The sequence below is a fragment of the Dermacentor albipictus genome, chromosome 4, assembly GCF_038994185.2.
Source record: "Dermacentor albipictus isolate Rhodes 1998 colony chromosome 4, USDA_Dalb.pri_finalv2, whole genome shotgun sequence".
In the NCBI taxonomy this organism is placed as follows: Eukaryota; Metazoa; Arthropoda; class Arachnida; order Ixodida; family Ixodidae; genus Dermacentor; species Dermacentor albipictus.
In genome coordinates this window covers 44,666,791-44,810,969 of record NC_091824.1, presented here as the reverse complement: position 1 = coordinate 44,810,969, position 144,179 = coordinate 44,666,791, and the positions used below count along the sequence as shown (strand labels likewise).

General features: G+C 47.6%; 1 protein-coding gene and 1 long non-coding RNA gene across 2 annotated transcripts; one reads left to right on the top strand and one right to left on the bottom strand.

Moving 5' to 3' along the window:
* The first annotated feature begins 65,401 nt into the window (after positions 1–65,401).
* LOC135907156 (U-scoloptoxin(01)-Er1a-like) lies at positions 65,402–103,139 on the top strand. Its single transcript, XM_065438819.2, has 4 exons — positions 65,402–65,712; positions 86,703–86,753; positions 98,876–98,910; positions 100,755–103,139. The coding sequence occupies exons 2-4, from the start codon at positions 86,714–86,716 to the stop codon at positions 101,034–101,036; spliced, it is 357 nt and encodes a 118-aa protein (XP_065294891.2). The 5' UTR covers positions 65,402–65,712; positions 86,703–86,713; the 3' UTR covers positions 101,037–103,139.
* On the bottom strand, positions 81,502–135,757 carry LOC135907157 (uncharacterized). The gene is made up of 3 exons (XR_011513857.1): positions 135,407–135,757; positions 86,591–86,618; positions 81,502–81,639 (listed from the first exon to the last, which is right to left on the bottom strand). It is a non-coding gene; the product is annotated as an uncharacterized lncRNA (long non-coding RNA).
* Between the last annotated feature and the right edge of the window lie 8,422 nt (positions 135,758–144,179).

Genomic DNA, 144,179 nt, shown 5'->3' with positions numbered 1-144,179 from the left:
ATCAAGTCAGCACGTGCGTATTTCAGGAAGGGCAATAGGTCACTCCGAATGACCACTTCAGTGGCAGGGTCCAGGGAACTGAATTTATTGGTTTTCCGCTCGCCCCCTTGAGGCGCATGCGGAGGGGTGAGCAAGCAGTGAATAGCCAGCGTCTCAATTTTAGAATACATAGAATGTATTCGCGTTTCCCACGCGCTTTCACGGCATATCCCGGAGGCACGTCATCCGCCCCGGACTCTCATTAATTCCTTTAGTGTACGTTCCAAATTTATGGATGAAAAAAGATTCTCTCTGCTCGCGTGCACGGGTGTGTTGGAAACCAGATTGCAAGAGCACAACGCTCACGCGTTCAAAGGAGTGATCCGGCAGCCGAACGTGCCTGGAGAAGGATAAATTGGGGAGACTTTTCACATGCGCGCGGTGATTGTTAAACCGCAGGCGAAAAGGGGTCTCTGTTTGGCGATATATTCCTGCTTACACACCTCGCATCGAATTTTGTACACGACGTTACTGGAATCACAGTCAAGATTTTCGGTAATTTTATATACGAAGGGCGAGTTCGATGCTTCAGCCGTGTCTGCTGTTGTCATGTGACGGCATACCTTGCAACGAGGTTTCCCACACGGTCGACAGCCCTTGGGCGTGTTTGACTTCTGTGTCCTCGCCCTGACTAACAAATCCCTTAAATTTTTGTTTCTTCTATACACAACCCGAGGCGGCTGCTTGAAGATAGTAGCGAGTCGGATGCTCTGTTTCATGATATTAAAATGGCGGGTGAGAATGGCATTGACCCGCGGAGCACCGGTGGTGTATATGAGGACCAAGTTTGGATCTGATTGTGTATTAGTATTGCTAACCTTTTCTCCCATTATCTGTGCTCGATCTAAGCTCCGGGCGCGTTCAATGGCATCGTCTACTATTTTCGGAGGATATTTTTGGCGTATGAGAGCAGATTTCAGTTCCTCCGCATGTCGCTCAAATTGCGCAGATTCGGAACAGACTCTTCTGTATCTGTGGGCCTGGGAGTAGGGAATGCCTGTTTTGCAGTGATGGGGGTGGCTACTATAAAAATGCAGATATTGCTGACGATCTGTCGGCTTTTTGTATAGGGACGTGGAAATGCGACCGCCACTCAGTGACAGAGTGACGTCGAGGAAGTGAATACTATTTTGGGAGCCATTTTTTTTGTAAACCCTGACGAAGATCGGTCCACCGATCGAAACTGTCGAAATTAAATACTTGTTCTGTTTACCTTGTAGCACCACTCAAGTTTTTTACGTTTGAAAGGTAGCCTGAAGAAACCCTCTTTGCCTACTACATATATATATATATATATATATATATATATATATATATATAGGACGGATTAATATATATATATCTGCAAAGTGAAACCACTTTACAGATATATTGCGTATATACCCACAAATTACCTCATCTAATCAATCTATGCAGTCGCTGCTTCCCTCTTCTTGGTAGTCGTTCCCTTTGCGCCAAGTGACCACCAGTTATTTCTTTCGCGGATAACGTGACTTGTCCAAATTCAGTCTTTTTTTCTCCTGCTTATTACTCGAAAACCATTTAGTTTAGTTTTTCCCTCAATCTCTAATGATGCACTTCCAAGTCGCTACGCCTGTCACTTTTCCTTCTTAGTGCGCTCTGCGCAGACATCAGCATCCCTTCATTTCATTTCGCTGGTATCCGTTATCGGAAACCCCTTGTAAGCACAGACCGTACACAATGATTGCAAGTGTAGTTTTTTCCTCGTATTTGGGCAGGCTACCCCTTCAGGGCTCGGGAACAGTTCTTAGTGCTCCCGTGGGTCCACAGCAAAATGTCACTACACACGCGCAAAGCTATTAGCTTCCTTTATTTGCCCCTAATCTCTTCCTTTTATTTCAGAGGTTTGCCAAAGGGAATAACTGATTAGATTCGTGAATAGATGATTAGAAAATACAGGATCGCTGTACTGTAAAGCTAGTCCCATCTGTTTCTATGCAATTTCGGCCACTGGCCCTCAACAATTGCTCAAAAAGAAGTTTTCGCGCCAAAACAACTTGGCCTGTCTCCGAGAGGACGTCACGGAAACCACAAAAGCGATCATCTGATAAGACATATACGCACCGATTATACATGATTACGCCGAACGAAAAACAAGAATTATTTCCGATTCTACGCCTTTTTCGCCATTAGCCTGGATGCTTTCGGGCTGCATCCACTTGGCCATTTTGTCATGCGACATCACAAAACGGCGAAAACTCACCGCGTCAAAGTGACGTTCAGGTATTAAAGATGTATTAATATACGTACCAAATGAATGATTTGCTGGGTAGCCGGATACTGCCCCGTTCCGAAGGAAGTCAAATATGGCTGCCTGCCGATCACTCTGGCACTTGCTACTCGAAGACGTCGAGGAAAATACATTGTCGTTGTGTTTGTGTGTATATATATATATATATATATATATATATATATATATATATATATATATATATATATATATATATATATCATAAGAAGCCAACAAACACTGACACCAAGGACAACATATGGGGAAATTACTTGTGCTTATTAAATGAAATAAGGAAACGATAACTTAATGGAAATTAAACATTCCCAGGGTTCTACTAGGACACATAAGTAACCAAGAAAGTGGATGGGGAACTGCGCCGCGGTAGCTCAATTGGTTGAGCATCGCACGCGAAATGCGAAGGTTGTGGGTTCGGTTCCCACCTGCGGCGAGTTGTTTTTTCATTCACTTTAATTTCCATTAATTTATCGTTTCTTTATTTCATTTATTAAGCACAAGTAATTTCCCCTATGTTGTCCTTGGTGTCAGTGTTTGTTGGCTTCTTATGATATTAGTAATAAAAATCGCGTCCCTCTGCTAATCCCCTTCCTTCTCGTTTATATATATATATATATATATATATATATATATATATATATATATATATATATATATATATATATATATATATATATATATATATATACATATATATATATGTATAGGTATGTATGTATGTAGTTTAGACCAGCCACAGCAAGCTAAACAAGGGGGAAGCGGACCAATCCCAGACACCGGCACCACCCTCCTTATACGATTATATGCTTTCACTCCTCGAGGTCGGATCCCCCGAGACCCTAGCCACATCTACGCACTCCTCGCCGATCCTCAGCCAATAAGATAACAAAAGTCTGTCAAAGTAGGCCATATTATTTGATTTCAAATCAAACAAAAGTGACCTCTTATAAACAAGCAGCCCGTTTCATTGGACTGTTCAAGCAACGCCGTGGTACACCAATCGATGCTTGAATCGGCGCTTGTGTAAATGTGACGTCCGGATACCAGAATAAAGTCAGAACGGAATAGCTTTACGTTATGCATGGCCCGAGGCCCAGTTTAGGGAAATGTATACCAAGCACAAACAGATTTTATGATGCTCTAGCTCATATACCAGCATTTCTATATTACCCCCAGTGATGACATACTTTAATAATGCTATCACAAGGCAGTGCCTGCGATGCCACTGAATGGCAAGTTGCTGCGAATTGCGAACTGTGCGCTGAATTACCTCGTGCTAATTCGAAAAAAAAATTGTTAGGCCATAATGAGTTCTAAGCAACTGAGCAACAAGTGAATAGTATTCACGCTAGCAATCATGGTTACTGATACAGTAGTTTGTCCTGCTTGTAAGTGACTTTTTGTTGTTCTCCTGTTGCATCTACAGAGCATTCCTTCAGAAAAGAAGATCATTTCTGACCATTGAATATCTCCAGGATTCCTACTCAAAGCTCAAGCATTACTTCGCGCTCTGGCCTACACTTGATTTCATACATTGCAGACAATAGATAATTTAGAAGGATAAACTTATTAGAAGGAGAGACTTTCCTTCCTACTCGCATTCGCGACAAAAAATAGTGCGGTACATGGGAAATATTGGACATGTATCGCGTACTTCAATGTAACATTAAGTGTCATGCTTTTATTTCGCAAGGTATGCGGCATTCATTACACGTAAGACGTCGCAGATCATAACCTATTTATTGCCTTCATAGGGAAAGGTGTTACACGTTTCTGCGACAATCGGTCACACCATAACGCTCGCGCTTTCAAGCAAAACATAGGACGCCGCACAGTGGAAGCGCGAAGGTGCACAAATAGTACATGTTTGGACGTAACTTTACGTCAAGTAGATCTAGTTGTATTATGAAACGTAGTTGCTCCGCAGGAACAGCCGATCATGAACGGCTGCCTTGCGAAACGCGCGTACTGAGACTATGGCCACACTGGTTGAGCAGCCACGTAGCGTTGCCTGTTAAGAAATGCAGTTCAGTCGCTGACCACAGGTCATGTTTGCGATGCCCGGCCGTTGTAGCCGCACTTCAATGTGAGCTTGTTGTAAAAACATGTCGCAGTTGTTTTCCTCGAGCGCGTTTGAGAACACAAACACACACACAAGCAAACGCGCGCGCACGCACACACAATCACAAAATTCTGTCAAAACTGGTTCAGGGCTTGAAAGACCTTTGGCCGTGAAAAAGAAATACACCGTTGAATATTCATCCCACTTCGACAACACCCGCCCGCGGCTCCTACGGCTTTCGCCTACATTGGCTCTGCTTGTAAAACAATACAACTGAGATTCCAGCGATGGGATCCGCCAGCACCGCCACAGCGGCGAACAATAGGCGTCCACTCTCCTGTCACCTTTGCACTCAGGCGCTGCTCCTATATTTTGTTTCCCATCTCCCTCTCCGCATGCATGCAGAACCCGCCTCGGTAGGAGATAGGTAACGAGTCCTCTCTGGAATGCTAGGCAGCCTCGCCGCATCGCCGAGACTGAGCCCAGCACCGGGTGTGCGATCGGCGAGGTATGCGCGTGCACGTTCAGTGCTGGTGAACGCTCCTCCGAGAGCCCTGTGCGCGCGCGCCGAGATGATAGTACTTGCTGCGCTGTGGCGTCCGCCGGAGCAGCCAGATGCTACGGCATCGTCAATAGTTCGGGGGGGGGGGGGGGGGAGCGACTCGTCGACCGCGTCTCACATTCCGACCGACGCTGCCGCTGCCGTTCTCCTCGAGAGCCCCAACCTTGACCCAGTATCTCCGCCGCCGTCCCTAACAGCGCGTCGGCGGCCGGCGAGTGCGTGCGTGCGCGCGCGCTCGCGTTTGTATCACCATCGCGGCGAGGACTGCTGCAGCTAACAATGAGAAGCGTGTGCCCCATCCCCTAGCCTCCCACACAGTCCACCCCGCCATCGTCCTCTCGAGCGTGGCAGAATCAAGAGTGCTTTGTCTGCTTGTGATTACGGCGCGCGCGGGCTGGCCAACGTGCGGTCCCGCCGCTCACTCTAATTGCGACCGGCGCTGCTCTTCCGTCTCGACCACGACTTTCTCAGCGCGTCAAGCCGACACGCGATGTGAGCTCGCCAAGGCAGCAGCAGTAGGAGAAGAAGCGGCGAGCAGGTGTACGCTCCGCGTGCCGGACGCCGCACTCACGGACGTGCTCGGCCGGTGTCGGCAGCCAGTCAGTCGTCATAGCATATGCAGGGCGCGCTTCCCGGACTGCGCGCACACGTATGCGCGACAGGAAGGGTGGAATCCTTTCGAGCCCTCAAGGTGACGCCGACACCTACAGCTCGAGGTTGTTTGTCGGAGGCAGTGACTAGACCGAGATCATCTACAGCGCATTCTGGACGTCGCCCTAGACCATGAGCGGACCGACGGGGTGGGTGCGGCGGGGGAACATTCCTGGCGCTAACAGGAACGTCCGACGAACGTCGCGCATCTGAAAACCTCGGCCGCCCTGGCAGTTTCTATATTGTTCGCACTCGGGCAAAGAAAAAACGCGGCGTAGGAAGTCGCAAAAGGCGCGGGTCGGAATACATCTAGAGTTAGGTCGCGATTCTGTTGCTGCCGTTGCTGTAAGCGAATGCGGAAGGCCCCGCAAAGCAGTGAAGCGAAATAACAAGGCAGCGAAAACAGATGCATGGGGAATACGCTCAGCCAAAATCTGTCTCGTATAACCTCGCGAGCGCTCAAGGCCGTCTCACGCGACAAGGCGCGATGTTACTGGGCGCTCATTACGGCGGAGAAGGTGCAAAGTAAAAATGAACAGGGACGCACCACTCTGAGGACGACGTGCCGAACTGGCACGCTTTCTCATCTGTGTGTACAGTCATCAGAAAGAGAGAAGAACGACAGGAGAGAGTTGAGCCGCAGCAGCACTCCTGGTTTCTTGCGTGATCAAGCCCTGGTAGTGCGAATGTTGCTTACCTAACCTTGACACCAGTCATAATTTCAAAGGTCTCAGAAGCGGAACGTCTTCGCAAAGACAAACGCCTTGTGTTCCCTGATAGATGGGGGTCAAAAGAGAATTCGCGCTGGTCTCACTTGCTCTCCTCAAACAGCGCAGCCCCCGTACGTGGCACTCGTCTTGCGCTATAGGAAATTCGCTCGCGAAAGAAGGCAGTTGCTCGAGCACTTCAGAGAAGCCGTGCGCTTTCGAGAAAATGGCTCACGTCTCAGTCATAAAATAGAATGGCAACACCACGCGTGAGATCAATCGTTTCAGTCATAGACGTGGTGCCCCTATAGACAGTAATTGGTATTTCGAAACTAGGGCGCCTTGGTCCAATAAGCCAGGGGCTCATGCTCGTGATATGCGGCTCATAATATGGTGGGTGAGCAGGAAGGTCAAATCGCCTAATGACAACTGCACTTTTCTCCTTTCTTTATTTGTTCAAAGGTATAATGAGGCAGCTGTTCCAAAGAAGTGACGCTGACACAGTGAAACAAACAAAACATGACAAATACTCAACAATAGATTGACAATAGATGACAATAGATTGCAAAATAAGGTAATACCTTTAAAGCCGCGAATAAAAACTGCCCGTTAGAGGAAATCCTTAACATGAATAATTCACAGTTGTGCCGAACTCAAACTCATGAATGCGGGAAGAAAACGAGTAACAGCGCTGAAAACGGCACGTGACTCAGACATACAACAGCGCTTCGTCTCTCTCAGTCACGTCTTGTTTAGCGCTGTTACTCGAGTGTTTTCTTCAGACATGTACCAACGAGCCCAAGTGAACACGCTATTGCAGTTCGTGAATGTGCTCTATGATTATGTATGCTATTTCAATTGATTTATGAAATGCAATAATCATATCGATGCCTGCTGTCACTCGCAGGACGATCGTCCCTTCCCTAATGTGCACTCGCAAGCAATGCGAGACAGACCACTGTATTTGTGCTTAAACAAGTACTCCAATTTGATATTTACCAGGTACTCGTGACATACGGATACCAATCTTTCATATTCCGAGATGAACATCACATCTCACCTACTCTAGGTTTCAGCCTTATGGAATTCTTTTACGCACAGCATGTGTGTAATTTACTTCCGGGCCTCTTGAAAGTATGAATGTTTGGTGTTTAATGGCGCAAGGGCCATGTATGACCAAAGAGCGCCGTGCCATTGCTAATGAGTTTGCAGTGTAGTTATGAGTTCTATGAAGTTGGTGTGACGTGGCTGTAAAGGGGCCTTCAAAATAGTCGCTCTAAATTGCGTAAAATCTGTATATATAATGCGATTATGGCCTTGACATGTGACGTGTACTATGAACATTAGGATGCATATGAAAAAAATGATACAGTGTATAAGATATATCTGATTCTAAAATTTACTAGAGCCCTACTGCCTCCTTAGAGCCTTGAAACACAAGGGCCTGGAGGCATGCGCTATGCAAAACAGTTATCGCAGCGGCATCCTCTGGAACGAGGATGCTCTACGAATTTAATGAACTTCTAATATGTAAGATAACATCATTTAAGAAATCGAGGACTGCTTTGGTGTTAAATAGCGGTTCTCGGCCAAGAAACATTGCCGGGTGAAGAGGGATGTAATAATGGTATGCCAGCGGAAAGTATTTATATCTCTCAGCTTCGGCCTCCCGACACTCGACAAGGACATGAAGCATGGTCAGCCTCTCACCACATCTACCACAAGTTAGAGGTTCATTTCCAGTAAGTAGAAAATTATGGGCGCCAAATGTGTGTCCTATTCTATGACGACAGAATAGGACATCTGTTCGCCGTGATTTTGTTGTGGAGGGCCAAATACCTAGCTGTGGCTTTATACAGCGCAGCTTATTATTATTTGTGTCCCACATGCGTTGCCAGTAGTATCGTAGTTTCCTACGCAAGAAAGGCTTCACATCTATGACAGGAAGAGTAGCCGTAGGAATAATAGCTAGTGATGTGAGTGATGTGGCCATTTTGCCAGCTAGCACATTACCATCGATGCCACTATGGCCAGGTATCCAGCATATTACAACATGTCTATATGATAAATAAATACCGCATAAGAGTGAATAAAGTTCAGTTAAAACAGGATTCGTAAACTTTTGTAAAGAAATCAGAGCTTTTGCAAGACTTAAGGAGTCTGCGAATATTATTGCTTTGTCAAGTTTTAATTTCTTTATATGTTTTACTGCAGACAATACAGCATGAGCTTCTGGAGGGAAGATACTTGTTAACGGGTTCAATGCGTCAGATTTAGCAAGAGAGGGACCAACAGCAGCATAAGATATGCCAGCATGTGATTTTGACGCGTCTGTGTAGAATTCGGAGCAGCTGTACTTTGATTGAAGTTCACGGAAATGCATAGCGGTATCGAGGTCATGAGCGTGATTTGTGACGTCTACAAAGAATAGTAGTTTAGTAGAATAGTAGCTTAGAAGAATAGTAGCTTAGCTGGAGGCATTAAGCGATGTTCGAGAATTGGGACATCCATTTCTTCGCTTAGCTCTCTTACACGCAGTGACAAAGGTGCTCTCATATAGGTACTATTACGAAAAATTGTTTCACACGTCAAGTCATTAGCGGTTGTGAAACATGGATGTTCCTCATTTGAGCGAACTTCAAGAAAATAGGTGAAGCTGATGTGCGTTCTCTGAAAATGGAGTGGCCACTCATCTGACTCGACGTACAGACTTTCAACAGGGCTTGTTCTAAATGCGCCAGTGGGCAGGCGGATACCGAGATGGTGAACGGGATCTAACATCTTTAGCGCACTCGGGGCGGCAGAGTGATAAACCACTGCACCATAGCCAAGCCGTGATCAAACTAGGCCCCTATAAAGATTCAACAGGCACCTCCTGTCGCTACCTCTTGTAGTGTGTGAGAGGACTTTAAGTAAGTTCATGGTTTTCAGACATTTTTCCTTAAGATATTTAATGTGTGGAATAAAAGTGAGTCTATAGTCAAGTATAACACCTAGAAATTTGTGCTCTTTGTTGACAGGAATTTGTTGTCCACCCAGTTCTACACAAGGATCTGGGACTAGGCCTCTCTTTCTTGTGAAGAGAACACAAGTACTTTTGTGGGGGTTGATTTTAAGTCCATTTTGGTCTGCCCACATGGACACCTTGTTTAAGCTCTGCTGTACCTGTCTTGCGCACACTTTGAGGTTGCAGGATTTGAAACCTATTTGTATATCGTCTACGTAGACTGAATAAAAAATGGCTTGTGGCAGTGAAGCACGAAGTGTCGTCATTTTAACAATAAAGAGTGTGCAGCTGAGCACGCCTCCCTGGGGTACACCAGTTTCCTGTATAAAAGGACGTGACAGTACATTACCGACTTTTACCCGGAAGGTACGATTCGACAAATAGCTTTCTATTAGGTTTATCATATTGCCATGAATGCCCATTTCTGATATGTCTCTCAAGATGCCGTAGCATTACGTTATGTAATTGTGTGCCTCAGCGCCTTGTTGTGTGTTGAAAGTAATTAGGCCGTTCCTTTACATGTTTCTGGAGGGGGTACAAATGGCGCGTTTACTTGCTTTCTCTTATTCCAGCTGTACAGAAAAAAAGCTTTGCGTGGTGGTATAAAAGTGGCCCGCTTGTGCTTGTCGATAGTCTTTGATTCAACGCGTTCCCTACAGGCTTCATTACCTACGCCCGGTCGTTGCCTCCGCACCACGGTTCCTGTGATTCCTATCTAGCATTGGGAAAAGGGAGACTTCGGGGTGTGGTTTTTATAGCAGACACTATAGGTGCTTCCGTAGAACATGTGCTGACCGGTGCCCGCAGAATGGCAATGAAGAAAAGACAGCAGATTTCAGCGATTCCACCGGCTCTCAACTCAATTACTGGGACAGCAGCATTCTCCCACAACTTTGTTCATGCTTGCCTGATTTTTATTCAAGTAATTCGTCTCACCCGTTGACGGAGACGTATATTGTACAAGCAGGCAAGGCAAAGCAAAGGAGAGCAGAGTGGAGCAGAGCACGGCAGAGCCGGACAGGGCAGGGCAGGCAAGCAAGTAAGCAGGCAGGCAGTTAGTGCAGTAGGCGCAGTTACCCTGACGTGCTTAATTGGCCGGCAATTGTTCCGCCTGAGCATCTCATCAGTTTTTAGGAAGGGAATTTCAATAAACGCTGATTAACTCCCTGTCTAGAAGAAAGGCAATAAGCAGTCGTAGAACTCCCTGATTACTGCGGGCTCTTCGGCAAACATGCATGTTCAAGCCCACGTGTGGAATACCTTTTTGCTGTAGGTTGGAAAGCAACGTCGTTTTTTCCGTGTCAAACTGCGGATACAACCATATGAAGTTCTTCACATCACCGATCTCGCCACCTGAGTCACAAAACGGAGAAAGGGACCGTGCAGTCTTAAATTACCAACATTGAGTCAAAGAGCCAGTTCTAACGCGATACAGTAGGGCAGCTTCTTCGCGAGTGAGTTGTTTGAGCACACAGAGTGCATGGGAAGTTTTGTGACAATGGCAGAGGATTGCATCCTTAGTTTACTGCATGTGCTTAGCGACTCTATATATTAGGGCACATAACAAAAGCTTTCTTTAAAAGGAAAGTCAGCCACCACTGCAAATTAGCGTTTTAATTTTTTTCGGTGGAGTGTGATGGCCACCTAATGCACATGTCACTCAGTACCCACCTGCCCGAACCAAGTGTCATTCATGCGGCTCGTCGGAGAGCGTATTGGTGGGGTTGAAACCTCATTATGGCCATCAGCATAGTTTAATAATGCATAGAAGGTGCTACAATTGTAGGTATGTGATCGGGGCGGTGGCGTGGAGCAGAGGTAGAACACCTGGCCTCTAATCTGAAGGTCGTAAGCTCGAATCCAGTACACTACACTTTCAGGCTTATAGTGCCGCCTGGCACCGGCAAAAGAATGCCTTAAGCCAGTAGGTCTTTATTAGTCATAGTTCAGCCAAACCTAAGCTTCAACAAAGACACCTCCTAACCAGAACAGGAATTGACCTCCCTACTGCAGTATTCAGCCACTACTTCCCTCATGACCCCTGCAATCAACCCGTGGCCCTGAGTCCCCAGCAGCAGCCGAACACCGACCAAAGCGGTGGTCAGATCTGCGACGCTGCAGAGGGCACTAAGAATCTCTGCATCCGGAGAAGTCGCCGCTAGAAACTGAACCTGGCAATGTTTAACACACGAACCCTCTCGAGTGAAGCTAGCTTAGCAATACCTCTTCAGGAATTAGTGGGCATTGCATGGGATATCATTGGCCTTAGTGAGGTTAGAAGAACTGTTAAGGCTTGCACAGTGCTGACTAACGGCCACGTCCTCTGCTACGGAGGACATCCAGATAATAGACAATACGGGGTAGGACCCCGAATTCATAAGGACATTGCGGGCAACATCGACGAATTCGACAGCATTAATGAGAGGGTAGCAGTAGGCGTAATAAATCTGCATAGGAGGTATAGAATAAAGATACCACAAGCCTTTGCTACAATCTCCAGTCACGATGATGAAGAAAGAGAAAAGCTTTAAGAAGATGTTGAATTAGCGATGCGACAAGTGCAAACTCGGTATACTGTAGTTATGGGCGATTTCAAATTCAAAAGTGGGGGAAAAGCAGGCGCAGTGAACAAGCATTTTACAATTACGGCATCTATTCTAGGAACGCTAGAGGAGAGACGTTGGTAGAATTCGCGGAAAGAAATAAGTTCCGAATAAGGAATACCTTATTCTTATTCCTTATATTCCTTATAACTTATTCCTTAGCAACAGGATCGACGTGGACTTGCAAAAGCCCTAATGGAGAAACAAAAAATGAAATAGATTTCTTACTCTCTGCCGATCCCAGCATAGTGCAGGATGCAGAAGTGTTAGGCAGGGTGAAGTGGGGTGATCATAGGTTAATGGAGTCAACGATTACACTCAATATGAAGGCAGAAAGAGTAATGTTACTCAGGAAAAAACAGGCCAACCTATACGCGGTAAGGGCAAAAGCTGACCAAGTTAGGCTGGTACTTGCAGACAAATATGCAGCTTTAGAGCAGAGAGATGGAGATGACATAGAGATAATGAATAAAAACGTAGCTAAGGTGGTTTCTGCAGCAGCAATTGAAGTGGGAGGTAAGGCACCAAGGCAACCAGTAGGCAAGTTCTCCCAAGCAACAAAGGCCCTATAAAGATACGAGAAAGCATGAAAGTGTCCAACTCAAGAGATGAGATAGAATTCGCAGAACTGTCAGAACTAATCTACAAGCAGAAAGTAAGGATTATTCGAAATTATAACGTGAGAAAGAGTGAGCAAGCAGTAAAAAATGGACGCAGACTGAAATCAGTGAGAAGAAAACTTGGTCCAGGACAAGTCAAAATGTATGCAGTAAAAGATAAGCAGGTTAATATCACCAGAAATTTGGAATACATAATAAATGTAGCAAACGAATTCTATACTGACCTGTACAGTACCCAGAGCAGCCACGCTACCTACATTCGAACTAGAATAAACAGGATACAGAGGCTCCCTCTATAACTAACGATGAAGTTAGAAGGCCCTTGCAAGACATGACCAGGGGAAAAGCGGCCTGTGAAGATTGAATAACAGTTTATTTAATCATAGATGGAGGAGATATCATGTTTGGAAATCTTGCAGCCATTTATAGTCAATGCCACACGCACAACTTCAAGTGTACCCTGGAACAAGAATAATGCAAAAATTATACTAATTCAAAAGAAGAGAGACGTACAAGAATTGAGAAACTATAGGCGCATCAGCTTGCTTTAAGTATTACATAAAATATTCACCAAGATAATTTTTGTTGGAATAAGTGCAACACTTGACTTCAGTCAACCAAGAGAACAGGCTGGCTTGAGGAAGGGATATTCTACAATGGATCACATCCGTGTCATGAATCAGGTAACTGAGAAACCTGCAGCGTGCAACCAGCCCCTCTATATGGCTGTCAGATTATGAAAAGACATTTGATTAAGTAGAGATAAAATCAGTCATAGAGGCATTATATAAGTAAGGAGTACAGGAGGCATACGTGAATATCTTGGGAAATATCTACAATCATTCCACAGCTACCTTGGTTCTCCGCAAGAAAAGCAGAAAATTGCCTATCAAGAAAGGGGTTAGGCAAAAAAACACAGTCTATCTCATGCTATTCGCTTCATGCTTGGAAGACGTATTCAAACTATTAAACTGGGAAGGCTCATGAGTAAGAATCAAAGGCGAATATCTCAGCAACGTTTGGTTTGCAGATCGTATTGTCCTGTTCAGCAACACTGGGGACGAATTACACCAAATGATGCAGGATCTCAACAAAGAAAGTGTAAGAATGTGCTTATAGATTAATATGCAGACGGCAAATATAATGTTTAACAGCCTGGCACGGGTACAAAAGTTCAAGAACAGCAATTAGCCTCTCGAGCGTGTGAAGGCGTACGCTTATCTAGGTCAATTATTCACAGAGGACCCTGACCATGAGAAGGAAATTTACAGAAGAATAAAAATGGGTTGGAGTGCATAAGGCAGGCATTATCAGGTCCTCAGTGGGAGCTTACTACTATCATTGAAAAGGAAAGTGCACAATCACTGCATCTTACCGGTGCTAACATATGGGGCAAGAACTTGGAGGATGACAAAGAAGTTTAAGAAGTTAAGGACCACGCAAAGAACGATGGAACGAAAAATATTAGGCGTAACATTAAGAGATAGGAAAAGAGCGGTGTGGATTACAGAGAAAACAGCGATAGCCGCTATTATAATTTATATAACATTGGCAGTGACAGGCCACGTAAGGCGCAGAATGGATAACCGTTGGATCATTAGAATTAGAGAATGGGTGCCAAGAGAAGGGAAGCGCAGTCGACGATGGCAGAAAACTAGGTGGGGTGATGAAATTAGGAAATTTGGAGGCGCAAGTTTCACTCAGTTGGCGCAGGACAGGGGTAATTGGAGATCGCAGGGAGATGCCTTCGTCCTGCAGTAGACATAAAGTAGGATGATGATGATGATGATGATGATGATGATGATGATGATGATCTCCCTTTGTGGGCAACAGTCAGCTTTATCCATGCTTTCAATTCAGTCGTATGGCGAGATCCATTGAAATTTCACCTGAATCTTGCTCCTAAGGTCCTTAAGCAGCGCCAAAGATTATATTGTAAACTGCTTGCCAGTCAATTGGCGATAAAATTGTTGTAGCATTGACTTTAAGCCCGTGAGTATGACAACGTCGTGTGCAGAATAGACCCTTTGTTTTCACAAAGAGGAGGTGATTACAGTAATTTCAACTGTTGCAGACAAGACTAAAAGTTTGGCAGGCATTCCCAAATCATGAACAGCAGGTTGCCATTATCCCTCAAGAGAAAAGTATATAATAGCTGTGTCTTACCAGTACTCACCTACGGGGCAGAAACCTGGAGGCTTACGAAAAGGGTTCTACTCAAATTGAGGACGACACAACGAGCCATGGAAAGAAGAATGATAGGTGTAACGTTAAGGGATAAGAAAAGAGCAGATTGGGTGAGGGAACAAACGGGAGGTAATGACATCTTAGCTGAAATCAAGAAAAAGAAATGGGCATGGGCAGGACATGTAATGAGGAGGGAAGATAACCGATGGTCATTAAGGGTTACGGACTGGATCCCAAGGGGAAGGGAAGCGTAGCAGGGGTCGGCGGAAAGTTAGGTGGGCAGATGAGATTAAGAAGTTTGCAGGCACGGCATGGCCACAATTAGTACATGACCGGGGTTGTTGGAGAAGCATGGGAGAGGCCTTTGCCCTGCAGTGGGCGCAACCAGGCTGATGATGATGATGATGATGATGATGATGATGATGATGACCAGGACATTACACATCAAGAAAAGTATGCCGAATCCTTCGGCGCAGCTATATTGTCCGCCGAGGCCGACACCCCTGTGAATACTTGCATGTGCCTTTGAAATGCTGTGCTCAACAATCTTTACTTCGGGAGTTGGAATGGCACGTTTCACTGGTAGTTGTAGTACACTGGCTTGCAGCTAACATTTTCAAAAGACAATATAGGTCCAGACTACTCCGCTTAGACCACTGAAAGTCTAACAATGGGAAAGTGTTCAGTGCCACGTGAAAAAAGAAACAAGTTCATGCGCGCGAATGGCAGAATTGAATCGAATTGAATTCGGGGGTTTTACGTGCCAAAACCACAATTTCATTATCAGGCGCGCACCGTAGTAGTGGGAGTCCGAATTGATTTTTACCACTAGGGATCTTTGACGTGCCTTAAATGCAAGATACACATGCGTTCTTTTCCTTTCGCCCCCATCGAAATGCGGTCGCCGCGGCCGGGATTTGATCGTGCGACCACATATGCTTAGCAGCACACTACCCTAGCCGCTAAACCACCGCAGCCGTCTCGAATGGCACAAAAAGGCCTTGCCGGTAGAGGGACCAAGCCGTAACTGTTGAGTAACAAGGCCTGTGAGAAAGAGAGGAATATAGGAAGGCAGGGATGTTAACCAGTCAACGGTCTGGTTGGCTACCCTAAGCTGGGGGAAGGGAGAAGGGGAAGAGAGAGAAGGGAGAGAGAAGGTATAGATACGTGCACAGACAGTACTTGAGTTAAAGCCACACTCGCAAACCAGACGTTCTGAGAAAGCACAAAAGTGCCTTCACTGCCTTCTCAGCCGATGATCGGTGGGGACGGTGCTCTAGTACTGTCTGTTCACTTAGAGGACGATCATCGAAGTTCCTCAATGCGTTGGAAAAAGATTGTCTTTGTGCTTGGAATTGAGGAGAATGGTACAATAAGTGGTCAATGTTCTCCTCGCATCCGCAAACATCACATGTAGGACTATCAGCCATTCCAATTAGTGCTGAGTATATAGGCATTCGTGAAGGCAACTCCAAGCCACAACCGACACAGAAGAGACGCTCTTCACGTCGGTGCAGACCGGCCGGAGGTCTGAGTTGAAGTGACGGGTTTAGGCTTGGAGTGCCAATAGATGGAAAGTAAGAAACTAAGCTTTGTTCGTAAGCATCTTGTTTGAAGCCGTTTGAAGGAAGAACACTCATTGCCAAGCGAAGTGCCCTTCTGTGTATACTGCCTCCAAAGGCTCGAATTTACGTTGGGATGGTGATATCAGCGGCAGCTAATATTTAGATTCATCATGAACATGGGATCGTTGTCCCAGTCTACCCATACCATGCAACGAAGTGCGTTGAACCTTTGCACAGATGAAGCCATGACACCTTAAGCCACACATCGCAAAGTAGCTTTTCTCAATGACAACACCCAGGAATCTAACACCAGTTGCTTGCTGAATCTGACAACCTCATCTACTCTACTTGCGTTTACTCTACGGGAAAAACATGAGAACTGATAACAAAGATAAGGGCTACCACGACGGAGCACTCAATCAATATCTTCCTAATGCGACGCCGATACCCAAACGCGGGATACATTTCGATGTGCTTAACACACCTTCACCTATGGTAAACAATGGTGGTGGCTGCATCATGGTTACAGGCAGTGTTTGCCTGGAAGTGAATGCCGGTAATTGCCTCGCTTCAGCTTTGATTCCCTGAACATAAAGCGCGTTGCCATTCACCGTCACGTAAAAAAAGCTGAGAAGGCGCGATACCTGTTTCCGCATTACGGCAGCACCTCCGGGAACACAAAATCTAGCGAATACGCAAGATTTTTTTATTTTCTACAACTGCTCGCATAGCCCCTTCCTTTCTGCATTGAACGATCGCCAGTACCAGCTGCAATGCTCTAGGTCACCCACGTCATTTTGGAGGGCGAGTGTTTAGCGCACTTAGTACTGAACGCCCACGCTGGAGTAAAACGTGACTCTTCCTGGACTCTCTATACAGTATCGTGGCTTCATCCCAGCTGCCTTTACATGTCATATGGTTCTTAAAAACGAATCAAGAGAAAGTGAGAATAGCCGCGAATTGTCTCCTTAGAGAGCCGGTCAATATTTTCCACCTTGCTTGTGGAGCCTTTGGCAGCACGTCGCTCTTCAATTCCCCTGCGCTTTCGTTGCCGAAAATGCCTAAGTGGCAAAATACACAATAAAATTTGTTGATAAAAACCAAAAAATTGGGCTCCTCAAAGGGAACAGAGCACTTCAGATGGATCGAAGGAATGCCGCGATCACAAATGGCATCATGACATCCGCGAAGAACCTCGGTATTATTCTAAATATTATGCAATAGCAGCATGGGAATTAGATCTACGATTGTTGTACAGAGTTAGGAGAAACACGTTTCCGGAGACGAAGGACTTAAGTCAAAAATGATTTAGAAGCCACAAGGCTTAGTAACAAAAAATTAATTTCATGTACACTTTTTGAAGCTAGTTAGGGTATGCCCAGAGAAAACATGAAGCCCTTTATGTGTACAAATTGCCAGCTTTAATATAGATCTTCCATAGACGTATCAACGACAGTACGTGGGCAAAGGATCCGAGTATCCGATGGTCATGAGCACAGTGTAAACGTCAAGCATTAACTTTGCATGGTTCCCCCAGCTCACACTTGCCACGCGTTTGATGGCGTGAAAGACTTACGATGATACTGCTGTAGCGTTGTCCACAAATCTACGCCAAAAATGTCGACTTTCAAGGATGACGACTGCAATATGAACACGGTTGGCACGTCAAGGTGGTTGGCCTTTTGCGTTCAGCTGCAATCTCGTTGCCTTTTGTTGAACTTTAGAAAACAGTATAAAACTTGATTTTACTACCGAAATTGCACATACGAGAACTGACAACTTGACCTGAATCATAGAAACTGCTGCTTCAGCTATGGGTGCCAACCGTTTGTGTAGATAGAATGATATCCAAATACAAATTTAATCAGCATGAATCGACAATTTGAATGATATATGGCCAAAGTCGACTGATTTCAGTGAACCAGCCCAGCCGATATTAAACAAGGGAGGTAATACATACACACTCCGGTATCACAAGGCGCCCTGAGTTGTGGACAAAATGCAAAGCATGGCCAGTAACTCCCGTAAGTTACTGAGCTTACTGATCGTACTGCACTGCTGCAGGCAGTCACACGATTTAGAAATGCCTGCGAAAATGGCAACGTTAGAAAAACCATGTTAGTTATTGCCCATGAAGATGGACGCACGGATGGACGGACGGACGGACGGACGGACGGACGGACGGACGGACGGACGGACGGACGGACGGACGGACGGACGGACGGACGGACGGACGGATGGATGGATGGATGGATGGCTGCTATGAGCGTCCCCTTAGGAACGCAGTGGTGGGTTGCTGCACCAAGCTCTTATCATATTGAAGGTATTATTATATTGAAGAAAAAAAACGAAAAAAAACCACGATGAATTCCCATTACCAAAATGTTTAAACCCCGAGTGCGAACTTTGTTTTCGTACGCCTCCATTGTTTGCCGTTTCCCCACTTCCCCCAATCTTCCAATCACCTCTTACTAATCTATATTGCGGACATGTTTACTTTCCCCCTGCTCTCGCTGCACCCGAGGGCTTCAAAGAGGCCAGAGTTGCCTAAACCAACCGCTGGGAAAATATCTTCACATTCTAATAGAACATGCTGCATCGTTTCCCTAGCTTTGCCGCAGCAAGCACATGCTTCTTCCTTGTTGTACCGCGCTTTATAAGTGCCTGTTCTAAAACATCCTGATCTCGCTCGGAAAGTAATGAGCTTTCCCTTGAGTTATCATTTATTGTTTCTTTCCTGATTTCGTTTTTTCCTGCTAAATAGTTACGAGGTTCACCGATACAACGCCGCCTTCCGCAATGTAACAGCCTCCGTCTAGAGCCAAAGCATGCATAACGGAGTTTTGCTTTGTGTTCAACGAACCACTTCCGCCTGGTACAGGCTAACTTCACAAGAACGTTCACCTCAGAGGATGTCACGGATACTAGCCGATACAAAACGAAGTTAAAAACACCTTTGACAGGCTTACGAAATGGTAACGCCCAAGCCAGGGCTGCGGGGCGCAGCTCTGCTCCAGATATATCATTATTAAAACTTATGAGCTGGTATATTCGCTCTGTGGACCGAGTCATTAGCATTAGCCATTGAGATTACAGCCCCCAAAAGAACACCGTCATAGACTGCGTAGTATTATCTCTAACTACCGCAGAATGTAATGTGCATCTACTGACTATGTAATTGCAGAGTAGCCAACTAGCGGAATCTACCTCAGGCCGGCGTCGCTGTATTTCGTATCATTAAACCTTTCTCTCTTCTGAGGGAGGCGGCGAGAAGCTTATACCTCGAGTAGATCGACCAATCTTGCCTAGCCTATGGAAAGGGCTGGTAAGCTTCGAATGTGTCCTGACGCTTCTTTTGCCCTCGTCCGCAACGTGCTACGTGTACTGCTCATAATGGATCATAATATCATTGCAAAAAATTTGCCACCTTGATGAAACTTCGAATAGTCTGTATTGCCAGAACCTCTCAGAAAGTGGACTGATTACGCCACCTATACTATCGATATCAGAGTGAAAAAAGAAAGTGGCACCAAATGCCGCGCATCGGTCTCGTTAGAACTCTTCTTAGAGCCGCGCTGTTCTACCAATGTTATTGAGCTTTGGTCTTGCGTGCTTTGCCACACACGAGCATTGCCGAAGCCCACTGGTGCTCGAGAGAGCTCTAGCCGCTAACCTAAATGGGTCACGTTGAGCACTGGTTACAATAGTATTTGTACCCAATGTGGCGGTGCCTTAGAGATGTTCAGCCTGTATTATCACTAACACATATTGGGGCTGTTTTAACTCTTAGAGATTGTGTTACCGGTTGCTTTCTGTGTTAACACAAGCAATCTATTCAGATTCGGTCTTCTGCATAACGTTGCGAATCACCGTGGTCCATATATATACTGCTCAAACTTATGCAAAACAGTTTTTGCTTGCTGCGTAAATAAGTTGTGCGTATTACGTTGCTAGCTCCTACACGGGTTTTCAGGTGTGAAAGTTGTCTGTTTTGAAATGTTCGATTTATAATTGTTGCGTCACTAAAGTGGATCAGCAAGGTTCATCCCTTCGTCCTATGCAAGCATTAATATTTTCTGCCGATGTTTAGGACATGCCACATCTTGATGAATGCTCAGTCCTTGTGTTACTGTTGCATTTTTCCTAGGTTATGAAACAGTCAGCAACTCCTCTGACGGTTAATCCACATCCCGGCATGAAAAAGTAAGGAACAAGAAAAGAACGGAAAGTCTTGTCTTAATATTACTATCAATCCTTTTATATATCGACTGCACGACCTTTCCTTGTAATGAGGGGAACAGAAAAATAGAGAACATCCATTTCAAACTTTACTAATCTTTAGTTGACTGCACCACCTTTAGCGAACTAGAATCAATACAAAAAGAAATGATACGCCACGCACGAAACGAAGATTCGTGTTCCTTTCACCACTATTACGTCATGCACTACCTTCTCGATCACGTTTCCCTTTTTTCGCTTTCCTTTTTTTCGTCCCCGCAAGCGGAGCCTCTCCTGAGAAAAGGCTCGGCAATCCGCGGCACGAGCGAAAGGCACGCGATCACGTTTTCTTGCGCAACGAGAGAGGTGCCGTGCGAGTTCGATACCGCGCACAGCCAATCACTCGAAACAGCGAGTCGTCACTCTTGTTTCACAAACCCCGCACCGTGCCAAGGTTCTGGTTATCGAGTCACGGCGTAATCCGGATGGGTTGGGAAGGCTCCGGGCGGGAAGACGCGGGCACGGCAAGGAGGCGGACAGGCCGGACAGGCGGCACGCGCCTCGGAACCACGAGGAAAGCAAGCAAGCAAACAGAGAAGAACACCCCAGAGCTAAGAGCGAGAGAGCAAGCGAGAAATAAAGAAAGAAAATCGCGAATCAAAACCAAAACGGGCCCCCGTTTCTTTCGTGCGCACGCCGCGGAGTTTTTCCGGAAAAGGTCACACGGCCCGGCGGCGAGTGAGGAAGGACGGGCCCCCACGGGGCACACGCTTTCGCGCGCGCGCGAGAGCAGGGCCTCGTCTCGCGCGCGGGTGGCATGCGAGACGCGGCGGGATATCGTGGCGGCCGATTCGGCACTTCACGCCAAGCGCCGCGGGGCCGCCTGCGCGTCCGGCCCGCTCCCGAGCTGGGCCGCAGGCGGTGACAAAGCGTGCGCTCACGCTGCAGGTGGACGGTAGAATAGCGCACGCGGGCGCTAGATAGGCTCTCAAAGGCTTGTCTGGCTCCAGCGGCCACCCAGCGATGCATCAAGATGCAGCCGTGATCGCTTCGTAACTGTCAGCGAGTAAGCCCCCGGCGCCACTTGTGTGTGAGAAACCTGGGGATAGCTCTGAACTGCAGTGGCGCGCTTGCTGCTGCTTGCAGCTGCGCATGCGAGCGCAGGCGGACAAGGTGAGCTGCTACTCGAGCGTGCCGCCGAGCAGCCTGTTGCGCAAGTACCGCCTGTCGACGACGAGCCCACCTTACGCACGAAGAATCTGGACAGTCTCGCGACGGGAAAACTGTCAGCGGCCATTCCCTTTCGCACAGGTCCTTAGAGGCGCTGAATCAAATCAATGGGCCCTACGTCATGTCGGACGCGAACGCCAGAGGAGCCGGCCTTGCAAACCGCAGAAACGCGTTTCGAAGCGCGGAACTCGTAGGAGCTGTCAAAAAAAAAAGCACTGAAGTTGCCGAAGCCTGCAAGAACGCTATGCGTTTTGATACAGGGGAACGTTAAAGAGACACTGTAGCACTGTAACCGAAAAAAAAAGTCAATGTTTTGAATGTTATCAGTATAACATTTGCTGACTAGTCGCTGGAACACTAGGGCGGTTCACACACCACCGATTCGTAGTGACGCTTAACCCATTAAGGCGCAAGAAAAATCTACCGGTTACATTTTGTTGATTTGTTGTGTCAGACGATCTTTTCACACTGTAAATACATTGTGAAAGTTTTGTGAGTGGCGCTTTATTCTTTGAGACGCTACGATAGCGTACTTCATGATGTACGCTGAGCTTTTATGGGAGCAAAACATGATGTAGGTCATGAAATGTAAAGGCTATACCTCGGAGCTTCCAAAAACAAAAAGGCTTCTAGCAAAGAATAAAAATAAATTTCACAATCCTGCATAACCTTCCGGTTCCAAAACGAGCATTTTAGTGAGAAATATCGTTTGTTATGGAGGCGTTTTTACTTGTCAAGTGTGTAACATGACTTCTTCAAATAACAAGAAAGCGTTTTGCTGTTGCTTTCAGAGGCGCGTGCAACGCAAATATATTATTGACGCAGATCTAGACACGATACTTGGCGATGAATACAGGCATTCAGCATTTGGTTCAGTGGTAATTGAAACATTCAAGAGACTGGTGACATCTCCTCCAATGACAGTCGGTTCTTGCATTGAAATCCTGTTGTATGATTGCTAGGTGTCATTTCAAGAGGTGGAGTCTACGTATGGTTCACCAATCTCGGTTGCCCTACTTTATTTGCATAACTCATCTCGACTAGCATAGGAATATACATTGTCCTTGTTGGTTTTCTGTTCCCTCCCACTCATTTTCCCATTTGTAATAAACGAAGGATGAATCATCTTTATTTTTAAACATTCTTCATATGATATCTAAGTGGTTGCTATTTGTCTAAATTTTTTCTAACAGTGCTCGCTATGTTATTGACTGAGAAGACAAGAGCATCGTCATCTTCCGCAGGCGTTTGGTGTGTTGCGACACCACGTACCCGAGCACACGAGTGTCTAACCGTGTGTGGCTTAGCCGTGTCCGGGAAAAAGGAGATCCTGGGGGTTGAGCCATTGCCGGGTGCTTGGACCTTTACGGCCCCTCGGCGGCGGCAACACACTTCTTTGGCTTCGGCTTCACGTAGACGGCACCGCCGGACTGATCCACCCGGGGGAAATCGGTAGTTGCCTCTTCCTGTCTCTCTCTCCCTCCAACCTTCGTCTTTCTCTCACTTTCAATATTTCCTGTCCTCTCTTTATTTTCCTTTTACTTCCGACTTCGCGGGCAGCAAGGGTTAACCTTGTGCATTATGTCCAGCCTAGGGTATATGTATTCGGTTATAGCGGGGTTGTACCGCTGACGGGCGCAGAACTGAACACTTTCCGTCCTGTGTCATCCCTGGTTGGGCTCCATGGTGGGCGGCGGCCATCCCTGTCGAAAACTCCATATTACTATTGGCCACCATCGATTCCCTGATCGCCCTCAGAAACGAGGGCGCACCGAAGATGTTTTTCAATTTCTTGGAAAGAAATAGCAAAAATTCCCCCAATTTTATGCCATTCATTCTGACAAACCTTAAAAGACCATGAGAATGATTTCTCCTTTCCTCTTGTCGAGATGTCTCACTGAAGCTCTTGGCACTGGCTATAAGGCATCGAAAATGGCTAGCGGCAACCTCCTTTTGGAACTCCGCGGTCCGAAACAGCTTGAAAATGTTCCTGAAATAGTGTCATTCGGGAAATTCGCAGTCTAAATAACCCCACGCCGAACTATGAACACCAGCCATAGTGTTGTTTCTGACGATGGCCTGATGGAGCTAACAGAAGCTGTACTGTTGGAAGGCTGGAGTGACCAAAACGTGATCAACGTTAAACGAATTGTGCTAAGGCGCGACGGCAAGGAGATAAAAACCAAGCATCTAGTACTCACTTTTTGCCCAAGCATCCTGCCTAAGACACTCGACGCCGGCTATGTAAAGCTACGGGTCTGGCCGTATGTTCCAAATCCTCTCCGCTGCTTCAAATGCCAGCGTTTCGGCCATAGTTCCCAGAACTCCCGAGGCCGGCAGACATGCGGAATGTGTAGTTCTGGTGACCATGCCTCTGAAGCATGCGAGAACGCTCCACACTGCGTGAACTGTGATTGCGAGCATGCCGCATACTCCGGTCATGCCCGTCTTGGAAGAAAGAAAAAAAATAGACATACTCAAGGTGAAGGAAAATAACGTTTAAAGAGGCCCGTAGGCGGGTGGCATACCTACCAGCGAACAGCTTTGCCGAAGTGGTGCGTCAGGGGGTGGTGCCACAACGGTTCCCGGGGGCTGTCCGGCCCACACGCAGTGAGCCGGCGGTGACGCCATCTGCCCCCTTGGCGGCTGCAGCTAGTGCTTCTCCGCCACCCCAGCAGAAGCAGCCATCGACCTCCGGGCTTATGGTCTCAAAGGTCTCTTCCAAAGTATTGAGACCTTCAGATCAAGCGCAGCGCTCGGAAGAGCGCGTGTCCAGCGCCTCGCAAGAGGCAATGGACACAACCAGCCAGACGGTGCCACCAGTGCCCAAGGAGCGGCGAGCATTTCTCGATCGCTCCAAAAGAAACAAAACTCACGTCGCGGTGCCTGGAAAGGGCCCGTGAGCTAATATCCGTTTCTTAGAACACAGGACAAAACACATTTATCACGAAGACAGAAATAATACAATGGAATGCTAGAGCACTTCTTCATAACCTAGACGACATTACATAACTTCTACACAAGCATCGTCCAAAGTTGCTGTGTGTTCAAGAGACATCTGAAACCCACACACACAAACTTTCATCAGTGCACAATCTATCGTAAAAACCGCAACGAGGCGAACGCCTTATCTGGCGGAATAGCAACGATTGTCGACAAGTCTGTACCTTGCCGACACGTCGTTCTTCAGACGCCCCTTAAGGCAGTGTCAGTTCAGGCCATTCTCTTTATTAAATGAATCACTGTATGTTCCATTTATATACCCCCGAACCATCATCTCGAAAAAATAGACTTTCATAACCTCCTTAGCCAGCTTCCCGAGCCTTACATACACGTGGGAGATTTTAATGCTCACAACACGATGTGGGGAGACTCGCGATGCGACCAGAGAGGTCGATTCATAGAGAACTTTCTAGTAAACACCGGTGCATGTCTTGTTTAATAAACATGAACCGACTTATTATAATATTTGTCACAATTTTCCTTCTTCTATAGACCTATCTATTGGCTCGGCAGCTCGTATCTCTTACTTAGAGTGTAGCCTTATTAAAAATCATTACGAAAGTGACCATTTTCCGGTACTATTAAACTTAATTGAACAACATGAATGTCCTCCACATACGGCCTCGGTGGAAGGTAGCTTCTGCCGACTGGGACCATCTTAAAGAATCGACCTACTTATCGCGGCATTTTATCACAGGTTTTAATATTGACGATGCGGTAGTGTATTTTGCCGCTTTTATCATCTAGGTAGTGAATAACTTCATTCCACAATCAAGCGGTAGCTCACCGAAAAGACGAGTTTCGTGGTGGAATGATGAGTGCAAGGAGGTGCGGAAAAAACAAAATAAAGCGTGGGGCATACTTTAGAAAATTTGATAGAATTTAAAAACACAAAATCCCAGGGAAGGCAGACGTGATGACAAGCTAAGAAGACAAGCTGGGAGAACTTCTTGTCCGGCATTAACTAATACACACAGGAGGCAAATGTATGGACTGGGATAATGAGACTTAAAGGACAACAAATGCATCCATTGCCCCTGGTTGATAAAAGAAACAAGTTAGAAGATTAGGCCAACGCTCTAGGTGAACACTTCGAGGGCGTGTCTAGCTCCACTCACTATTCGGAGAGAGAGAGAAAGCAAGGACAGGAAAGGAAGGGAGGTCAACCAGAAGAGCATCCGGTTTGCTACCCTACACTGGGGGTGGGGGGAAGGGGAATAGAAAGAGGAAAAAATGGAGAGAGTGAGCACTGAGTGCGTGTGGGCGGAAGACTATGCACAGGAACACATAAACGGTCTTTTAAAGCGGTGCACCTCAAGTATTGCACTAATGCACGATTCGCTTTTCATGCCAGTGACGGGTGTGGCCACGGTCCGAGTATCTTTGACTCAGTGAACGGTATGGAGTCCAGTCGGTGCAAAGTTTCCCGCAGAGAGAGGCGTTGTACATCGTAGCGGGGGCAGGTACATAATAGGTGCTCGATCGTCTCCTCGCACCCACAGGAATCGCACATCGGGCTCTCGGCCATTCCCAAACGATAGGCGTATGAGTTTGTGAACGCTACTCCCAGCCACAAGCGGTACAGCAAGGTTGCTTCGCCACGGGAAAGGCTAGATGGCAGTTGTAGCCGTAGTGTGGGGTCCAGTTTATATAATCGGCAGCTGAAGGCACCTGAACTCCAGAGATCTTGCGACTTTTTGCGTGCATGTAGGTGAAGCTCCCTGGCAGCGCCCGACCTCGCCAAAGGTGTTGGACGCGTCTTGGTATCTTCGTGGGCACACCGGGCAGCCTTGTCCTCTAGGTTGTTGCCGACGATGCCACAGTGAGCAGAAATTCATTGAAATATAATGGTGTGCCCTCTTTCCAGAGCATGGTGGTGCACTTCCCTGATGTCAGATTTCATCTCCTCGTATGTTCTGCGACCTAATGCAGACTTGATGCTGTGAAAGGCTGCCTTAGAGTCACAAAATACGACTCATTTCTCTGTTGGCGCTTCGGTGACCTACATCATAGCGGCATGGAGAGCTGCAAGTTCTGCTGATGTCGATGCAGTCGTGTGCGACAATTTGAGTTTAACTGTAACCTTCTTGGCTGGAACGACGAATGCGGCAGTTCAGAAGGCACGTGAGGTGGAACCATCGGTATATATATGTATGCGGTCATGATACGTCTAATGCCGTAATAGGAGCGTAAGTTGCTTCAGAGCCGGCGATGGATGATTGGACTTTTTTGTAATTCCAGGAATAGCAAAATTCACTTGAGGCTGGCGTAGGCACGACAGGGGAGATGAAGGCTCCGTCGCCGGTGTAAAAGATGACGGTATGCACTCTTGATGAGCGCTAATCACTCGTGAAAAGGTCGCTTGAGGTCTCTCGGCTGGTAGGGAGGCCAAATGATGGTCGGAGATCCTTGACAGATGGCGAATGTGCGCTCTGAGAGAGTCGACAGCTACATGAGTCTGGATCATATGGTCCCCAGCGATGGCAATTGTTGCTGCTGTTGACGTGCACCGAGGCAGCCCTAAACACGTGTGTAGGGCTTGACCTTGTATGCTCTCCAAGGCATGAACATCCGTCTTGCATGCATTTGACAACACTGGTAGACTGTAACGTAGGAGTCCGAGAAACAGTACCCTGTAGAGCTGCATCATAGAACGGACTGGTGTAGCCCAGTTTTTCCCGCAGAGAAATTTAAAGACCTGAGGAATGGCAACTAATTTCTTCTTTAGATAGACGCAATGAGGGCTCCACGAGAGGTTGCGGTCAATGATTACACTCAGAAAGCGATGTGTCTTAGCATAGGATACAGCTTGACCATTGATTGAAAAAGGATACGATGACATTTGTTTGCGCGTAAAGCCAACCAATGCGCACTTTTCAGTAGACACGCTGAGGCCTTGTTCTCGTAGATAAGACGCCGTCATGGTTGCCGCCCACTGAAGCCTGGCTCGTACCTGAGGGCGAGTCACCGCAGAAGCTCAGATGCAAATGCCGTCGGCGTATATTGAGACGTGAACTGACCGCGGTAGATACTCCGCTAGTCCTACCAAGACGAGGTTCAACAGAATGAGGCTCAACACTCCACACTGCGGCACACCACGCCAGTTGTAATGTTCCGAAGTTGGGCCGTCTTCAGTCTGTAAGAAAAAGCACCTCTCAGTCAAATAGATACATCCGGCCACCAACTCCAACAGCCTCAAGTGAGTTCAGTATGGCCTCATCGGCGACGTTGCCCTATGCTCCTTTTATATCTAGGAAAAGTGCAACTGATAGGCGCTTGAGGCTTTTTTGATTTTGGACCCAGGTTACGATGTCAATGACGTTGTCAATGGAAGAGCGACCTCGACGAAAGCCCGTCATGGCGTCCGGATAGATGTTAAATCGTTCTAGGTATCATTCCGAGTGAGCAAGAATCCTTCTTTCCTCCATCACTTTAACGACGCAGCTCGAAAGCGCAATCGGACGGTATGGTGAGAGATCAAGTGGAGACTTTCCAGGTTTCAGAATGGGGATCAAGCGGCTCGATTTCCATTGTTTAGTAACGGCGCCGTTCTGCCAAGACTTATTGTATTATTTGAGCAGCTCATCACGTGCGTCATGTCCAAGGTGGCATAGGGCAGCATACGTGATGCCATCAGGTCCTGATGAAGACGAACGCCTGCAGGTCGCCAACGCAGCATCGAGCTCTTCGAGAGAAAAGAGCACGTTCATTTCTGGTACATGTGCCTCAGTGATGTCATTGAATGCTGCGTCAGTAATGGTGGCCACGGACTCAGCAACCCGTGCACAGAACTCTTCAGCCACTTGAAGTTCTGAGCGGAGTTGGTAGAGGGCCAGAGCAGCAAAGGGCTTCCTTTGATGCGGAGATGAGCGAAGTCCCCTAACAGTTCTCCATATGTGCGAGAGCGATTTTCGGGGATCAAGCGACTGACAGAAACTTTTCCTTCGCTTGTCTTCCAGTTTATCCATACGACGCTGGACTTTCTTCTGTATGCGTCGTGAAGCCCTCACATCCAAGGCGCACTTCGTGCGCCGATACCTCCTCTCTGCCCGTCGGCGTGCCGCACGAAGCCTCTCTAGTTCCATATCCAAGTCTGTTCACCTTGTGAGCGAGCAGATGGATGTTTTCAATGTCTCTGCGATTGCATCTTCGATAGCGTGTGAAAGGCCTTCCCGACATGCGTCATCCATATCCTTCTTAAACTTTGTCCAATCAACTGTACGCAAGACAGTAGAGGAGCGTTGCTCAACTCCTCTAATCTTTATGTATGTGGGAATATGGTCACTTCCATGTGTTTCAATGTCCGTAAACCAGGGGACGCTCGAGGCAAAGCGCTGTGACACCAAAGTTAAGTCCAAGCAGCTACTATAGGTGGTGCCTCGCAAAAACGTAGGGCTGCTGTCATTCACACAGCACAAATCATGGTCGGCAGCAAAGGAGGCGAGACTCCTGCCTTTGGAATCAATTTTAGTGTTTCTGCATAGCTGGTGATGCGCGTTGAAGTCACCTGTGATAACCCAGGGGCCATTGTTCATCAGTAATATTTTCTTTAGTCGTTCGCCATCAAAGTGACCCGCTGCGGATATGTAGGCTCCTATTAGTGTAAATGACACATCTTTCTTTTGGATATTCAGGCAGACATATTGGTTGTCGTCATGAGGATCGACCGCATTAGCGACATATGTAAAGTCCGTGCGGATGTAGATGATTACTTTCGTGCTCGCTCCGCATGTGGACGAGACGAAAGATTCGTTACCGGACAGGCTGAGTGGAGTTGATGTATTTGGTTCGCAAATGACTAGTACGGGAAAGCGATTTGTAAAAATGAATTGGCGAAAGTCTGCTATGCTGGTCCTTATACCCCTAGCATTCCACTGAAAGATCGACGCACTTTTAACTTCAGTGCGGAAGGGGACTATTGGTCGAGCCATGATGCTTAAACGATGCTAGCAAGCACTGGATTTAGTGCATCCAGTATTTGCAGAGCACTTCGAGCTGCTGGGGTTCGCAGCTTGTTCAGTATGATGCGCATTGTATTATTTAGCGATTTCAGCATATCAGCCACCTGCTTGTCTTGGTCGCACAAATCACTGACAGTAGGCGTCGGGGGTTGTCCAGCAAAATTTTGCTGTGATTCCGTCGGTCGATGCTGTCGTTTCGGTAGAGCCGGCGAAGATTCTGCAGTTGTGGTCTTCTCAGTTGCCTTGTTCTTCGCTGTCCTTTCGAACGTGTCTGGCCTGGGCTGCAGAGGAGGAGGTGGTATTGTAGGAAGTGGCATGCGCGTCGCAGAGACAACAGCCTTCCTTGAGGAGCGCCGGCGACGGGAACGTCGCTTCTTGACTTTTTCGGCGGCTTCGCGATGAAATGAATGATCTCTCGCCATCTCTTTCAATATAGCCATTTCCTTCTTAATATGCGGGCATTTCCTCGAGGAAGCTTCGTGTGACCCTCCGCAGTTTGAACACTTCATTACAATTGTGCCACATTTATCTGCAGCGTGGGGCTCGGCGTAACGGGGGCATGCTGCCTGATTTTCGCAGACGCTGCTCACGTGTCCCAGCCTCATGCATTTGCGGCACTGAAGAGGTTTCGCAATGAAAGGCCGCGCTGCATGTCTGAAGTGTCCCACCTTAACATGCGAGGGCATATATTTACCCTTGAATGCAATCTTCACGCAGCGTGAACTGCCTAGCCGCTTAACATCAACAATGACCTCATCATTGGCTGGCTTGATAAGAATCGGCAAGTCGTTATTAAGGATGGCGACGTCTACGTCGTAGATAACGCCGCTCACTATATACGTCAGATCCCAGAGGGATGTAAGAGCGCACCTGAATGCCATCAATGTACGTTACGCTGCGTAGAGTGGTCATAGCAGCTGCGTGCTGGACATCAACGGCCAGTAGTAAAGCTTATAAAGCGGACAAATTTTATATATGAATTTACTTATAACGATGTTGTTACGACGTTCATGAGAATTTTCTAAAAGTCTAACAAATTAGTAAAATATATAAAAGGTTGTATAATGCATCAATTTTTTCCGCTTTATATTTATTACTAGGTGCAGTTTACGTAATTGCGATACCACTTTTATTGCTACTATCAAGTAGTAAACTTGATAGTTTACATTCCTGAAACTTTGCAATTTGGATAAGTTTTCTAAAGAACTGACCTTTAAAAATGTCTGCTTCCTACAGTCAGTAGATTCCAGCTTCCTTTCTTTTTATTTTCCACAAACTTCATGAAACTTGCTGCAGTGGTCGCTGACAAAAACTATTTCACCATTCCTTTGTATTTTGATATGAGCTCCCGAGCTAAAGCTTCTATTTAAGGTCCTAGCTGTATCGCGCCTGACACACTCCGCTATTTAACGCCAATAAAACCGACATAGCGAACTCACTAACAAAGGTAGCTCTTAGTTTACACATTTTTAGCTCTGCGCAAGCTACGTAATTACCTGAATTATGCACTGATATAATATCGTCAGACATTTTAACCATCACATAGCACCGGTAAAAAGCTTTTGCTCGACTGACTGACAGGTATGTCAGACCAAAAAGCAAAGAATGCGCTATCATACTGAGAAAGGAACAGGATGGAAGTAGGCTTGCCACAAAAGCAGGACTGCTCAAGGCGCAGAACACTTAGGAGCGCTAGGCAATGGTGTAGCCAAAAACATTTTTAGGGGGCGGGGGGGGGGTTGAGGGGGGGGGCACACTTGACCGGGGATGGGCAGAATGAGAGGAGAGGTAAGGAGGCAGAATATTACGAGCAACAATTGTTGCACTCTTTCGTGCGGTATGGCTTGAAGTGAACATAAGCAGATGCGCGCTAACAATCTCTCTCGGAGACGAAAACTAGAGAAGGAAAATGCAGTGAGTCCGGGTAGTCTTGGTTTGTTTAGGTAACTCTCTCAAGTGGTGGCGAAATGCAGAGACAGTGACTTTCACAGCAAAGATGTTAAGGGTAGTTCTGCGACGGCATTAAAGTGAAGCTTTCTTTGCCTACCATTCCACAGTTTCACTTTGTTCGGTTGGATGGCCGGATGATCTGGTGGCCGGTCGGCCGGCTGGTGGTTGGGTTCTCACCGAGTATGCTTGCATTCACAAAAAGCAAAAAAAAAAATAACGTGAAGCGGGTCCGGGATTCGAACACCTGCACCTCAGCGCAGCAACCCGATTCTCTAAGCATTAGCCCACAATTTCTCTTTCTTTCGTTATGCTTATTTTAGGCACACATAACATATAGAAATCGCTGAACTAATAAATATCTTCAAGTTGCACTGCGACAAAAACAACATACAAAGATAAACATATAGTTCTTTTTTATTATTATTGTCATGATGTGATATAGGAAAGGTTGCCGCCTTTATGTGGCACCGGCAACCTTTCGTTGCTTGGGAAAGAAACAATATTGTCACAAATTTTAAGAAAATGTGGCACAAAAGTATCACAAGAAACAATCAGTCAGCAATATCCCAAAATTATGAATGAATGAATGAATGAATGTTTATTTCATCTTGAATACACTTTCAAGAAAGGTGCAGGGGCAAAAGGCGCACAGCGCCTGACAGGGGCCCCTGTACCCCCAATATAAGCTTTTATTATACATTATTTAGTGGTAGTTCATTGGCAGTGAGCGGACACACACAACGTTACACATTTTAACACATTATACACGAGTTTACACAAACTGAGAACAGAAATAACAAAAAAAATTTGGGTTACAGTTTGTTTACTAATATAGATAATATAGATAGTAATATATAGTTCACAGTCAATAACGTAAAGGGTATACAGGTAAATTACCATAGTACACTAAAGTAACCATGAACATGTACGTATCCACGTAACAGAAAAAACAGAAAAAAAGGGGGTATAATATAGTTATGTAGCAATAATCACTCTCTCAAACACTGTGTTAGTAAAAATTCTTTCACATGGTTTTTGAAGGCGTTTCTTGTCATACTGAAATCAATGTTATCTTCTAGCTTATTTAGGATTGTTAGTACTTGGTACCTGGTTGTTTGTTCACCATACTTGGTCCTTGTGTTTAGGGTCCGTTTTCTTTTTAGTCTCATATCGTAAGGAGCTTCATTAATGTTATCATGTATATGGAGTGCATTTTTATATATATATACTGCAGTAGTTTAAAATCGTAAACGTCGTTAGCTTTAAGCATTCGGTATTTAAAAAAATAATGGTAATGTGCTTAGTTCATGACATGGTCCCTGATAGTTTTCGTAAATGCGCAATATTTTCTTTTGTAGAATAATGAGCCTGTTGTAGTTAGCTTTTGTTGTGGTACCCCATACCAATATGCCGTACGATAATCTGGAGTAGAACAGTGAAGTATACAGATTTTGTTTCAGCCAAATAGGTATTAAGTGTGCAATTTTATACAAGCATCCAACAGATCGGGAGAGTTCGGTAGTTAAATTATTAATGTGTACATTCCATGAAAGGTGCTCTTGGAACCAAACACCAAGAAACTTTTGCTCTTTAACCCTGGTTATCTGTTGCCCTTCAAAAGTTCAAACTATTTCTCTACTTAGTGGTTTGTTAAGTGCACGAAATATTATGTACTTTGTTTTTGTTGTGTTAAGCTGCAGCCTATTTTCCCGGAACCAGGCCGCGAGGGATGTAAGATAAGTGTTGGCCCTTCTTTCTAAATCTGTTAAATCTGTGGAAGTAAAAAAGATATTAGTATCATCGGCATACATAATGAGTTCAGGAGAGTTGGGTATAGTTACAATGTCATTAATGTAAACAAGAAATAAAAACGGTCCTAATATTGACCCCTGTGGAACGCCTTGTGTTAACTTTAGCTGTGATGATGTGGCATCTTTTATTTGCACGATCTGATAGCGGTCACTTAAGTAGTTTTTAACGAGCTCTAATACAACTTCCCGCACACCATATCTAGACAGTTTGTGCAGTAGGATATCGTATTTTATTGAATCAAATGCTTTCTTTAAGTCGAGAAATAAACCAAGTGTTAACTTTTTACTGTCAATGTTAGTAAGTATGCTATCTTTAATATAGCACAACGCTTCTTCGGTTGATCTGTTTTTTTGAAATCCATATTGGCTACTAGACAAGATTTTGTGTTTGTCAAAAAAAGAAATTAGCCGTTGGTTAATCACACTTTCAAAGATTTTGGACAAAATGGGGAGCACCGATATTGGTCGGTAATTTGATAAATTATTTCTATCACCTCCTTTAAATATAGCTCATACTCGTGCTATCTTAAGTTTATGTGGGAAAACACCGGTTGTTAGCACGAGATTAATAATGTGAGCAATTGTCCCCGAAACAAAGTGAGATATTTGTTTTAATTCTTTGGAGCCAATTTCGTCAATTCCAGGGGCGACGTTACTTTTCAGCAGCCTTATGGACGCTTCCACTTCGGTAGGAGATGTTGGTTGCATGAATATTGTTTGTTCTAACATGGGTATAGCTGTAATATTAGTCTCACAATCAGTGGCATTAGGCTCTTCATAACATCCTGCATTTATGAAGTGGGCATTCATTGAGTTAGCCAGATCCTGACCACAAGTCGTTCTACCATTTATAGTCATTTCATTTATATCACCAAACTGTTTTTTTCTATTTGTTAATGCATTCACCATTTCCCACACCTTCTTAGGGTTGTCATAAATGTTCTCAAATTTTGCTGTGTAGTAATTATTTTTAGCTTTTCTTAAATCATTGTTCAGAGAATTTCGGATTTTTTTGTATCTACGAAACACTTCAGGATCCCGGCAGCCAAGGAATTCGTGGTATAATTTATTCTTATCCTTTATACGTTGATATAGATTTTTGTTTATCCAAGGTTTTCTATATTTTTTATTTCTACGCACCACGATTCTCTTGAATGGAAATGCTTTATCAAAACAGCTATAGACCATGTGAAAAAACATATCATATGCAATGTCGACATCGCTCTGCTCTAATATAACGCTCCAGTCCTGCTCTTGAACTAGGTTAACGAATGCCTCGCGTGAGCTTTCACTGAAGTTTCGCAGAAATGATACCTGCTCATCAGCCTCATTTTTATATCGAGTAGTTAGAAGAAAGAGTGGCAGATGGTCGCTAATATCGGAAGAAAAAACACCCGGTTTTATATAATCTGCACTGAGGTTTGTTATACAGACATCCAATAACGTAGCACTGTGTGTTGCGATTCTAGTGGGTATATCTATATAATTTTGACAGGCATACGTTGACAACAGGGTCGTAAATTCTCTAGAGTACGGGTCTGAGGATTTCAGGTCAATATTTATGTCGCCCATAATGACAAATGTGCCCCTATTGAAAGCATTGTCACATAACAGTGTCTCAAAGAAATGAAGAAAATGTTCTTTTTTTCCTAACGGTGGCCTATAGACAACTACTGTTAGTATCTTGCCAACGAGTAAGGCTAAACATTCCACATCGTCATTAATGACGGATAGGTGAGGCAGCTTCTCACGTGCAAGTGTGTCCTTAAAATATATAGCAAGGCCCCCTCCCTTCCTTACGCTACGGCACAAATGCTCAGAATGGTACCCAGGTAGACACGGTACTTCATTTCCATGAATCCAAGTCTCTGTGAACATTATCATGTCGAATGATACAGTACAGGAGCCTAGAAAGTGGGTAATGTCATCAACTTTATTGCTGATGCTCCTGCTATTGATATGCAGAAAGCAAAAATTATTTTTGGAGAGAGAGAATTTAGAATTAAAAGCATCAATCGTGTAATAATTTATCTCATCTTCTAGCACGGCCATGACAAGAATGAGGGCCAAAAATGTTCAGATGACGCTACGCTCGGAGGTAAGCCACTATGAATGCGCAGCCGTATCAGCAGATATCTTACTCAGATCTGCTTGTGTGGCGACACGGATCACAGGCGAGCCTTCATCCCTTCTTGCCAAAATTTTCCCGCCGTTTGTCCAGACAAATTTCCAGTTTGCAGCTTTCTTTTTTTGGATTGCGGCTGAAAGCAGCGCCTTATTAGCTTGCGTGAGATTCTCGTTTACGTAAACAGGCGTCTTCGCCGTACTTCCAAGCACTGAACTGTCTATCCTTTGTTTTCTGCATTTAGACAAGAACGCGTTGCGTTTGCTCCGTCGCACAAAACGAGCAATAATGGTCTGTGCACCCTGCTGCGAGCCACGTACCCAGTGACACGTATCAAGATCGGCTTCTTCGACAATCTCACCCACGCTTTTCCCAATTTTTTTTTATTGTGTTCACTGGATCTTCTCCCGCTAGTGCTCCTTTTATTTCCACATTATTGAGGCGCTGGTATTGCTCCAGTTCTTCACACTTCTGAACGAGCCTTTCGTTTTCCGCTTTCAGTGCGCTATTTTGGTTTACAATGTCGTGCATTTCCTTCCGGAGCTGTTTTATGTCATCTGCTATGCCCTTTACGTCACTGCAAATGTCAGTACAGAAGGATACGCTGTCCTTCAGTTCCCTCATATCTGATCTGTAGTCTCGCTTAAAAATGTCAAATGCTCTCACTAATTCCCGGAGGTCTTTTATATCCAATGCATCTTTTTCTAAATCGCCACCCGGCGTCTTTTGCAACTCTCTTTGCCATCGCGAACACTTTTACAAAATACTTTTACAGACAGTTTTACAGACACTTTTTACAGACACTTTGCGCTAAGCTCGGCAGCAGTGCGCAGAAAGCAAATAACACCAAAAGATTTTTGTGAAACAAATGTCTCACCTGTAAGGCAAAGCAAGAACCCCTAACTTGCGCGTCTTTCGAGGCACCGCTGCCGAGCTCAGACAAGCAATCAATAACAGCAGAGGAGGCAGCAGCGGCAGTGGCTTTTGGCACAATCCAGTTCAACTTTGAGTAATATGGCACTAACCTGCAACAGGAGCAGTTTCGCCGTTAGCGATGTAGACACGTTGCTGCCGCCGCTGCCAAGTAGCCGAACGGTCCAAGTGCTCGCGTTTATATCTTGTACGGGCTTCCAGTTGGCGCCTGCGCAGATTGTCTCAGGGCTTACGGCAGCGCGCTGGCGGCAGATTGCGCAGACAGTAGCACGCCTAGCTTTCGATGATCAAGCTCGGTGGTGATGGCTTCAAGGATGGCGTAGGATCCCAGCAGCAGAACTGTCCGTTTTCCAGATTCCCGGTCGCAGGAGGCCTCAGGAAGGTGAAGTACGATCTGTAAGGCAAAGCAAGAACCCCTAACTTGCGCGTCTTTCGAGGCACCGCTGCCGAGCTCAGACAAGCAATCAATAACAGCAGAGGAGGCGAGTCCAGGGACGCGATCCAGGGACGCGAGTCCAGGGACTCACAGAAGGCGAACATATATGCATTTGCACATGTCAATACATGTGCTTCATAGTGTCATATTGTCAGAGAATACATAAAAAAGTTCAGCTTCACCGACGTGAAGTGCGCAGACCGTATGTATGCCCCGCCCCTCCCTACCTCCCCCGGGGCCATACTACATAAACATTTGACAACCTTACAAACATAGACTTACATCTTACATGTATCTTTCTGCGGACACTACAATTTAATAGAGAACTGAGATACTGGTGTTTACTAAGCAAACTATTAAAGAGACAAGCACTTTTCGCGGAAACCCCGCTGTTGGCCATGGAACAATTTCGTGTGTGTGTGTGTGTGGTGAATGGTCGCCGATCAAAAAGCATTAGATTTACCATCAAGTATTGTCTGCCTAGAGTCCCTGTTCATCCTGAAAACGTGCTGATCTGGTCATGGTCAATCTCCACAAGAAGCACTAAGAGAGAGAGCAAATAATAAATGAAAGGTAGGGAGGTTAACCAGGACTGAGCGCGGTTGGCTACCCTACTCTGGGGAGGGCACTAAAATGGAAGAAATACTAAAATGGTGGTAAGGATAAGCATCTTACCGATACGGTGTATACCAATGTGGACGAAATTCAATTTGTTCGTATAGATCTTTCAATTGGACGATCACTTGAATGAAATGATTTGCTGATGACATTAAAGGTTCGGTATTTCGATCCTACATGCGTGATTTCCCCAGGCTATGCGTTCCAATGAGTAGGAACCCATCAAAGGTGCATCATCACAACTAGTAGCACCAGATATCGTTCAGAATGAGGATTTAGGTCAAAGTGTTTTTGAAGAGCTCGTTGAAGCCCATCCCAGAATAAAATGGCATTTCTGCACCCCATAAAAAATGTTCAACTGTTTCGGGTACAACACACTAGCAACAATTAGTGGATGTTACGAAAATGTCTATTGAACGCTGCCAAGTCCTGACAGGCAAGGTTTTAGAATGATATTTGGATAAAGAGTTTTTTGTGGATGACGGCAGAAGCATTTTACGCACCCGAGCTAGCACATCCTATCCTGGCGGGCCATATTATTTTGCGCGTTAAAGTGGGGGCGGGCACATCATAGATAATAAATTTCCATAAAGGTTTTGACACGATACACATTATGAGTGTTCACTTCAAAACCTTACTGTCAGAAAACGAACCGTGAAATACATTTCACGCATAAATCTCCAAAAGTCACGGTAGCAAAAAAAAAGCAAACATTTGATGAAACCACTAGATCAGGTCGCACCAAGTTGACCTGCAAGAAAGCTCGAATTATAGAATGAGAACTGTCATGAAAAAGAACTACCGAGGTACCAATTGCCACATATACAGATGTACTTCACCCGGCGCACATGCGCTCACCGGGCTGAAAAGATTATCTCGTTTCATGGGACCATAACTTGAAGACCTCATGAAAGCTGCAAACAAGCGGTGAAAAGCTGGTACAATTGGGGCGCCTGCAATACAAAGAAAAGTTTTGTCAAGAGCGTATTGCAGGCCTGAGCTTTATCAAAAATTGAAAGGTTGTGCGGTGCGAAAGATTTAGCGTAAAGCTCTAGGGCTACCTCGCCACCTGTCGATGACGATTGTGAGTTCTACACTATGGCACGTATCTATACAACGGGCAATCGGCCAAGAAGCGTGTCCGCGTGTTGATTACGATGGTGATAATTTTCACGCAATGACATATGCCCAAATAGTGGGAATGGGAGGATGGCCAAGAAGCGTGCAGTACAATGGAACATGCCCGCAGCGGAAAAAAGAATTATGGCGTTTTACGTGCTAAAACCAATTTATGATTATGAGGCAAGCCGTAGTGGAGGACTCCGGAAATTTCAGCTACCTGGGGTTCATTAACGTGCACCTAAATCTAAGCACACGGGTGTTTTTGCATTTCGCCCCCATCGAAATGCGGCCGCCGTGGCCGGGATTCGATCCCAAGACCTCGTGCTCAGCAAGCTAAACACCATAGTCACTGAGCAACTGCTGCGGGTCCCGCATCGGAAGATTGGTCAAGAAGTGGGAGGTACATGTCATGCCAACGCCAACTAGCGCTTTGAAATGATTGCCAGGTGTTCATGGTGGTTATGACTAGGACACTTATCCACAACGGTAGACTGGTCATGAAGGGAGCTGTACATTAAAAATAAATTAGAATAAATGAAGCAATGCAAGCCTATACAAGATTTGTCACATTGCTTAACACGGGTACGCTATAGAACGCATGCGCGTGGCAGTTTCCTTTACTCCAAAGATGCAGGCAGGAAATGGGCAACTTTAAGCATTCGTTAGCCGCTTCAAAAAGTCGTCGGTTTACGTAGATTCCCGCATGTTGCGTTGGATCGGCTTAATTTTGCTCGGTGGCGTTTGACGACTTGGTAGATATCAAATGTAAATACAACGCAACGTTTGTTGGTGCCCCAAATTTACTTTAAAAGGCAATGAAGAACGATGATAATATAAACATTTCCTTTCGTATATCTCCTTCAAATAAACGAATAAACAACTCACATGCGCCATTTTTTTCAAGCCAGTTATACATGTTTTTTTCTTGCGTTGTGTTTCATATATTATATAGTAATGTCATATATTATCTCCTCATGAGAGAAAACTGTACCGTGTGTATGGTTGTCTTGGAATCACAAAGAAATTCCCGTCGATTAGGCGGCTACTCCAGCACATAATTGACACCCTGAAGAGCCGCAAGTTCTGCAGCCATCGGTGTCATAACTTGAGAAAGTTTGATCTGCACAGAGGCTAAGAATCACAAAATCGTCGTTTACATGAACAAACATGAGGGATTCGTACTGACTAATATTTTGTTCTTCCACTTTTCTATCCTGTTTTTTTTTGCGACTTACCACTGGCACCACTTACCAGTTACCACTGGCACCGCCAGAGCATGATAGAGGTAACAACAGACTAGCACAACTTGAGCGCGAAAATGAGATGATGAAGAACACAATAGCTCGACTGATGACAGAAATTGCTGAGATTAAGAAGGGCGGTCAACCCGTCATGGCTGACAAGCAGCCAGCCACTCCCCAGCTAATGGAAATCCCCATGGTTGAGACGAGCGATACGGATAAGCAACCGGCCGCTCCCCAGCCAATGGAAGTCCCCATGGTTGAGAAGATCGATACAGAGAGACCCGCTAAAAAGAGGGCAATCGCTAACGAGCAAGAAAGAGCACCAGGCAGGGCCAAATCGGAGATTCGCGAGTTGCTCTCCGCTCTCAGTGACAGCATTAAGCAGATAAATGAAAAGTTCTCGCTCTTCCAAAGCAACATGGCTTCCATGGAGGAGCGCACTAATCAGCGGATCAGCAAAATTGAATCCTTCTTAGAAAACGTTGTAGCACCTGTGCTGGTACCTACAGCTCCTACACCCCCAACAACAGCATCGACTAGTAACAGCTCGGGGGCGATCGGCTCTCCGATGGTTAGCACAGCAACTCAAGAGCAACACGATGGCCACTCAAACTAGCTCATTCAAGATGTGGCAATGGAATTGCAGGGGTTACCTTCCCAAGAGGGCTCCCCTGCAACAATATATTCGCTCGCATGCAGAGAAGCCAAATGTTATCATTTTACAAGAAACATTAACATCTAACGTCACGCTGTCTGGCTACAGGCCCGTAGCAAAGCACGAAGAAGGACGGGGGATCGCCGTACTGGTTAGCAACAAGCTGACCCACATCACTCACGACCTTAAGATGACTGCAACTAAAGTTGAATACATGATGATAGAGATCATCCCTAGCCCAACGAACCGCCAAAGTATATTCATCCTGAATGTCTACAGTAGTCCCAAAGCTCAACGACAGCGCTTCAAAGCCCTAATCACCAAGGCCACGCAACTAGCGCGCGACTCCCCTTTGATCATAGCTGGTGACTTCAACGCGCCGTACCACACCTGGGGCTACCCATATAACACTAAAAAGGGGGAGGACCTCTGGCGTGAAGCTCTAAACCTAAACTTGATGCTAGTCACGGACCCAGCGTTCCCCACCAGATGCGGAACATCGTCGAGCCGTGACACGACACCGGATCTCACCTTTGTCAGGAGCATTGCAGCGGTCAAGTGGACAAACCTCGGGGTAGACTTTGGTAGCGACCATTATATCTTGGCCACGCACCTCCAAGTCGACCAGAAGAGACAGCGCATGTTCCAGTACACAGACTGGGACAAATTTCGCAAAATAAGGGAAGAGCGAATGGAGAGTGAGGACAAGCCTAGCCTCGAACAATGGGTTGCACAGGTTAGACACGACATCAAAGCTACCACCAAAGAGGTTTGTACCGACCTCCCGGTGGAAAAGATGGACAGCCGTCTCGCTCACCTATTGGAGGCCAAGCAATCCCTCCTCGCCAGGTGGAAAGGACAACGGCTCAACCGCAGGCTCAGAAAAAGGATATCGGAAATCAACAGAACTATAGAGGAACACTGCAGGGCGCTCTGTAAACAGCAATGGGATGAGGTGTGCAACTCGATCGACGGGCAGATGCGCAACGGTGGCACCTGGAACCTCCTAAAGCATCTCCTCGACGAGACGAACACTAGAACCAACCAACGCAACACACTGGCGCGCACCCTACACACAGCCAAGCGAGAATATTCGAGCAAGGAAATTTTATCGAAACTCGTACAGAAGTACCTATCAGTCGCATCGTGCCCTACACCACCTTCCCCTGACTACGGAGGCTCCGAGAACCCTGAGCTCGACGCAGAATTCGGGATTGAGGAGATCAGGCAGGCGCTCCACGCCCTCAACGGCAGATCGGCTCCGGGTCCGGACAAGATCACAAACAAAGCTCTACGGAATCTGGACGAGAAGTCCATCGAATACCTAACGGACATCATTAACCAAGCGTGGAGCAGTGGTAAAGTCCCGGAAATGTGGAAATCTGCCAACACCATTCTCATCCCCAAGCCAGGCAAGCCGCCTAGCCTCGATAACCTCCGCCCAATTTCGCTCACATCGTGCGTGGGGAAAGTTGCTGAGCACGCAATCCTAAACAGGCTTTCACGCTACCTGGAGGACCACGACATTTATCCACACAACATGATCGGCTTCAGGGTGGGACTTTCGACGCAGGACGCGATGAAGCTCATCAAGCATCACATTATTGACTGTAATACGCGGGACACGAGAGCCATACTAGGTCTAGATCTGGAAAAGGCATTTGATAACATTCTTCACTCGTGCGTTTTAAACACAATCTCGAGCCTAAACCTGGGGAAGCACTTCCATTCCTACACGAGATCTTTCCTGTCAGACAGAGAAGCCACCCTTAAGATCGGGGACCTGACTTCAGACATGATTAAGCTGGGGTCTAAAGGGACACCACAAGGGTCAGTCATATCCCCAACCCTCTTTAACCTAGTCATGATCGGTCTATCCCGGACACTCTCTGCTATTGACGGTATCAGTCATACCATATACGCAGACGACGTTACCATCTTGTGTACGGGAGGTAGTGACGGACAGGTAGAGACGGCCCTGCAAGAGGCGGTTGATGCTACCGAGAGATACCTTGAGTCCACGGGCCTTCGGTGCTCACCGCACAAGTCGGAACTGCTACTTTATCGACCCAAGCGCAGAGGCCCGAAACCAAAGGGATGGAAGCCACTCGCCGAATGCGACATAAAACTGCGCACAAAAGACGGAGGCTATATTCCGAGGGTGGATGCTATCCGGATTCTCGGCATGATGGTAGAGTCGAGTGGTTCAAACAACCAGACAGTGCTGCGGCTCACTAAGAAGACGGACAATGCCATCAGACTAATCAGAAGAGTGGCCAATCGGCAGCAAGGCCTCGGAGAAGATAACCTCGTGAGATTGGTACATGCGTTCGTAATGTGTCATTTCACTTACGTCGCGGCCATGCACAACTGGCAAAGATCGGAAAGGGATAAGCTCAATGCATTAATCAGGAAGGCAATCAAGAGAGCTCTCGGCCTCCCCATATACACTCCCACGGAACGCTTACTTCAACTTGGCATGCATAACACGCTAGAGGAAATAGCGGAAGCACAGGAGAGGGCCCAGTTCATCAGGCTATCTACCACACAAGCTGGAAGGCACATCTTACAGGAGCTGGGCATTCCTTCCAGAGTAATCAAAACAAAGTTCTGCAGCATCCCTCGAGAGCAGCGGGACCGCATCACTGTCGCGCCTATCCCACGAAACGTCCATCCAGAACACAACGTGGGAAGACGTCGGGCGCGCGCGAAGGCTCTCCTAGAAAAGGCTCGTGAACGGGCTTCGCAGAACAGTTTCGTAGACGCAGCGCGCTACGCCGACGGACAGGCCTTCGCTGTAGTTAGCGTAAATCATGAAAGCCAAATAACGAACGCAATCTCGATTCGGACGACGTCCTCTGAAATCGCAGAGCAGGCTGCAATAGCGATGGCCTTATTGGACAACAAGAGGACATCAATCTACAGTGACTCCATATCAGCTGTTAGGGCATTTGCCAAAGGAACCATCTCCGAGCTGGCCTTAGGGATATTACGAAGCAAAGAAATCAAGCCACACACACTGATCTGGTTTCCAGCTCACATGGGACAGATCGAGGGTGCCCCGCCCAACCTCAACGAGTCGGCACACGGAGCTGCGCGAGGGATCATCAACCGCGTAGCTACCGGGCAGCGTGACGCCGGGGGTACTGACAATCGGGACTCTCCTTCCTCGTACACCGAAATTATCAAGCACTTTTACTTGGCTCGGAGGATCTACCCCCTCCCACATTGCAAACTTAATAGACCTCAGGCTTTGACACTAAGGCTTCTACAGACGGGGGCATACCCAAACCCCCTACTACTTCACAAGATGTACCCCGAAATTCAGACGACAAATGCATGCGCACTATGCAATGACTTGGCGAACTTACCTCACATGCTCTGGCGATGCCCCGCGTTACGCAGTGATGAAAGTAACACTTCTTCACGCTGGGATGCTGTCCTACACAGCCCCAACCTCGAAGAACAGTTATGGGCTGTCCAACAGGCCCGCGACGCAGCGGAGAGGCTCGGCCTCTCTGTCCCGACGTGGGAGCGGCCCGCTGCGCGCTAGGGCGCGCCCTAAAGGACCATAATAAAGTTTTTCATCCATCCATCCATTACCACTGGCTTTGTTTAAATTATTCCACCTCGACACTGCCTTATGAATAAATCACAGATCGATTAACTTAGAGAATGCTCGAGAAGGCAGACGCACTACCATCCACTATTCCTTGCTGTAGCATCAGCCCACACTGACTCGGACTATTAGAATCATCGGCTGGCCACCTGCGGGCTTGTGCTTTTAATCCTTGCCGGGCACTGCGAGCATATTTCTTCAAAAAAATTTTAACAAATGACTTTTGCGATTCCTGCGACAGACGCCGGCGCACTCCAGCGGAGATCAAAACTGATTCGACAGATAAGTCACAAATGCTGCTGCTGTAAAAGAGACTCCTTTGCCAGCTCCATATTTAAGAGCCACCTTTTGCTCGATGAGCCGCGTGAATCGCTGAGTGCGTCTCAACCAAAACATTGACAATTTCCACGCAAGATTACATGCCAGAATAAAGGCGGATTCTCCAGGTACCCCTCACACCGTATACATTCGCATCTTGTCAGTTCCAGGATTTGAAATCGTTTAGAAGCCGGCCGACAAACCTAAGTATAAATAAAAATGTGATTGAGTGAACTTGAGATTTTTCATCAAGTGAATCAAGTTATACTTTCGGGAACGTGCAGCCGGGACAGCCTACACGCGCGAGCTCTGGGACCGTGTAAAATTCAAGGAGTTCCGCAGCCAAGGCTGCTCGTTTCACGGGTCGAGGGTTAGGGTCTCAAGCAATTTTACAATGAGAGCCGTTGACATTTATCCAGTTACACAAGGCAACCAGCTTTCACGAAGGCCGCGGTGCGAGCGAACGCGGACGAGAAGCTAGCAGGACGAAAGGAGGAAACATTAATAAGCCTTAAGGCCAGCTAAAGAAGCGTCCGCGTTACGTCACTTTAAATGCATACAGAAGCCGCGACTCGGGGTTTTCCTTCTGCTCGTGCGCGCGCACTCAGAAAGCTCGAGAGAGAGCCTTGGTGAGGAGCTCGTAATGGTTCGCTCAAGACGAAGTGACCCGGGCAGCCTTGGCGTATAACAACGGGGCGCCAACGAAGGTAACGCCACAGCTGACTGCCGAGTCGAAGCCGTAAAACAAAACGGCTCACCGCCGTCTCTTCTGGTCGTCTCCCGGTGGTGACGGACGCTGCAGACGAGCGCTAGAGGGCAAGGCCTCTGATGACCACATAACGCGATGTTTATTCTGGGTGATCGCGTCTCGTTGAGAGCGCGCGCCTCGTACGTTCGGTGCAAGGACCCCGTCCCGAGCAGATTCCGCGTCCTTTCCCGCCCACTTGAAGACCGCGAGACAGGAAACGCAGAGCGCTTCCCGGGTGCTTAAGCTGCGTTTACACCCACTTCTGAGTAGGGACGAATGTAAAACTTCCGATGGGTCCGGGTGATTAATGACCAGGAACAAGTTGCGAAGCACACGACGTTAGCGTAGCGCGGAGAGTGGTCGTTAATGAGAGAGTCGTAAAGGACGTGTCAATGTCGCGATTTGCGTGGCTTTCCGCATGTATGCAGTATCGGCTGGTTAATATTCATGATACAGTTTAGGTTCCAAAGCTGCAAGGAAGGACATGCGGCAGCGCATCAGGGACACCGTGGAGGACGGTCGCGGTTTAATTTTGACCATCTGTTGTTCGTTAACTGGCGCGTAAATCTAGGTATGCACGTACGTTAGCTGGATCCTCGCACGTGGGCAGTTTCGTCCACGAATCGAACGCTCGACCTCAAGCTCAAGTACATGGCATGCTTAGGTTAAGGTCATGTTAAATGCGGAAGGTGCACCAGGAGAAGACAAGGCACAAATCTTAGCCTTGTGCCTCCCCCTCCCTTCCCCGTATAAGGGCTTGAAACGTCTTTCTTCGCTATTTGAAATTCAAGAATTTACAGGCAGAGTAGAGAAATTGCGCAACTGGTTGTTGTGGAACTCGTCGACAACATATTTATTTCGTTCTTCTTGCTAGTTTCCCTAAATAAAAAAAAAATACTTAAGATAAGGCTTGCAGGCAGTGTGCAGCACTGCAGCGGGAAGTAGCTTCGCGGTTCTTTAGGCGACTAAACCGAGGTTTTGAAAATGTCCCCGTTTTCATTCTCCCGCGATATATAGGCGCCATCCACTGTCTCTGCCAAGTCGTAGACACCTTCTTGCCAGCGAAAGTGTCGGCAAATATAATTCAGTTTAATTTCAGCATTTATAATCACGTTACATTTTTTTCTAGATGCTATTTCATATGCCACCGCTTACCATTTGAAAAATAAACGATGCCGAGTGCCTAAGTTAATGTAATCTTGCCCTTATTTCTTTTCCCTTGTCAACTCTTTTCTGCGCTTGCTGTTTCTGTCTGTTTGCACTAATTCCTAAGTCTTGACAAAACAACAGTGTGCCACGGTTTAACCGAGTGACGAAGTTAAATAAACTGCAGCACAATGCCTGATTGTACCACTTGTGCTGAGCAATTGCCACGAGACGATAAGTTTCTGACGTGGTCTGTTTGCAATGAAGCTTTTCACCTGGGTAAAAACTGCTCGACGGTTGCTGAATCAACTTTTTCAAAAATGCCGGCAGCAAAGCGGGGATCTTGGGTATGCCCGGCATGCAAGGCGCAAGCCGTCAAGCAACCTGCAATGGGTAATAAATCGGATGATGGAACCCTCGAACAACTTTTGACCGTAAACGATAAACTGGACCGGCTGACGACTACAGTCGAAATGTTGGCTAGTCGAGTGGACGAACTACTGACCTTCAAAGCTATCGGAGAAAAAACTACACAGACTGTTCTGCAGATACAGGGGTCGCTCAATTCCCTTGCTGTTAAATATGAATCAGTGTCGTCCACTGTAACTGCGAACGAGATAGCAGTCGGCGAGCTTGGCACGCAAGTAGATACACTCTAAGATTGTTGCTCAGGCTGACCTGCCTGCTTGAGAAGGTTGGCTCTGAACTTAGCGAATTAGAGCAATACAGCCGACGCTGCAATTTTGAGATTCATGGCCTGCTATATAACCCCAACGAGGATTTGCCTTCCTTCTTGTCAGGACTGGCGGCGAAGCTAAACATTTCCGAATTCAAACCGACCGATGTTTCTGCCGTTCACCGGCTACCCGCACGCAGCGGGTAGCCGGATTCATGTAATCCTTGTGCAAATGCACACTGTCTCGGCCAAACAGCAATGGCTCGCTGCACGAGGAATCCTACGTGAACTTGCTCATGATAGTACCTTTCCGCGGCTTTACTACAACGGTAATCTTTCGCGTGCACAACGGGAGCTGTATCGGCTAGCAAGACAGAAAGGAAAAGACAAAAAAAATTAAATTCGTTCGGACCAAAAACGGCAGGATACTGGCTAAGAGGGATGAAGATGCACATGTTCTGTATATGAATAAGGCATCTGATCTAGAGAGTATTGCAGGAGCATGAGCAAAGATGCCTTCAAGACGTGTACTAATCTGAACGAGGTTTGTAGGTTCTTTCCAAATCCTAATGGTTGCGCTTTCTATGCTGTCCACGTCAACATTCACAGTGTTAGAAAACATTGGGACCATTTTCACGCCTTAGTTACCCCTTTGAACTCCTATTTCGATGCGATCGTGCTTACGGAGAATAACATTCCGTCCGCCTGCATCAATCAGTATCAGATAATTGGATACCAAGTTTTTTCATACACGAGGCCAATTAAGAGAGGAGGAGGCGTGGCAGTTTTCATCCGAGACACATGGGCGACAAATGAGCTGACTTTCTCGTTTTCCCAAGCTGAAATTGTGGCAGTGCGTCTTTGCGCACCTTCCTTGTCACTAATTCTGCTTGCGGTTTATCGCCCACCGTGTTGCAACGGTTGTATATTCCTGGATGAGCTTGATGTCGCCCTGGCCTCGATGTCGTCAATAGACCATGTTTGCCTAATTGGGGATGTCAACATAGATACGCTACGCCCTTCAGCGACGACAGTTAGTAATTATTTGGACGCCATTTTCAAATGGGGCTTGCGAAACACGATCTGTGAACCTACGCGCGGTAGAATTTCTTGCTGGTCAACTTGTCACATCTTGCATAGATTATATAAATATACGTGCACATAACGTGAATGTCAAATCTTCCGTTATTACGGCGAAACTTCCTGATCATTACATGGTCTGCTGCGCTCTAACAGATGACACTACTCACTTGGTCGCTCCAAAGAAGTCAAACAAATCTCAGTTGTTGACCCCTTGGCTTTCGACAAATTTGTAATGAATCACGACTGGTATAACTTTTTGATGACTGTTCCTCCAGGCGACGCCTATGACAACTTTGTAACACTATTCACCGATTTCCGGCTTGCAGCTACACGGGTCTGCAAAATTAAACAACGTAACTTGGACCAAAAATGGATGTTGACAGAAATACTCACGGCAATAAAAGAAAAAGACTTGTTATGGGTTCAAAGAAAGAGAAGTCTTAATTGTACTGCTTTGCGGCTTTGGTTCGAGAGCTTCAAAATAAGGTCAATGCTGTGATACGTCTAGCAAAACGTAATAACCTAAGAACAAAATTCACGGACGCTCGTTGTGACAGCAGGAAAACATAGTCCCTAATTAGCAATCTTAGAGGTGGTGATGTAAACCCTAATCACCATGTTGATCTGATGTCTTGTTTTTCTTCAAATGGTACTGCCACCGCTAATCATTTTAACTCATTTTGTTTTTCAAAAGTCTCTGGTGCAGCCAGACCTCATCCAGATATTTCAAACTAGTATTTCAGAATTCGCCTTTCTTCCCGTGTTTTCGGAACATGATCTGAAATCAATCCTTTTCAGTCTAAAACCAAATAAGTCTCCAGGAATTGATGGTATTTCAATATTAGAGCTGCGCAGAATTTTCGAAGCAATAAAAGGTGTGCTGCTACTCATTTTAAACAATATTATTACCACTGGTATCATTCCCAATAATGTGGAAAATGCGCTGGTCATTCCCCTTTTTAAAAGTGGCGAACGCAATAATATCGAAAACTGCCGGCCTTTTTTCAATCCTTTCATGCATCGGGCAGATATTGGAAAAACATCTGCTCAAGAGAATGAGCAGCTTTTTACACAATCATGGTGTGTTATCTATTAGCCAATATGGCTTTGTGCCGAATCGGGGTACGCAGTTGCTGCTTGAAGATTTTTCCGATACTCTAAACTCTGCGTTTGAACACAATCAGATTGCTTGTGCACTGTTTCTCGACGTCCGCAAAGCGTTTGACAACGTCTGGTATAGTATACTGCTAACCAAACTTTCTTTGCTAGGCTTTCGGGGTGCGTTTTTGCAGCTTCTGAAAAACTTCTTATCTCACGGGCACCAACTCGTGTCTATTGGAACATTTCGTAGCAACCTGACCGCAATTAAAGCTGCCGTCTCCCAAGGTTCAATTTTAAGTCCGTTATTATTTAATTTATATTTTAACGATTTATCTATTGTTGTGAACGTCAAATTATATCAGTATGCTGATGACACTGTCCTTGTTTCACACGCTCAAAGTTACACTGACGCCATCTCTTCTTTACAAATGGCAACAACAAAAGTGATGGACTGGTTTCGGGATAATGTAGTCCATATCAATGCGTCTAAAACTCAAGTAATCTGTCTCCACAACCCTGTGAAGCAAGTTACCCTATCGTCCCCATTATATTTGCACACATCACATTGCCATCCCTGTTCGTGTGACCCTCTGCAATACGCTTGTACAATTAAATACCTTGGTGTTTTTTTTTGTTGACAGTGATTTGTCCTGGAACTCTCATTTCGCATATATTTGTCAAAAACTTCGCGCAGTGTCTTGTGTTTTGTATAATATTAAGTATTACATGCCATTGTCTGTCCGAAAGCTTGTAGTACATGGCTTATGCTACAATGTTCTCCGGTATGGGATATCTACATATGGTCATGGCGCTCAACATTTGGTAAACCGGGTCAACTCCGTCCTTCGTGGCATTCTGAAGCATGTTGCTTATGATGTAGCCCCCCCCCCCCCCCCCCCAGGCTGATGTCTTCAAAACATTGTCTTTACCTGATTTCAATTCTTTGCTGCTAGAAACTGTTGTCTTAAAGCATTTTTGGATAAGCCAGTATAAAATTCCTTATGTGCCTATTCGTTGCCTGAGAACAAAGAATCCTTATGTTACACCCCGCTGTAAGACGAGATATGGTCGAAGACACCGCAACTATTATGCCCCAGCAATGTTTAATTTACTTCCCCAAAGCATACAAGATATGAAGACGAAATATGGTCTCAGAAAAGCTCTTAGACACATTAATGCGTGATCGGAAGCCTGTCATGTGTGTGTGTTTTTTTTCTCACTGTTGTCTACAAACTAATAACGTGTTACTGATGGCTCTGTCGCTGTCTGCCAGGCACTGCCGTTCAAGCCCACTGCAGCTTTGGCAGGCGCGATTCTTCCATTGTATGATTATGAAGTCATCAATAAAGTCTTATTATTATTATTATTATTATTATTATTATTATTAAACACCCAAAGGTTTTGCACATATTCTTCATCATTCTGATAATACTAGGGTTCTGCGGAAACGAAAGCGTTTTGACTATGATTCAGCATTTGGGAAAACACACACTTTCGTGATTGTTTCTAAGAGCCATTCGCTGACAGCGCACGATAGGTGACACAGAAAGTGTCAAGAAACCACAAAGAAGGCTTTCCGTTATGTCCGCGGCGTTCGATTTCCTGGTCACGGCGGCAGGGCGCTACTGGCAGTATTCCCATCTAGAACGAGTATACTTCGACTTTTATTCCTTTAGCCCACTGGCGGTGAAAACAAATCATCGATCTTCAGTGACGCAAGAGAAGTGCATTGATACCATCCAGCTTAAAGCTTGCGAAGGAGGCAGACGTGACGGGGATGCACAATTAACGCTCACTTCCTAGGGTCAGTGACGCCAGCGTCCGCTCTTGCGTCGCTTACTGGCCGGGTGCCAGTCAGTGACGAGTTCATGCCTGCTTGTCCCTATATCCGTGTTCGCGATAGACAAAACACGCTTATAGAAAGCAAACATAACGTGCAATTTAGTTCGTTTCGTATATCAGTGTGCAGCGGGTACAACGTGTATTAAAAAAAGTTTTCAGCCGCACACTTCTGGCGCCGCCGTCACCGTGGTCACGTGAAGAGCACTTTTTTGCCATTTTTGTTCTTCGCTCTGTACATGCATGCGCCTTCGTTATATATATTTGGTAGCGAGAATAGAAGGAACGCATTGGTGTTGTCCTATCGGGTGATCATATTTGAGTTTTAGACAAATTTTAAAAGTCACTTGTAGCAGATGGCGCAATTGCATTCGTTGAGATGGAATATTCGAAGAGGCGGATATTGCTTGCACGGGAAATCAAAACGCATATATATATAATTAATGAAAATTGACTAACTTCTTGATAAATTACCTTACTGAACATACAGTAACATTAGAATCAGCCCCGCGACGCGGACCACACAAATTAATGATGTTTGAGCTTAGAGAACTTACTCTTACTCATGCCTTGGCCGAGAAAAAGCATCACGCAATATTTTAGTGGCTTCCAAATCACTGTGGCATCAGCGCTAATGAGCACGACGATGACGCTGCTTGGTCAGCTGTCGAAGACGCCCCACAGGAGTCGATAGCTTTGTCAAGGTCAAATGCCCCTAAAAAAACTTCTTGACGCCATGTCTCGACATCGCGTTTTGCGTGTGGAACACGCCAAGTTTTCAAAATGACTCGTTTCGCTACTTGGACTGTTTGCTCCGTCTTCGCATCGAATCTTGACTCTGTCACCGCGACGCTACCCTGTTTTGCCGGCGATGGCTATAAGAGTTACTTTTACGAAGTTTTCTTGCCTTTCGGCATTAGAGTGGACCACTACGGTATCGTGTCATGGCTGCGGCTGCGAAGATATGAGGAGATCCCCGAACCCGTCCTCTGCCACAGTCGTCGATGCTGGCTACAGAGACGAATGCTGGAGACGGTGCTAGCTCGCATTGACTGCTGACCAAATTGCCAGAGCAAGATATCTTCGAATGCCGACCCCATAAGCCAGCGAAGCAGAGGGCGAAGCAAGGCAGTGCTACAATTATTCAACACGACATACTTGCACAGCCGGCTTTATCCATAATTTGTTTCCATTTTACTGCAAGTGCTACTACACTGCGACTGCAGCAGCGATCGTGAGCGTCCATAATGGTGTGACTGTGCTCTATATCTAAATACTTTCTTCGTATCTTTCTGCCTCTGCACTACCCCCCCCCCCTCCGGTTCCCTCGGTGTAGAGTGCAAAATTTGATTTACTCTGTTCGTTAATCTCCCTGCCCTTCTCTTTTTCCTCTGTTCTTATCTCTCTAGCGCTTATCGCCGCCCGCGCTTATCTATCATATGTATTTCGTTTAACGATCCACATATTATCATAAAAAACAAAAAGAAATAAAAATTGTGGCGTCCTTTGCAAGTTGAACATAGTACAGGACTTGTTTTCCAGCTTCAAATAGCATTACAAGCCTTGCAAGCGTCGATTCCCTATTTTCATCTTTCGTTGCTTCCCTTTTGTTTTCTCTCTTCCTGTACGTTACTCAAATGTGTTCCTCGAATTTTTGTACTTCAGCAGATCAAAAAGCTGGGTATGCACCATCGCCAAGTAGAAACCACAAGCTTATATCATTCGTAATGTTTGAAGGTTGGTGCACAAGGTATTTGAGGACACGACTTGAAATCTCTATGGACATCAGCATTCTCGCTTTATCTGTTGCGGCGCTTTATTTCGTCCACATATGTCCCTGTTTCATCTATCTAGCACATTTATACCATGGTGTAAGCTTTAAGTCTGACGCTGGGGATGAAGCCGTACGTTCCTTTAGCCTCCTTACACGCTAACCATAGGGACTCGGAGATCGCCACTTTCTCAAATGTCGCCAAATCCTTTGTTTATGGCGTGAGGCACGAGTTCTTGGTCAGTATAATTCAGGCGGTTGAGTTTCTCTTGAATATAATGGATTGATTAATAGAAAAGAAAATGATAAAGGGGAAAGTTTTATTATTTTTTTTTTGTTTCGCGTCTTAATCTCAGAAAGGGTGCATAGTTGTGAAATCGCGTATTTCTGTGCATATTTTCGTATTCGGGCCTCGGTGGTTCAGGGAAAGTTCCCAAATTGCCGTATTCAATCTGTGGCTATTCAAGAATACAATGTAGTCCATTCTTGCCAAAATAAAATGGATAGATTTTATTTACAGGAAAGGGCAGAGGGATCGACCTGTGCTGGTGCGATCTAGTCTGCTACTCTGCTCTGAGGGAGGGGGAAGGGTAGCGAAGGTAATCACGACGAGGAGAGAAGTGATGAGCGCTTATGACAGCGGCTGAACTGGAGCCGCTCTCTAGTTTAGTGCCATGATCAAAATTCAGCACTTTCGTTGTCTGCCGTGCAGTTGCAGTATCAGGCCATCGGCCGAGAACGAACGGCGCCCTCCGACAGTGGTTGCCTGCTAGTGCTGCCTAGCAAATTGTCCAACGTCCTTCGATCCAGCACATATGCTTTGGCAAATCACACATGCTATGTGTTCCAGCGTCTCACGCGTTTCAGAGTCTTCTCAATCAGGGCTGTTCAACTGGCCGGGGAGGTGCGCGCGACGGCAAGTGAAAACAACGTCCAGCCTAATTTTGCGTAGCTATGACACTTTGCTCCACGTGGCCTTCGGGGGCAAACGGAATTTACCATCTGAGTCGATCGCATGTAGGCGTCTGCGGTCGTTGTCAGCGTGTGGCTCTGTGGCTTTGTAAGGTCCTACATCGGTGCCTCGGTCAATGAGCTACTCCCGTACTCAGAAATGCATCTACACTTGAAAACCATACTTCACTTGATCTAAGTGTCGCCTGTCGTGAAGGCACTGAAGGAAACGCAATCAGGGCCCAGGGCATGTTCACGCAAGGCGTCAATTATATCAAGTCAATGATTATGGGCTTCAAGTTAAGCAGAATTTCTGAATACGGGGTTTAATGTCACGTCACGAGTAGGCGATCCGCAATAAGCAAGAAACTAGGCCCTAGCCGGGGTCTTCAAAAGCAATGATGTCACGGCAAGTTGGTGCGGGAACTTCAAGGCGGCGTCGCCACCTATCTTTTTTTTTTTCTTTCCGTTTTTTTTTTTGTGGCGTACCATGCCTGGTAAGAGTGACTTTTCCAACGCACTGTACCAACATGTTTCAACATTGTAAAAAGGTATGATTCACTAATACAGGTGAAATAATTTTTCTCTTCCCTTCAAACTCCTCAGTGCCCTCCATATATGTGGGCTGCTTCCGTCAGGCAGTACGCGTCTTTCCATAAGGCGAAAACTTGACACTATAGGTATAAAATCGAGGCCCCGGCAGCTGAAGAGCTAATCCAAAAGCCGGGCTTTCAAGTACCATCTGCAGCATTCCCATCTGTAAACGATGTGTATAAGAAACGCTTTGTCTTATTGTGCGGTACATCTATATACTACTGACTGCACAAAACTGCGTCCGAGCTTCGGCGGCGCGAAAAATGCCTTGCAGGTGAGCCACTGAAACCGGAGGTGCAAGCGAAACACTTTTCCCCTCCTCCGCGCGCGCTGAAGCGAGAGGTTGAGACATCTGGGCGAAGGAGCCGCGCTCATGCGTGAGAGTATTCGTGTTGCGCATGGACAAACTACACTTCCCTGTTTTGCGCTGACACGCGCGCGTGACGCGGCAACATTGAAAGGTCGTGTCGCGGGTTTACTTTTCATTCATCTCGTACAGACAAGCAGCTAAATTGTCGCTGCAGTACACGTGTTACTTGTATCTTTGTGAGTGTTTCCCTTTCTTTTTTCTTTTTTTTTGGTTAAGCCGACACCTAGGCGTGCGGCATACGCCACTTGCCGCTGTCGCTCAGCGCTTATGGAGATCTTCCGCCGAGAACGACGCCGCCGGTTTGTTTCCTTGTCGTGACGGCCGCATTCCGACGAGAAGGACATGCAAAACGTCTGCTACTTGCAAATAAAAAAAATCACGTGGTCAAAACTTTTTTCCGGGCCATGCGCTGTCGCCGTCTTTCGTAATTCAGGTTCCGCTTTCGGATGCTCAATATGAAAAAAAAATACCACATTTCAGATCCAACTCTCATGTTGGCATCTGTGTCAGGTGAAGTTTTCGTGAAGCGGCAAATAAATGCTTTGTTTGTTTTTATCGTCACCCTATTTCAGAATTTTGAATTTCAGGATTTGATACTTTTATTTATTCGTAGAATACAGAAATATTACATTTGCGTATTACACATAAGGAGATCCCATAGTCGAAGATTGTATCGGGACCTCCTGTTAAAGACACCTACGATGGTACGCGACGAGCCATCTCGTGCAGGGCTTATTTAGGTCCCGCACAGGTCACAGCTTTAATTGCATGCAGTGTCTTTCTTTGGCCATTGTAGCCCATGAGCCATAAAACAGCATTAGTAAAAAAAATCATGCACTGTCTGTTTTCCGGACTGCACCGTTCGCACGCTACGTCAAAACGACAACAGCAGTTGATGCGAACGCGTTAACTGCTGTTCGTCGACGCAGTGGTCTCACGACTGAAGAATGCGATGTTCGATCTTTCTCAAGGGGAAATAATGTGAGCAGAGGTGTTTCACCGCATAGGTATGACGTAAACGACAGTGCCAAGGCTGTCTATCATACACCCATTTCACCCCAATGTCTGTGGCCAAATGAAAAGAGGCGCGTGTATGTGCATGCTTTTGTGCAAAGTGCACTTGCACGCAACTTCTTCAGGACGTGATGCACGCACCAGTCGTCTCGAAAAGCTTGTTGGCGTGGCGGCGAGAGGAGTGTATATAAGTGCGATTGTGGCCTCATTTTTACAGCGAAAGCTGTATATATGACTAACCTTCCGTAGTTTATTCGGCGTCCGGCAACAGAAACGGACTTAGCGATTTCTAACAAATCCGTGCAGGTGCAGCGCGGCGGCGCTGATGTCAAAATGCGGAACAGATTAGAACGCTCGCCGTCAACAATAGCGTGACGTCAAGGTTATCGGTTATGGTCAAGGTTATGTAAGTATAGGAGAGGTATCGGCACTACAAACAGCTACAAAATGGGGCGGACACGTATACTTCGTACACCCGAAGGACAACATGCGTACGAGGAGCGCCGGAGGGAACCGCAATGGGAATGTAAACGGTGCCGGCGCGAAACGATCACCGACGAAGAACGTTCCCGCTATGCTGAACGAAAATGACAACCGCAAGCCCGGGCACCTCCGAACGAGCTACGACGCCAGACTCGCAACGCAAAAAAAGACAACCATTCCACTCTGTGCAGATGGAATGGCAGCGAAAGCATTTTGCTTTTCGTTTGAGAGCTTTGGCTGTCGTCAGCTTTCGCTGCCATTCCACGTTCACAGAGTATAATGGTTGTCTTTCTTTTTTGTACTCCCTCAGCAATAATACGGACGCTCGAGGCGCATTCGAGACATCGGCGCTGTCGGCACCGTCATGCATTCTTGCTGTATCGGTGGCGCATGCGCGGTCCATGCGCGGACGGTTCTTAGAAGACCTCCAGACATGCGCAGTGTTTTTGGCTGCAAAAGCGACGGTGCCGTGTGGGCGCGCTCCGTCCAGCTTTGCTCAATCGGCTCTGCCTTGAGCCAGGGCAGTGTTTGGCTTACACTGCTGCCATGCTTTCCTACTGAGCAGGTGCGTGCATGACGCATGAACCGTGGCGCATCGCTCACCGGTCTGAGCGGAACGGATGGTGAATGTCAAGTCTATCTACTTCTTTCATTCGACGCTCACAAACGTCGGCGGTTTATCGTTGGTCTCAGTGCGGCATTGAAGTGCGACGCCGTTGCACGTAACGTCGCTGCCGGCGTTCGTCGTCACGCCAGCGTTGCGACAAGCATCACACGTGCCAGGACGCTGTCTTTACTGCGTAGCAGAAGTTGTCGTCCATGCTGCGTCATGCCGTGTCGAACCGCGCATTGTGACAAGACCGTGAGAGGAGCTCGAGTTCATCGCTAAACCTTGCCATTGGTTTCAATGCTGCGCCTGCGGGGCGAAACTTGCAATTCTCTCTCATGAACATTCCGGCAGGTTTCTCCGGATTCCTACAATGCCTTAAAAGCGTAATATCCCTTTAGCTAAATAATACAAGCCTGCGTAACTTCTTGGGCATCCCACTCTACGTCTCCAATATTGGCGCGTGTAAATATGTCGTCGCAGGATTGTGTATGGGAGGGAAACACACGAGATCATATTAGTGCACGTCCTGCTCCATCATTTTGCGCAGTGCGCTTCACAACTTATAGCAAGCCGTCGTCCGTAATTCACAGCGAACAATGGAATTTGGGTGAAGCACGACGCCCGTGTTCCTAAATAATGAACGATATCTTCCGTAACAGCGTGCGTGCATCATACTGAGCCGAACGCGTTTTCATGCGAAGCATTTCTTGGCATACCCCAAACACTTTGCGGTAGGTAGGTCGGTAAGTAAATAAGTAGGCTCTCGTTTCACATCCCTTTGGGTGTTTTCAATAAATAAAGTTAGAAAGTGATTCAACCTCAAGCTGAAGTTGACGAAAGGCAATTTCTTACTGGGCAACTTGGAGGTGCGCAGTTATTATTATTATTATCATAATCATAATGATCACCTTCATATAATCATGGCTTGAAAAGACTGGACGACGGGACATTTACAAAAGCAAAGGTCTTGGAAGCCATGGCCTCACAGTTCATCAGCCCAGAAAGCCATTAGACCGCTTCATCAGTACCTGAAGGCAACAGACTTGAGTGCCCGACTGTAGACATGCTGCACCTAGCATAGTGCATGCGAAAGTGCGATGTAGACTCATGTCTTCTATCTCTGTTTTTTTCACTCCCCTATCCCCCTCCCCACTTGTGGGGTAGCAAACTGGACTCAGTATGGTTAACCTCCCTGCTTTTCCTTCCTCCCTTCTCTCTCTCTCTTCGTATAACCATCATGGTCGCCATCACTGTCATCACTTTTATCATCGTCACCTTAATAATCGCCATCATCATCGTCGTTGTTATCATCATCACTGTCAAATAATCATCATCGTTACCATTATCATCGTAGCCATCATCAGCGCTGCGCTCAGAACAAACTATATGGTGCATCATCAGTTTTGTAACATTTTTAGACTGCCTAGCCTTCGGGATCGGCGCACGAAAGAGGCTAGAAACCGAGGGTAAATACGGACATACCTTCACGATGCGAATGCTCTAAACCGTTAGGTGACGATCACCATGCATACCTCTCTCGTGCCAACGCGAGCTAGTTCTTTCCGATGTGCGGTGTGTGCGGCTCGTCGCATAGCACGAGCGAGATCAAGTGACCACGTGGCAGATTCCATTCGGCGACAGAACGTGAATAAAACGCGCCAGTGATAACCAATCGTAGTTCTGTCTCTGTCTTGTGTCACGTCGCATACCCACAACTTTTTTCTAAAAACGAAAGCGTGCCACTTCCCCATTCGTCCTTTGTAGACGTTAGCGCTTTGAGATGCTTTGTTAGATTGCACCGTCTTCGGGGTTGGCCCTAATTGTAACAAAATAGGCTGTAACTCATCTTTGCCGGAGTACAACAAACCAAACGTCATGTCATCACAGTTGTACTAACGTCGTCGACAACATTGTCTTGCTGCCGTTGTGACGCACACACCACGCCACACGCACACAGACATAACCGCTTGACAACCACAAAAACGTTGGTCCATCTGGGTAGCGCTTTACTGAAGTCCAAACGTGATAGATAGCTAGCTGGTTGCAGCGTGCTTCGTATATCCCAGATTCCAGCAGTGTGTGGGATCTACCAAATTTCATTTGATGTTCTTCCTAAATGTTTTTTAACTAAATACGCCTTGCGGCACCTCCCCCAAGTTAACGAGAAACCATAAATGGCCGGCCGAGCAAAGGGCGACGTATATAAATGGATTTTAAGTCTCTTAAATTTGAATTTATGCTCAATCGGCGAGGAGAGGAAAAATTTAAGTCAGTCACTGAGGCATTAGCAGGATAAGAATAAGTAAATATTAACTTTCGGAAGAACAATAAATATGAATAGAGAAAAAGAAAGGCTAAATTAGAACAGGCACCGGCATTTAGGAAACATTTTTCGGCGTGGTATTCATCGTTACCTCCATCGTCGCGCCGTCATCATCATACTGTCATCGTCATTCCATCTTCCTTATACCATCATCGCCATTCCATCATGGTCCTACAGCCGTCATTATACGTCACCGTAGTCATACCGTCGCCCTCAAGTCAAGGCTTATCATTGTATCGTCGTCAAAGTTATCGCCACGGATTCATGGTCATGCTGCGTTATCGTAATGCCATCGTTGCCATTCCATCGTAAGACAAGTTTCGTCGTCCAATTTTCCTCATGCTATCTTTATTACGGCACGTTCGTCACAAAGTCGTCATCACTACAGCGTCGTCATTCTATTGCCATGTCGTCGTCATGATGCTGTCGTCATACTTCATCTTCGTAATTATTTCGTCTTCATGTCATCATCTTCATCCCAATGTGATCATTGCTTAGTCCTCGTACAGTCGCCGACAGGCCACCATGATCACTGCATCGTCCATACTCTGTCGTACTGTGGTATAAAGTTTGTAAACAGGGATAAGATGCCTCAGAAAGGCTGGCATAGACATAGGCTGGCCAGCCTTTCTGAGGCATCTTATCCCTAGGCCAGCCTTTCTGAGGCATCTTATCCCTGTTTACAAACTTTATACCACAGTGTGCTATTCCATCTGTCAGCCCCTTTCTTGTTTTTGGACTACTCTGTCGTAGTTATTCCAGTGATAGCATCCAATTGACACACTGACGTCGTCACTTCATCATCGTCATGCTGTTGTCATTATACCGACGTCGTTGTGCAGTCGATTTCGCTCGGTCGTAGTCATCTCGCCGTCGACATTCCTGCTTTGACATGCCATTGTCGCCACTACATCGTCGTCATACGACGACGACGCTTGCGACAACGAAATAGTGCATTCTTGGTAATACCATCAGGGTGATTGACGCCATTATGGTCATTCCGTCGCCGTCATAATAATAGCACTCGCCGTCATTCCATAGTCATCGTGCCGTCATCGTCACGCCTTCATGTTCGTGCCAATGCCATGACTGCGTCTTCATTACGCCGTCGTCACGCTTTCGAGCTCATGCCGTCACCCTCATGTCATCGTGATGCTCATGTTGTCATGGTTGTCCCATAGTTTCCAGCGTCGCCAAGCCGTTGTTCCCATACCGTAGCCGTAACACCGTCTTTGTCATACAGTCGTCGTCATTCGATCGTTATGATGTCACTGTTATTTCGTCCTGCGGTCCTCATGACTTCATAGGGTCATTTCATTGTCGTCATTCTGTAGTCTCGCACTGTGCACCGACCATATTGTTAGGTGCTTGCATTTCGTCACGTTGTGAGTCCCCCGGTGGAGCGCAAAAACAAAAATCGCGTTACAATAAAGCTGTGATCTTTATTGAGCACAAACATTCCACGAGATTACAAATTGTACAGGAGAAATTGTACGTACCGCCGTTAGTTGAACAGTCTTTAATTAATTGCTTCACCAAAGCTTTGCTTCACATAGATTCGAACATGAGCGTTAGATCTGAAAAATCAAGTTATTTATTTACTGCAATGCGCAAACAATTACTACCCTATATCAGGTGCGCGACGCTCAGGGCGTTCTCCCGGCATAGATCCAGGGCTCCTCCAGAGTTTCTCTTGAAACGTCACTGGGGTATGCCCCACTTGTCGAAGAGATCAGCGCCTATACGAAAAGTAAGAAGGCGGGAAGCTTTTTTATGGGTCATAGCGGACCCTTTTGGAAACACAAGCTGTCCCAGGCAGGCACGAAAACGATCTTTCATCTGTGGCCTCAGTGTTGTCTTGGAACGTTAACTCCCATCAATGAATCCATCATTATTTGAAACTCGCACTTACCTCGTTTCGAACGTCGTCGACGCGGGCCGTTTTACTCAGGGCACTGCGCTGCGACGAAGTCGATGCGACGATGCGAAGTCGATGCGACGAAGCATGCGCGCCCCGACGGGCTCCGCGCTTAGCGCATCGTCTTGACGGCTCCATTTCGGCGCCACTTTCTTTCGCTCAACACTGGAGGTCGCTGCAGCGTGCTGTCGCTTGACGCACAAGGCGCGATCTCGTGCGCTGACAATTCCCTTGCGCTGTACTTGAGATACATTTCGCGGGACGCAAACGGGCGTCATTACTTTTGTGTGTTCCGTCCGCGATCGCAGTCGGAAGAAAAATGACTTCACTTCCAAACTGCTTCATTTGCATGCGAGCCGGAAGCGCAGCCGTTGCGCAAGATCGCGCAGACTGTCGCTTTTCATTTGAGCAACACAGCTCTCTGACCCATGGACTATATATCAAAGTAACTTTTATTTCTCCGTGAAGGAAAAACGGAGAGGTGTCAGAGAAGAAAGCTCCACGCCGCAGCATGATGAGGCTCTGGCCCGTACCGAGTTTCACGGCAAGTAAGTCGTGGTACACTGTGATGTTGTAAACAAAACCATTCGCCGTGAAAACGAGATCGCACAATAAATGCGCATATTAAAACAAAATTGAATTGGCTGAGATGCATAATCGTAAGCAATACCTTAAACGTACTCTAATACGTACTATAATACCATATACGCACTGTGCACGTACTATAATACGTATAATACAGTAAAGGACGACATGCCAGAAAGGAAATATATAAGCGGCCGCATAATAAATGCGATCAAAAAGGGCAGAAAAAAGAAGCTAAAATAGATCTGAGAAACACATCTTTTTTTATTAATACTGCGATTTCTTGCTCAGGATCATATAGAACAATTAGATAACTATAAAATCAATACATGCAACGCAATAATTACAAAACTCTCGATTGAGACAAAAAGACAAAACAACAACACAAGAACGAATACAACGTTGGTGCTTTTTAAAGGATGACAGCAAGTCCTGAGGATTAAACTTCAGTGCTGAGCTTTTAAGAATCTGTAATGCGCGACTGTGGTACACTGAAAGTGGAGCGTGGGTCAGCTGGTGCTACTTTAGTACTCGTTGTCTAGTCTATGGTATTATTTGCGCAGGATCGTCTTACACTTCAGACTTGAGCAGTGTGCTCCAAATCGCCGTCTGGTGCCGTATCTCGATAGAATTTTACTTTATTTTTTTATTTCGAAGGTCAGCCTCCGTCAGCCTGGTGCGCATAATTTTCTTGCATATGCGATTCATTGCTAACATCATCAAAACGCAGAAACATCATCGGAAAAGGGACGCGGAAAGTGACAGCACGTTGAGTTCGAGTTAACGGTTAATTATTCTTCTGACATTCTTATCCACTTCAGAATACTTGTTCTTGTTGTTCTGCTGTCGTATACAGTTCGGTATTCTTCTAAATTTATTTAACGATATGGACACAATATCTTTAAATCATTAACAAGAGACATGGTAGAAAAGGAAGGTCATACACAGGTTGTGTCTTTCGTTCGCGCTTCAAAAATATTTGTCGGGTATGCACCAACTAGGCCCACAGAAAGTTCTTCTAAGTGGACAGAATAGTATAGCAAACCTAGTCAGCCCAAAAAAGAATTCTTGTGGAGCACATTTAAAGAACGCTGTCGTGCGAGGCGCATCTGCTCGGTAATTCTTCTTTTGATGCAGAAAGTCTTCAAATGCCGAAAGGAGTCGCCCGCTGAAGCTGACATACGAAGTTCGAGCTGGTTGTCTAAGTACAATAACATACGAGCGCTAATATTCCCAACAAGATGAGGCATGTGCAGGCTGCAGCAAAAATTCAAAGACCACTCAGCACCCCCTAGTGGAATGCGGAGGGATTCCCCCAGCGAGACCCCGAGGTGACGTACGCCTTCCAGAAGCGCTTGGGTTTAAAGTGGACGGAAGCATCAACTGGTCAGCCGTCTAGATAAGCAAGAGACGCTTAGAGTAGTGGTGGAGAAAAGGCAGCGTCGGAGAGATTGATACGACCAGATCTGTTACGGGCGTGAGTAACGATGCAAAGTAGATGGAGAAGTGCTGAGCGAAAAAAAAAGATTATGGAGATTTACACAGAAATTCTGGAATGAAAGACATGTAGCAGTATGCCTGATTGAACCGGGCAGGCTGGGTGACCTTGTCGTAGCCCCGTTCCAAATTGGATGCCAATTTAGCATCGCGCGCAGCATTCAGAGAGGCATATATAGCTTAACAGTACGTTTGTCCATTCCAACTGGTGTTCTCAGAAGTTGTGAGGCCTACACACGCGCAATATTTTGCTAAAATTTCACATGTGCGTAACTAATTGAAGACTTAAGTTTGCTAAAAAAAACGATTTGTCGTGATAGTGGTGAAATAAATCGGCTGCGGGTCAGACAACAAAACGATCTGCTACAGGAGCGACACATATATGTGTGTTTATCAAAGCGTTCCAGCGTTCGGCACCTGTACTTCGAAGAATATTCGTGCTCTTAACATGGGCCACTGACCATTCAGAAGGAAGCAGTGACAACTAACAAAGTACAGTGAGGATGCCGCAGCGAATTCAGCAGGCATGTTGATAGAGAGAACAGATGCACGCACACAAAGTCACTCCTTGTCCGCATGGTTTAGCTGCGCTTGCATGCACTTCACTGATGTCTTGCCAACTACAGACCAGCAACGATCGTATTCGTTTATGATGTATTTATACAGCTCTGCCAGGCTTGAAGCCTTCATATCAACTGCAATGTTCTCCGCAATATGCACCACCAGCCGACAAGCGCGTTACTTGTCAATATCCGGCGCAACAAAATCTGATTTTCAGCCTTCATTTATAATGGAACCTATGCTCAAACATGAACAAATTCTTGACATTTATGTAAACGTTGGTATGTGCGTCAAATTTGAACCGGTGCTTTTCCTTCGGAAACATTCGACACGCAATTCTTCCACCGGGACTTGAAGGAACCACGAAGTCCGGGTACCGAAAGCCTAAAGCTAGAAACCGTTGTACGAACTGTAGTGGTAGGTCGGCTTATATGCGTCCCGGTAGGGTTTTAATTCTTGAAAGAAGCCAATATGCAAAGTCGTAAGGACTAAACCAGAACAAAAGCCGGGAAGTTTCTACGATGTGCATTTCAGTGTAGGCCGGCTCCCGCCAGGAATTGCATTTTGGCCGTGGAACTTCTAAGCACAGAGTGCTGAATGGCGACTCCATAAGCTCTCTGCTTAATGAGTGGATGGTTGGATTTAAGCATGAAACAAAATGCCCAGTTTCGTTTCTGTGCCCTTCTAATGCATAGTGCATCAGAAAGTCACGTTAAGCTTTACTACATCTCGTACTACCTTATAACAGCTCCCTCCTTATGTAATGCCTTTGGGCCTTTGATGCTAGAACTAAGGAAATGGTTATCGTCACCATCGCTCACTGTTAACACGTTAGCATATCCTTGTCCTGCAGGAGCTCAATGTGAAACGTCACTGCGAAAACCACCCCGTTACGCGTCGTGGAGTGTGCTTGTCGCAAAATATGCACCGATAGTTATCCTTACTGGCTCTTTGTTGATTTATAACTACCGCTAACAAGGAGTCTGCCCGATGAGAACGGTAAGGAGAAGGAGAGCTAACACACAGCCCCATCTCCACGTGCGCCTCGGAAGGAGCAGATAATTGTGTGCCTAAATTTGGAACCTCCCCGCATTTCCATACGCTGGGAAATCCGCCCGCGATACCGCAGTGCCATTAACGAACCGCCGTCTGAAACAGCAAGAAGAAAACCCTCCGGTGACAGTGAGAATAGTCGGCGGGGGCGAAATCGAAACGCCATCGAATCGGAGGCGTCGGGGAACGACGCGGAACACTGCTTCGATCGAAAGCAAGAGTGTGTGCGGGCAAGCCGGAGGAAGTACACAAGAGGGGGGGTGGGGCACATCGGTCGCGCCAAAATCAGCGTCCCACGGTAGGATAACGGTGGCGACGAGATGCCGCCGCCGCACGCGTGAAGGCCGCCCCGCGAAGCGCGCGCGCGGAGCGGCAGCAGCATCATCTCGTCCTTCTCTTCATCCTCCCCCTCCTCCTCCGTCACCTGCACAGCAGAAGAAGAGAAACTGCGGTGGCGGCGGAGGGTAAGAAGGAAAGCGGGGCATAGGGTCAACGCGCGTGCGGGACCCCATTGGTCCTCCGGCAACCCTTGCCTTCCTCCGCCCGCGTGGAAATATATAAGGTAGATCCGGCCTTGCCAATGGTGCTTCTTGTGTGTGTTCACTTTCCATCGCTCCGTGTGTTCTTCTCCCGTTGCCGGTCGTGCCCCCCCACCGCCGCCACCAGCACCGTTACAAGCGCTCGTCTCTTGTGGCCCACTTCGCACGCAAAAGGACTTTCTCCTCAGAGCCAGCCCGGACGCAGCTCGGAGAAGGTTGTTACGCCGCCGTTGCGCCACCGACGCACACACTCGACGAGCAATCCCCCTTCCGCGCCCAAGCCAGCACCCGTGCATCCCCGAGGATCTTCTTCGTAGCAGCCCCGCCACCACAAGGTGAGGCAACCGCGCACTGACACCGAACCTACCTCCCCTAAAGTCCGATCGCCGCCTGCAAGGCAAGCAGCCACTGTGGCTCCTCGTCAACGTACCCACCCGCCCACCCCACCTTCACATACATCTTCCACAACCCTTGCTCCCACGGCTCCGGCTCTGCGTGCACCGTCCATGCTCGGCCGACACCACTTCGCGTGTTGTTCCGTGTGTGTGCTGGACCCTGAGCGCCGAGCATCCTCTCGAAGGGAGCTGCCTACTCGTGTCGCCCATCAGAGGTCCGCGTGTTATGCAAAGTGGGCCGCGCTTGCGTCCGACAGTCCCCCGTGGCCTTTGCCACGAGTAGAAAACGAGTCTTGAGCGAGCCGACGTAGACACCATCGCGACTGTCTGCTTCGTTTGTCACTGGCACTGGCCATTGTTTCATGCACGACAACGGGTCGCAATGGAAAGGAACTTAATGTAAGAAGAACCGCGAGTGTGGTGAGCAGGCCAGGCACGCTCTCGCGGCAGGAAGTCGTAGCGCTCGGTGATCTGGACGAGCTAAAGCATACAGTTGGGAACACAGCGGGTCTAAATCTGATAAAGAGCGATACTCAGATTCGTGGCTTAGTAAACCGATTTCGTGGGTGAATCACTTCATAACGCTACGATTTCGCTATAATTTTTGCTTTTTCGCATTCTTTAGAGCGTATTGTGGGCGACGAGTCTTAGCATAGAAGACAATGCGCGCTATGTAGCATGTTCAGGCACCGAATATGCGAGCAATGCTTCTACCCCGTACCTCTTCGGAGGTTGCAAGAAGGATAGCCCTTACCGTAATTACGCCTAATTTAAACTTCCTTAGGCAGCGCTTACGAATCACCCGCACGTATAACGCGGCATAAAAGCATTTCCGAGTCGGTTGGTTGCGGTGTTACGTTGAGGTCGTTTGTTTCCTCAGTCAATACATTTGCATAATCACGAACACGTCAAGGGTAGCTTGTATTGTAAATGCATCGGTGTATCGTGCTTAACCGCGCTGGTATGCTGAACGGTACCATCTCAGGCAAACATGTTTTCCGCGTTAACCCTGGAAGGCTTGCTTACCTACCAATTTATTACAGCTGCCGTGGACACTTCGCGGGTCATGTACAGATAGTGCTTGTGGGTATTGGAAAAGCAGGCGAATGGTAGGACAAGGTATACTCTGTCAGATCACTTTCTTCGGTATAGATTTGAGCGGCCCGTCTGGGCGAGCCATACTTATTGCTGATAACTCTCTGAAACTTATCAGCGGCTAGCTTCTCGCAGTTTCCTGTTCTCAACAGGAGATTGTCACTGGTTTTCGCCATCGCCCGTTATCCTGTTGCCTGCGACGTTGGCCGGTGTCCGCTTGTAGAAGATATTGTTCCACTATAGAACATAAATATCAGTCTGGACTTCCCGAAGTGATTTCGCAATGCTACTTATGGTTTTCGCATTTCCTTCGTTATCTTATATCCCAAAAGAAGTAAGATACTTGACTCTGTTATGCTCTTCCGTGAAAAAATTCTCGATACGTTTGAACGAGACACTTACATAGACACAAAGTGAAAGAGTTTCAGCGCTTACATTAACATTATCTATTTTGTAGGTAGTGGAGGCGATATCCTTTCGCGAAACCCATTTAAGGCGTCTTCACATTTAAACGTGACCCGATCCGTATACCTTGCCTTTACCTTGATGCATATGCCTTGCCTAATACTTTGCATTCTATTTCGCACGCACTGTATACTTCAAGCAGTGCTAGCACAGCCTATATGAACATGACAGCCTTTTATACATTTAATACGGAAACTTGTTCTTAACAAGAGATCACTCGAAGGAGCTTCTTTAGGTCAGCACTCAATTAAGGATGACAAAGCTTAAGCGAAGCCGGGGAAAAAATTCAGTGTGACACGGTACCAGTGTTAGTATCTTCTAGTCACTTGCGGCACGGTCTCTCCTGCTCTCTCCCGGCCCTTATCAACGACGCTACTAAATCCCGCAGTATCGCCGCAACAAAACCAGAGGTGCGTGAGGGAGTAGTAGCACTCCGGCGTCCTTCCCGCGAGCGACTGCATGCAGCGGAGACCAGCTCGCTTTACTGGTTCCCCGCAATGCCTGGCCTGAGAGATGAGCGAAACTGGTTCTTCCTGCCTTACGTCTTCCGGCGCTGTGACAGCGACGGCGCTACATCGGGGCATCCCTTTAAGCTGCCCCAAAGCGCGAGCAGCTCAGGGTTCCCTGCGGCGTCGCGGGTTATAAGTAACCCCAAACCCGGCCTTCGCCGCACTCTGACATAACTCCTGCGCCAAGTCCCTCGTCTTCTCTTCGTCTGTTATTACCTCGCGTTTGTTTTCTTTTGTTTTGTTTTTGACGCACAGTGCGAGCCTCTTAGCGCCTGCACCTCGCCTCCTCTCACCTCGGCTTGCTTCGCTGAGTGACGAACGCGGAAAAAAAAGGGGAGGCGCTGCCACCTGACTCGGACGGCTGCTGTCCGTCATATTATCCGAGAGGCCACGAGAGCCTGTCCACGTCTTTGCGAAGCACAGCGGTTAGACGCCACCAAGGAACACGATGGATTAGAAGCGCAAACATGTGTAGGCTGCATAGCTGAGTGGGGGCTCCCTTCTCCCTGCGCACCCAGCATGTCGAGATGTTCGAAAAAGTCCCGAGGCTTCTCGTGCCGCGCAAGACGATAGGCTCGCCGCGCGGTCGGGCCTGAAAGAATTCCGAAGCGAGATTGACGTGAGAAAAAGGGCCGACCATCGCCTGCGTCGAAAGGTGCGCGATGTAAAGCGACGGCGGCGGCCGGTGCCGCAGCATAGGCGTGTCCGACCGGGACAGCCGGGAGTGGCTCCACTTACTTACGCGAAATTGCGCCAGGTCGGGCATCCGGAGGAATGCTATTGAATTTCCATTAATTGGCCCAACCCAGAGACGAGATGCTGAAGCCCCAACGTCGGCGCGCGCGATATTAAGGCGGACGACCTTAATGACCGAGAACACTGACTACGCGACTTCGTCCTCCAGTACTGGGGGGCAAACGAAACGGACGATAACAGACTCGTGGTTATTTCTCTAGGAAAGGTGGCGACATTATTTCTTCACTGCCTTTTCAATTACCTCCACATTCGAATTTCGATGCCGACGTCTCTCTTCGAAGGAAGTGAAAGTTCGTGGCGTTCTATACGTAGCGCGGTAAACTTCACTGCACAGGAACAAACTCACAGTGCGAACTCTCGATATGTCCCGTTTTCTACAAGGTAGACCGAGACATCGGGACATATCGACAGTTCACAGTGTCGGTTTGTTCCTGCGCAGTGCAGTTTACCGCGCTACGTATAGTTCGCCACGAACTTTCACTTCCTTCGATGAGAGACGTTCTAGACGACAGGACGTTCCAGACGACAGGACGTTCCAGACGACAGGACCTTATAGTGCACTAGAACGTCCTGTTCTGCCGTAGAAAAAAAAAAGAAATATCGAGCGTTGAAAGACGCAGCGGAAGCAGAAAGTGAGCACTAATCTGTCGCGAGATGCAATTACCGCGTGCAAACGAGCTCCTGCTTGAAGGCAATACAGATTAGACAAAACGTTCGTGCGAAGCCCTGGCGCTCGCCTTTCCCGAGCATGCAAGTAATAGGAATGAGCTGTCCGTATCGTCTTGCGAAAGGTAATCACAACACCTCGAGGGCCTCCCCATGTTACGCCCTGCACGCAAGGTCGACGTGACAAGCATCCCAAGCACCCATAAGATCGCGTGTGAGAGCGCTCGCCGATCGCGATGCGCCGTGCATTGCAGCTCGCTTCGTTTCGCTCCACACCGCCCGGCGATCGCCGAGTGGGTGGGATGACGCCTACTTGTTTTGCCTCGCAATGCCGCGAGGGGGGCTCGTATCCTCGACATGCGCGGTTCGGGACGGAATGAATTGCTGTGGTAGCTCGTCCTCGCTCCCGCAGCAAAAAAAAAAGAAAACGGTTCGTGTACACGAAGTACGCGTGTAGAACGAGTTAATCACGACTGCGCGGACGTTGGGAAAGCGTCGTCCGCCGCGTGAGCGCTCGCGAGAACGAATTGTCCGCGGCATACTAAGCGCCCAGTCGTGACGATTAGGGAAGGCAAGGATTTTCCGTGCGCGTTCCTCGTGGTCTTTCACCTTACGCGGAGGCCCACCAAGCCTGGCACGTGGGTGCTGTTCAAAGAATACGGAGCATAGACTCGTTTTCTTTTTGTTTGTTTGAAGCTATCTGGTTTTTCATCACAACGTGGCCGTGAGAGACGATGTAGTAGAGAGGTGTTGGGAAAATGGAGGGGAGGGGAAGCAGAGGAGGGGTCTGGAGAAGTTTTGGTCATCCGGGGCTTTCTTACGTGCACCGAAAGCTCACTACACGAGAGGGTTTCTTTTGTGTGTTCTGCCGCGAACGAAATGCAGCCCGGTGGAGCCCTTAATTCAATTGCTGTCTTTGTGCTTAGCCAGATAACGCCACAACCGAGAGACGTACGGGCCCTCCTTTAACTTGAGATATCGACTGCAGCGATGCTTACAAAACTTTTGTAAAGATGGAGACACATTGGGCGAAGAAAAAAGGAAGAGAAAGGCTTTCTTGCAAGTTGCGCGAGCGGCACTTGGAGTCGAAATACGCATTCAAACATACCGGCGACGAGATTGGTTTGTTAAATATGTCAGCTTCTTTCTGGAACCTCAGTTTAAAAGTTATGTCTCTATGTTGCTGAAGCATGACAGTGAGTGGTCCTTCGATATTACAGAAAGTCGAAAAGCGCGATGTGCGCAACCAAAGTGTCACTCATTATTACGCGAACCAAAACTGTGTAGCCCAAGGTAACGTCAAACATTTTTCACCTCCTTACATTTCTCGCGAACAGGTGAAACTGTCTCCCATGGCAACCAATTTAAAGCAACCCACACACCGGAAACTCAACAGAACTTACTTGTTGGTGCAACGCCATGCGCAATGCACGCGCGCGCATAACACTACAAACGTTTACATTCAATTGAAGACGAATCTTTGCTCGCCCAGGGTTTGTTGGGCGACGCCCCCTCCGTCCACGCACACCGGCAATAACGTTCACATTTACCGCTATCGGGCAGCCGTCAGGCGTTAACAAAAGCAAAAGGATCCACGTACAGCGTGGCCCATTTTAATCAGCTCAAAGAGCGCACTTTCTCTTGCGACACGAAACGGTGAAAGGCACACACACGCTAGGCTCGAAGAACACACACAAACAAACGAAAAAGGCAAGGAAAAAGAAGAGGGGGGGGGGGGTGCAAGTTCGAGGTCAGGCAATCGACGAACAATGCCACCCTTGAAAGACGCCCGTTCTCGCTACGCGGTCGCGCCCGCGAACTTCGATGGCTATCGGTTACGGAAGAACACACAGTGGCGGTAGTACCCCGGGGCACCGTCAGCAAAGAAAGGGACCGCCGCTTTAATGTCTCTTGCCTTTCTTATCTGTGCGCGCGGAAGAAAGAAACACGGGAACGCTCCCCTTTCGTTGCAGTAGGCGACCGCAGTTTGCCTCTCACGTTTTTGCGTGAGTTAAGGTCGCCTGCCCGGGGCGAGCCTTCATTCATGCGGAAGGAAGGTAAGCACCGGCACATCTTGCGGGACGGTGGTTGCGTCTGCAAATAGCGAGCTTCCCTTGAGACAACACGATGTCTGGATGAGCTGCAGAGAAGCCAAACGTTTCGTGCCTGAGCAAAGGACCAGAACGGCAGAGTCGGCTGCAAGCGCGTGCCAACACTGAGCTTTTTATCTGTGTTGGATGCAAGTGCGATCGTAAGGCTTGTTACTGTGGGCGCGGAGCCTCTATTAAAATGTATGAAAGTTCCAGCCAGAAATCGAGATCTAATCGGCCATAAAATGTATACGCCACACCGGCGCCGGAATCTTCAATGCGGCCAGAAAGAACCCATTCCAAATTGCGCACTCGAATTAAACCAGGCAGGATAAGGCAGATATCAAAATACCTGCACGGTAGGACGTAAATTGAAGCAGCTGAAGGCGATCAATGAAGAGAGGAGACTCCGCCCAGTGCCAATATTCCGGCAAGATCACTTGCCATAGTCAAGGCATTACGAGTGCGAAAGTAGGCACAGACTTTTCAGCTTGGCAAGTTAGTTCTGCTATGGCGTTCTCTCGTTTTTCCACTCACGTTTTAGCTTGTAGCAGGAATCTATAATTCCCATACTTAAGAATTCCTCGAGAGCGAACCTTCTCAATTGAAGCAAATTTTGTCCTTGTCCGGTGGGAGGAATCCAAGTCGAAGCCATGGCCTTTGCGAAGCGGTCGCTCCACCAGGCTAGCTAAGCCGGTAGCAAAACACCTGCTTAACTACACCTGCTGCTACGTGTGTAGCAAACACAGGTAGCAGGTAGTTGTCGATTAGTTCGTGTGAGCGAACTAATCTCTCTCTCTCTCGCTACTAATTGCCGGCTGGATAAACTCCGGCTTATCTCTGGTTGTAAAAGGACTACTTTGGGAATGCAGTGGTGTTGGGTTTGATTGCCTGACAAGGACAATTGTTTTTGTTAAGTGCGCAGCTTGCGTTCTAAGGGAACCTTGGGCGTCTAACGTAAAGCCATTCCATTCTCTCTTGATTCCAAGCTTCTAACATCAAAGCGCTGGCACAAGCACGAGCGGTGACCCACAACGTTGTGCGAACAGCCTAATCAAACACTCTCCTCATTTGTAGGAGGAGGTGGAGTTGAGAAACAGTCGGCGACTTTGGTTTCAAGCCAAGTAGCGTTCTGCTACCGTGACATGTTTTACATATCTGCTTGGCTGACGAGAGGCGAACAGCGCGCAGAAGAGCGGATAGAACCTCGGTAGAGCCGAGCTCGCACAGTGAAACTAGATGACCGCACGAGGAGAGTGGTGCCAGCGTCGCTAATTGGTCCGCTTCCCCTTGCTTAGCCTTTGCGTCATAGTGACGCATACCCACTTTGGAGGATAGGGCCAGAGCGACGCCCAGTGGTTAGGACACCGCGGCGGTGCGTGATCTGTTGACTAAGAATGAAAGAGAGAGAGAGAGAGGGAAATTAATGTTGGAATTAGTCGTAACGAATAATGGCCCAGAAGTTTTTTCTTCTAATTCAATTCATGCTAATGATGCGTCTCACCAACTAGTCAATACCGGTGACAGACGGGGGCGCGGCTTCGTGTTGGCCAATTGAGAAGGACCAGAAGAACGAAAAAGTAGAACGGTTCGCCACAGAGCATGACGGCACTATAGGTTTCTCCACACGTCTGAACAGACGAAGGGCAGGAACATGCCCCTACGCTCTCATAATGCATTCCAAAAGCCATCTCTGCAAACTCTCGCTTTTCGCGCGTAGGCGCCATGCGTCGCTGGTGTAACGACATCAGTAGAAGCGAATGAAACAACACAAAAGGAATGAACAAAGAAAAAGAAACCGTCAGGAACCACGCGTTTCTCTGTTTCTGCTCTCCCGAGGAGGCAGCGCGCGCTCACACGACGTTGCGCAACCTCCGGCGCTTCAGACTACAACCCCCCCCCCCCCCTCCGTTCCCTCCATCAGCAAAGAGCAGTGTAAGTTGTCGCCGTGAATGCGATGACACACCAGTGCGCGCGCGGGTGGGCTCACCTCGATCTCTAATGGCAGGGTCACACACAACCCGCACACACAACACACAACCCGTTCCTGCGGCGTCGGCCCGCGTCGGGTATCATTGTCAGAGAAACGCCCAGCGGGCACGTAATCGCCGCCCCCGCTGCCAACGCGCACCGCTCAATGCGTGCGGTTCACCGCGCGCGTGTCATTTCCGGGTGTCCGATTCACGAGGCGTCTTCTGCGCGCCGCTCGCGAGCTCATTCCGCTGACTGATCACGTGCGGATCGCTCCTCTGTTCCCTCGCCCTTTGTTTTCACGCCGGACACCGCTGGGCAGCGCGCTCGGACTCGTGGCGTATGCGTTCGTTCGTTCATTGCCTCGTTTTTTATTTTTTTTTTCCAGCAGCGTGGGAGACTTCTTATTTTTTTTTGCGAAACAAAGCCAACACGTTGAGGCCTCCCGCAGCCGCACTCCCCGTAAGTCTTGCGGCGACAGTGTGGGCCGGAGGGGAGGGGGAGGCGAGCTGGAAATTTGGATGCTAGTTTGCGGTTATTATGACGTCATCTTATCGCAGGCATCACAGTCCGACATTGATGAAGTTAGGGAACACCCCAGGCACTTGATAGTAAATTCAGCGATCCAAGTTTGTGCGTCAGGTCGTACAAGTGGAGGAGGAGTTTTACAATAAATGTGCTTGCGAAGGAGAGGTTCTCGTCTCGGGTGTGATGCAGGCTACACCTTCTCGCTTAGGCAAGCAGTGCACCTCAAACAAAGGCGCGCCGGTTCAAACAATCAAACAGACGAACAAAGAAACAAACACACTAACTAATTAACAACTTAATATTAAAATAAAGTCTGAAGAGTCAGAACGTACTAACGCGTAGTTCACGGAATGTTGATACTGGCAGATTGCAGGTCTCAAAACACATAGTTTGCGCAGCGCATAATGATAGGCCATAAAAATACGAAATCAAATTAAAATTGTAGCACAGCCACTTGCACCCTGCACCTTTTTCATGTAAGCACCGTGTACAATGTTTGCCTAGTGCAGGCGGACCTAGCGTCTCAAGAGCTGTGGTCAACTGCTCTTACCAAACGCTACTTATCAAGTGTTTTAGACCCTGAAGCATGTCACAACCTAAACAGGAGGCCATGAAATGCAACCATCAACTCGCATAGAAATGTTGTGAATGATTAGGAGAACCAAGGGCTCAATTTTTCTTTTTTTAGGTCACAATCATATGAAACCAATGGTAGCCTTTAATTGTGATCTTCAATTAACCATCGCTTTATTTTACGGCAGAAACAGCAAGCACATCTGTATAAGGAAAACCCCTGTTAATTTCCCTTATGCTTTCCTCGGCTTCATCGCCTGTTCGCTTCATACGATTGGGATCGAACTGTTCGACATTTTACGTAGAGCTGAATGCGCAGGCTATATCCCATATTTCCAAAGGCTCTTTGCCTCTTTTTTTTTTTTCTTCTGCACTTTCCGTTTAGCTCAGCCTTAGTGCTTGCATGCACGCGTTCGTCTTAGGAAGCTTACTGCTTATGCATCGCTTTCGGTATCTCGAGAATGAAAGCCTGTTTGCCTCGAAAACACGTTCGTGCTGTTTTCCAATCCTGTTATTTTCGTGCCAATTCGTCGCGGTGAGAACGCGAGGAATGATCACGCGTAGAAGGCAGCGCCGTAGTAACAGCCGATTTTTTGCACTGCTGCATCTGCTGCATCCGTATCTGACGTCTTGTTTCTCTTCCTTCGAAAAATTTGGATACGGAGGGACGTTTCGGAGGTCGCTTGTAAGGAACGGCCGTCGTACACAAGGTTACAGTTACGAATGCGTTTACTATTACCTTTGGTTAACGCGTAACCCCCCCGTTACGGATCTCGTGTTTTTCTCTCTTTACGTTTATGTACATATATATATATATATATATATATATATATATATATATATATATATATATATATATATATATATATATATATATATATATATATAAGACCTGTACACGTGGCCTGCCATTTCGGACAATGTAACTTAAGGATCGAGAACAGGAAAAGCGCTGAAAGCTTCCATACGACACTTCCAGTACAGAAAGCCGACAATGCTAGTAGGAAATTTGTGGCATGGAAAAAGCAGGCCTGCAAACAAAGACAGCGGGTAAACAGGAACAAAAAAGCCTTTTCTTTTTTCTTATTTTATTTGTGTGGTGGTGTTGTGATGAATCCCGTGACCTTTATTAGCGTTGAGTGCTCATGTCACGACAAATATGAACATTTATTTAGCAATGTCCCATGCCGAAAATTGTTCCGCGGGTTCAAAGCCAACAAACGTAAATACGTCTGGTCACCAATCATTGGTTCGTCGTTGCAGATTCTGAAGAACTGTGTGAAAGAAACGCTGGTCAGCTGAAGAACTATCAATGCGATGCCGAATCAGTGCAGTCTTGCACCCCTTGAAATTCACAACATTTTCAATCCTCAGTTGGAAGAGTGTAAAAAAAAAGAGCGGCCTCTTCCCCGAGAATCACAGAAAATCGCCTGATAAGTGAATCGGAGAGATATATGGGTAGCCGGCTGTTCTTTACTACACTTGGCACTTGATGACTCCAACGTTCGCCCCAAAGAGAGTTGCAGATCATTCGCAACAATTATACTTGGGCCGATTAGAAAAGCCATTAGCGCGTTTCAAAACACCGCGATGAAGATACGTTCTCTATCCGTGCCAACTTCCGGAACTCTAGGTCACATGAATTTCTCTCGAGAGGGAAAACCACTATTAGCAGTCCAATGTCGTCAGTCCCTGGCACGGCGACTGGACAGAGACCGAGTGGTCTCCGCGAACTTGAGCTGCCTCGTTCAGTCGACATTCGAGCTGATTAAAATTCAGCTCTAGACCGTGAGATCCACTCCCGTATTTCATATTCTTCCCACGTACGTAGTGTGTAGCCTTAAAGCGGCGCTGTACGAGACACAGATTTAGGCCTTTTTATTTATGTGCGCTAAAGCTTTTTTGTAAGGTGTGATGATAGCGAAACAAGGCAGGTAGGCTGCCGTTATGTACATCGTGTCCCATGTCTGTGAGTAAGACACTGATGTCCTTTAAATAGCTTTAAATTGAAGCGAAGGCCACAACATCCATTTGCAGCTGTTTAATCGGTATTGCTTTCGGCGCTGTAATACATAAGACGAAATAACCTTTCAACTACCAACCTGCACTGAGCAGCTTAAAGGCCGCGTACACGTACAAAATTCGTTGAGACCAGTCGTTGTGGCTTAGTGGCTTTGGAGTTTTGCTTTTATATACGGGGTCACGGGTGCGATTCCTTGCTGTGGCGACTACAAGCCTGACTGCGTGTGAGATAAGGGACCCAAGGATGGTAAAAATCATTCTGCAGGTCTCCACAACGTCATCTATCATAGTCGCTGCGTTGTTTTGGAATGTTAGACACACCCAATCAATCAATCAATCAATCAATCAATCAATCAATCAATCAATCAATCAATCAATCAATCGGCATCCCTAAACAGACGTGATTACATTATGACTGATGCCATTATGCACGCCTGAGGCATAAGCCGCCGATTTGAGTGACGGGTGTTACATCACAGCCAATGAAATAATATCGTTTGGACAAAGCAATCATGCACGAAAGGTGGCTCAGGTTTGTCGCCATTCTAGGCACCCTTAAAAGACCTCCGTCCTTGAACGCTACACTTCACGAAGCCATGTGTAGTACAACATTGCTTCCTTAACGTGCCTCACCAAACTGTCTGTTGTCGAACTTTCGCGGGCTATAACGTCGCCGTTCGATTCCGCTGTCCCGAAGAGTGACGCGCACACGCTTCGATTGAAAAAAAAAAAATCCAGGTGGCGTGCCATATACTCTCGAAAGACAATCGCGCAGCACACGCAATCTCGCGGCACCGCAGACAGACGCGTGCCCGCGACCTCGGCGCAATTCAAGGCGGCCTCCTTCCCATCTCTGCGCGCGGTGATACCGACCCGCTTCTGCGTAACGACTGGAGGCCTTGGCGAACAAAGAGGCGACCCGCGAGCATTCCATCGCCCAACACGTGGTGGGCGTCCGGATGCCAAGCGCCCACGCCTCGCCGTCGCTGGGTTTCTGCGGTGGGAAAGGTGGGGGGGGGGGGGGGGGGCAGCACGGTGAGCCTTGAAGAATATGCGGCTCCTTTTCGTGTCGCAGTATGCAACGCTTTCTAATCTGAAAACATCAGCAGTTCTCACTACATGCCGGACTAGCGACGCGGGCGCCTACTCTACAGTGAAGCACCTCGAAGAAGTTCCGATCACTGGAGAAGCCAAAGTGAAAAAAAAAAAATACCTTTCGGAGTCCGTGCGATTCCATAGTCACACTTCGTCCTCGATAACGGAGGAACTCGCATGAGCTGTGAAAATTCTGTTTTTCTTTTTTCTTCATCTTGACTTGTTCAATGATCGTGATTCTTAATCCTCACGTTCCCTGACCAAACAAGTTTTCGTCGAACTTTAGAATAAATCTCCTAATGAAGCATCTCACGTGGTGTTGCGCCGCTCTAGATGCCACACGAGCACACGTACTACGGTGCTAATGAGTCATGGCGTCAACGACGGAGTTCCCACCTGCCGCAAGCAAACGTTACGTGGGTCCTGCAGTCGCTGTGAGATTTGTACTATGGATATAATTTTAGCTATTTCCCCTAACATAAACCAATGTGCCATGAACTTCCACAATAACTTTTCTTTTTCAATTTAATTGCATTCTCTCTAATCGAAGAATGCACCCCGAGGGTCTGCACCGGTACTCGGCTGCACAGTTCAGGTCGAATGAGCGCTAAGAAGAGCCAACAAAAACGTACATACAATCGCCGTGAGACTTCCAGTACACCTGCTCACCGTATTGAAAACGAAAACTTAAATTGCGGATACGTGCGTGTTTGCTTAATGCCAGGGGAAACACAGGTTGTGTTTATGCCTGTGACAGCAAGAAATCGGTTCACGAGCAAGAGAACGATGACGCTGCTATCGTTCGGCTACCACGGCCATGCCACGAGTGACCAGACAAAGGTGATCATGGAACCCGGAAGCAGGATCATTCCCGCGTTCCACATCTGTCGTCCGCTTGACGAGGGTTGCAGCAGCGCGCTCAGAGATAGAGAAAGAGAAAGAGAGAAATCTTTATTGTGCTAAGGGAAGGCGAATGTCTTCCGAGGGAGGAGCCTTTTTAGTCCAGGGCCCGTGCTAGCTGCGTGAACGATGAAACAACGGCGCGTCTCTTGTTGTTCAGTGCGTCCCATATGTATTATTTTGTTTTAAAGCCCGCGTCGCTGGCGTCGCCAACGTTGATGTGACTACAGAACTATCGCCGGTGCGAATTTCCGTGCGTCTAGAGGGTGGCGAAAAATTCAGGAGGTCAGAGTTGAACTCCAGAACCGCAAAGTATTCTTCTGCGTTTAAAGCCCCCTTTAAGGCGCATTAAATTCAGGGTTGTCCCATGGAAGAAATAATGCTTTCTGGTGACTTTTAAGTTAGTTTCCCATAGTGTCAAACAATAATTTTTTGCTAGTCGCTACTGCTTCTGTTACGCTTTCCCCCTCCCAAAGTATAGGGTAGCCAACCGAGCATGTCGTTTATTAATCTCCATAACTTTCCCTCTTCGTTTCTCTCTCTCTCTCTCTCTCTCTCAATGTGGAGAACCACCGAAGTCATCCAGTAATCATCTCATGCAACAACACGCGCAGAATAAACAAGGCGCTAGATAACGCACGGCTTTTTGGCTAGGGCTAGGTGAAAGCGGCGGGGGCCTGTTTTGCATGCGTGGTTGCTATACCTTCTCTTCCAAATGCGCGTATCGCACTTACTGTATAACTTGCGGCCTGCCAAGACAACACCTACTCAAACGCCTCGCTATGGGGCCCGATCTAACCAAGGACATGGAATTGAGAGAGCCCTTAAACGAACGCCATCAGCAACACGCGCTTCTAACGCGGAGGTGCCGGAGCGACACAACCATAGCCTCCTACAATGAAAATCTTGCAATACAAAACAGCAGAGTGCGGCCACCTCTTCCTGTAGCTCTGGTGGAAAAAGAGAGAGAAGGCGTATGCGTATGCATCAATGAATTCTTGTAAGGGAAGCTCCCAGCGCATTAGTGTACACAACCAGTCTTGTTCACGTAGTCGAATTAGCTGTACCACGAGGTGCGGGCGCAGAAAGAAACAACCTCGGAGCCACGTCAGCCTCCGTCAGACGTAACCCGAACAACCAATTGCGGCCTACGTGCAGCAAACGCAGGCTGCAGGCAGCCTGAGTTAAAGTAGCGTGGAAGGCACTGAAAGAGACGCACATTAAGCTGGCACTTTGAGGGCACACTAAATAGGAACCTCCAGCACCACATACTGGAGAAACTAAAGACCGCTTAATGCGTGTTCGTGTTAAGTATGACGGAAGCTGTACCATATATTCGGTAGACGTCTAGACGTACATTTAAGAAAACGAAATCCGCAGCAGAAGTCGGAGTCGGAGTCGGAATCATTGGGATTGTGATGAACCGGTCTCTGGATTCGTCAGCGCCACCGATTCGCCTATCCTCTTGTTGTAACGGAAGCGACGCTTGAATCAATAAGGAAATGCGAAACGTGTGGGTTGAGTGTACACGTAAGAACAGATTTATTTCAATAGTACAACCTTGTGTTTGGGGGCCCCGTTTACCAGTGGCCGGCGCGAATGACGAACGCTGTCAGCGAATTAACAAAGTGGACAAAGAAAACAGCACGTCAGTGCACTTTGGACGGCTCCCGTCGCGTCGTGGCTCGTGGAGTTTTGACACGCGCGCCTTCGCACGTCGGATATGCAATATTATAGCACGTCGTCAACCTTTGACTCGCGGACGCACGATGACAAGCAGCGAACCGGAACTAACTCGCGAGTGTCGGGAGTTTCTCGTTCGAGGAAGCTGTGTGTAGGTTGGGTCAACGCGAGGCGAGCCGATACGAGCGTGCTGGTTGGTGTTGTTTGATGTTGATCGTTCCACACGCGGTCAGCACCGCTGGCACAGATATTTTATTCTTTCTCACCGTGCCCGACTATCAGAGTACCGCGCGCAACCACGCCCGCAATGCCCAAAACTGGAGCGGTTATTTTTAACGTCCGTTGCGTTCAAATCGAGCGAAACGTGGGTCAAAATAAGAGCGAGGAGCGGTAAAAAATGAGGAACAAAATCTGTTCGGAGAAAAGCTGCGCGACGATTGTCTCGCGAAACACGAATAATGGAGTCACTGCATACGAAACGAGAGGATCGCACGTGTAGTCGTGACGTCAATTGTCAGAGGGAACCATGAAGGGAACGCTATGAGCGGATTCATTCTCATTTTGCGAAGTCTGGAAGCGCTCAGCTTTGAGTGCAGACGACACGCGACAGGTGGCGCTGGCTCTCGCCTCTAAACCTGCGCAGTGCATCGACAGCACTTAGGCTGGCAGCGGAGACTGCCGCGTCATCAATATGACAGCCAGCTGTGTGCGCGTTCTCTTTAACAATGTACCTATCTGTACGTTGTCGGAAGTTGGCATTCGAAGCTTTCCTCAGTGCAAAACAATATAATCGCTTATATGAGCGGTGTAGCCGGAGTCAAGGTCATTCAAGACAGATAGATAAAGCGTGTCAAGTAGAACCGTTAAATGTCTTAAGTGTTTCAGCGTCCTGCAACGTTTCAATGCTATCCTTGCATGCCTTTCCTTTACAGAATGTACTTCAGTTGTCAGAGGGGCACTTACCCACCAATCGCGGATTACGCCTCAAGGCGTCGTTCAACGTCTTTTTCCTGCTAGAGGGTCGCCCTAAACCTTTCAGGCGGTGACACTCACATGCTTGTTTGCATGATGTAAGCTGGTAAACTCCAGGTGCATCAAGCGCAGGCCTTATGGCCGCAATTTTCAGACAGCTTTAGTATAACTTTGATAGGTGCAATGCGTGAAACTGCTATCGTCGCTTTTGGTTATTGCAGCAACATTGTTCTGAACCGTAAAAGCAAATGAACGATTTGCTCGTGCTCCCGCTTAACCTAGTTGGAAGCCTTTCGCCTTCCCAACAATGGCAACGAGACCATTGATCAAGGAATATGCTACGTCTGAAGATGAAAACAGACAAAAGACGCGCAATTAAAAACGTTGCCCATAAGGCATTTAATGCGTAGAGCAGATAACCGGTTATCTGTTAGTGTTACACAATGGGTGCCAAGAGAAGAGAATTGGGGAAGGCAGAAAACTAGGTGCTGTGATGAAATTAGATAGGGTGACGTCAGCTGGCAGAAGAAGACGTCTTCTTCCTGCAGTGGAGATAAAGAAGACGACATGATGAACAGCAAAATCTTATTGGCTGATCCTCCTGATTCCATTGCAGCACTGACAGAAACAACAAAGGAATGAACAGCGTTAACGCACACGGCACGTGATTTAAGCTGGACACCATCGCTAGAGTGTCGAAACCGGCGCCAGCCATTCCGGTACCCGTCAGTGCGACAGCGCTAAGCCCACCAGGGTACCCCTCCGCCCACGCCCCCGCCCCTCCACGGATCTCGCGACTGTGAGAAGGGGCAGCCGGTGGTAACCAAGCAGCTCGACACTCTCTCACCCCTCCTTTCGATTCCCATTTCCCCCTTGAGGTGTCCTCTGCTGAGAGATAGTTACTGCGCTGCACTTTACCCCAACATTTCCTTCCCATCATCAAGAATCTCCTCTCTCTCTGTGCAACGCGGTTGAGGTGTCCTCTACGGAGAGACACTGCACTTCGCCGCATATTTTCATGCTATAAGAATCTCATCTCGACAGCGCGTTCCGTGAAACCGCGTCGCCGCGATTACCGAACGCGGAACGAGGGTAGCGGACGAGGAGGAGATTTGGCAGAACGGCGAAATGAGGGACGATTTCGCTCTTCTGCGTCCCAGCGGGACCGCGTCCCAACGAGCAAAAAATGACCACCGGCGTCAGGAAGCGGGGCGCGTTCGGCTAGCCGGAGGGGACGGTTATCGCGCGTCCAGGCCAGCCGGGCAAAAGCCGCCGTGCCACTCGTATCGCTAGCCGATCACAGCCTGTAAAGCTCGCGAAGCGGCTGACGCCATACTTGCCGCGCCGCGTCGGCCCCGTGCCTCGGGGGCCCTCGTGGCCGACGCGTCGGGAACGGTCGAATGCCGGCGGGGGCCTCTGCTCGGCGCTTCCGAAGGGGTCGCCGGGGGTCACGGCGGCTACCGCGGGCCGCCTTTTCTGCCGTGGACGTGAGCGGGACGTCGCGTTCGCTCCCCGATAATGTGGCACTACGCCGCCGCGCTGCCCCGCGCAGTTACCGAGAGCCCGTTCCCTCCTCGCTCGCCCACATAAACCCACTTGGCTGTTGGAGAGGTGCGGCCCCGTTGCTTTTGGCGTGCTCGGCGCCGACACCGTAATATGCTGAGCCGCAGTGCGGCGCGGAGAGTGAGAGAAATGTATGTAATCAGCTCCCAGCCAGACGGACGGATCGGTGCATCTTCGCGTATCCGACGTCTCGCGCTTGTGCATAAGGAGTAGTTGCTGACCCGGGGAAGGGGGGGGGGGGGGGGGGGGTTGGCATCGCTTCGGAATTGCGGCAGGCATAGGAAGTCCCTCGATGAGGCTTAAATATGCAGATGTGCCTACGCAAATCCCCTAAATACGGCGGAACTGCGCGCGCATGTATGTGACAGTCGAGTGATGCATTGCGTTATAAACGAGACACGTCGAGGAGAGCTTGCACGCGCCCTTCCTCTGCCTCTCGGGCGACGAATCTACATGAAGCATTGCTTCGTTATTACTCTCTATATGGGTTCAATATAATCTTTGCGGCCACCGTGATTGGCTAAAGCGGTGCCATTAAGTAATCAACATGCGTATGAAGCACTTCTCGAACCCATTCTACATACAGTGGGCAGGAGCAAGATTCTCGACACTTGATTAGTCACAATTATTTTGTAACCATCAGTTCACTCGGTCCCTGCAACCATCACCCACGATCGGTTAGGGTGTACTTTCGGGCAAACGACCAGACCTGCAGATCGGGGAACGCATCCACACATGTGGTTGACCGTAAGCTTGGTGAACTTCACATCTGCTCTTCCGATATACTCACTCCAGACCCTCCACTCCAAATATGGCCTTCACGGCCCTCATTCAAAACGAAGTTTTCGCTCTATACCGCTTTGTGACAACGGCATAATGGGCCAATAGGTAAAGGCGACAAGAGGAAGCTGGCTTCATATGGGTTCGACTAATAAACATCGGTGCCCTAGGTTCCATTTCTTCTAGCTCAGTATCTCAAAACTGCATCCTACAGCAAGAAGTGAAATACCATTGCGGCTCCAGAATCTTAAGTAAAAGAGGTTCCCCATTTTTCCACTGGCCAGGCACGTCACTATTCACAGGAGGTGCCTAGCAGTGCATACGCACACACACACACACACTAAAGAAAAGAAGCGACGTATAAATTCTAAGACACGCGCATATCGGAGAGCTTGCCTGCCTCTTTTCGCCAACTTGGCCAACACGAAGCATCACTTAATGTCGAAACGACCGCTCGCACGTCGTGCATGCGCGGTACGAAAAGCCGAAGCAGAAGGCGTCATTAATGGCAGCGGTCCCTCGCCACTTAACGCAGTCGCGTGCATTCCCTGGCGTCAGTTATGCAATCGTATTCCGAAGAAACAGAAAGACGTGCACGTATCCCCCCCCCCCCCCAGTACACTCATTACTTTCCGATAATGGCGAGAGAACCTCTCCTCGAAGCGAATCATTTCCTCCGGCTCGCATGATCGTCGACGATCGCCGCAGGCACGCTATGCGTATCCGTCGCCGTTTCCTCAAGCGCACGGTGCCGATGCTTCGCATTGACCCACTTACTGCCAATTTGATGAGAAAGAAGCAAAAAAGATAACCAGAAACAAAAAGCGAACATAGAACAACACAAACAAGGACCAAAGGAAACTGAAAGCACGTCTAAAAAATGAAGGAAGGCTTCCGCGTTTCACTTACGCGGTTGCCCCATGTGATGTCGTGATTAGAGTGCGGCTTCCCATTAACCCCAGAAAAAAAAAAAGAAAAGAAAGAAAGGGCACGCATTCGTCACATTTGGCACTCAAACGCAGTCCCCTACAGAGGCGAGGAGATAAAAACAGGGCGAGAAGGAAAGCAACACGGTGGGAGGCGTAATCAGCGGATCGTCGGACACCGACGCGCATTCGGTTCCGAGGACGCGACTCGAGGCCCAGCTCGCTCGTTCAGGACGGCAAGGCTGGTCGCCGCTCGGGGGAGGCTCTTACAAAATAGGGCCATCGGAATCACGCTTCCCGGTCCAGGGTCAGCGAGCTTCTTCTTCCTCGCCGGTCGATTTGGCCGATAGCGCACCGCTCCGCGCGGCGACGCTAACGGCACCGTCGCCGCGCAGTCGTGAGCACCTTTGTTAGCCGCGGCAAGGCCTTCCGGCGGGTTCCAATTAAGCGAGGCTGCGGCCGGAGAGAGGCAGCGCATTCCACTGGCCGCCGGACCACAGCGTGCGCTGTTCCCGAGTTACGGAGCGGCGGCTTGGCGCTGCAGCAAGCCAACAGCGCCAGCATCGGCAGGGAGGGATGTCGCCAAACTGTCATGAGCGCATGCCCGGAACGCGCAGAGCGGGGAGCGTAACCTTGGCCCGAGAAATCCTGAGACGACCGTGGGAGAGGCTATATATATATATGCTCCAGAGGGAGCAGCGGCGAGGGCAGAAACGTGACCGTTGACACCTTGCTGTTCGCGCATACATCCATTGTCTATACTCCATCTCGCGAGTCACAAGGCGTACACAGCCAGTATCGTTGCGCAGCGGTGTATAGCTCCAGGCGTAACTGACTGATCATTGGCTGCACTAGAGAATTTGATTTTTGCCAGCTACGTGATACGGTACAGCGATACTTGACACGTTACGGCACTTGCGCGTACACGTCGTAAAGCGAGAATTACTGCGACGGTTACCGCCGGTAACCTTAATATCCACCCTAACCTAATCACCTATAGCAACATGGCAGCGCCCATACAGCGCCGACCACACGCTCCGATCCGAATTCGCGCTTGTGACTGGCTCTTCTTACTGGCGTGTTAAGAGCGCTCGGCCATGTCAGCAAGAAACAAGTGGAAAAATTTGTCATTGCTAAACCACGTTTCAAGGTTAGGTCAAAGCAGTAGGTATGTTTTGCTGCAATTATTGAGATCGGCTGTTTGTTTTCACGCTGGTAAGACTACAAAAACGGCACCCAATCTTAAAACTGCTGATGCGCTGATTAGCACTTGTGATGCGTTGACGATGCGGAACGCATTACATGCCTAATTGTTCACTGCATAATTAATTAGTACCCCATTCTAGCATGGTGCGGGATGACGGTAGTCAGCAAACGCCAAGTAGACGCCGAGCAGACGCTGTGCCGCAGGTGAGCAGTTATGAAGGCGTCCGTCCTTGCTACTTTCTAAGGAGACTGCAAATTAAATGCAGGGACCGCGTACAGGCGAATTCAAGCCCCACTATCACCTGCATGTGTACAAAGCTTATGGTTACGGCGTCAAAACATTTTTTTTTTAATTTTTTTTGCGTGAATGCACCAACCATAAACCATGTACCGACAGGATGGCAAGCAGACGCTGAGCAGACGACGTGGCGCGAATGAGAACATCTCGAAGGGCGTTCGGCCATCCTATTGGTCAAGAATTCGTGCAACTCCCACAGTACTGCAAGGAACTACTGAGATAGAGTATAGTCTTATATCTGAGGTCAATCAATACAGGCGCCAATAGCGGGCGAATGCATTACGTGGTGCGTCGGTGATGACAAGAAGGAAGAACCAACAGAGTGGAAAATATGCTTGGTAGAGCATTGCTAAAATGAATGACATATATAGTGAAACGTCGGGACAGATAGAATTCATTGTCGTGATACAGACTGCAACAATGGTTTAGCCATGGGGATTGTGTGTTTTGGGTGTCTGTGGTAAAAGCTGGGTCGTCGAAACATTCAAGCTAGCAGCGTAATAAAACATTCTTGTTGCAGCCTAGAACGTTGTATTTACATTTGCGAGGATGAGGCATTTCAAGGCAGTGATACTGCTTTGCAGCGTAAACCCGAACTGACTCTGCCTTAGATCCTCGCCTTCCGTGTTCATCAGAACGTTCACTTTGCCTCTTTTGGGTGTAGACATGCAGCTTTATATAAAGCATCAGCTGCACGTGATTGGTAGAGCTGATACTAACCTTCGTGAACTTTGGATCTCACTGGTGGCTGTAAAAACCAAAAAGAAAATATAGTCACTCATTTTCTGTGTTGCAACAAATTGTAATAGCGTGCGTTTCTTTGTTAACGCAGGTTCCACCACAATGCATCGTAACCTGATCGTCCTGGCTCTCAGCGCCACAGGTAAGAACTCGTATTCAGACCATGCACAAAACATTTTGCAAAGGGTTCGCAAACATACATGCATGCCATAACGGTACTTTTTCTTAAGACTGATACAGTTGCACATCGCGCAAAGAAATTAACAAGTCATCATCATTAGATTTACCTGGGTGCTCTTCATGTCTTAATTACCGCGCAGAACATATTATTCTATCTAATTCACGCTTGTATGCTGTGATGTGCGCAGAAGCGTTAAGATATCGGGTATAGATTAATATAGTATCATAAAGGAAGACCACATGAACGGCTGCTAACAATACTCTGTGTTCATCAGCACACCGAGTTCTAAGAAGAGAAAATAAGCCAAAAAACTTAGTCTCTCAATCACGATACGAATTTTATGTACTTAGTTGCTTCTTCCTAAGTGTAGTTTCAAACGTCACAAAAAAATTTCTTCAGCGGAGCAAAAATTTTAATCTGTACGTGTCCGCCACTTGCGCACAGGTTATCATGTGGTCTGGTCGATAGCCACGAGTTTCGTAGCGGAAAAAGTGGTCCCCAGCCTGCGGTGGGCGCATGATGGGCGACTGATACGGAGCAACGGGAGTGACACGTGCACGAAATTTCCGCCATAAATGAACGCGAACAAACGCGTGACGCAAATTCGCGCGAACTTAGCGCACCAGTCAGAACCGGCTGACGCACTAACACAGATACCAACATTCAGTTTGCACTGGATGTCCACTTCACTTTATCCACTTCACACAGGAAATATACATACAGCTGAAATTAATCGAAGGCGCAAGAACTAAAGCGTACGTGCTGTGCGCGCGGGCCATTCAGTACGTAGACCCTTCTATCAGCACTGTGGCAGCTGTGTCATTGCAAAAGTTTCCTACGAAGACTGCTAGGGTGAACTATGGCGCTAGTGTCTATGGGAACTGCCAGCGGGACAGTTTAGCCAGCGCGGGGAAATGTGGCTAGTACACGGAATTGGCTAAACATCGTCCTTCTGCCTTCAAGCGGCATTGTGGCTTTGCAAACTTAACGCTGTCAATAAAATATCGCTCTATAAATGCAACAATTAGCAGTGATTGAGCATGCGCGGAGATTCTTTCTGTATTCCGTATTTAGAAAAGTAACATTGTTTCGAAATCAAGGCCGATAAAGACCTGAAACAGCGAAGTAAACATAGCCACAAACACGAGTATCACACAAACGCACACACACACTAAAAAAAAAAAAGAACAATGCACACGCAATTCACATGGTAGCAAAACGATCTAATCTCCAGGATCTGCTCAAACATTTTAGTTGGAAACGCTGTTGTGCGTGTGGCCCCAGAAAATTTCCGGTCATGTGTTTCTGTTAGCAATGTGCGCGAAAAAGAAAAAGGGTATTGTATCCCGTTGTCCACCAGGGGGTAGATGTTGTTGCGTATCAAATATATACGAAGTACGATTAATCTGTCGAGCTCGTGTATGCGGCTCAGTTCTTGTGCGTTTCGTAGTAAGACTAACTTATAAATCTACATTTTTTTTTTTCAAACTGTGCTGCAAAGATGTACCACAGCTAAGCGGGCCACATACTTGTTTTCTCTTCATTTATCGGCCACCGGGTTGTTCCGGAGAGAGAAACAGAAACCCCTTTGAGGGATCGCTTTCTGAAGAAAGAGGTGAATGTTACCGTTAAGAGTGAGTCTTTATTCGTACACCCGCTCCAAATCGCAGTAGTGTCCCTTCAGCACAAGAGTTAACGTTTCCTTCGTTTTGTTGTTTAATCGCGCTCACGCGCATCAACACGTACGATCGGAACAAGTGCCGTGACGAAGAAGCGAGTGAATGCTTTCCTACCTACACTTTCTTTTACACTGAGCGTGTGCGTACACCTGGATCCCTGGATACACTGGATCACACTGGATCATACACTGGATCGTCTTAAACACGACAGGTTCGGTAAGCAGCGAGAGCGATATTGATCAGGGAATCTTCTTTCATTCTGAAGCGTCAGGTGTACAAAAAAGGTCGCGCAATGAGGCGCCAGTATAGCCTTGAACAATGAATAGTGCGGCGCGGGGCACCTGGATGCCAACCGCGTCAGTGTCCCGTTGGCCTGGCTGACATTAATTGCCTCTCTGCGGGCACAACGCCAAACAATGAGCTTTAACCTTAGGCATTAGCGCGCGTTTATAATGCGCCAAGAAAACTTTGTTCGTTCATTGTGTCCGCGTGTTCTTTGCTTGAGCGCTGTCTGTAATTTTTTTTTTTTCATTCCGTTTCATGTAGCAGCCCCCTCCCTCCCCCCTCCACACACACACATTCGGCCCTTTCCCTTCCCAAGGGAAGGGTAGCCAACCACACTGCATGTACGCCATACGATTCCCATAGACGTCGCACGTTTGCGGGCCTCATTGCTCCAAGAATGACGCCGTTGATGTTTCTCTATTGTGTGCATGCGCTGTTCTTCCCGGGCGCATTAGCTCATTGTCTGCTCTATACCTCATTTATCTTAACTTTTTTTTTTCTTTGTCCCGAGTACAGTGAAGCGTGTAGGACGCCAGACTCGTTAACCTGTGCGCCCTGGATTTCCCCTTTATCTATAGTTTCACGTTCAGAACACACTCCGCGACGACAACAGCACACTTCGCAATGGAAATTTCCAAAGCAAACGCAGTGCCCTGAATTGAACGAAGTGATGCATTCCTTCCGTTTGCAAAGGCAGTTTAACTGGCTTCAAGAAAGCAAGCAATGAGTTAGCTGTTGCTTTGCTGAATGTCGGAGCGATCAGCATGATCGAACTGTCGCATGGTGAATGTAAGATAATAGATAAGCAAAGCACTGGAGGTCATTTATATACTAATAAGATACATTAGGGATTCAGAAACCGACTGCACAAGAACGCTCACGCTTTATTAACCGCGACACTTTTCGTTTTATTCTAGCTTTCGCGAACTCGACTTTTTCTAGCGTGTTCTTCGTGCACGCTGATAACCAAACTCATACTTTCGCTTCCAACCCTCTGACGTCGAAGCAGAACGCTCGCGCGATATCGCTCCCACGGTTTGTTCGGGAGCGGACATTACGCCGGCTCCGACAGAATCGCGCACTCGAAGCGAGAGCAACGCCATTACTCTTACACCTGCCCCGACGCGTAGCACGTGACCTCACGCATCCTCCGGCTGCCCCGCCGCAGCGCCGCCGAGCTTACCGAGCTCCCAAATGGCGCATTTACGTGCGCCCGGCAGTTAAGCGGAACCCGATGGAGCAGGTGGCACGCCGTACGGCCGCCGCCACGACCAGCGCCACTTCTGCCGCAGCAGCTATACCAACGCAATGCAGCCAAAGGCGCCGGCGATGCAAAGCACCCACGAGCACCGTGCGAGCCGAGCGATCGTTGCAAAACGAAGTGTGCAGTCAAGGCCATCGCGGAATGCTCTGCTTCATCGCTGCCCGAAGACGCGGCCGCCCCCTCTCCCTTTCCTCTTCCCTCTCTTCCTTCCCACCTGCCGTCTGGATAGCGGTAAATCTTCGTGGCTCGAGAAACGCCTCCGCGTAGCCATCTGAAGCAGAAACAGGTTGCAGAATGCCTGCGAGAGGATCAGTGTTTTTTGTTCGACCGGTCGTCGATCGGCCGTGCAGCGCCAGCCGAACACCTATACGGGTCGTTTGGTGAGGTCGCCGGCGTTTGATGAAGGTTTGTAGATGCGCGCGTTATGTTGGGTGTATCGGGCTTGCCGCGTGTTTCGCATATGTATACGTGTTACTGCGTGAGCGATCGCTCCTTGCAGTCGGTTAATGTGTGTGCGTGACTGACGCTAATGAAGTCTTGTCGTCGTCCTAATACGTGGCGTGGTACCGGACTGATGAAATGCCTCATACGACATGCACAAGGTGGCCCTAATGATTCGTTGCAGGCCCCTGCGTCGTTGCAGTGGTCTCGGCAGCGTCAATATTTGCTCTTCCGCGCCTCTCACACCATCATTCGTCACATCGTGGTAAAGATTTACCAGAGAAACATACGTAAAAAAAAACATACATCGCGTTATCTTGTAGTCGGAGTGTGAGAGGGTGGCAAGCCTTTCACAGCTGCACTGCGCCAGTAACCTGAACCGTCAGTCCTATGGCACGAAATAGCCTACACACTGAGTGGATTATTGGTAATATTCTGGAATATTCATATGAAAGTTCCATGGAGCCGTATGTCACCCTATTGCTCAGAGTCATCGTAGAGGCCTTCGGTTTCGTGCTATTCCATTTCGCATTAGTTTTCTTCGCCGGATTAACAACAGTGAAGGGATGAATTCAAAAGCTCTCCGTAACCAGCTGCTCACGAGAAGTCAATCGTCAACACGTCACAGGCACAACGAAACTCGTCAACATACATTGCCGTTTTATCTACACAGACGGACTCGCGGAAGTGGCTATACATTCCGCAATACTGTTGGTCCAGGCGATTGTGGAACCGACCTAATTTCAATGTAGCTCTCTTCCGCTGCCGAACCGCGCATTTCATGACAGCGTAATCGCAAGGGAACGCATCAATCGCAGAAGCCGCGGACGTCTCCGGAGAAAAATACGCGCACAAAGTTTCAAACGGAAGGATGTAAGAATAACTGCGGACGTCACGCTTTTCCTACCGCGTACAGGCACATAGTTCCTCACGACGTTTCTTTTCGAATTCACCCTTCCCGTGTCAGCGACTGCTCGAAAGGTTTCACAAAACCGCCCTGCAGTACAGTGTAGTAGCACACCGGTGCTTGTCGCCGCAAACTGGGCGCCACGTTCGACTGACAGCTGCGCAGACGAAAAGACGATGGAGGCGATATCCAACTCGCGCGCCGAGCGCCAATCGTGCAGTGGAGCAATTGGCGCGGCCTCACGTTCGGCGCGCCCGATCCCCCGCCGGAAGGGTTCTCCGCGGGGGTCAGCGCGATAGCCTCGCGGCGCGCCAATGAGATGCGACGGCCTCGTTGGGCGCCGCCAGGCATCGCGTGAACCCGACGCCGAAAGTGCAAAGAGCGCGGCTTCCTCGTGACGCCCCGTGCGGCTGAATGCGGGCTCCGCAGAACGGCACTCGCTCGATGCGCGGGCGAAATCGGCCGGAGAAGTGTGTGCCGGATCGGCGTAAACTGTAGAGACCGGTGAATGGCGGAAGAAGTTTTTCGGCTCACATAATCAAAGCAGAGACGCGAAAAAAAAAGAAAGAGAAACGTGCTCTTTGCCCTTATTATGTGCTGTTGAGCTAAGCCGCCACGTTATGAGCAGCGTTCCGGAAAAGTTCGTGTTCCTGGAGCGCCTGCCTTCGGGTACGAACAAAAGTGAGACGAACGTTCAGCCTCGTAATGACCTGTTTTACTAGCCTTTTTAGGGTCTGCTTCGTACGCTTGCGATTTGTCTGACCGAATAGAAGGCGAACGCATCAAACACGAAATCATTCCTGCGGGAAAGGTCAAGTGGTTACATTAACACATCGTTAACCTTCTGACTGGTATCCCGCAAAAGTGAGCGAAGCATCTACCACAAGTATTTGTCCGAAGTAAAATGGGGAACTCATTGGTCTGACGATCGTGTCAGGCTAAGCTGGCTGGTTGGTGAGGGCACTTGCACGTTCTGCTGTATGTCGGGTTCCAACAAAATAATTTGGCAGGGCAAACTGTTTGCGACTGTTAACTGATTGAAGTAATTGACTGCTCAACTGGCAATCAAGATTCTGAAAGGTGAAACAAATGTGGCGTTGTAAGCGTTTCGTATTGAATAAGCGTATTTTTTTTCTCCATTATATTGCTGGCAGAGCTGCTTTCTGTGTCTTAAGCAGAGTGGTGAGTTGGGCAAGTTGGTAGCTGTTCATCGTGGACGCAATACTCAGCATGACAAGTTAAGTATACGTGAGACAGGGTTTTCTTCGTCTTTTTCTGCCCGTACTTAGCTCTGTAGCGTTGAGCATTACTTACACGATTAACATTCCGAGTCTTGATTAACATTTTGAGAAAATTGATTGATGCTTATTGAGCGCGTTGGCCCGAAAAACGCAACCAAATGAGTACTAATTGCAAATTCGAGCAAGCGGTGCCAGTGCGCGTGCAACTGGATACCGTATATTGTGTGGGCTGTGTTCACATCGTCCTGTCTTACCTCGTACATTCACCTCAGGTTAGGTCAAAACTATTGAGCAATCTTTTCTATGCTATAGACATGGAGCTCGAACCAGCACTCCCGTCTCTTTACACTGAAGACGAGTTCGGTAGTGTTACTACGTAATGAAAGCACTATTCCAAAAATGCACTGCGCCGAGGAATGCGGCTCTTTTGTTCTCAGCGCGCCCCAGAAAGACGTAATGAGCTTTGGGCAAGCACACGTCGTCGGCTCTATACTTCGACGCGTCCGGTGTCCAGTCACGTGAGACTGCGCCAAAGTGATCCCATCATCGACAGCGACAGTACGGTGGTTAAATAAGCGACCGCTTCTGCTCAGCCGGTCAGGCGACGGCCACGACGGCGATGATTTGCGAAATCATGGAGAGATACGCAATTAAAGCTTCGCTATTTTATTTCTTTTAAGGAAAGAAACAACCTCCGCAAACTACGGTGGAGAAAGAGAGGTATCAGCAATTGTTAGAAACACGCTAACACCACAGCACCCCGTGCGGTGTTATGGGTGTGGCGGCTGCGTTGAAGCATGTGCAGTGAACGCGGGAAAAGCGGTATAAATGAGAGTACGAGGAGGCGTAAACAACGGAGGGACGAACCTTGAAGCTGCCCACGCATCTGCCGTATAGCTTCCGTGGCGATGATTTTCCATTTGCGTATCTTTCCACAAGTTATTGCAACGAATGCGCGCCCAAGTTCGCTGAGCAGATAGGACGAGTTGGTGCGTTGTCATGCGAGTAAGAGACAGCTGTAAATCGAAAGAAAAAGACGAAAGGCAAGGAAAACGAGCCAGAGGCGCTTTGTGGTCTTCATCGCCATCGTGTTTTCTGCCGGCGAGTTCGTTTGTGCGACAGAATACTGAGGGATCGAATTCGGTACAGTAAGTGAAAGTTTCCGTTACAGCTTCCGATTCGCTCCCCTTATTTGGGAATAAATAACGTTGAAAGGCCTCGAAACTAATTTAACGCCTCTCTCTCTCGCTCTCTCACCCTCTCTATCTTTTTCTAAGAGCGGCCGTGGTTCTTAATTCTACCTATTGCCCCACCTTCTGGCAAAATGTTTGAACTAATGATCGGTTTGCACCTCTCAGCAGCCGGCTTATATATAATATAGGTTGAAATCTCTAGCAGCTCAATATTCGATATGCATATTTTTTCACTGCGTCAGTGTCTATCAGTGTTCTGACAGACACTGATAGACTCATCAATTTAGGAATTTCCTAACCTGATGTGATCAGGTCAGGAAATTCGCAAGCATTGTGCTTGATATCTTGTGAGTAGATGAGAGACGGACAGAGAGAGCAAGGACAGGAAACGCAGGGAGGTCAACCAGACGAGTACACGGTTTGCTACCCTACAGTGGTGTCGCGAGAGACCTTTGAGCTGCTGTGGACACATATTAGGCCGATGATTACGATCTCAGCGCAGGGAGGTCTATCGCGGCCAAGACAGGTCTCAATCAATGGGACGACGACGTGCTGTACACCGTTCCTTCCCAAGAACATACCTTGACCGACGGAAAGAAAGCGCGGCTTGTCCGAAGCGTGTCATACACGAGAACGCCTTAATTGTCCTTACAAGAAAGCTCGATCCTTAATAACGATGCTCGGCTCCGCACCGGCTTCCTTGGGGTCACCGCGGAGCTCGTGTACGAGCGAGCTCATTTTCTGTCATTCGTCATCCAGCTTATATGTACTACACAGCCTCTGAGTCAGGCGTACAACGTGCGGTTCTATAAACAAACCGGGCGGCAAGCGCTCTTCCTCGGCGGCGTCATCCCGTCCGCAAGGTCCCGTCTGTGGGCCGCAGAGACACGCGCCGTGCAGCGTGCCGACCCCCCCTGCGTCCCAAATGGATGCGTGCCCTTTCCGAGCGTGGCATTGGCCCGAGCGCAGGCCCGGCACGCGCGCTTTCGCTGCCCTTTTTTCTCCACACCGTAGTGGCGGCCTCCAGCGATATTTCATGTCCGGCCGCTGCACTGCAAGCGCGCTATCAGCGCGGCTACATCGTCCACAAGCGGTCGCCTTATAAGCCGAGCCGCCTCTTTCTTGCCTTGCCCTCTTCATCTTCTTACTCAGCAGTATGCGTATTTTCTGTTTCTCTCGGCCGAGCCTGCGGTATTTGCACGTCCTTTGCAGGTCCTTGCTTGTTATTTGTGTTCCCGGACGTCTCGCCTACAAAGAGAGAGAGAAAGATAGAGTGAGAAGGAGGAAGGGTATACCTTCGGCTGGCGCATCCGCAAGTTGCCTGGCTTGGCGTCTCCTCGGGGAGTCGAAAAGAAAGAGTTGGGGAGCTCTCGCACGCACCTCGGCTCGTCTGTCTTTTGAGCGGAAGCCGGTTCCCCCCTCGTGGCGCAAGAGGAGTGACCCACATACACGCGTTGCTACTTTTTATTGCGTATCCAATTAAGCGGCGCCCAGACAACATCAGCGTTGTTTGTTTAGGCGTCTGCGCTCGGCGCACAATGGCGCGGCGGCTGTGCATCTGACGCGACGCCGAGTGTAAATGGGGTAGCCGGTTCTTGGTCGTGTGTGTGTGCCGCTGTGTACCGCATTGATTTCGTTGGAAAGATGAGAATGGTATACTTTGTGTGATGAAACTTACTTATATTTGGTCTGAGGAGGCAGTAACATATGGACAGACAGAAAGAAAAGAAGGGGGCGAGCAGGCTGGCAACTGCCAGAGAGAATGGCACAACGCCTGCCCGCTCTTCAGAAAAGGAGAGAGAGAGAGAAAGTGAAGATGGGAAGAAGGTAATCGAAAAGAGGGTAGAACGAACAAGGCGATGGATCGCAAAAGACTAAAATTAAACTACGATAAAGAAGTGAAGAGGGTAATATGCACAAAAAGAGGAATGACAGCCGGTCACATTAATTCAAGTAAGAAAATGATAGACTTTATTGGGTGGGCATACCCTTCTCTTAAGTGCGCGCATGGTGTGGTGAAGGCTTCAAGCCGATCTTAGAGTACAACCACCTTATATTGTGCGGGCCCCTTCGAGAGCGTCGCTCAAATGTACCCCAAGTGCCTTAACCTAATGAGTGGATTTTCAGTAATGCAATTCTAAAGCTTAATAAAAACTTCCCTACGTGTTCTATTTGCTAGACGCTGTATCGCAAACATTTAGGCTTGGCATGTATCACTAAACGCATACACGGCATGCTTCCTCCCACTGATATCGTAACGACACAGAAATAATAATAATAATAACGAAGGTGTGTATTTAGTGGGCTTGAAGTCCAGCACATGGAAGTCGAGGCCGCTGGCGAGCTCCCTCTGTTACAAAACGTCCTCCAAATGCCTCTATCAGTTCTTTATTTTGCCTTACGTAGGTACACACCGGAGAACTAGAATTTTATAAGCCTTAGCAGCATGGCTTCAGAGCCATGGGAGACCCGAGTAAAGGGAGCTTCACTGCAGAGCACCCCCCGCTGCAAGGACAAAACCGCTGCAGGGAAGCACCGAGCTTGACTTAAACATTACGTTTTCCACTACTTGCAGGCGGATAATGTCAATCCGCTCTTTGAGGCTCTTTAATTACGAGTCCATCGCTGCTTCAAAGAGCGAGGTACACTCTAAGCAACGCTAACTCTTCACAGTTATAAATGGGGAAATCAATCTTCGTTACAGCAAATTAAGAGCCTTAATTCAGTGCGACACTTAGAGAGGGAGGGTGAGCGAGAGAGAGAAAAGCAACCAGGTTCCAAATGGTCAGGCCTGGTTTTGAAACTGGGCTGCTGAGCACGAGGTCGCGGGATCGAATCCCGTCCACGGCGGCCGCATTTCGATGGGGGCGAAATGCGGAAACACCCGTGTGCTTAGATTTAGGTGCACGTTAAAGAACCCCAGGTGGTCTAAATTTCCGGAGTCCTCCACTACGGCGTGCCTCATAATCAGAAAGTGGTTTTGGCACGTAAAACCCCAAATATTATTATTATTATTATTATGGTTCTGCAACCTGCTGGTTGGCAAAGTGAAAACGGGGAAAGAGAGGACAAGAAGGACACTCAGTGCGCTCCGCCCGCAAATGAATGTTCACTCTATTACAGTCAGATTAAACTATGGGATGTTGGGCACCAAAACCACGATCTGATGATACACGACGCAGTAGGGGACACCGGGTTTAATTTTGCCCGCCTAAGGTTCCCTTACCGTGGACCTAAACTTAAGTATGCGAGCGTTTTTTTTTTTTTCGCATTTCACCCCCATCGAGGTGCGGCCTTAGACGAACCCGCGACCTCGCCATCAGAAGCTCGACACCATAGCCACTGGGCTACCGCGGCAAGTAACGTATAGTAAGAAGCATTCGTATGTATTCCTGGTACCTTCAAGAAGCGCATTAGCGCTTCGGTCGCCTTGAGCATATACTAGCCAAGGTTAGATCCTTGGCCAAGGTATCAAGGCCCATATCCATAAACGTTCTAACGTTACCATTGTTGCAAATTCCAGCTAGTCCTCATGCTGGACATATTTTTAGCGACGGCGACGGACCAACACAATGGTGCACACATTGTAACCCTTTGTAAACGCGGCTCCAGGATCTTTAGTTCAGACAATGGTCTGTCGTCTAAGCAAACTGGAACTATTATACGCAGAGCACGCGAGAGGAGAAGCATGAACAGTTCCACAGAATGTGCACTGATATTTTCATCACGCAGGCAACAGTGGCGTATACTGTTGTTGCCAAAAATTAAATTACGACGTTGAACGTCCCAACGCAGCACGCGGCCGACGAGAGATGCCGTACCGGACTACTCCGGAATATTTTCGAGCACCGGTTGTTCTCCGACCTACCCAAGGCATGACACACGAGCATTTTTTTTTTTTTGCACCCCGCTGATCACTCAAATGCGTTCGCCGCTGCGGGGACTCGAACCCGTGACCTCGCGACGAGTACCAGGACACGCCATAGACCTTCGATCCACCGCGGCGAGTCATTACGATTCTGAACATGGTGCACGAATGGCATCTTGCCGTTTCCTATAGGGCTGCGCGGCTGCTGTAATGCAAGCCACGTTCTTGAATGCGAGCGGCTCCGGCATAACGAAAGCCACGGTAAGAACAGCTCTGCGCTCAACGAGTCGGCAAGCTCGCGATACCATCGTCGTGGCTTCACTTGTCCGCTGTTACTACCCGTGGGCAACACTGACGCGCGTTCCGGAATGTGCGAAGGTCGCCGGCTGTCGCTTATGTACGGCCGATTTATGCATTCTGGCTGCTGTGTTGACTGCGAGGACGGCGTCGAACTTTTCTCTTTTTTTTTTCGAGTGCCATTCTCTCTTTCCTACTTTTCTCTTTCTTGTCTTCGATGCTTACGTTACCAGCAAGCCGCCACTAGACCAGCTGCTTCATTTACTTCATTTACATATGTAACAAGAATGGCTCACCCTCAGAAAGATGGAAACGTGCGAATCGGACTTGAAATCTCTGTTACAGGCCAAAAGGGAGAATTAGATATTTGGTGATTAACTTGATGTAATACACCGGGGATCGTCAAAAAAATTGAGGTTCAATTGATTAAAGGGTCCAATTTGCTTTGTTTTCTTTAAAAGATGGGGCCAGAATTCACGTAGCCATTCGTTCGTGTGAAATGTTTCTAACTTTCTAAGGCTAATGATACGATTTCCGGTTGACTTCCCATAAGTGTTCCGATTGCTTGGAATCTATTCTTAAGGCGACCTATAGTGTACGAAGTGCTTTGTGCAAGTAGGTGTTAGCTTTTCAGAATGCCAGGCCTCATGGCAGTGCCTATCTACAAGAGGCCATACCGTTTCAAAACGGCGAAGAGAGAGCGAAAAAACAAACAAGGACAAAAAAAGTGCTGCTTACATGCAGCGTAGGTTGACGGCATCTCATTGATTTTAACCTTGAAGTACGAGGTATTGTGTTACCAATATCAAACTTGCATTGCATTTTTGTAGTCTTTTTGGTAAAGGAGTCAGCGTGAATATTGCAACTGAAGCTAACAAACCTTTCTTCAATTTTTTTTTTCCTTTCAGCTCTCTACCTAGTGTGCGGAAAGTCGCTTCACAGGGTGAGTACACGATTTTCGATAATTGCTGAATCGCAATGGCGCTATGACTCTGTGCGCAATGTGCCAGTGCATATTTAGCAGTAAAATAAAGAAAAGTGCAAGCACGAGTCATAAAGCATCACATAAAGCATCTAAAAGAAAAAAGAGGAACCCTAATGACACTCGACTCTTTTCAATGTTTGGTCGCGGTCCAAACGTGCCGGGCATTGAATTGAGTTTTGCTTCCCACTGCAGTCGTGAAAGTGATCAGTATCTCGACATCACGAACACATTATCCTCAATACCAAATGAATCGCGCAATCTCTCTTCCCGAGATCGTCAAAATTTCAGGCGCGAAAGTGAGCCTCTCAGTTTAGGAATGAGGAACAAGATAAAACGACGAAAACAATAAAGAGAGAGAGAGAGAGAGAGAGAGATCAGAAAGCAAAGATGTAAACGAATGTTCAAGAGCTCCAAGCCACAATAGCAAAGCGCATAGGCGGTATAACACAGTTAGTATTCCGCTTACGAAAATGCCGTAAAGCAGCAGGAGACTTTGAAGCTGCCAGTTCCATAAAATTATCACCCGGCGGGATGGGAAATGTGCTGTCCTTGAGCGTCACACGTAAGCTAATACATCCGCAGCCTGAAGCAAGGAAGAGTCCGCCGCCGGGCGCGCGCGTACTTGCCAAATACCACACGCCGACGCGCGCACTTCCCCTCTGTGATTTACGGACACAGGTAGCTCCCCCGCTCCCCCTCCGACGGCCCATAACTGCGCCGGCCGCAACAGTCACAAGCAGCGGCGGGTGCCTACGGGGGCACGATGGCTGCCAAACTGCCTTGATACTGACATTGTGTGTGCGCACATCTCTCTCGGCTGGCGGCTCGCGGGGATTAATGGCGCGCGGGCCCAACGGGGGGGGGTGGGGGGGGGTAGGTGCGCACCCCCCTAAACTCCAACCCCCCCAGGGCCGCGCGCGCAACGTTGCAGTTCTACGTTCGCGACGCTGACGCGCGCAGTGTCTCTGCATCGAGTCGTCGTATACAGCCTTGGCGCTCAATGGAATCGCCACAAGCGCGCCGGGAGAGAGGACGAGGCGCGCGGGCAAAACCCTCGCCATTGTTGCGGCAGAGCCGGCCGAGACGCGATTCGCCACGGCAACCCGGGGTATTGAAGAACGGCACTGGGGCGACCTGGCGGGCGCCGATGGGTCAAACGGTGGTGCCTCTCTGTGTGTACACGCGCAGCAGCCGTTGGATATCGTTCCGACGCGCTCCATTGTCGCGCTCGGCGAGAGAGATCGCGCGGCGCGAAATTGAATGTTCCTGGCAGCGGCGACCGAGAAGCGCGATGGGAACGGAGGAGCGAAAATGCGTTTGAGATTGCCGTGGCCGGGCGGGCCTCTTTGAACAAGCTTTGGCCAGGGGCCGATTGTCTAATGCGGACGGTGGGAAGAGAACGAGAACGTGACCCTTGGAGAACTTACGCGATCAGGCTCACGAAAGCCTATAACGTTGAGCTTACTCTTTGCGCAAAACCCGTGTAGCATATGCGGCGTTGCACATTCTGCTGAAAGCGAGGCCCATAACAATGATCGCGAGGGGCACGATTCACGAATTCTTCCTCACGTCGTGATTATTTTTTTTTCCATTGACTTGCGCCTCTGTTATAAACTTGTTTGCCATCACCTTTAGTGGGCTTCCGCTCCCAACGCGTAAACCTTTCCTCTGTACATTTGTCTTTGTGAATGCGAGTCATAGCACTTGCGCCTAGGCATTGACTGAGGATGACGCAGAAAGCAAGGGCTCACTGTCATGCGTACTAATCTTGAATTCCCCGCGTTTTCCTCTTGCTGGCGCAGGCGAAGAGATGGGAAGAGTTTCCGGACGTCGAATTCCACTTCGACTGCAGCGACAAGCCGATCGGCTTCTACGCCGACATGGAGTTCGATTGCAAGATCTTCCACATGTGCGACGCCTACGGTCGCCGTGTGCCGCACATCTGCGCCAACGACACGGCCTTCAACCAGCGGTACCGGGTCTGCGACTGGGAGTACAATGTCAACTGCGCGGACTCTCCCAACTTCTACTACCTCAACGACCTGACCTACGAGACGGAGCCGCCAACCAACGCCAAGGCCTAGTCTGTCAGATAGCTAGATTCGACAGTGCGCACGGTTCCACCCTTCCCGCTTACACTGCCACCCCCCCCCGCCCCCATCCCCTTGACACCTGATAGAACGGCCTCCCTCCCAGACCCTTTTCACGCCCCTGATCCCTGTGGCAAGCCAGTCCCCATCCCAGCTCATTTTACCGAACGCGTTCCCCAAAATCTCAACCAGGCCGCCCTTTGAGTTCACCCCAAACACGGGCTTCTGAGAAGATCGGTTGCAGGCAGATGCCTCAGCAAGGTAGCATTCATAGTGTTGCCTTCGCGGACAAAATTGTCCGTGGAACAAAAAAAAAAAGAACAAGAAACACCGTTTCGGACTGATTCGCTAAGAAATGAACGCTGCGTGCGTGGTATAGTCAGTTGCAAGGAAGAATGCACGACTTAGTTAAAAACAAGAACGAAGAAAATTTACCGATGATCAGAGCTCATTCCTCGCCCAGGAAGTTTACGAAGCCGCACCGCCATAACCTGTCACTTAAGTGGGTACCGGTTGTACCCTCGGAGCACCTCCTGTGCACAAGCGCGACTTACACGCAGGACTAAGCTTTAACGGCAGTTTTAAACATCGATCGACGTCGCAACGCTGCGCTGTAAAGGATAAGGTCTCGGGAAGGCACGGCAAGCTTCCGGCTTGCTCCCACAAGACGCGGCACCGACCCCTTCCTCGTGGCGCTCATCGTAAGCGTCCACAACGACAACCGACGTCACAGCGTCGAGGTTGCAGTGAGACGATGACAACGCCGTCGCATGACGTGAGTCTAGGTCAGCGATAATGGGCCCTGCTTGACCGCGCCGGGCTGCGCCGAGCCAACGGAAAACGCGCCGTGCCCAAATTCATTTCCGGTAAATGTCAGTCAGGGGCCTAATTGCGCGGCGCACGCACTTGCAGCCTTCTGCCAGCACTAACATCGATCCCAGAGCGCCTGGGCTTCACCATCTCTTGACAATCACTGGCTTCGTCGCTGCCGCTCGTGCGCAGGAAAATTAGAGCCCTGTCCCTCAAGCTACCCTGAATGAACGCCGAAAGTAAATTGCGTAAGGCTCGGGAGTACGCCGGCTTGGCATCCGCGTGCGCCGGGGTAGCCCGTTAAGCAATCCCGCTCTGTCATTAGGCTGAACGCGTCACGTCGGTGCACTGCAGGGGCATGCGCGCTCGAAATCACCGTGCCCCGTGTCATTTAGCTGCGCCGTTCTCCGGAGTGAACAGACGGAGTTTCAAGCGGTCTCAACGTAGGCTATGGCAGTGTTCTCCGGTGTCAGGCAAAACTCAAACCTTGTAAGAAATAAGCGCTGATCATTCCGGTACCACGTATGAAATGGGTTTAACGATATCAGAAAAGAGTACTAAGAGGTGCTCCTTTGACTATTCCTGGATATATATAGATTTGGCAAAACTGAGCTGCAGTTTGCAGACCAACAGCCTCGTCGGATCACTCCATGCCCTAGACCCTCACCAAACCCTTCCTCACCCCTCCTTTCTATTCTCCGACATACTCTTGTTAGTTTGCGTGAAGAAATTTGCATGACCTATAGTCGTTTTTCTGCCTCAAGATTTACGAATTACGTACAGGAATTGTTTTTTTGAGCATAAATTGTCGCTTGCGGTGCTGTTTTCGAGGCAATTAAACAACCTTTCAAAAATCCGGAAGAGATAGATAACTAAGGATTGCGTTTTCAAGTGTGTCCTTTCATTTCAACCCATGACGCGTTTTCGTTTGACATAGTTTATCACACACGCGCTCCATGCTCGCACATATACATGCAAACTTTTAAGTTATATGCTTTTACCTGCGTGAGAAAAGAGCGGTCAATGCCGCCGTCTGTAAACGAGGGACAAATGACGGTCGTAAATCATCACGGTGTACATAAGAGATTCTGTGTGCCCGACACATGCAATGTTTATATTGTCGCGTACTGTATAAGACAAAGCATTAGTCCCAGGAAGCTAAAAAAAAACAGCAAATGCATGTGTGTAGTTTCGTGTTTCACAAGAAAAAAATGGCAGAATATGATGTTCATTGTGTGTGTTTTATGTCGTGTACATAAGACAATAAACCAAATGTTAGTTGTACAAGGTGTTGTGCCATTTTACTTCCTTTTCAAGCATTCCTAAGCCACGGCAGCTCTTACGGCTCGTTTAGGATGCTGTTTACAGGTGGATAGTATTGTCTGAATGGTTTTCTTGTGAAGAAGCCGACGCTTGTCACTGACCAAGTAATAGAGAAACTGGCTATGCGGTATGTTACATGGCGCGCAATATCAACGGCAGAGTTCTGGCAGAAGTGCCGAGCTGTTTGTCTAACAATAGATTCTTCCTTTTACACTTCACGCCTTGTAGCGTGAATGAAAAAAAGGGGGGGGACAGGAAGGGGGGAGTTAACCGATAAATTTACGAGCTAAACTGCAACACGTATTCCTGCCAGAAATTTATACATCACTATGTTTCTGTCGTCTTGTGTACAAATGGACTGTATTTAGTTATGGCAATACATATGAATTAAAATATTGACGTAAAATTTGTTGTATATTTGTATAGTTATTTGTAATATTCAAAATGCCCGTAGAGGCCCTCGGAGAAAGTATTAATTACTTAGGGCAGGAGGTTGGGAGGGGGGGGGGATGTACAGAACAGATTATGATAGCATAGGAGCCTTGGAAAAGTATGGGGAACGTAAATTACCACGGTACAACGGTTATAATTAGGTAGAAAACTAACAATAAAACCTTATCATGCATACAATGCACGCAACACAACAGCATAAGGAGGGAATAATGGATAGTTGATTTGTTATTTTAGTGACTGTCACTTTGACGTCAGCAACAGTAATGACATATAAAAGCACATGTCAGCATTTCTGGACGAAGCAATGCCTAAAAGGGTGTCGAACCAAAAAAAAAGATACCGTTTCGGTTGGGGTTCGGGTTCAACGCACTCCACTTTCATTCCGGTGCAGTTCCGGTTGGGAGGAACAAAACATTATAACAGTGCTAACCAGTTCGCAAGACTGAACCGGTTCGAGAACTGGTTCGGCACAGTCTATTTTATGCTGCCCCATGGCGATATGCTGCACAGTACTGTACGCTGCTTCACATGCTGCATGGACAAGTTTCATCAAGACTGACGAAGAATAATGCGGCAAAAGACCGGGACGAGGAAGGAATACGACACGACATGATGATTCTTCGTCAGTGGGGAATGCCAGCTGGCCCAGCATTCGGTACATCTATGGTCCATCAAGAGGAGGTAGAAGTTTACAAATGAAGTACACAGTTACGCGGAAATTTCGATGCGTATATTGGAAACAGGGGTAGTTTGTGAGAATACCTGCGTCAGTGCAAGGGGTGCGTAGATTCCACACTCGTTGCTTTGACAGCAGCAGGGTCAGTTAACTTCAGCTTTGCTTGAGGTTTATACTACAAAACTGGTGGTGAGCAAACCATGGCATGCGATTTATGGTGTCGAAGGCAACGCGAATTCACGTTATATTACATAAATTACAACTTAAACTTCTAGTCCGTAGCAAAGAAAGAGACCAGCATTTGACATTGTGCTCGGTTTTCTGCATTTTTTTAAAGCAGGTGAGGACTGTGATGCTTCTGAACGATGCTGAACCAAACGTTCTGCCTTTCTTGCACATCTACACGTGATGCATAGTCCTGCGCTGGCTTAGGAAGGACAAAGAAGTCAAAAGCGCACACATTAGGCCCCACGAATGATTTTATGTAACTTGAATAGCTTTGTACTCTGCTTGGCGCAGCGCCAAACGTATTGTTGAACGTTGACACGCGACAAAAGGCGACGGTATTCATTAGTGATCGCAGTGTTAAGCTTACAATAAGTCATGCAGCTGAGCTCGTTGATATCCCTCCTCGAGGACCTCTCTTTGCCGCTACCCGTGTTTTTTTCCTTTTATTGAAATGGTTATTAGGAGAGGTTGGCGCCTTTATTGCGGCACCGGCTACTTCCCTGTCACTTAGCAAAGGAAACAAATATGTGCAAAAAAAGAGTGAATAATGTCACAAATATGGCACCCAGTAGAACATCAGATGTAGAAAAAGCAACCCAGTCCAACAGTACATGAATCACAAAGTTTTGGCCATGAGTGCAGCATACCCACACGCGTACATATGAAGCCAAATATTTTGAATGGACAAAGCGCATAACACAAGCAATCACACTGTAAAATATGGAACACCAGTAATTACACATAGCGTAAAAAAACACGATCACCACATAAATCAGTCTTGAACACATTTATATCGCTCATTTAGTTTATTAGGATTAACTGAAACTTAATATTTCCCAAAAATGTATGCGTGTTCGAAAAACGTTTTCAAAGGAAGAAGTGCTCTATTCTGAAGGCCCGCTGTTGGCCATGCACCAGGCATCTTTTGTAGATTGAATAGCCTTTTATGTAAAGAGCATTGCAAGGGGCATTGCAAGAGCAAAGGGCATTGCAAGCGACAAAGTGGCTTGCAATGCCCTTAGTGGTGAATCATGTTTTGTGCACTTGAGGAGGAGATGATGTACATCTTCGTCTGGATCGCCACAAGAACACTGCGGACCAGAGGCACGTTTTATCCTGTATAAGTGCCGCGTAACTGCAGTACCAAGATGCAGGCGGTGTACTAGTGTTTCTCGTTCATCAGCGTTTATCTAGTGTTGACTAGTTTATCTAGATTTAAGAACAAATTCCCCTAACGGGCGATTTGGGAGCTCCACCAGAAATGTTCGTTCCGCGGAGCCCCTAAAACAACTTGTCAGTCGCGGAACACAGCTGGCATGATCGGCTTTAGAAGTGCGAGCGTCTCTGCCGAGGTGTCCGTATACCCATACCCGCACGTCTAGACATACCCGTCATCTATACATATCCGCAAATACCCGTCATCTATACCCATTGAGACACACAACGCAACTTGTGAGTCGTAGAACCTGCTAGTGAGGTGTGCTGAATGAAGCAGTCATTCGAACAATCGTGCAAAATGTTGATCGCCCGTTGTCACTTTATGTGCTAGAACCATTTCATCCGAACCCGTGACCGGTACTATTTCTTTGGGTTCAGGTTCAGTTTGCGTTGAGGCACATTCCAAAATACCGGTTCGCTTTCTGGTTCAGTTCTGCCCAAAGTTGGGGTTCGGGCATGGTTTTCCGTTCGGGTTCGGTTCAACACTCTGATGCACAAAGCTATGTTTTCTCCTTGAAACAGACAGCATACAATAATTTACGGAACGCTCATCATTTATACACAACCCATGTAAATCCAGCCATCCCGGCATTGAGCGAAGGCCATAGCTCAAAAAATTATAGTCCCAGTTCTTATCACTCGTAATAAGGAAAGCGGGACTGTTCATTCATGTGTGTCTTTCTTCTTTTCTAGCGTACGTGGCAGCAGAAGAACTGCTCTCTATTTTTTTACAGTCAACATAATTTCCGACAAAGAAATGACCATCACTTTGCATGCATTCTCTGAGAATGCCCTATTATATCGTCTTGATCTCTAAAGTAAACGTGGGGTAAAAGGTCCGTGTAGCCTTGCACCTCGATACTGCTTATCTCGAACGTGGATAAGCTTTCGCAAAACAATCCATGAACCTGTCATGCTGGTTGTGGACCAACATCACTTCCGAGGCAGTTTCAGATACACAGTGACTCCCGATTACGGGCCATTCAAATGGTAGCCGCACATGACATGACAAGAACTTTATTTGATTCCTGAGGGACTGAGATCTTGGGGAGCCAGAACCGAAGGCTCCCGAAGATCAAGTCGGTGGCTCCGCCCACGATGGGACCGGGAGATCAAGCCCCGCCGCAATTTCGTGGGCCCTCTGGACAGCCTGGAGTTGAATGTTGAGATTGCTGCTCTTGGGAGATTCCTGCCATTGTTCTTTCGTGATGGGTGGAGAGGCGTTAAGGGCTGGGCACAGCCGGAGCATGTGGTCAAAAGAGCACGAGTCATGACCACATTTGGGGCATAACTGTGAGTGTTCAAGATGTATCTTGTTAAGGGATCGAGGAGTGGGATACGAACGGGTTTGCAGGAGTCTGATTGTGGTAGCCTGAGGTTTGTTCAATTTGGGGTGAGGGGGTGGAAATGTCCTCCAGCCTGGTCGATAATGGGAAACAATTTCGTGGAAAGTACATAATGGATCTTTGTGGATGTTGACCTCGTTCCATGCCTGGCTACCCGCGACAGCGCGGTGCGTGAAGTCGCGCGCTCTCCGGTGGGCCTGCTCGTTAGGATTACATCCAAGCGGGTTAGTTGAGCTATCTAGATGGGCTGGGAACCACGAGATTTGGTATCCTCCTTCGCTGCTCTCCCTAGTCCTTTGAAATGGTTTAAGCACAATACTGTTCGCCTGTTCAGATATAATAGCGGACGAGAAGGATCTAACCGCCGTGCGCGAGTCCGAGAAGACGATAGCGGGAACTTTTGAGCTATGAAAAGCCAGAGCGATCACCACTTCCTCCGCCACATGGGCAAACTTCGTATAAACAGAGGCTGCATTGACCAAGTTGCCCCCCACGTCTGCCACCGAGACAGCGAACTTATCCCCGTCTTAAGGTTCTTGCGGTCCACGGGGCTTCACGACAGACTAAGAATGCCGCCCCCTACCGCTGTGTAGTATACGCGCTTTGTTCGTGCTTGTCTTCCTTTCTTTCTATCTTCCCATTCCACTCTGTTTCTCTTTCTATCCCCCTTAACCCTTCCCCCTGCGCAGGGAAGCCAACCGGAACTACCTCTGGTTAACCTCCCTGCCTTTCTCTGCATTATTTTCTCTCACTCTCTCTGGCAGCATCGACAAAGAGGGCATCTAGTTTTTGCTGATTGAGCTCTTTAAGGATGGACTTGGCTCTTGTGAATCTTCTGCCCTCATTATGCACTGGGTGGGTGTTTCGCGGGATGGGGACAACCGTGATGCGACTTCTGGTTTCCCGGGTCAAACTAATTTTGGTCTCTGGTTCATGTCTGGGTTGGATTCCCGCTTCTTCTAAAATTTTTATCCCTGGCTTAGTGGATGAAAGTCTCATTATCTGAGCCGCCGTGTGAGCTTCTATTAGCTCATCTATGGTGTTATGGAGTCCTAGCTCCTGCAGCTTCTCAGTGCTTGTGGACTGCGGAAAGCCGAGCACGCGCTTGAGGCCAGTTCTGATTAGGGAGTCGAGCTTGGCTTTTCCTACTTTACCCCAATTAAGGTACGGCGCGATGTAGATGACATGACTCAGGAAGAATGCCTGATAAGCTCTGAGCAAATTGTCCTCTTTGAGACCGCCTCTTCGACTTGAGACGCGGGCTACAAGTCTTAGGACTTTATTAGCCTCTCCAGTGAGCCTGTTGAGGGCCGTCGAGTTACAGCCCTTGCATCAATGAGGAGACCTAGAATTTTGACCGAGTCGTTCCTTGGTATGGGATGCCCATTTTTAGCTCGAATTTCTATCGGCAGAGTTTCCAGAAGCGCAAGATTTCTGACCCCCTGTCTGGACTGGCGGTATAACAGTAGCTCTGATTTAGCGGGGGAGAGTTCAAGGCCCGTGTTTGAAAGAAAATCTTCGGTAGCCTCCAAAGCGCTTTGTAACGAGTGTTCGAGCATGGCTAGTGATCCGCCCGGTGCCCAGATCGTGATATCGTCCGCATATATGGCGTGATGGAAGACACAGAGCCAGCTAAAATCAAAGAGAACAAGTGGCTGCTCTATGAGGCAAGAAGACAACAGCAACGCAAACACGATCGCCAGCCACAGGACCAGTCGTGCCGAGCGTTCAATGACTCTCAGCTCCGCGATAGTCACGTCGGTGCGCAGTCCACGAGTACAAATCGCGCTCTTGTTGCATACGCAATCGATTCGCGCAGAGTACACAATCGCTGGTGCTTCGCAGTGACCCGATGGGTGTGTCCACATGTGCTCATCACCTCCGCGATTAACGAGAGGCCTAGAATCTCGAAGCCATGTCATCACGCCGGGGCACTGACAACCCGTGCGTTCAAAGCACTCAAAAGCGAGCAAGGGGAAGAGAGAGAAAAGTAGGTGAAAGAGAGCAGGCAGATTAGTCGGTGTGGAGATACCTTGTGTTTTGGGGAAAGGGCGCGACAGGAACAAAATGCGCTAGAAGGAGAGGCCAGAAGAGCGTAAAATAAAAAGGCATACTGCGCACACAAAGCATACACTCTATTGAGATGTGGTCTAAACATTCTTCATTATAGCCACCTGTCCTCATAGCGCTGCATGCTCATTGATTTAAAGCTTCGTCCAACAAGCACGACGTCACGACTCTGAGCTCATCAGTCGCTTCGTCATCTAGGAGGCGTTGCTGCGCCGCTGGTCACGACGCCTGGGGCCACTTGTAGGCGAATGTGGTCCGTGTTTTACGGCGACGTCCTGAGACGCTTTCCGCTGCGTAGGAGAGGATGGGGTCACAGCGGTCGATCGGCCGCCGCTTGCACTCGCAGAAGGATATTTTAACGGGAAGAAAAGAGGGACATTTTTGCACTAAATACACGAGTACTTTATATTCAGCCTTTCGCGTGCGTATATGTATAACGCGGTGCATGAAGGCGAGGCAGCGTTGAAATCCGCGTCCAATTTGGAGCGCCATCCCACATAAACATCGACAGGAGCCTGCGCACACACCCACAAACATGCACACAAGGACACGTGCGCGTTTCCATACGCATTCACACACGCACGCATGCACGCCCGAAGACATTCATATGATTTCTTCGCTGATGTGTATGAGTCGACGTATTAGCGAGAGAATTCGCAAAAGAGCAGCACTTCTTGTATCTACCTATACTAACAGGAAGGATGATAAGAAGAAGGTGATGATGATATACAGTGGACTCTCGTTAAATGGAAGTTCCATTTATCAGGAGTTCCGTTAGCCGAAAGATTGAGCTCAAGGGTAGACAAGATGGTCTTCTGAAAGCGCCAGCTACTTTATTGGCAAAAGCAGGTGATAGGTGCAGCAGATTTGGTTACAAAGCTTACAAAGTTTCTGTTTGCGCGCAGCCGCTGACTAGAGCTAGCAACATGAAACGCAGTAAAAAAAATGTCATTTTAACGTAGCAACCACTCTTGAAGTCATCGATAACTTCGACATCTGTCTTCAGCGTGAGCGCTTTAATTTGTGCGGGCTTTTCGATGCCGCCATCGGAAAGAGAGAAAGAGAGAGAAAGAAATGTAGATATAAGGAAGGCAGGGATGTTAACCAGTAAAGAGTCCGGTTGGTGGTAACAACTTTATTGAGACTCTGCTCACTTATGACCTGGCAGGCCCGAGTTCTAGGATGGCCCCTCACGAGGAGCGACCCTTTCGGCCCAAGCAACGTTGGCTACCCTACGCTGGTGCAACACCACCTAGATAGCACAAGGCCTTTTCACTCCAATCCATGACGTCATGTTACCTGGCCCGACTGCCATAGAATTTAATAGGGACGCTCCCGACTAGGAAACAGTGATTTTGACGTCACCGCTTTCATCACGCCAGCCTTGTCAATGGAAATTAGGGGCCAGGTAGCGTGACGTCATGGATCGGAGTAAACAGGCCTTGTGCTATCTAGGTGGCGTTGACTGGGGGAAGGGAGAAGCGAGAGAAGGGAGATGGGTATAGAAAGGTGCAAACTCACAGCTCACAAACATTGCCAACACAAAAAAAGTGCACCATCCACGACCACGATAGAGCCACAAAAACCACGACTACCGTAGCTACCACAGCGACCACGGCACCAACAAAACCTACCTTGGCGAGACCGCGGACAACGGTCGATAAAACCCGAAAAAGGTAAACACTGATGCGCAACTCGATGCTGTTTAGATTGGGCGTCCCTTTCAGCTTTCCCGTAATATCGTAGTTCTATTTACACGGAGTTCAGAAAAAGAATGGGTTTTCATTTAACAATTTTTTTTTCATTGCCTAAATGCAATACCAACCAGCCGTTGCTGTATCAGTTGTATCAGCGGAAGTATCAGTCGCGGCGGTCATTGGTGGGTGGGTACGACTCATGTCACTGGAGGTCTGACACCGTGACAGCACATGGGGAAGTCCATAGAAGCGCTGGAGGTGATGACGCAGTGAAAGCAGAATAGAGATACCTGCACACTCAACACACACAACACACAAATACAAATAGCGAGATAGAGACAAGGAAAGAATGAGGTAATCAAAGAAAGTAACAAGTCCTTTGTTGAAAAAGCTTTCTTGAAAGATTCTATGAGTGCCTATGACTCTAAAGGCTGCGGTGCGGCAATTCAGACAAGTTACCTTAAAAAACTGACCAAAGACTGACAGCTTGCTTCTTAATATAACGCAAAATTTAGTTAACGTTTAGATAACGCAAGATTTAGTTCTATGTGCAATTTTCAAACACTATCATTCTAGTAAGTTTGATCCCAAAGGGGCCCCATTGAGATGTTTGGCCGCCATTTACTCTTCTGGTAATCCATCTATCGCCACAAAAGTAAGGAAAGTAGTGTTTTGAAATAACACTTTATCAGTTTAAACTTCCTTATTACCTTCTTAGCATTCCTTTATCACGCACTAAGAGTATGCTTTCCCAAAACTATAACAAAAACCCAGGATCTTGAATAATCTCTCCACAAGCAAACAAGGGCGCCTGGCAAAGAACGTCTTGGCCTGCATGCAACAGAAACCATTAACGGTTCGTTCGTTCATGGGTTGCAGTGAAAAAACTGAAGCAATTCCGCACCGCACATATACACACCACTTGCACAGGGAATGTACGACAGCGGCCAGCGGTCACTCAACAAATCTGCGCTCCCCAAAAGGCGCAGACACCCGCGCAGTACGCAAGAACGCGCCCGGACGGTGCATTCCGCAGCGAACGTATACAGTGTCGACAGCCCGATAGGCCTAGCAGATGCTCGCAATGTGGCGAGCGCGTCAGCTCCGTCTGCACGCACGGATCCCTGATGCAATTCGGCGGCTAACAGGCGTGCGGGGCGCACCTTGGCCAACAAAGGAGGGCCACTGATGTTGCGGCCACTGAGGTGCCGAACCAAGAACAATGGAGTGAGTTAGAAAGAATAAGCTTCCAACCACTGCGATGCAGCAGACGACTCTGCGAGCCTTTTCTTCTTTCTCTCTTTTTTTTTCCACGTTCGCAAGCATGTCAATGTTGGTGAAATGCGTTCGTGTACCGGGATTGTTGCCACCTGGGAGCAACAGAAAACGCGGGAAATGACGGTGCGTTTTCTGGGTGATATGTTGTAGCAGTGGCTTGCTGTGACGAGAAGCTGCATAAACCCACCGTTTACACTCCAGTACAGTGAACAATCGCATTTCATTGTACCACGCATTGTCCATGGCTTAACGCATTTCACTCGTAAACTTTCTGGGGTCTTACTTGCCAAAAAACTATGATATAATTATGAGGCACGCCGTAGTGTGGTCTCCGGACTAACTTATACCACAGCTAATGCACGGTACACGAGCGTTTTTGCATTTCGACTCCTTCGAAATGGAGTACTGTGAGTTCGGCAAGCTGTTTATATAAGGTCATGAAAAAAATGATTGACACCAGGCTGCAATGATGGTGTAAGCAAATAAAGACTTCCTAATCCCATGGCAGGATTTTGAAGCCGGTGGTGCACCATGAATGCAACCTCGGTCATCGTTACCTATGTTGAACATGAACAAGCTAGGACAAATGCTACAATAGTGGTGTTTTACAGCGAAGGTGTATATGGCTGGGATCCCGGGATTCTTTGGCGTCCATCGACAGAAAACTATCATCATCAATGGCTTATAGCCCCGGAAGTAAGCTAAAAAATGCGATGTCTCTTAACCCCGTAAGGAGGAGGCTACAAGCACTCGGCAAAGTGAAGCAGTCTTGCATTTTTTGGAATCACGCATGGAACATACAGAACAGCATGTCTAAAACTGTCATCATCAATGGCTCATACCTCCGTAAGGCAGAGGCGAAAAATACTCAACGAAGTACAGCGAACAATTCATGCATTCTTTGGAATCATGCATACAACATACAAAACAGCATACATTTCAATAAATAACAAGCTCAAGATAAGCATACAAACCACATTAAGGTGCCCTTGATAGCCATGCGAAGCACGTAGCGCTCCCCCATACGTTTCCCGGTTAAGATTACTGTTGCGCAAGTTGCCGCGACGACGCCAGCTTGCGACATGGGGTGTGACGTCCCTAGCCTTTCGTATATAAGACACCAGCCTACCAACTGACTTCGATGTTGTTCCAGCAACGCTATGGGCGGTGGCATGATGTTGAAACTGTGATTACTACCATTTCTATCATTGCTCTAGCATAGTGCTACTACCATTACTCTAAAGTCATAAAGCATTGCATACCACCCTCAGGAATTGCAGTGGTGGTTTTCAACAGCTTCGCCGGACATCCACTTTCGCAGAGCCGGGATGGCTGTTTTTTTTTTTTTTAGGCAATAAACGCACCTTCGACACCGTCAGCAATGTCCATGTATTGCGTTGACTTTTAAATCTGGGAGTCTCTGGAAAGGCGCTATGGCGAATATCCAGCTTCTTGAACGGCGCATCAATAATTATTAAAACAAGCGAAGGGAAAAAAAGCCTTCCTCATAATCCTAGCCAAGAAGCCCCACAAGAAAGTGTGTGAAGTCCGTTTATTTTTACTTGTGTTATAAGGCGGATTAACCGCTGGAGATTTTCACCTGCACTATACTACTCTCCATAAGCTGATAATACCAGCGGATATTTAAAGGGCTTTCAGCTGTGCCTTGAGGGATTACGTTCTGGAAAGGTAAAATAGCAGTAGAAAATAGAAGTAGTAAATAGAATAGAAGTAGTACACAGAAGTCAAATAGCACGAATTTATTGGTGTTACACTAGACAAGTATCTTGGAATTGTCACATAAAACGCCTTGAAGAACTAATAAACTCAATAATGCATATTCTTCGCCGCGTAGCAGGCATGACATGAGGAGGGTCAGGTTCATTACTACTAAAAGTACACAATGCACTTGCTCTTCACTTCTACATGGGATCTCCCAATCGTCCAAAGAGAGACTTCAACGATTAGCAGCTGGGATCCCTAGAGTATGTTAAGGTGTTCTTCGAGCAACCTCGAGTTTCTTAGTAATTGCAGAAGTACGTCAGTCTCCATTTCCTATTATCAAAATGGTTGAAAGCTGTCGGCACTTCTTGTGCGCTTCAGTGCGGCCAAAGAGGCACCTACTAGCAATTGTGCTTATTCAGAAAGACAGGGCTAGCATCATCACAGTGATTCAGGTGCTCAAAAACCTACTGCCACACCACGAATTTTGGATCTCAGATGTCTCATACCCTCCATGACGACCCGTGGCCCCGAAAACTGAACTTTCAGTTGAAGGAATCATTTGGAAGTGAGACATGTTTGTGCTAGCAGCGCAAAAGCTTGCGTTATATTATATACACTTTCGATACCCTGGTTATATCAAGCGTACACTGATGGTTCTTGTGAAACAAATTCTTCTAGAGCCGCCTTTGTCATTCCAAAATGGCACCGAATACAGACGTTTAGGCTGTCTCACACCTGAGGTAGCAGACACGATGGCAGACAAGCATGCGACCAAACAACGACGTGCCGCCTACCTCGCAGCAGTGGGCAATGCACTCTCTATACCGTCGCTTCCACCGAAGGTATTCACACGGCGAGAGTCAGTCTTGCTTCGGAGAATTCAGACAAGCACCCTCCTTACTCCTCACTTGTTGAACCGTTTCCACAGGGGTGTCACACCACCACCCGTAAGTGGGTTCTGTTCCATGTGCACATGTCGTGCTGATCTCAACCACCTTTGTTAGGAGTGCCCCCTCTACATCCCACCAAGGCTTCGTGCCCTGGACACCATACAGCAGGGACCCTGACCTTCTTCTCTCCGGACTTGGGCTTGCCCGGATACCACGTCTCCGGACCATGTCATCGAGCTCTGGCGAGCACTGCTGCTGTTCCTCCAGGACCTTGCGGCACCACCCGTCGGCGATCGGCTCCGCGACAGCCACAAGCGTCATGCGGACCCTACTTAACTGCCTCCAGGACGTCCGTTAATAAAACGGAGGCAGCCTTACCTTTCCCCTTTTGCAATAACACCCCTCCCCTTTCCACCGCAGCGTCTTCGGCGCATTTTAATGTGTAATAAACGTGGTTTCATTAATTCATTCATTCATTCAGGATATCATAAACTGCGGCCATGCTTCTTGCAATATTGTCTTGGTTACAATACATAAATTCAATTTAAAAAGGGAGACAATGGGTCCTCCTTCGAGACTCGCAGGCCGGTCTGTCGTCACTTCATAGTGAGATCAGCAATTCGCAAAACATAGCTTTAGTTTAAGAGCCTGAGATAGAAATCACAACACCAAGTGAAGATAATTATACAATAGTGATCCAATGGATACCTGACCACTGCAATATCCCTGAAAATGTCGGAGCAGATGAGGCAGCTGGACAAGCGCATGTAAACAATGTCACATCTTACTACCTCTTACACAAGGCGAATTGCTACAGATACTGATCTCAGCCCGTGGGTGCAGTGCGACAAAGTTCCATCAGGATTCGAAATTTTCAGATTTATTTCACATTGACCCTTGAATTTAACATGCCATCCACACGGGATACAACCAGCGCCCTTGAAGCCCTGGTTCATCGCCTGCGGTTTGGTACCGCGTATGCAAAACACTTTCTGTATAAAATTCCAAGAGCTGAGAGTCGGCAGATCACATTAAGCCACGTGGATGAGGATATACTATATATTGTGCTCGAATGTTCGCGTCGCCACATGCATGGACAACGTTTAACACGTGATTGATTGACATTGAACCACATCCCTTCAGCCTCAGGAAGATCTTAGGTCGATGGCCAATATATTCTTTGCAAAGACGAGCGTTACTGGACCTCCAAAGATTTCAAGAAATGAGCGACGTTGTCAAATATATTGAGTTGAATATTTCTTTATGAGATAATCATTCTGTGTTTAATTTGATCCGACTTTGATTAATTCAGTGTCTGGATTCATGTTCCTTCATGTGAACCTATTCCGTGTTTTCTTATGTGCCCTGACTTTAGTTATGTGAGTGGACTATGTGTTGTTTTTAGTGTGCTTATGTGACTGGACTTTCTGCTGATGTGCTTCTGAGTTGACTTGTAATTTTAGTGTGGCTTTAATTTACTTATGTGACCAGACTTTAGGTTACTTTTGTTAGAAGTTGAGATTTTGTTCAGGTGCTTTTCAGTTATTTCTTTTTCATAACTGTGGACATCATTCAGCAGCTGCTCTTGCACGGATCTAATTGTTCTCAATGTCAATGTCTACCCCTGAGCTATAAAACTACTGTGAAATACCTGGGATTATACTTTGACAGTGCTCTTTCTTGGAATGACCACTTATCCCACATTTGTAAAAAGCTCCGAACCGTCTCCTGTGTGCTGTATAACATTAGATACTATATGCCACTTTCAATACGCAAAGCTATTGTAAACGCTCTCGGTTATAGCGTACTGCGTTATGGCATAACAATCTATGGTCACTGTGCAGTTCGTTGGAAGAACAGGATCATTTCTCTCCTAAAATCTTTGTTAAAAAATATTGGCTATGATTTAGGCCTGCGCCCGAATTCTGATGTTTTTAAAGTATTTTCGCTACCTGATTTTGATCGCCTTTTGATGGAAACTATTGTCTTGAAACATTTTTGGTTTAGTGACTATAAAATTCCGTATGTTCCCACACGGTCTCTTCGACCGAAGGAAGCTTTTTGTATTCCCCGACGGTTTACAAGATATGGAAAGCGAGTAAGAGATTTTTACGTTCCCTTTTACTTCAATAGGTTGCCTCCAAGTGTTCGCCGTGCAAAAACTAAATATAAAATAAAAAAGATGCTGCGATACGCTACTTAGTGGGTGTACGACGTTGTACACGCATGCTCCACCACTTATCAAATGAATCCTGTGAATTCGCTGGTTACTGCAGTATTTGTTGCACTTATCTGAGTATTTTCGTGCTATTTTATTTTCCTTCCTTGCTCTTTATTCTGTTGTGTTTTTTATATGTAACTTGGGTTCCGTGTCTATTTTTATTATTATTTTTTTGCCACTATACTAATTTGATGTTCTGTAACTTTTAATGTGCGTTCATGCCTGTGTGTTTATCTGCGTGATTCCGCTGCCTGTCGGGCTCTGCCACTCAAGCCCAATGAGGCTTTGGCAGGCCGGATGTTTGTACATTTTTTCAATACTTGGCGCAATAAAGTATTATTATTATTATTATTATTATTATTATTATTATTATTATTATTATTATTATTATTATTATTATTATTTGCGCATATGTAGATGAAAGGCGATGACATGTCCTAAGCACGATACAATAAAAATTCAAAAAAAATTCTGTAACCGCTGTGTAACAGTGGCGCATATTCAACTGCACACGCCCGATGACGCATGTTGTCTATTTGGGTATATACCCAGTGGCTCAAGGTATTGACTACTCGGCAATTAGGACAGCATTACCGGCAAAGAGGTGGAAGAGGAAAGAAAGCTTAGCGTTAAAAGAAAGGGCAGAAGGTTGGCCAGGACTGAACATAGATGGATACCCGACACTAAGAAAGGGGTAAGATGAGCAAAACATAAAGATCACGAAAGGGTGCATATTCAAATTGGCTAGAGTAGGTGGCGAACTATTGATGCTGAAGCCAAGCACACCTGTCTCATCAGCAAGAAACCTCTCTCGAGAAGATGCAGTTCGTCAATCCGTAATGACAACGTGGTCCGGATGCTCCTCTGCGAGAAAATGTTTTAGAGCGCAGCTCTTAGGTGCCCATTAGTGCGTTTACCGTCGGCGTCGCTCGGCGTCGTCCTTCGGCGTAACCGAGTGAACGAGCACAGCGAAGGATGTAAGAGCGAACGCAGAGCGCAGCGGGGATGAAAGACGGTGATAGAGAAGAGAGCGCGAGGAGGAAAGCGGAGGAGCAGTATGGCGAATGCGTGAGAAAAAAACGTAGTGCTGCGCAAGAAGGTCTCTGCGGCGACGACCGCTACGAGATGGCGCCAGAGTAGCACGCCGTCGTCTGTTCACCGATGGCATGTGGCGAGCGCGCCTATCGATGCCACATATGGAAAGAGAGAGAGAGAGAGAAAACTTTATTGCTCAGTTAATCGGAGTTATGGCAGGTCTGGGTGGGGCCCTCAGTCCAGGCTCCACTGGCTCTTGCGGCTCGCTGAGCTTGGTCCAGGAGGGCCAATTGGCTCCCCTGATCTTCGCTTGCGAGTAGTGCCTCCCACTGCCGTACGAAGTCTGTGACGCTTAGAAAAGGTGAATTGACGTTGCTTGGCCGAGCCGTACATTCCCACGTTATGTGGGCCAACGTGGGTTTTGCGCCGCACCACGGGCAGGTGTCGGTATAATATGTCGGGTGCTTCTTGTGTAAGAGGTTTAGCTGTGGGTATGAATTAGTTTGTATGCGACGCCAGTCTTGGCATTGTCTTCTATTTAGTTTGCAGTGCGGAGGACCGTAGATCCGTCTCTCCCTTCTCTGATTCTCTAATATGTCGCGCACTGCGAACAGCGGTTCCTCTAGAGTTCTGGCCGCTGCTCGGGCATTGCTTCCTCGATCTATGCGGTCTGCCCTTTCGTTCTCGTCGAGTCCATTGTGCGCGGGGTACCGTGTAATGCCATGGTTTAGGTCCAGTCGTGAGCCCAGTGTTCTTTGGGCGCTGCGCGGTAGCATTCCCCGCATGAAGAGCCGACAAGCTGCCTGCGAGTCCGTAAGCACATGAGCCGACTGACCCTTAAAGTCGGTGTCTCTTATCGCCAGCGCTATTGCCGCTGCCTCTGATGTGCATACCGAGGTAGTCTTATGGAAACAAAGCCTTCGCTGCCTGAGCGAAGGACTGTCTGCGCTGGCTGCTTCGAATCGCGCCCACAGGTCACCCCTGCGCTGCCTCTCGCAATATACCGATTAGCGAGGCACACTTTGCTCCCTTTGCAATGTGCCACACGAGAAAGATAGACCACGCCAGCTAATATACTGCGAAACGAAAACGCGTATAGAGCTGCGCTCAAATTTCGCGTTAGGGAGTATCGTAATAGCCGGTGAAATTTTTTTTATGTGTTAAGGTACTTCCTGCACTCTCCAGGGCTATCCATTTATGTATGTTTCTATCTATGTATCTATGTGTCTACCTATCTATATTTGTATCTAACCTCTTTCCCGCCTACCGTAGTCACTGATAGGTAATCAGTGGGCTGTTGTGCTGAGGTAACAGTGTTCGAAAACAACCACCGGACCAACTTAGGTAACTGGGTATGTGGCAATGTGTACATACGTGCCGCTCCTCAACGAACCCCTTTCATGTCGACGTCGGTCCCCGTAGCGCGGGACTGAGTTAGTATCGCTGTTCGAAGAAGCTCACGCCGAGTTGTAGTGCTGGGTATGTGCCGCTCGGTCTGTGCTAATCTCCGATGAACTTCTACGATGCCAACTTGGATTACTCGGTATGGGCCAGTAGGTGGGTGCCTACTGGCCCATACAAATACCAACTAAATACCAACTAAATATGTCACACTGAGAGTGTAACGTTCGACAATGACGAAAGACAAGCCCTAAATTTTTCCGATGCTCAGCGGAATCCAACCCCGTAAAAAGGATCCTCAAGGACAGGACCCGACGCACCAGCAAGGACTCAAGGACCCGACGCACCAGCAGGCTGAGCCTAAAATTCACTGGGTATGTGCCGCCTTTAAATGAACGGCTTTCACGTCAACGCCTCAGCGAGCTGTGCCATGAATGTACTAGGAAACTGCCGCTCTTCAATCTCGCCAACTTGGGTTGGAGAGCATGTGCCACTGAACGGTGCAGCAAGCAAGGGAACAATTCTCAGCGTTCGCTGGCACCAGCGCACCACGCTTCTGGTCTCGGAGGCCATGCGTGGACTTCGGGGCAGTACCGCTAGATGGCGCAGCATGCGCAGAAAGAAGCACGAGAGAAGAGCCCGGTTGCCGCACAGCGCGTTTCTCAGCGTTCCCACGCACCGGCGCGTCATGCATTTCGGAGGCCACGTACAGGCTTGTGGTTCATCGTTGTTGTCGTCGTCGTCGTCATCGTTGTTGTTGTTGCTGTTGTTGTTGCTGTTGTTGTTGCTGTTGTTGTAGTTGTTGTTGAGGAGGAGGAAATGATAATCCGTAACCGTTGGGTGCCGATTGTTTACCAGCAGCGCAGCAACGCAGGAGTAGAATTTGCCTGACATTCACGCGGTCGTTTATCGAGCACGCCCATATAGACAGCGCCGAACGCCCCGTTCCGCACGCGTTTCAACACTCAGCGGCGCTGAACGTCCGGCGAAGTGCTGCTGTTCCTCGTGGAACGCTGCCAAGGCGAACGAAGACGGAGCGGCCCGATGAACCTTCACCCGCGCGCGTCTTCCTCGGTCATTATACTTGCTACACGCGGTTCCCGTTAACCGCATGGGGTCGGCCAGCTGTTTCTATTTATCGAGGCCGAATCGATTTCGACCCCGACAGGCTCGCGCTAGCGTTCGTAAACGCCGGGCACGCAACAATGACCGTACCTGGATATAGATAGAGAGCACCGCAGGTAGAAGAAGCTCTAAACTGCTTTCGGGCGTGCAGTAAACACACGGAAGGAAAGCCCGCGGGGTGCACGAAGGGGGCAGTGAAGTTGTAAAGAACGGGCAACGTTTCGTTCCGCTCGTCCCATCCCACTGGAGAAAGAAACAAACGCAGCAGGAATAAACTGAACAGGTTTCAGGCAAGACTCGTGAAGGTCGCTCGGAAGCCCGGACTAACTGCGGGCGGTGAAGCCAGCCAACCGTATAACTTATACGTCGCGGAATGTTCCCGTTCCAAACGCGTCGTGTTTCCACCACGTTGGACGACTAGTTCCTGTGTCTCCTGCTTGTAGCGCCATAAAAAAATTACTCAGCGGCAGTCTCGGCCGAATGACGGAGAATAAATAATGTCGTATTAGATTTACTTGTACTTTACAGCCTTTTTTTGCTTGAGTAGTTTATAACAGTTTCAAATACTTGCTGCCCTATCGTTCGCTTCTTCACGTAGGACCGGTGACAGCTTCAAGACTGGGCACAACGGACTAGACACAACGGTAGCATAGTCCGTCTGCATTGCCCGTCGTGGTGACTTAGTGGCTGTAGCGTTGCGCTCCTAAGTAAAAGGTCGCGGGATCGATTCCCAACCATGACGGGCGCATTTCGATGGGAGCGAAATTAAAAAAGAACTTTCATTTAGAAGCACGTTATCGAACGCAAGGTGTTCGAAATTGATCTGCATTCCCCCACTACGGCGCCTCACAATTATAGCGCGCTTCTGGCACGTAAAATGTAAGACATTTTGTATTCTGTATTCTACATCAAACACTTCCTCGTTTTTTTTTTTTTGTCTCTCCCTACACATTCCGTTTTCCTTCAGTGCTGCTGACTAGCACGGCTGCTGCCTACTACACAGAATGTGACTCTCGCTGAGCAAACGTACACATATGGACTAAGAGATTCCAGGATTTGTTGATATACGAGCAGCAAGATTGCTTGTCACTGTGCACACTTGTGCCAAATTAAAAAAAAAAGAAAAAGAGAAGAAGCATTAAGACAGGCAGTTTTCACCGCTGCGACTAGTGGGAATTCCTTGGCACGTGTATAATGATTAGCATACCGACATTCTCGTATTCCCTCTTTCAGCCTCTCTCTCCCTCTCTCCCTCTCTGTCGGGGAGCCTCAAAAGTTGCACTAGCAGTGTGAGGAAGGGCAACACTGCGCTCGCCTGCGAGAGACGGTGTCGTGCACGTGCGTTCAGCGTCTTGCTTGCGGCACCCGTGATTGCCTTCGGGAAGGACTCTGTAAGCTGACCGGCATACCCAAGGTACCCAAGGCCTCGTGGAACAGCACGATGTCTGACAGGAGATCACGGAAGAATGACCCAATAATCGGGCATGCTCATCGACAGCGTGCGGTCATAGGTGGCTGAAAGATATTCAATGTATCGAGGGCCAACCGATGGCAATCTAGTCACCTTCACTTTCGCGGAAGCATTGCAACTATCCGTAGTGAGCTGCCTCTGCCGTGCGTGCTAATGAGGCGCTCCTAGCATTTCTGCGGAATATAGCCTTCAGTGAGAGATTGTAAGGTACGTTGAGTTCGTGCGCACATGCGTATAGAATGTGTATTTGTTTGTGTATGTTTCTTTTCATTCATTATCTTTCATCCTGGACCATACATTGCACTCGGCATGTCAAGTAACATGTCAGGCTTGTAGCTTTAGGCTAACGTCTCCAGTTAACATGCAACTTTAAAGCTTTCTCTCTTATTCTCACTCCGCCTGGGCGCAGTCCAGGCGGCGCTGCATTTGCAGCGAAGATTTACCCCCTTGACTGGTGAGCGCTGACGTCAATAGCGACTAGCTAAAGAAAAAGAAAATTGCATAGCTGAGAGCTCCTTCCGATATATACATATATATATATATATATATATATATATATATATATATATATATATATATATATATATATATATATATATATATATATATATATATATATATATATATATATATATTAGTCAGATGTGTATAAATGATATACACGTGATGTGTGACAGTGAAGCAGTGCTGTTGCGCATAAGCTTACTCTGTGAACAAATGGACTGGTGGTACCTCCCTTCGCAAGTGCTTAACTTCAACTTGTGAATGCCTGAAAGGTAATGATGAAGTGCGACAATTATATGCATATCACAGAGCACAAGCCTATAAGTTTCATAATCATCATCATCCATTCTGCAACTCTAATGGACCCCCCGCTATCTATCCTACGCATATAAGCTTGCTCTGCATAAATACAAGTTTACTGTGTGAACAAATCGAATGCTGGCAGCTCCCTTCGCAGGGGTTCAAATTCAACTTCGACATTTCGGGTAGGCCACGATGGAGTAGGACAAGTATATACTTGAGCCAGAGCACAGCGAACTTTCTGTACAGGCAAGTTCGAAAACACACGAAGAGAATAAAAAAATAAGCTTGCGTACAGCGACGCAAAAGCTGCCATGTGTAATGGCAGTGTGTACGCATGACTTTTTCAAGACTTCACTCTTTCCCTGCTTGATCTCGCGATACGACGCTTTACATCTGATCACCGGGTGCAACAAGAGAGTCACCATGAGCGTCTGCGCCGGTTCGACACCGAAATGAGCTTTCGCATGTCATCTAACCTAAAATAGTGAGACACCAGTTTGGTGCCAAAAATACGACCTCATGTGTGACATTCACATGGCGCTACGCTCACCTCGTCGGTCGTGAGAGCAATCCAGATTGCGAACGCTGCCATGTAGTAGAAAGACAGCGCACGAAACTTGCAGCATCCCTGCATATATGCAGGAGCGACCGGCCCCAGCCTCCTCACTGGCAACGGTCAGCGCCAAATTCTTCACGGAATATTATTTGGGGTGCTTGGCCCCACCGGAGATGTGGTTTCCACTAAGTGGACCGGCCCTTATGCCACTTAAGTGCAACACAGAACTGAACTGAAGACTAGCTCAAGTATGCGGCCGTCTTAATCACCAGTGTTAGTCACGCCATAAATTTGTCATCATCACTTTTCATACGCCATTCGCGTTCCTTGTGCCATTCCTCCTCGCAAAGTAGCAGGCTAGAGCTCACAAACTCAAGCCGACCTTTCCTGCTTTCTATAAATCTCTATCAAAATAGAGTTAAATGATGCACAAGCAGGGACTCCCGCGAAAGAAGTTGTCAGCAGCACTTTGATCTCAGAGTGTATAGTCATAATGCTTGGTAAACTATATCAAAGATGCTGCGTTCTCCCAATACTACATATAAATAGAAACAATTACCTATACTAATCCATCCTCGTCAGACACCTTAAATGCAGCATAACGTTATAACATAACAAATTATATTTACAACATTCCCTCTTTAGTTTGTAGTGCGCTGAAAGCGTGACAAACTTTTTGCATAGAACAAGACGTATTCTTTCTTTGCGTTATTGTACTGAAGACTGCACTCGAATTGACATAATCTCAAATGAATGTGCAATGGCAATGCATTTTCTTATTTAGATCCAGCCTCAACGTTATGGTCACAAAAATGTCACTACAGAAGTGACTGTTGTAACTGAACGTGAACACTTTACAGTAAAGAATAGAAGCGTCGCCGAAGGGTGCTCCCAGTTGAACGCTTACTTCCGAAGATGCAACCAGATGCTAACACAGCCAACAGAATACGCTGACTTATTTCCTTTGAAAGAAATAACACTGTTGCGAATAGAGTACCTTCATGTCCGCACCACGCACACCTAAACTTCGGCACCAGATAAAACGGTTCCGCACATGCCTCACGCTTACTTCCCCAACACGATGACAGCCTAGAGAGACGTTTATTGTAAGCGCTTCTGAGCTCTCCTGCCATTAATTTAGACCGAAACGAGCCGATTGTATTCACTCGGTCCTATGCAGCGCTGTATATCATCGCGTGCCGTCGCCCTTGCCGCTGACCCCTACTCACGCGAGCTAGCAAGCCCAGCAAGCCGAGTAACGTTCAGTACACGCGGGCCACTGTCTTCGCAACGCTCAGCCTTGAACCGGGCGCCAGCTGCGGGGGCGCCCGGGCCTGCATAGAGCGGGCGCATTTTCTATCCGGTGGCTCGCCTTCGCGTTTCCTGTTCGTGGGCTCGGTGCGGGCGGCTCGTAGACCTAGAGACAAAGACATGGGAGTAGACAACAGGCGCAGAGTGCGGCGCAGTGAACTACTTATTTTGCCTGCCATCTCTGAGAGTGATTGATTTGCAGGCGCGCATCCAGTCAGCGAAGCGAAAGACCGTTGTGGAAGAAGGAGTCGCTGTGTCTGTGGTCTCGCATGATGACGATGGCGAAAGTCGAAACCGTTAGGTTGCCGAAACCGTTAGGACGTGGTGGATGTCTGCGAGCAGGGAGGTGTACATCGGAATGCTTACCAGCTCACATCAGCTTCTCAATTCTGTTTCCGAAGCGGCTCGTCTCCCTTGACCCATCTTTGCGTTTAATTTCAGTGCAGTGACCGGCAGCCAAAGGTCGCAATCGCTAATTACACTCTCCCTCCACGATACGGTATGGCTGCAACAAAAATTGCTGCGAGGGGTGTTTATAAACCCTAAATCCACCCATATTAAAAAACCTGATAGACCAACGTGCGACCACTGCGAATGCCACAAGAATACCGAGTTCTTCTTTAACCTATGCCCTCGGTGCGACGTCCAATACCTGTCCAGAGCACGTCAAAACTGGCTGGACTCCAAAGCGTTTTCAGAGAAGAACGTTTCAGGACCACTACAGCTGCCGTCGGCGCAAAGTACTCTTACTGCGCTCCTGCTGTATTGGAAGTCTACTGACCTGACCTGATTCACGGACCGTCATGTTAAACCTTAGTGAGATGTATGAGTAGGATGGTGGGATTGTCAACTAGTGATTGCTCACAATGAATCGTTATGCACGCATTTATTTTCTCTACACATTATGAATACATATCTTGTTCATTCATTCTACTCATCTATTCAATTTAAAAAAAAATAGGTTACAGAAACTTCCAAATCCACTGCCTTTGATATCACTGAATGACTGAATAAAGCCAAGAAGTTTTAAATTAGTCTTTATGAAACATCGCTCATTTAATGGTTTATTATTATCGCGTTTTAAAGAGAATATATTCACCCGATATTTCGGGCCTTGAGTTTCAACTACTGCGGACAAGCAACCTAATGATTCAGTGAAAAGGACTCTAGCACAAGGCATTCCCGATTTCACACGTTTAATCTACAAAAGACACATCCACCACCCACGTAAGCAAACTCTAAATGCACGCTATAGGAATACCAGGAAATGTACTAAAACAAACACACCAACACCACATCTGAGCAATCGCGCCATGAGCACCGATAATCTGCAGGAAACGCGTAAATTGCGCATGTGTGAACACGCGGGTGAAAGCCATGACTCCGTGCCTAATAGAAGCGTCAGTTAAGCGGCCGAAGAAGGAAATGAAAATCGTACCCCTTGTTCGCTGTACTCAGTTTAGACCACGGTGCTGGAATAGCTAGCCATTCAACCACCATGGTTTAAACACAGAACGCTGACGCCTTACAGTGGACAAATTCGATTGTCAATAGGTAACCACCGCACTGCGCAGTCAAGTTATCGAGCACAAAACACCTGCATCCCAGGTTAGTCTTGTCAAACTTTTGTTTCGTTGCACCTGTATTTCGTGACATAAACGTGCAGCTTTTTGCACGTTCCTCTCGAACAACGCCGAAAAAAGCTATCGACACAGTACAGCCCAAACCATTTATTTACCGATGCTAACCTGCACTGACTTGCCGACCTGGTTTCTAAAGGATGCAAACCACAATATTACCGAGTGCGCTCGACCATCTCGAACAATCACCCTCACGAACATCAGGCAAATGAACGTTTGTACATTATTATAAATTCATTTAGTAATAAAATATGTGCTTAGCGGTCTATAGACTTCTCGAAAGCATTCGATAGTATAAATCACTGCACTGTGCTTTCTAAGCTACACACTTATGGCATTCGTGGAATAGCCTGTGATCTACTTTACACTTCCGTTTCTAATAAGAAGCAGTACATCGATATAAGCAATTCATATTCTTCCAGGTTCTTTATTACAGCAGGCAATCCACAAGGGAGCACCATAGGGTGACGTTTGTTCCTTATATACGCCAAAGAGATTCTACATTGTACAGATGGCACGCAGTTTATTGCATATGTAGGTTATACGACGGTGCTGATTTCAGATACATCGCGAAAAAGAATTAGAGCGCCAAACAAACCTATAAGGAATTGGGCTGACAGTAACCCTTTAACAACACATTTTAGCAAAGCCTAAAGCAGTTCTTTACGTGCTGCAAAGGAAGAAAATAGCTCGGCCTGAACACGTTTACATGTGTTGCGAAGTTATGGGGCTTGTAGATTCTGTGGAGACAGTCAGTGGTATAGTTTATGATCATTTAGCGTGAAATAAGCACAGCGGTCATTATAGGGGTAAAATATATCCTGCTGTTGGCATAACCGCGTGCCTAAGGTGCATTCTTCCCGTCGCAGTCAAGGTTATCCTGTAGAAATCAATAGTGCACTCGCTTTTTCAGCATTGTGGCTTGGTGCACTACAGACATCACAAATGTTAGGAAGTTAGACTTAGCTAAAAAAAAGTCCATTCGTTGTATAGCAATTGTTCCTTGCACTGACCCCACCAAAAAACGTTTTGCCAAATATGACATTCTTCTTGTTCTTTCTTTGTATGATTACAAGATCACAGTGTGTTACACAAACCTGGTTTGCGCAACATCATTACTTCTTTGAATAATCTGCAAGAACATTTGGGCGCAAGGACGAATAAGTATAAAGAGCCCTGGAAGGTACCCACTCCCGGAGAGTATTACAGTAAACAGCCCTCGCGTTTCTGTGTACCAACTTTGCTAACTTTTCTTTCTGAAGAAACCCTTGACTCTTTTCATTGTGAGAATTCTATAATCAAGTAGTTCTTTAAAAGCACACTTTTACTGCAATGAAAAATTTGTGCCACTGTAAACATTTTGCGCTGATCCTATTTTCACTTGAATTGTTTTATCTGCTGTGCATACTGCGTCTATTGCAAGTGCATTTGTATATTGTGATTTGTTGTAAAATCTATAGTTTTATATTTGTAATATTTGGCCTATCTAGAAAATTACTTCTATGGGGAGTTTTACTTCTAATACACAAGTTACCGCAGAATGTATGCAATTTATTTGCGCTGCTACCATGTAACAGGGATTCAGGACCTCAGTGATGCCTAAGCATGGCTTTTAGTCCCACCCTATTTTTCTTAGAAGAAAAAACAAAATTTCACAGAAGCTTTGATTGGTACAACACAAACTCGTAGCCTGCTCTTCCTACTTCACTGCGAACTAGCTAGCGAATGAATTTGAGTCAAGAAACTCTCGTTTTCCGCAGTTTTCTAAATGCCTATTTTTGCAATCATTTTTTCTACGGTGGTGTGCTCTTACCGCAGCTGGTTAGTTATAATGGTGGCTGCACTAGATAATTCATTCACTTTCACAAATTTGGTGTCCAGTAGAGAAACCTAAACTTTTCCCTTATCTATAGCCTTTTCCCTTATCTTAGCGTGAAGTACGGGGATTAATACCCCGCACCTCCACCAGTTTGTCACAGGCAAGATTAAGCAGCAGTATCAGCAGCCAGACACCAAAATGTCAGACACAAGAAGGACGGTTCTCCAGCTGGCGCGTGATCTTTGACTTCGTCGTTTTCTTCGCCGTTTTTGCTGGGCACGCAACGCTGGCAAAACACTAGGTGGCAATATGTATCTATGTCAGTTTGTGTATATATGCTTTTAGGTTAATTGCTACGTTATTACCTTTTAACGCTTCGGTAATTGCTTAAATTGTTCCTCTTACAGCCGCAGATTTGATTAATAACCAGTTGAGTTTAACGAGGTCCTACATATACCTTGTGGTGGACTTAAGGAAAAGGCCTGGAAACAGCTTGACAAGCCCCTACTAACCATCCGCCTCACAGCAGTAGTAGTAGAATGGTCGCTAATTCTGGTTTACGCAAGGCAAGCAATTTCCGCCCTTCATAAGTGCGCCTGAAGTTCTCACGCTAACGAAACATGGGAACCAGCCCTTATTATAGAGCGGAATTAGCCAAACGCCGCTATAAGAGGACGCCTATTAACACCAACTTGCACTGTCACGGAAATTGCGTGAAGGCGAACGTCATGCTGCCGGTTCCACGTCCCCGAGAGTGAAGGGACACCACGCAGTGAATATTTAGCCGGTTGCTCTAGTCAATGCTGCTTAGCTCACGCAGTTTCCAATCAAACATGTAAAAAAAAAGTCCAGTTCCGACGTCAGCAAGTCAAATTTGACGAACTTGCACTGCTGACAAATATCGGCCTTTGCCATCATATGTGTGTCGCTGGACACTGGCTATCTCCATCAAATTTCTGTGATTAAAATGGATTCGCTCAAAAAAAAGGGTGATACGAAACGGCCTTTGTGACGAACAAAATGGGACCTGCAAAGTCAGAAGAAATTGCACAAATGCTTCCACGCTCCCATAACGATTTTACTGTTTGTCTGTGCGCAGGTACCTTGAACTGCAGCTTTCCAGAAGTGATTCTGTAAGGGTCCACCTAGTCCATTTTGTCTGCTGCTGAAGTAATTGAAAGGCTGGGGGGAGTCTCCTTCTGACCCGTACCCAGCCCGGCTAATCAGAGCTTGAGTAGCAGATGAAATGGACATGTCCACTAGGACTAGGTGGACACTTACAGAATACTATCCCTTCCCACTACCCCCCCCCCCCCCTCTAGCAACACAGTGCCTAATAGCCCAGCGACATCCAGTGTCTATCAGTATACATGATGGCGCTCCAAATCTTTCTGACCATAATGACTGCTACCGCAGTATTCGACTGACTGGAGTTGTGTGCTCATTTCCTTCCTACCTTCAGTTATAACAGGAAAAGAGAATTAGGGTCTATAACGAAAACAGAGGATCACTCGCTTAAACGTGTGGGATCGGCATTAGCCGACCCGCGAAAACCGCGTGCCGACATCCGCCTTTCTCTGTTGGCGCAGCGAGAGCGCATTGCACCGTGGGCTCCTCGAAGGCCGGATTTCCTTCCGGGGCACGCGGGTGAATCACGCGCGGAATTTCCCGAGTCTCGCTAGCCAGACAAAAGCGCTCATGGCAGCCGCGACATCAGTCGAGCAGACACCTCGTGGTTGACCTACATTGGGCACAGGTAGTAGCTTAGAGACAGCAGCGCCGGCGACGACGCGCGTGATCGCGACACGACGCAGAACGAAGCGACGCACACGCACAAAAGTATATAACCAATGTCGGGGAAAGGAAGACACAAGGGTACCGTGTTCTTTCGTGTAGTGGAAGCGTTGAAACTGAATGCACTTGTACGAATAGGTTTGAGCCGTCCATGGGTTTAACTGATAATTTTCGGCGTATTGCGGCTTTTAGAACTGCTCGTGACGCTGAACGAGGGTTCAGTACGCAGTCGTTCGTTACGCACATCCATGCTGTGGTGCGTGACTGACGTGTCTACATTTGCGTGCTTTGGCGACGCGTGGCAGCTACGGGGAGAGAGAAGATGAATGAGTGAATTTCCGCAGATCTAGCGAGTAGAGGACAACACGGAGCACGATATATGCGTGCCAGCATCGTAAGGTGTATATCTGGCAATAGTGCAGACGAAACTGATGATGACGGTCCTTGAGCGACAGTTTTGATGAAACAGAAGGCATTCTGTCAGCCTACCCTCCTGGGCGAACATGTGTGCATAATCGTTCGGGATTATTTTGTGACCAGACATGTGCATGCTGCCTGTGTGGTACCACAGGTTTTACACGGCAAAGAGACACTCAGGTGGAGCAGTTGCCGCAAGATCACCACCACCCCAACTACCACCACTACCACTGCCACTACCACCACCACTGCGAACATCAAATTCTGACGCCTGCTTCCGCGGTTCGTTGTAAAAGTTATGGACGCGTTCATATTTGCTCTCCTCCGACGGCGGCTCTCCGAGCTGCAGACTTCGCGCAGGAGCCAATTATACGCGTGAAACAACGACATAGTCTTGACCTTCCTCCGCGAGGTGGCACCTGCGAGCGCGCTTCCTTGAGGAGTCCACGCAACCCCGCTGCGCGCCCAAGCGGCGGGGAAGCCTGCGGTGGCCCTCATCCTTGGTTTTATTAACGCGAAGCTCACATTCCGGCGGCTTACGTGTTCGTCGCTTCGCTTTATTTGTTCCTATAGGCCTCTCTCTCTCCCGCTGCTGTTCTTCGTTAACGTTGTATAAATGGCATGCAGGAAACGAGCGCATTAGCGGAACGTTACTTTCTGCCTTTTCTCATTTGCGGTTTGTTTGAACGCCATTCTGTAACGCTCTTTCGGCCAACCACTGTACCCAGGGTTGCAGGCAAGTTAAAACTAATGAAGCCACTCGTCTGCCTACCTTGTTTAAGGCAATCGAGCCGCAGGGGTACTGCGCGTCACATTTTCGCAGACGCACCCGCAGATCTTTGAGCCTGAGTCTTCGCTGATCTTTCATTGGCTGTCGCGCTGAACTACGTTTGTGCTCACCAGGGCTAATTGAGTAGCACACCCATGTTGCGAAGCGAGGCTTTGAAATTAAGATGTGGGGCATCTATTGGGACTTGGAAAGCAAGGCGCACGTTGAGCTCTGGAGTCGCACAACTTTGAATGTGGCGTCTGGTACGTGTGCGTACGTACTCTGCAGAGCTGCCTCACAGTTTTAGGATTTTCATTCGATGGTTGATTACTCTCTGCGGGGCAAATTGTTAGCGCAATAAGCAAAAGAAAGGAACAACGCACATGCGGAGTACTAAATGATTTTTAAAAATATACTGGATGTGGAGCGGCGAAATTGAAATTATATATATTTATTTCGTGCGTACTCATCTTTCCCACTTCATTCAGTTATTTGCCATGAGTGCCCAATGAAAAAAAGAAGGGGTGGGGGGGCGCACACGATTAAAATACCAGATAATTAAAGGTGACAATGTAAGTACAGCCGGCGACGAAATATTGAGGGGCATGAGGTCTGAGCAAAAGCTGAATATCGCCGCACCCTCACTACGCAGTCTGGTATGCGCATTTCGGGCCTCGACTGGAATATGCTAAAAACACTGTCGTATACAGTTTTACTGGCTACTGCTACAGGCTGCTCGGGAATCGAAGGTTTTCGGAGATCCCGTGGTTCGTAAACTTTTGTCGCTGGGTGTACAAGTGCGTAGAACTAGCCAGATAGCCAAAGTAACTAAAAAAAAGAAAAACAAAGTGAGCAGATCTCAAGGTAACAAGGCATGCACAAGGACAAGTGTATAAAAAACAAGTAAGATGTCTAAGCCCAAAAATCAGCAGAACTCGAGGGATAAAATACGATATATTGCATACAAAGCAAATTAAATCGAAGAAAATCTATCGTCATACACCACTCTATTGTCCAGTGGCTATTGTCCAGTGGTCCAGTGGCGTTGTCCGCATTTTGGGGGCTTCCGCTTCCGGGCGCCTGCTTAGACAGAGGCGACGAGCGCGACCCCGCTCGTGTGCTTGCTGCGCCATCAGAGAAACGGCAGTGTGATCGATAGGAAAAGATCAACCCTTCACTAGAAGCCGTACGATTGCAGAACCGATAGATCCGCACCAGGCAATCGTCTGTATAGTGATACCAAGATATATGTTTGTACAGCAGAAACAGTGTGATGCCGCAAAGGGTGCGCCAGGAAGTTGATGCAGGAGAAGGCATGCATTCATCCCTCTCGTAGAGTATTCATGCCTGCTTTTCTAATTAATAAGCAATCTCCTACTTACTCTAATTTCTAAATCTACATTGTTGAATATTCAAGAACCCCTTGCAGGAATAAACTGCGGAGACGGACAAACAAACACAACATTTTCAAAGAAATGGTTTTCAGCTCTGATAGTCATTCGTTAACTGCTCAGGTTTTTGAACAAGCTTCTTCGAAGCGCGATGCAGGCACGGTGCCACAAATTACAATTTGTTGTCTTTAGCTTCTCGACCAAAGGGCACGTTAAATCGGATTTCTCAGCTCGGGAACAGATTGTGCATGGATACAGCTTTATCGCACGACGAACATCGCGCAGACTTTCAGCACCTGTATTACATTCCAGCTTCATAAAGTGTAGCAAGAGTTACAAGCAGCCCAGTTTCTACGTCATTTGGGAAAATAGCATCCAGTACCGATCGCAATAGCCTATATTGAATGAAACAGCAACCTGGGTGACTTCAAATAATGTGACAACCGCCACACGGCTTCGCGATGTTTTATTTAATGATTTAAAAAATTTTTAATCATCACCCGTAACTTGTAGCACTATCCTACTTCTTGAGCGAGGTAACTCTCAGAGGCAGACATTATTTGCACAATAAATGAACGGGAATATTTGACTTATCAACTACTTCGTGCAAGTTATTTCTAAACAAATTACTTTACACCCAATTTTGCAATTTACGAATTGTAGTCGGTGACATTTAAAGTCACATTCACTTGGAATGAATTCTGGCAATAGCACCGCTTTCGAGATACGAGTTTATTTATTTGTTTGAAAATACCTTAAAGGCAGGCCTCAAAGTGAGGCATTGAGTAAGGGGGGCAGTACATATAAAATACATACAATATATGACATCCATAAAACCGTAGCTGTTTACATACTACAACGGTAAGTGCAACCGAGATGAAAAAGAATTCACTAGCTCCTAAATATCGTGACGAAATGCTTTGCTCCAGCAACGTTTGAGCTTCAGCGCATAAAAAGGCGGGTTAATAATGTAAGAGGAACAACAATGCATTACGGCAAGTTTGACTGCGCTGATTTTAAAACTGATGCTAGCCTCAAAATTTGTTTCAGGTGGATGTGCACCGTGAAATCACTGTCTTCAATACGTGTACTGCAATCCGTGTGCGCAAGAACAATTATTTGAATAGTTAATTAGTAAAATTGTAATAATTACTGAATTATGCATGTTGATGACCAGTGTAATGCATACCTCATCCGGTATTCGAGCAAAATAACTATATTTGTGCTAGCTACAACAGTCGATTTTAAAAAAAAATCCGTTAACATTAGAACACCCGGAATGATGTCTAGGTGCTATGAGTACGCTTGAGTAATGTACGTTGCGATAAGTCAAGGGAAATTTTAAGCATTGTATTTGACGACCCAGTCACAATTTGACACAAGTTGACCAAATGAACGAACATGAACATTTTATCATTACTGGTCAGTGAAAATCTACCCGCCCCCCCTCAACCCCTCCCGCTAAGCGGCCTCATATGGGCCACTTACGCGAGATATACACCACGGAATCATCAATCGTCACATCATCAATCAGGTAATCGAGAAATCTCCGGAGTGCAATCAACATCTCTATATGGCGATCATAGATTATGAACAGGCATTTGATTCAATTGAGATACAAGCACTCCTAGATGCATTGGGTAATCAAGGATCACAGGAGGTACACGTGAACATCTTGGGAAATATCTCTAGCTATGTCCAAACAAATTGGCTACCGGACGATTCATGCAGCGATGTGTTTTACCACAGCATTCTGCGCTTTGAACTGCGTCAATTGTGTATAATTTTATTCGTCTTTTCCCTTCTTATGTGTAGTCCCAGTCATCTCCCGCTTCCTATAATGGACGCAATTACCAGCCATCCGTATTCTACGTAGATTCCCAGTGCGTGAACAACACGAAGGGCTGTGCTAATACTCGAAACTTTCGTATAACAAATCGAATATTGGCTTATTCGATTCGATCTTTGAATCTAATAGTCACTATTATCAAATGCGAATATTTTTTTTAATACTTTCCGAATATTTCGAAACTTCAACTGCGCCCAAATAAACTCATCATTGAAGCAAAAGAGCAGTAAAATTTTACCCCCGGGGGCACAGTATAGCCATAAAACATGATAACTTACTTAGTGCAGCAGGCTAAGTCACTTAGATAGCCATACTTTACAGGCTCTGGAGCGATCATTCGCATTCTTTGAAGAGCCATGTGCGTGCAGAGAAACTATTTGCTTGTTCCTAATGCTCCAACTATGCTTTTAATAAATAACGCCTCATACCATTCTATGGGATGACATAAACTTGGTAATTTTAAGAATGCTGGGATGTGAACATCGTTTTATATTAATTGTGATAACGGCTAATAATTATTTGAAAACTACTGGGAAAATGTTTGATTCTATTCGATTAGCTTCTTGCACTGTTCGATTCATATTCGATTCGGTCTCAAGAATCGCTATTCGGCCACCCCTAAATAGAAAAAACCATGGGCATATATATTACGTTGTTGCCAATTAATTCAAGTAATGGCCGACTAGGACTATTAACACGCAACACGACCAAAAACGTCCAACAGCAACAAGTCTTCACAATTTGAAACGTTTAAGGGTGAACTAGAGCGTTGATGTGGGCAAGCTGGCACACATAGCAGTCTAAACATGGCGAAGAATGGGGCAAGCAAGATAGCTCCGCCGTTTATGCTTTTGCTTGTCCCGACCTTCGCGCTGTTTGGACTTCGCTTATATGTATTGTCGTTTTTTTTTTCATCTCGCTCGGAACAACTTAACATCACAAGCGGCTGCAAAAATAATAATGTGCACCGTACGAGCCTGGGCACGCTTCCAGCTTACATACCTAACACAACTCAGGTTGCAGGAAACAGGTCAAACCACTTACCATCTTTGGTGATTGTTGTGAAGGTATACCGCAACCCCAGCCACCAAGACACCACGCTGTAGCTGTGCGAGCACTAAAAGCACACCTGCCTACCAAAAGCTTCCACAGATGCAACTTGCTCGACATTACGCAACAGCTGAAGCTACAACAATCTTCCCAACACAGAGAGCAATAAACATTGTGCTCTTCAGCATTGCGCACCTTAAATCAGTAATGCGTTGAAACTACGCTGCACGTATTTAGATGACCTTTCATCAGCTCTCGGCAACTAGAAGCACCGGCCATCAAAGTAAATGTCGTGGCCACCCAGCCAATTGCCAGCGAAAGCGCGTTCCATCGTTTACCTGCGGCAGCTCGGCCGTCACAAATCGGCGTCATTATCTTCAAAGACTGATACACCCCCTATCATATACATACCTTCTTACGTCAGCATCTGCGATGGCCCTAAAGTTTTGGGGATAGACTTACGCTTGCTTTTGGGGCAAGTATAGAAGCTCGCACCAGCGCAATCATTGCATACACGCCTGCGGTCGACTACACCGCTCCTTTTAACAGCGGCAGGTATCGCAAGCTCGCTGATCTTACGAAGGCATTTAGCTTTGTGAACACCCTTTCTTTTGAAATATTTTTCTCGCACAAAAACTTGTTTGCCGGTTGGCTTCGTGAATTCCGCCCCCAGCTCTCTTTACGACTACTCGAACACAGCCTTCAACACGCAACCGAAAGCATTTAATCTCTTTCAAGGTTTAATTCGTGTGGCCCCGAACTAAGTAAACGTTTCTTCGACAACCGTGCTAAATCTACATGCTTCAGAGCGCCAGAAGACGACGCCGGGTACTGGATACCACGCAGCGCTATTGAGAGCGGTTCCGCAACCCGTCAACAACGAATGGAACCACCCGCCGCACGTGCAGGAGTCGGGAAACTGAACCACTGCAAAGTTCGTGGATGCGGCATGGCAACAGCAATAGACTTCGTGCTGTTTCACGAAGGCATCTGTTTGGTGTCTGGCTCCCTTGGATACGACCGGAGTAGTCACCGGCTTTTGTTGGAAAAATAATGCACCATAGCACCCACCCGCCTCGTCTTGGTTGCTCGATCCTTTAATCCAATTTTGGCACCTATAGTGATCTTTTAGTAGTTACAAAGAAGCAGCGAGTAAAGGTGGAAACAAAAATAAATAAAAGAAAAAAAGCTAACAATGAATGGTTCGGTGACAATTTTTTTTTTTTTGGGGGGGGGGGGGGTATTGTTTTGCAAAGAAAAAGAATGCATTTACACTGAAGCCCGTTTTTTCAAAGTTTGAACACACAGGCCGTACTTCCACAAAGAAAGCAGTGTGTCGTGTACATATACAGGGTGTGCCAGCTAGCTTAAGCCAGAGTTTAAAAATATGCCGATACACTCTAAGACGTTGGGACCAAATGCATGTTGCTGGCTATTGTATGTAGTAAGCCACACTATTTTTTGTCTTCTGCCTAATTGCATAATTAGGCAAGATTATTTGACCAGCTTCTGATGCAACGGAGTTGGCCATGAAATTCCAATTAGAGCACTTTAGGCATTAGTGTTTTTCCGGTTATTGCAAATGCCAGCGCAATAACAAAAAATACCACGTGATATGCCCGCTTGTGCATCGTGATTGCAGGGCTCTTAAACCTTTCTCGTAAAAACAAACGTAGCATCTAGCAGGGTGCGTTGCCGCTTAAAAGGCGACAGGGCAGTGGCGTAGGCGTTGGCTGTGCGATTTACGCCACCGAAGTGCTTCCCTCGCGCCGGCTCATGATAGCGATATGCACGCGCAGCGGCAGCACGCACACCCGGCTACATGCTATATTCGTTTGTACCCGGAGCGTTTGGCAGCGCTGCAATCACGGTGCGCAAGCGGACATGTCACGTGACAAACAAACGACGAAGCCCAGCCTTCGAAGACGCGTACACAAGAGAGATAGACAACCACACTCGCTGGGGGCTAGCAGCAGAGTTGAAGGAACTTCATTAACAGAACTTGAGAAACGCTGAGCGGATTCCTGGCCAGGAGGATCTGGAATGCGCCGACATCGATGCCTTTGAGAATGTGCTGAATTTAATCCACTTAGGGCATGGCTGAGTTGACACGTTTACAAAGTTCATCGATTTCGTCAATGTAGCTCGCCAAAAATTCTCGTCTGCTGTGCGCGGGCGCGCAAGCACTGTTCAGCGCATTGTTTTCGAACAACTGGTCGACCAAACACTTCACTGAATGACGCCTTAAAAGCAGGCCATGTCGAGACGTCGCTTTCGTGGTTATGGAACCAGAGTTGGACAACACCAGTAAGATAAAATATGACGTTGGTCAACTTCGCGGCGTCATCCCAATTGTTATGCGCACTCACCCGTTCGAAAGATGTAAACCAGTCCTCCACATCAGTGTCATCTGTACCACTGGAGACATTCTAATCACGTTCCCGAGGAACTCCGGTGCAGCTGACGCACTGGGGCGAAGGCGCCGGCGGGCACGTGTTGTCGGTCATGATGGGCGGAAGCGTTCGTGTGCGCATCTCCAGGGTGCATCTCCAGGGGGGCGATGCAAGAACTCGAGCAACCTCCACCAATTGATTAGAAGCTTATTGGCGGCCCGTTCTTTCAAGTACGCTAGAGTGTAAACGGCGAGGCAGCGCGAGGCACCATCTCTAAAGACATCAGTGACCAGCAGCGCGAGCAGAGCGAGCCAAGCGTTGGCGATGCTGCTGGACGGAAGAGCGTCTTGTTCTTCACAGTACACACTTTCGCTGCTCTTGCTTGTGGGGTCTGATGTGGGATATCTCCCACCGTACTCTTGGGACAAAGGAACGACAACACAGTAGTGCACACAATCACAAAGGCATTTATTGCACCTTTCATACATCAATGCCTGCTAGCCGAGTTGCTATCCACAAAACATGCCGATGGGCGCGCGACAAATCTAGAAGTCCGACTCACCGCGTCCTCGTGAGCGAATATGTTCGCTCCATGCTGGATCCCAACGCCTGGTCGTTCGCGTGTATAGTCACGCGAATCGTGGCGCGTTCGAAGGCGGCCACGCGAGGCGGTCTCGCAGATGCATCGGTCGCCGCGCGCTCGCGGGAGACGTCCCCCGCCGCGCGCCTACCCGCCGGGAAAGAGGGCCGCTGCACGTGCGGCACGGCACGTCTGTCCCGCTGGCTGTCTGGAACCCAAGAGAGCAAGCGCCTTCCTTTCGGCGCCCAAGTAACCTCGCGGCGTTAGCCGCGCAACACTCGCGCCATCTCTCGGACTGCGCCTGTACCATTCCGACCGCCGCATGTGCGGCAAAGCCGCACTACAGGAGACGCGCTATGCGGGAAAAACATCAGGGGAGGCGCGAGGGTCGCGCATCCCCACATGCTATACGACAAATACAACGATCATACCCATCTGTTCACTGATGGTTCTACCACCGTGGATGAGTCTGCATGATCAGTGAGTTTTTCTGCGGAAGTTACCACTGTAAATCTCAAGACATCTCATCAGACGATATCAACAGCCGCGGAGCTTGCTGCTCTTCGTGGTGCATTTCGCGTAATTCGCGAGGGACCACCTCTTAAAAATGGAGTGTTTTCAGTGTTTCCAAGGCTCAAGCTATACATTGCATGCTTTCCGCCTTACGCCGTGAACCTCACGAGCAACTAGTTCTAGAAATACGAGAGCTCCTTCATCGTCTCGTCGAGCAAGGACACCACGTCACAATACAATGGCTCCCAGGCCACTGTGGCGTAAAGGGCAACGAACGATGAAGTTGCTCCATCTGCTCATGAAGACAGTATGCAGGAACCAATCCTACTGTCAAGAACAGATGCAGCCGCGAAAGTTCAAGTGCTAGCAAATGATGCCACACAATCATCGTGGAACATACCTAGTTTCCGGCACACACGTCTTCATCAACTAAACTGGTGGAGGACGAAGTCTTCGACTTCGTCGTCCACCTGCACTATTTTGCTCCAAGACAGCAGTACTTTGCCGACTGTGGCTTAGCGTTGCTTTCATCAATTGTTCTGTTTTTTTTCGGCATCAAAAGAGAATGCAGTGTATAGTACTGCGTGTGACTACTGCGGCATCGAGTAAACTATTGAACACATTCTGTGCTGTTGCCCCCGATATACTGCACGCACGGCGTCACTCGCAACCGCGCTGGCCCGTCTTGACGACCAGTCGATTTTGGAGGAGACAGTCCTGGGCAAGAATGATCTGAACTATCCGCCCGGCGTCGACGGCGAGCTAAGGCTTGTGCGGCTCTCTGCACAGCCCCCTGCTGAGGCCAACGTTGATTGGTTGCAGCCGCGTGGATAGCTTCTTCTTTCGCTCAAAGAATCTCGAAGAAGGTTCGCTTCTTCTGCAGTGGTTCATACCTTGCGAGGAGGCGCCATAACGCGCACTGAAAAGTAAACACTGACTACGCGGCGCACATGTCACATCCCTTGACCCGTGGCACGATGCAAAGCTGTTGTTGATGATGACGACTTATTGGCATCCCCTTGGAAACAGGGTGGTGACAAATACTCCCCTATACTCGTGGACAACATTCTGTGGTTATGAAGTAAAGCTACGGAAGCAAAGCGTGCACAAGTCAGAGCGCTTGTGAAAGAGTCCAGCATTTTCATCCATGCTAGTTTAAGCTGGGGAAGAGAAAACATAAACACCTTGTAAGCAACAGTTAAATAAGAGAAAACACACCACTGAATGTAAAAGCCTATTTATTTTGCGGCATTTCCCTTCCCCGCCTAGGCAAGCGCGAAACCGTCGCACGTGGTAGCTGCGCCGATTGAGCGTCTGCTCCGAGCAAGTAAAAGCACTGTCAGACGCTGGCGGACTACTTGGCGCGATAACACAAGTGCAGAAGCTTTGCCCCCGTAGCTTGCCCTTCATAGCCACAGAAAGTTGTCCACGAGTGTTGCCTGCTTGAGTTGACCGGGTCCAGCTACATGCAACTGCTGCATCTGGGACACCTGGTGGAAAACAATGCAACTGCAACGCAAGGTTTGTGTGTATCTAAGCTACGCGGCGCGCGTGTAACATCACGTGACAAATTGCACAATACGATACTAATCATGATGATGATATCTTGGCGTTCCCTTTGAAATGGGACGGTGACAGTCACATAGACTGCTTGATTTAATCAGGTATGCCGCACATGTCTTTTATTATAGCAATCTTTATAGATATCCACAGTACTTTTTTTCCTCAAGCCAACTCTGTCTACCTTGTATAGCTACCTATGCAAATACTATATGACGTGCCACCTGTTGTAATAGTATGCAATTGCAATGCAAAGAGCGTGCATTCAGACGCTACGCTGCGCATCTCGCATCGCAAGGCGAATGGCACAACGCAATGCTAATGATGATGACGATTTATTGGCATTTCCTTTGAAACGGGGCGGTGACATAGTCACCTAGCCAGCTCCTTTTAATCAGGTATACATGTCATTTTTTCTCTCACTCTAGCATTTTTGTATACGTCCACATATTTTTTTTCCTCCTCAAATCTTTTCTTTCTAAATTGTACCGCTACCGATGCAACTGCTGCATGACGTGCAACCTGGTCTAATATGCAAATGCAATGCAAAATGTCCAGGTATCAACGCTTCGCGGTGCCTTTTCCGCAAGAGAAGTGGTTAGATACGATGGCAATGATTATAACCATGACGATTTATTGGCATCCACTTTCAAACCGGGCGGTGACATGTTGACCAAGCCAGCTTGCTTTAATGAGGTTTCCAATACATGTTTCTTTTTCATTCTAGCATTTATGTATACGTCTCCTTAATGTTTTATTTTTCGTCTTCAAACCTCCAAACAACTAAGTGGCCTGAGTTGCCTATCAGTTTGGAATACTAGGTATATGCTCGTGCTCGTACTGCTTTCAGGTTCGTTCCCCTCTCGTCATTCTAGCTTCATGATCTGACTCGTCACGCTGTCGTCGTCCAGCTTACTCCGCCCACCCAGTGGCGCAAGTTTTCCAATAGCTGGGGCCACTAGGTATATGCTCGTGGACGTGGGCATCATGGTCCTTGAATCGTCGTTATTCCAGCTTTAATTGTCATCTTGCTCTCATTATGCCGCCATTGTCACGCCATTGTTGTCGTACAGTGATACTGTATTCGTTGTCACACCACCATCATGATGCCGTCAGAGTCGTTCCATCGTTCTCACTCCAGCTTCATCATCCGACGCTCGCCACGCCATCGTCGACGTACGCTCGTCGTCATCCCACAGTCCTTATGCCATTGTCACGCGATTGACGTCATTGCATCATCGTCATACATTCGTTGTCATACCGTCGTGGTGATGGCGTCGTGATTCTTTCATTGTCAGCATTCTAACTTCGACATCCAACTTTCGTCATCGTCGTCACACTGTCATCATCCTACTGTTGTCGACATGCCATCGTCGTCATTTCGGTAACGTCACTCAGCTGAGTACGTGCCATCGTCGTCATGCTGGCTTCATCGATGCATCAACGTCATTCCTTCGTCATTCTGTTGCAACAATGGTGTGGTCACTCAATCGCCATTATGCCACCGTTGTGACGCCATCATTGTCATTGCGCCGTCATCATACAGTCGGTATTATACACCCGTTGTCATACCCCCGTCAGGACGATATCGTAGTTGGGCCGTCATTGTTCCCGCTCGGTCATCCGTTTGTCGTAGTACCGTGGCCATCCCGCCATTGTCTTCATAGTCGTCATAGCACGTCGTCATCCCATTGTCTTTACGCCGTCGTCAGGCTGTCTTGGTTATACGATTGCCACTGTTTAAGTATTGCCATCTGATTTTCGCCGTGCGGTTGTCGTCATGCCACCTTTGTGGCTCCATCAATATCATGGAAGACCTGGGCAAGCAAGTGTTATAGCAAAGTGGAACGATAGCGGAGTATGTCACATGTAGTGGAAGCAACGAACATTTCTGAAGGAAGACTACAGATCTCAAACAATTGTCACTTCAGAAATACAATGTGTCGAGACGTTGCTTCGAGTGATAATCGCATTACCACGACAGTCATCGTGAGCTTAGTTCTGCCGTAATTTTTGCGTGACATTGTTGAGCTGTATAATCAACACAGAAGCGAAGCGTGCCATCCTTCTTAACGAGCGCGACCGGTGATGACCACGGACTGCTTGAAGGATGGGGAACGCCATCCTCAATCATCTTTTTTCACCATCACCATCAGCCTGTTTTATGTCCGCTGCAAGACGAAGGCCTCTCCCTACGATCTACAATTACTTCTCTCTTGCGCTTGCCGATTCCAACTTGTACCTGCAAATTTCCTGATTTCACCGCTCCACCTAATTTTCGGGCGTTCTCGACCACACTTTCCTTCTCATGGCACCAATTTTGTATCTCTAATGGCCGGCCGGGTATCTACCCTACGCATTACATGACTTGCCTAGCACCATTTTTTCTCTTAATGCTAATTAGAAAATCGGTTATCCCCATTTGCTCTGATCCACACCGCTCTCTTCCCGTCTCTTAACGTTAATACTAACATTTTTTGTCGCGTCACCCTGTCCGCGGTTCTTAACTCATGTTCTCGAGTTTCTTTGTTAACTTCCATGTTCCTACCCCATATGTCAGCACCGGTGGAATACAATTATTGTACACATTTCTCATCAACGACAGTGGTAAGCTCCCATTCAGGATTTGGTAATGCCTGCCGTACGCAATCCAACCCATTTTAATTCTGGAAAGTTAGTTCTCATGGTCCGGGTCCACTGTGGGTAATGACCAAGATGAACGTACTCCTGTACAGGCTCTTCAGGCTGGCTGGTGATCATGGAATCTTGTTTGCTTGCCAGGCCATTAAATATTACCTTCGTCTTCTGCGTAGTATTCTTCTACCCCACTCTTGCACTTGCTCGGTTAAGGTCCTCAATAATTCGTTGCAATTCATCTCCAGTGTTGCTGAACAGGCATACATACTCCTAAATATTTCCAGAACATCACAGGAACAGCGACGCCAACGAAGAAAATTCGCTTGGCGCGTCCACTTAATTGCGATTGCAATAAAATTGGAGATATTAGTCTGGCGGATTTGGCGCATGCTACGCCAGGTTCTGGGCGAAAATTACGACGTAGCCGTTTAGATGAACGTGCATGCAATGAGTTTAAGGATATATATCAATCTTATATAGCGGCGAAAAAATTACACAGCGCTCGCTTAACTTTAGGTTTTGTGTTAATTATCTTTATCACAAGTTTAAAAACCAAGTGTGGTGTACGAAAACTCCTATACCCTAGCTTCTTCTGCATGCTGTGAAGTAAGGCACGCCCACCAATCTGTTTTTATCTGCACCTCTTTCCACATCAACCTGCATCGCCGCGGACTAGGAAATAATAAGAATGCAAAGAAAATACGGAGCGAAAGGGGTGCGCGCTAAAGGGTTGCTTCAGGCCTACGCTAGTGTCACTTTCAAAAGCTCGCACGTCGGTCCCCAACTTTATGCTGTAGACTACCGGGCGGGACGACGACAGGAAGTCAGCCAGCCGAAGCGACGCACGAGAAAAAAAAAGCAGAGCGCGGAGAGTAAAGGCAACGATATTAAAATAAATATACGCGACACGTGCTGCGCTACACGGTTTGCGGGGTAAAGTTCGTCGAACACGTGTCGGAAGTGCAACGAGCTGACATAGTTACGTCGATGATGTCACACGTCAACACGACGGAATTTTCGAATGTGTCCCCGATGACGACGGCACCGTCGCGACACGCCACTCAAGTTCGGGGACGCGAGACTT

Bases quoted from the DNA above. Each gene is read 5' to 3' on its own strand.
- LOC135907156 (XM_065438819.2), top strand. From the start codon at position 86,714: ATGCATCGTAACCTGATCGTCCTGGCTCTCAGCGCCACAG. The intron at 86,754-98,875 runs GTAAGAACTCGT...TTTTCCTTTCAG, and splicing joins CCTGGCTCTCAGCGCCACAG to CTCTCTACCTAGTGTGCGGA. The intron at 98,911-100,754 runs GTGAGTACACGA...TTGCTGGCGCAG, and splicing joins GCGGAAAGTCGCTTCACAGG to GCGAAGAGATGGGAAGAGTT.